The sequence below is a fragment of the Sceloporus occidentalis genome, unplaced genomic scaffold (assembly GCF_023333645.1).
Source record: "Sceloporus occidentalis isolate IW3139 unplaced genomic scaffold, rSceOcc1.0.p SCAF_62, whole genome shotgun sequence".
In the NCBI taxonomy this organism is placed as follows: Eukaryota; Metazoa; Chordata; class Lepidosauria; order Squamata; family Phrynosomatidae; genus Sceloporus; species Sceloporus occidentalis.
Genome location: NW_028317042.1, coordinates 2,980,391 through 3,124,569, shown reverse-complemented (window position 1 = coordinate 3,124,569; position 144,179 = coordinate 2,980,391). Strand labels below are relative to the sequence as shown.

The 144,179-nt window shown below is 41.0% G+C and overlaps 1 protein-coding gene across 1 annotated transcript; it reads left to right on the top strand.

Annotated features, from left to right (window-relative positions):
* Positions 1-53,708: 53,708 nt before the first annotated feature.
* On the top strand, positions 53,709-114,924 carry LOC149287305 (delta-sarcoglycan-like). Its single transcript, XM_089493057.1, has 7 exons — positions 53,709-53,894; positions 90,771-90,872; positions 95,671-95,758; positions 96,989-97,108; positions 107,210-107,282; positions 113,840-113,963; positions 114,751-114,924. The coding sequence occupies exons 1-7, from the start codon at positions 53,709-53,711 to the stop codon at positions 114,922-114,924; spliced, it is 867 nt and encodes a 288-aa protein (XP_089349183.1).
* Positions 114,925-144,179: the final 29,255 nt, after the last annotated feature.

Below are 144,179 nucleotides of genomic sequence, written 5' to 3'. Positions count from 1 at the left end.
TGCTGGAACCAATAACCAAGAACTAAACAATACCGGAGGGATAATGTTAATGGGGGGCACAATAATGCAGGACAGGAAGTTAAGATGGCTGCCTGCATGGTATACATTTAGAATGTGTTTTAAATAGACTTGTGCCTCAGATTCCTCGGATTTCGTTAATTTCTACGAGCCTCCGAAAATGAAGAGGGGCCTCCGACGAAGCAAAGAATTTTATTGGTTCTTTCATTCTCACTATTTTCCGGAAGTTCACCAAAGGTCATGTCTCGATGTCAATTTCTGCCCGAAATGAAGAGGTCAGGAAACTGAATTCATAGGAATATTTTTTTGTTAATTTACACAAGTCTAGTTCGCAATACTTATTTTAATCTTTAAGAACCATTACATAGATTCATTTATTGTATAGAACCCTAAACTGCATTATTTTGGAAAGTGAAAGGTCTTGGTCTTGGACTAGTGAATTTTTGCTGGGATTAACTCCTTGACAATCCAAGCAGTATTCTGATGCATCCATTATGTGACGCTAATTACTGTGTAGCATGTAGTAATTAACTTCACATGTTCTTCACCTCATTTAGATACTTTGTACTCCCAGAATTTAATGATGCTTTCAGTTACATTTAAGTGATTGGAAGTCAATGCTTTGTTAACAATGCGTTGCCATCAAACTAAACTCAGTATAATTAGACGAGTTGAGATAACTTGTTACGTTTATCTATGAAATAAATGGCGGATATGATTTTCTAACGAAAGCACATGCAATGTATTTCCTGGAAGGCATTAATGTAGTTTCTGTAAGAGCCAGATTAAAATTTCAGATGAGGCTCCCCTTATACACTTAATTCACAGAATAAAGGCCACAGTGTTTGCTGTGGTCCAAAGCACTATCCTCTATTCTACCAGAACATTATGACATAAGCTGCCTTATTTAGTATTTAGAACCATAGGCTGTTGCGCCAATAAATCACAAGAGAGTCACGGGCTGTCTCTAGTCAAGAAGAGTAATGACTCCTCTTCTGCTACTTTTGAGAGAAGGTAGGGCCAAGTTGGGGAGGTAGGGAGAGATATGCTCTTGGTTGGGTATAGATCAATCGACAGGATAGAGGGTGGGAAGTCATTGGTGCTGGGAGGGCAATGGGCAGAGCCAAAGGCTGCTCAGTCTCACGGGGTCACAGGCTACCCAAGGTATGGGTGCTCTCATCCACTAACACTCTAAAAATGTCAATGACCTTGGTAGCAGTACCTAGAATGGATAGAAGATGATTGAAAATAGACAATCTTATAGAGAATAACACTTATAGAGCCTGACACTTGTATACGTTCATGGGGTTAGGTGCAGAATTATTTTTTTAATTATTATTATGAATTTTACAAGAAAAAATTATATGAATGGGCTACTTTCCAGATCTAAGTTCTGATGTCCAGTTCTCTTACATGAATGACTATATTCAGCTATATTACCTGCATCAACCTTGAAGTTATTTGATGCATACCACATTACACATGAACTATAAGCACGGCAGAATTGTATATTTTACAGAACACGGCCACAATAGTAAAGGCGACTAAATGAAAGGGATCACAGTCAGGGTCGGACTGGAGGTCACAAGGCAGCCCTGGCACTTTAAGTCCAGCAGCCGCCTGATGATGTAGGTTGCCAGATGGCCAGTCCAGCCTGATCACCATAATAACAAGAAAGCAGTATTATTTTTATGAAAGAGTTTCCCCCAATGTAACGTAAGATCCAGTCTAAAAGGAATGATGTAAGTGCGAATACCTTTAAGTTGATGTAAAATGAACATATGCAAATGAGAACCATTCACATGGATTAAGCGCATGCTTCCTACATCTAAACTCAATACAGAGTTAATGTTCCTCTTGATTCGAAGAGAGTGGGACAAAGTGGACCAGTTTCAGTGCACAACAAGTAAAAAGATATATTGCAGAAAAGGCTACCAAACTTGATATATCTCATTATAAAATCCACGCCAAGTAATGTTTTTCCCCTTATTTCTTTCTGTAGTTCTAATCCCCATGTTGCTATCACAGCAAAATCAACAGTCTTGTCGGAACTGGGTTTAAATCACAACTCAAGACAGATCTCCTAGTATTTTATTAGAATAATGGGAATACACGTATTTATTATATACCTGACAAGTGCCACAGTACTAGTAATTAAAACCTTTGATGATAAATCTAAGCTAGACCTCGTACTAGCCGAGCAAAATCAACAGCAGTCAGTCTTACGAATGGCAGTTTGTTCTCTGTTGGGTGCCAAAAAATATCTAGTTAACGGCAATTTATACGGTGACAACAAGGAAGAAATAAAGATGTCAGTTTATAGTGAAACAAATGCTTAAAAGCAAATGTGTTCCAACTGTATAAGTGTGTTTTTCTTTGAAGAGAGAAAACGTTAGGCCAGTGGGACATACCCAGCAAATGTTCATGAAGGTTGGGGAACGGTATATTTTTGTCCCCTGGGTTATTCTGATTTGAAGGTTTTGGCCCATGAAGTGCACAATGCCAAGGCCACACCTGGTAAAGTCCTCTATTATGAACGTACCCAGAGTTTCCAGCTGAAGCTCTAATTTGGTCTACAGGTCAGTTTCCTCTTTCTCCCAGCAGAAGAGTGATGTGTGGCCATGCTGGCACCTCACCCATATCTTGCCTACCCCTTACCACTTCTTCCTCCTCTCTGCTCAGTTCCATCCCATTAAAGGCTCTCTGGGGCCAGCCCCACCACAACATGAAGGATAGCTCTATGTAGCCTACCTTGGGAAATTCCCAGGTATGTTTATAAAGGGAAAACCTAACGTACCCTATGATATAAATTAAAACATAACCTCTACTGTATATACATTAGAAGCAAATCTTCGATATATTAAACCAAAAAAAAATACAGATGCAGATACGGGACATGTCACCTAGCCTAAATGAATGGAGGGAGAAAATACCTGCGTTGTATAAAACTAACTCATTAGTTAGACGATTCCTGGGTCAGGGCAGCATCAGTCGAGGCAACCAGGAATCTGCTAACTAATGAGTTTGTTTTATATGGTGAGAGTACATGCCTCCATTCATTGATATGTCCCCTGTCTGCATACTATGGAATTTTTTTTATTATTTCTCAGATTTGTTTTTAATGTATATACAATAAATGTTATATTTTTATTTATACCATGGAGTAGGCTTATTCGCTTCTTTAGCTTCCAGATCTTTGTGGGTTTTACACGGATATTTACTAAGGGCTTGGTTCCTTAACGGAGGACCATAGGTGAGTTGAACCTCAACCAGGTAGGACCATAGGTGAGTTGAACCTCAACCACGAATACGCTCAATATGGGTACTTCTCTAGCTCCAAATAACAAAACCTACTGTTTTCCAAAATGTGGCTTTAAAATCCTGCATAGACATGTAAGCGTTTGTGTAACCCCTGCCTCGAAAATGTTGCCCCAACATCCGTTGTAGTGGCGCTCTGATGGGACACACAGACTCAGTAATCTTATACAAGGAATCCCGTATCGCTACGGGGCGGTAAGCTAAGTCCCATCGCCTGGAATTAACGTCCGCTTTTCGGCTGGTGAAATTGAGTCATTATATATCACTTTGCGCAGCACAAATCTTTGCAATTTAGCAGACACTCGAGACAGGGTGTTAAAGCGTTTATATGGTGTGCTGGCGTTCACCAGAGTTCATTTATCACTGTCTGAAAGAAGTGTGTCTATCCCGCGCTCTCTGAGAGGGCTTTATAAAGAACAGAGGGTGCGCACCTTTGAAAGATCAGCGTGCCATTTACAAGTAGCTACTTTATTTGTCTCTTCAGACAATTTATTTCCCACTGTCTGCGTGGTATTTTCTGTATAAATGCAGGAGTTGACAGGGCAGTACCTGTGTATGTGTTTATTATTCCAGGGGCAGGAACAGTCTCGGTAAATCCAATACGTTGAAGGAATCAGCGTTGGAATTGAAATGGATTTTCTTTATGTGCTAATACTTCATTATCGGCGTTGATAGGATTTTATACATTGTGGAATTCTTTTTCTTTATTTTATTTTTGCTTTTTTTTTAAGAAAAATAAATTTCTAAGGTTCACTTGTTTGGTTTAAATCTCCAATTTCATATTTCTAAATAGACCTGAGAAGGTATTATTGTACTACTATATGCAATATATGGACGAGAAATCATTTTAACCCCTTAATGACAAAGCCAGTACATGTATGGACTCAAAATGCATTGTTTTCAATGGGTTTAGGGACCGCCCATCGTCCTTAAGGGGTTAATAGTGAATGAGCTGTGTTGTAAACATACTTGGGAACAACACACTTGTGTCAACCCTGAAATCTGCCCCTTCTGCACTACATGAGAGGAGGGACGGGGGCAAAGCCAGATAAGCAAGGTGTGCATAGGGGTGTGGCTACTGCCTCAATAACCAATGAAAGTATGGGAAGTGGACAGGTAGTAGGTGGAGCCATATAGGTGGAACACAGCGATTAAAGTCCCAGTAATCAACTATGGTACCCAAAGCCTTCTGGAAATTCTGGGGACTTCTAGGCATCACCATGAAGCAGTGAGTAAATTGTGGCTTCCTGGCATTTATTCAGGCCTAGTTATATTAATACCTGCCAACAGTCCTGAAATTTCCGGTCACATTAACACTTTATACAGGCAGCGTTGCGTTTTAACTGTGTATGTCTTAGACTGTGCTCTTATCACATTCAGCTAGTTACAAAATAGAATCTTCATAAAGGGCCATTAAAGGGTTAATATTCCAAGAGTCTCAGGGTCAGCTCATTTAGACAGTTCAGGTATACCTAGGGTGTCTCTCTTTTTGGAAGACAGTCCTCTGGCTAGGTGACCTCCAATTGTTTGTGATGTTGGAAATACACACACAAAACTATTTAGTTCAGATTTAAGAACCCATAAATAACCGCTAACATGTTGTTCTGTGAATTCTGCCAAATGAACTGTTGTCAAACATTTTTATAAAAATTTGCTAAATTACTACTGGAAAATTGCCAGCGCGCTGAAAAGGGCAACCGTGGAATATAAATTACAGACGTAGACACTGATATTATTAAAATAACGAGACAAACAAACATTAAATTGGAGCAATTCCAGGAGAAATTTGAGCTCTATAGTAATTATTCTGTAGACCCGTTTATGTTTTCGTGTGCGACTTGATTCAGAAACAAAGAATTTACTTGTTGTTGGAAAGCAATAGCTTCCACGCATCATGCTAACGTGCATGAATTATTTCACATTCCATAAGAGAACATAAGAGGGACTGAGTGCCAAAAGTACGTAATAATTGTTGGGCCTGTCTATTTTAATTCTGTTACCCTAGAAAAGAAGAAGAGAGATTTCATGGTAAATGGGGAGCTGCAAATAATTTATTATCATTTATTTGTGGGTGATGGGTCCACTTATCAAGCAGCTCACTCATGATGGCAGTCATGAAGTCGCACCCCTGTGTGTCACTTTAGATTCTTTGCAGGAGGAAAAATGGGGAGACTAGATGGACCGAGTGGTTCTTTTCTATAGTAAGTATTTTTGTGACTATTTAGCTTAGACATTCCCTCAATGTAAATGGTGCATCTCCCCATCCCCCCACACTCGTCTTGGTGTCACCCTTGACTCCAACCTCTCATTCACCCCCACATCCAGTCTGTCTCAAAAAAATATGCCTTCTCCATCTTAAAAACATTCCCCAGATTGGTCCCAACAGAAGATGCCACTAAGACTTTTGTTCATGCCCTCATTATCTCTCGTCTTGACTAATATAACCCAGTCTTGCCCCTCTACAATCCACCATGAATGCTGCTGTGAGACTTATCTTCCTTACTCATCGCTTTACTAACACCTCTCCTCGCTGCCAATCACTGGCTGCCTGTGCGCTTCAGGATTAATTTCAAAACCCTTGACTCCTCAAAGCTCCTCATAGCGGTTCCCCAACTTGCATTTCCTAACTCGTCTCTAAATACAAGCCTAACAGGTCTCTCTGCTTATCCGATAATCTCCTTCTATCCTTCCCTCTGATTTCTAGCTTTCATGCACGCTTACAAGACTTTTCAAGGGCTGCCCCCATCCTCTGGAACGCCCTCCTCCGGCCTATCCGTCTTTCCCTTGCTTTTGGTACTTCAAGAAAACCTTCAAGACCCCCTTTTTTAAGGATGCCTTACGTGTTAACTACCTTCCTCCTCTTGCTCACCTTTCTTGGTCCCTCTCCTGCCTTCAGAACAGAACTTATACCAGTGCGTCTGGTCCATTCCATTCCACTTTTACCTCTTGTGTTATAGTTTTAGATGATGACCTTTTGACTAGGAACTGTAGTTTGGGGTAGCCGTATTAGTCCAGAGAAATGCTTTTGACTTGATAAAGGGAGGACTCCCGAAAGCTCGTCTATTATTTTAAATACTGTTAGTCCAATAAAAAAGGTATTACAAGATTCTGCAACATTCTGGTTTTTTGCATTCTTTGACTAGGAACAAATAATTCTGTGCTTGCATCTACAAACTCTAGTTATTTCTTTATAAGAAGCCCGAACCATACAAACAGGTACTTTGGGAGAAAGAAACACTGTTTTCGGGTCTTCAAGGCTTATATCGAGGCATAATTCTACAATGTAGGATTTGTTGTATAAACTGTTTATTTTTGCTGGTCTCTGTTTTGGAATCTCGTATTTTTCCTTGAATCATAGCCCGCTAGATTAAACCCACTGTGAATTTCCACAGGCACAGGAAATCCATGCTTGAGACCCCCAGAGGCGAAGGAATGATTTTGAGAAATATTTTTTTTCTACCAAGTATAATTCTCTAGCCACTGTGTCTATATTTACAGCATATTATTTTTGGGCTACTTAGAGGGGTGGCAATGCCTAGATCCTGTTCAAGGATCCTTGAACAATCTTGTGTTTATAATATCTTGATCTCTTGCCACATTTCATTCTTTTAAAAAGTTATTTAGAAAATTGTCATCAAAACTTTCTTTGTTGAGGGCGTGGCTAGAGGTGGGGAGGGGTGGTACTGGATGGAAGGGGCAGGGCTAGAGCTGGGCTTTAAGTACTCCTTGGACCTTTCAGAAGGTCCATGTAGCACTGGATGAAGAACTAGAAAACCCATCACGCCCTTGGCTTTCAGAGCATCATAGAAGATACATTCTTTCTCATATGGAAAGCCTATGGGTACCTATGTCTTTTTTCAGTAAGAAGAAAAAATATTGGATTTTTAAGTAATTACATTTACTCTGTTACTGATCCCAAATAGCCTCTAATTCCTTTCCAAGATCTAATGAAACACCCTTCTGTGGAAGGAAAGTCTGCCGCTAGAGCAGATCCTGGTAACCTTCTAGTGATGTCATGGAGGACGTTTTGATGCATGGTTGAAAGAAGTACATCAAATTAAATCCACTGCTTTATATTAGAACAGCGCAGACATGCCTTATTCATTAATGCATTATAATGACATGGAGAAGCTGCAGAATATTTTATGCTTAATAAACCAGTGACGGAATTTTAGATTCAGAATTATACCACTGAGTGGTCTCTGTAAGGAGTTGGATGGAAGTGCAGTCTTAACATAATTCAGTATTTCACCCTTTCACAGTCTGAGTCCCGTTAACTATACTACTATTATAAAAAGATTTGTGAGGTAAGAAAAAAATAGTTTGCGGTATATGTATTACATGTTATATAACTTAAAACGATATGAAAAAGAAAACACGAAGAGAGGTGCTTGACGGTATTAGATGTGGGGAAATTAGGAACCCTGTGATGCTACAGAGAATCTCCTCTAAACACCTAAAGTCAATAATGAGAAGGGCCGTCCGTATAATTTTGGTCATAAAGTGAATATGTGGGAAATGTCCAGTATTGACCTTCATCTGTTACCAGAAAACATGCCTTGCTAAATTCCTTGCCTGGCTTACCCCAAGTTCTCTCCTCTTGCTCCTCCGTATGGGATTATTAAGTGGGTTGTTCTAAATGGGTGGGATTAGCAGTCTAAGTAGGTGTGGCTAGATGTCTAAGTGGGTGTGGGCAGTTTACCTGGTAACTTCCTGGGGTAAGGCAACCCGGAGCTCTCCTGCTTCTGGAGGAGTGGCTTCATGAGGAGGCAGGGCTACCGGTACATAAGGGTGGGGTTAGCAAGGGCCTTAAGTAGGTGGGGAGTAGGAAGGACAGTGGGCATGGCCGAATGTTGGCCCAACCACAGAAAGAGGACAGTGACCTGGAGACCCAGAGATGCAGCCCATCACTCAGAGACTCCAGGTGAAACCTGGAGAGTCCCTAGGTATGATGGGCAGTGCATAGCACCTCAAAAAAAGGGTAGAGAATAGACAGGATCTTGTTGGAATTATCAGATTATATGATAATTTAGTTGTCTAACCATTTCTTAAAACAATAAAATATTTATTGCAGAAAATGGATATCCCAACTGAAAGTTTTAACATTTTTGGTACTTTATGTCCAGTGAATCAGTTTTGCTAAGAGTAAAAATTAATGCAACTACAATAAAAATAAAAGTGTTCTTCTTTGAACTTACTACTTTAGTGCCAAGTCCTTAGACAGTAATAGGAAGACCTGAGGTTTTTCATTGACAGTAACTGTGAAAATTTGATGAGAAAGGTTGAAATTGACAGAAACCATTAGGATTTGGAAACTAACACAGAATGATGGAATAGAACATCTTTCTTTGTCTTAAAGATGACCTATCACGTAAAGATTTGCATTCATCTACGGAGATTAAACTGTCTACATGTTTTGGTGCTTTTTTAACAAAAAAAAAATTCAGACATTTTTTTTTTAATTTTCTTTCTTCTCAGCCATCCCTAAAAATAACACAATTAAAATGATACTGGCCAGGCTCACACTGGTCATCTGGTAAACTGGGCAAATGCCCAGTGGGGCACATCATGTAACCTGAAAAAGCCACCACTGACCCATGGGGCATGGTTTTTGTGTAGGGGCAAGGCTAGCCACTGTAATGGGATGGAACTGGTAGGGGAGAAGGGACAAACTTAGTGGGTAGAATGTGGGTAGGGATAGGGCATGGCCTCATCCAAAGTCTCCAGGTAAAAACCCGGAGAGTTCCCACATATGATTATATCCATGCCTGTGATGTCTCAGGGTGACTTTTTGTAATGGTTTTTTAAAGGGCTGTTAGTAGAACCATTTGTTTGCCATCATTAGAGAGTCCATCGATCAACTCATTGTGATGGATCCTAAAAGTGTTCATATTTGAAGACTCCCTGGGTCAGCCCATGTAAAAAGTATAACTGGGTGCCCTGCTTGGAAACTGGTGGTTTTTTTTTTTACATCTTTGTAGAACAGGGATTCCCATGCTATGATCTGTGTTGCAGAAAACATCGTTCATCGTTGTTCATCGTTGGGATTATCAAATGTATTCCATTCTGTAAAGGTTTGCATCTAATAGCGCGTTCCAAATGGAGACCTTTTGTCCTGTACAGACTTTCATTCGCCTAGTTTTTTCTAATACAGCATTTAGTTAAAGGTGCTGTTCCACTTAGACAAACCTTTAATGTACTCTCAAGCCTATTAAGCAAATAAACCTTAGCAGATTCTTTCTTCCCCATCAGAGGAATTTCCTGAGAAACTTGAGTGGTCTTCATTGCCTTCTAAATCTACTTAGTTAGCCCAAAGGTATCAACTTGACGCTACCTGTCTCCTGTGTTTCAATGGCTAACACAGTACCAACTCTCACCTTTAATGAATTCAATGACATTTGGAATTAATTGATCTCTTTCTGTACAAGAACATTGGCCAAGAGTATTAAAATATGCCAATGTGCATTCTTTGGAACCAAAATAATATTACCCAGTGACATTTTAGAAAGCTAGTGTATGAAATGCACAGGAGACAAGGGCCACCAACATGTTTGATGCACACGATGTTGCCCACTTGTCCTCGTTTTAAGGTACACTATATTTCAAATGTAACTTTGTAATGTTCTCTAAACACCATAAAATATGTATCTAAAACTCTGAAAACAGGTATTTAATTCCTACCTGTGCAGGTTGATCGTTTCAACCAATGTTCACATACAAAATGCATGTGAATCCAACTCTTTGCAATTAGGTCCGTTGTGAATTTACGCTAATTATAATCTATACTAATTCATGCTTGACTCTTCTGTTACTTCATTTTACTGAGTATGGTCTTCTCTTTAGAGATCAAAGCTTTCGAGGAGCCATGGAAATTTGAATGGCAGCTCTTATTTTAGGGACCTCCTCCCCATCTAATAATATAGAAGATTTCAAAGACAGGGAAGATCTCCCAAGACAAGCATTCAGCGGTGCCCGTGGGTTCTATCCACTCTTTCTGTGTCCGTAACCCCAGGCAATGAAGGGGTTAGACCTCTTAGTGTTGCTATCTCTTGGATTTTTGCCTCACTGCTTTGATATGCTAATGCAATTATGTTCAACGAGAAAAGCTCTGTCTGTCTCCACCAAGACCTGCTTACATTCCCTCACTTGGCAGTCCCACAGCAATACACTGCATGCTTCTATGTTGCATTGTACGAGGACGGAACATGTTTTATTTATGTGCATTTTTAATGAATGTGCATGAGTTTATTTAATTTGTCATTTCATTATAATTATTTTTTATTTTTATTACACTACTTTTTGCCTTTATGAATCAAGTACTCACAGATTTTGCCACTCTGTAGTTCACGCTTACTTTGCAGATAAGTGTGAATAAACCTCTTTCTCCTAACAGTTGGTCGCTTTCCTCCTGGCTCCATAACTGGTACAAGTAGGCAGTGGGGTAACAGACCAGTGGGGCCCCATGCATATTGCCCTGGGAAGTCCCCTTGCGGAATGAATGAATGAATGAATGAATGAATATATATATATATATGGGCTCTTGTGGCAGTGTTGCCCTAGGACCGCACCTGACATTTATCTGCCCCTGTGTGCTCTGTATATATACTGCTTATTAAAAACTGTAAGCACGGCTACTTACATTTCTTAAGTATATAGGAAAAAGAGACAACAAAACTTTCAAAATCTAAAGTCGAGAACCAACATTAACAGTTTATTTGCAAGCGGAGAATATCGTGCAAGTCCTCGCGGCCACAGAAATAACATTATTTATATCGCTTTCATGGAAATTTGCACAGGCACTGACTTCTTTGTCTCGCACAGTGGGGAATGTTTGAATTTTGAGCAGATTTCTGTGGTTATGTTTGGTCATTTACAATGTAACTACGGCACACGGGGGCGGTGGTAGAACATAGGTTATACCTTCTCAAAACCGCTGCAGCGGATGCTTTGCTTTTTGGGTCACTATAGGATATAATGGAGTTTCCATAGGGTGACGCAGCATTCATTTAATGTGTCAACAATCCTTTGTTCATAGAGGAAGTTCCACCAGAGGTTTAAAATATGTGTTATAGCACATTTTAAAGGGACAGTTTAATGTCACTGACAGCCCCAGCAAAAAAACCCCCCAAAAAATGCATATTAAAAAAACTGAAGCCCTGTTTTCATATTTTCATATTTGACACTTTAAAAAAAAAAAAAGATACACAGTGCATTGCGTTTCCTGGTTGGCAAGAGTTATTCCCTCTCGCACTCAAAGGGTTAACCACCCATCCATAATTAAAACACACCAAAAATTCATGAAAAATCTTTTAAATTGCTTTGCGTGCGTTTTCACTCGGTTTTCTCCTTGTTAATCTCTTTCATACTTGAGGATAATTCAAATTCTATCATGTTGTGTTTCTATCCGCCGCGGAGAGTCACATTATGCAAATTATCGACACGGTGAAATAATATTGCCTTTTGACAGAGGAGTCATGGTGTGTTTACCCTTTATAAAAGGGATATCCTTCTTCCTACCAATGATGATCTCATGAACATGCATTCTAGATTGTTTTTGCTAGTTAGAGAATAAGAAGGATTGGGGACCCACAATTACTCATTCCCATCATAATGTGGGTTCTTCTTTCTTGGGCTTTAAGTGTTTATTTAGCCTCAGCTTCAGAGTCCACCTAATTTGGAGAAACTATTTACACCTCTTGATATATCTGCTAAAATTAATGTTTGTCTGTGGCTTGAGCTGGTCCAATGCACGGCTCCTATCTGCTCATTAACAGTGTTTGGGTCCTAGTCGGATGTGAGGACCCAGTATATCTGAAGAGCATGTTTGGTTTTTCTTGGCCCAATAGACAGCCATTGTTGGCTCATGGCGTCATGGCTGGCTGACTTATTTTTACTTGTAGCGCATGTCATCAGTCTCAAATTCTGTATTGGCTGTATTGTATAGCATTTTTTCCTATAAGATTAGGGATTTGCTAGCGGAGATCCATATTGCCAATTGGCCACGTAATTGGTCAGTGTTAAAAAAAAAAAGATAGGCTGTTAAATTTGGAAAAGGGTTTAAAGAAGACACGCTATAATTGAATCATTGGAGTGGGCTGCAGATCATACCTTTACAAACAGGAAGGTTCAATAATTTTAATGGCTTTACAGCTGAACCGATCACAATAGAAGGAACACTGATTCTGTGAAGAAGTTGGTCCTTGAAACAGGCAACCTTATACCATGCATGGCACAGGCACAGTTTCTAATTGTGGGCCTCAGAGCATATGGTGACACGCATAGACCCATCCACAATATGTAGGAAGCAGTGGTATATGGACAGTAGTGTGGCATTGAGGGACTTTGCTATTACACTGCATGCGTAGTGCTCTATTTGAGGACTGTGAATGCTGGGAATGCCAATAATTAGGAATCCTGCTCAGGGTTAGGAAGCAATATTGCTCATGGTGGACATTTACTGGGGTCTGTGGTGGACAATTTAATGATGTTCTATGGACCTTCACAAACCTTGACATGGGCACTGGTGTCCTTGTACGGACACTTCACCTATCCCCTAGCCATGGAGCAGAGTGAGGCAATTGCTCCAGGCAGCACTTTGCCTATTTTTTTTTTTTAACGGAGGAGAGAGAGGGGCGTTGAGTGGTTTTCGTTTTAGGTACCCGCTCGGCGGCCCTCTCTCTCCTCTGCAAGCCCTCTAGCTCAGTCTCGGTGCCAGCTTGTAATGCTGAGCTCCGGAATATGACATCATTTCCGGCGCTCAGTAGTGAAGCAGCGCGCACCGTGGCAGAACAAGGAGATTCTCACCACAGGGCTGCTGGAAGCTAAGTGAATCCATAGAAGTAGCATTTCACCTGGAGACTCCGGGTCATACCGAGGTATGGGTATATGGGTTAAAAATAATCTAGTAAAGGGATTTCTAGAAAGGTCACAGTATAATTAGACGTAATTTTTAATAATATTTTTCCTTCCAGCAGCTCTATTTCTGTTTTTCACTTCAAAAATGGCTTTTGAGTCTATGAAATACGAATGTATCTGTCTTTGTAAATAGCCCCAGGGAAAGAGAAATGGCTCACTTTCTTAAAGTCCTGTTTCTCAGTCTAGGCGCTCCAGCTTAAATATTCCATCTTAAACACATTTGGATCTTTTCTATTTATACACATAATTTACTGGCCCAAAGAGTATACTGTCAACCTCAAATCACCGCACAAAAATTATATAAAGTAATAAAATATGGAAACAATTTATTGTACAGATTTTGCACATCAGCCATAGGAAAGACCTATTGATTTATTATTTTCTGTTCAAAGGCTTTATCGTAAACTATTTATTATAGACATAACAGCATTATTTATACTAATTCTGCACATAAAAGCCTCACCCCATTACAGAATGCCTGCTAGAGCGGTAGTACTCGAGTGTAAAGCAGAGGTGTCACTTTCCCTGGATCCTGCATATTACAGTCTTATATACCCAGGGATTATGTAGCAGCCTGGCACTTTAAGGCCAGCAGCCGCCTTATGACATGAGTGCACACTATAGCATCCGATCTGCCTGGTGTGCCAACCATTATAACTTCCTGTATAGTTATTCTTAAGTTATCTCTTCTTTGCTAACGATTGTTGATTGTTGTTAATTGGGTCAACCAGCCTTTGTAAGAACGCACCGCCGATATGCTAGTTCTGCCACCTTTTGCTGCACATTTCTGTTTCCCTGAGAAATAATAGTTGTTGGTTGGGTCAACCGGCATTTGGAAGGATGAGGTCGGACAAGAGACGGGCATATAACATCCGAACGGAACGCCGATATGCTAGTTCTGCCACCTTTTGCCACAAATTTCTGTTTCCCTGAGATATAATAGTAGCTTGTTATTAAATCACATGTATACAAAATACACTAATTATACAGTAAATACGATAAGGCAGTTGTAGTAAAGAAATGTAGTTATGCCGACTCTGCATACTGGGAGTTATAGTCAGCAGCAAGACGACTCACAGATCTGTCTTCCCCGCCGGGATGCTTGCTCTACTCTGTTAACAAGGAGGCTTAATTTCTTACCAACAACTTATCAGCATTGTACAGATCTTTTATTATTTTTCATGCTCTGTAAATCAAGCCGCTCTATGCATTTCTAAAAAAAAAACGGTGCTATTGTCATCATTTTGCGAGGCTTTCTTGTGGAGTCAGCAGGTTCCTTATGAGAACTCCTCACCGGAGAGTTCGCTTCTCCCCGGGGTCCACTCCCTGCCTCCCCCCCCCCTTTCTCTGTAATCACCGTTTCACAGGCGTCTTGCACAATAGACGTACATTTATTACGAGCTTCCATTCTACCTGCATCAATTGCATGCTGGAACCGCAGCCGCCCCCCCAACCCGAGATGTATATATACAAGATACACAAATATATAAGAGGGGGTATGAATGAGTCTAGGTGGGGGAGGTGTGGGCAAGTTAGAGCTCATTAAAGAGAAATATTCCCGAGTAATGTTGGAGGACAATGATCAGGGCTCGAAGTGATCATTAATTACCGTATAACAAGCTGCCGCATACGGAAATAATCATTTTTTGCCAAGTTTCCGATTTTTTAAGAGATCTTCGAATCCGCATAATTTAAAAACGGTTTAATTCTTGCATCCCTTCTGGATATCGGAGTGTGAAATCAAACACCAAATAAATTGTGCCAATAAACCCTAATTCTGTAATATTCGTGCACCTAGGGTATTTGACACAACACTTTCTATGAATTATATGTTTTTGGTCGACTCATGAATTTTGTAAAAACTTTAATTGGCTCCCCTGCATTTCTGTATTATTTTGAATAATGTGTTTATTATCATATTGTTATCCCATCGTGCTGGGTGTCTGCTATCTGTTATGTACATCATTGCGGAATAAAAGCACCATCGCCTGTGCTAAGTAGATCTTACTACTTCTGCCACCATGTAATGCTACGAACTTAACAATGTCCCTCGAGCTATCAAATGAAGGTCACCTTCTAAGGGCCGGACTGGGGATGATGAAGCGACCCTTGCACTTCAAGGCCAGCGTCCGCCCAATGGTGGAAGCTCCACCAGCACCTGGATGTGCGCGGCCACACATTACGTTTTTATGCTCACATATCTAGTCGGCGACTAAAGTGTTAGTATGGGGCACTGTTGGCCAGTGTCCCACCGGACTATTTACGTTGCCTTAAAGCTCAAGTACCTGCTGTTTGATGACATTACAGCCTGAACATGTTTTTTGTGGCATTTGGATGGTAGCGTTTGGAGTCACGAGTGGATGCATAAAAAAAAAGATAGGTATCAGAAGTCCTTTTGTAGGATACATGCCCAGCTGGCTTTTGGAATTTGCCTGGCCCTGGTTGCTAATGCGTGTCTGGCCCTTTAAAGAGCCAATTCAGGAGAGCGCTGGAGAGGCAGAACATGAAAGGCTATGAGACCAAATTTTGAACATGGATGTGGTAGAGGAGCCACTAGTGGTTGTAGGCAAACAGCAGCCATCTCCATCCTCAGTGTGCACCACATAGCAGGACAGAATATCAGGCTAGTTGTCAGTAACACCCAATATTAAATATAAAATGGATTAAATGGACTGCCATCGTGTGTATTTTTACCGCATATAACAGCCGAGAGTTCGTCTACATGATTTCAAGGGTGTCTAACCAGACTTCCCAGCGCATGTACAGATAGCACTACCATTGTGTTAGGCATACAAGACTGGAGCAAAAAAAGTTATGGGGAGGGGAGGTGTGCTGCAGCCCTGGAGCTCTAGCTTCTCCTTAACACTGTTGAAGTACAAAGGGAATAAGTTGTTAAAGGGGCCATATTCCAATATGCCTTAGGATCATATAAATTTGGAATTATGGTCCATATTGTGACCTATATTATATGGTGGACTTCCAAACACACCTTCTTATGGCGTGGGACAATAGAAGAACAATGATCATGTCGATCTATTGTACATGTATGACAATATTCTATGTTTGATTGTCTGCTGGGTTGGAAATCGTCTGGCCTCCTCCTTAGATGTATACACAAGATAAACCAATATATAACAGGGGTGGGTAGGAGCTCATTGGTGGCGGCAGCAAGGAAGGTGGCGTGCTTGTTAAAGTGGAACGTTTGCCAGTATTGTAAGAAGAGCTCATTAAAAAGAAATATTTGCTGACCTCGTAGTAGAGGAAACAATGGTCAAGACTCGCTGTGACCATTAATAACTCTGTAACAAGCTGCTTCGGAAAAACAAAATGTCCCATTTATATAAAAAAAAAATCCTGAAACGTCTCCCGGGAGAATGATTCTATCTTTACCCTGCCCTGAAAATTACAGAGTTAAATCAAGCAACCAAATGCTAATTGTGCTAAAGGGCATGTACCCTGCAACCTTTGCTTAATATGCTTTATTCGTCTTTAGAGTAGCTGCAAACATGTTAAAAGAGGACCACCCATTAAATATCTGATTTTTGCTCTATAAATGTATTTTTTCAGTGTATTATTGTTACTTAGTACGACATTCCGGCCATGTACCAGTGGCAATGATATTGTATATTGTCTGATACTGTTCTTGTATGGCACAGTGATGTGATTTGGGCTATGTAATAATCAGACACATCTCATCCATGTCAATAGTGGAAATTACATTTTCCTTAGAGGGTATGTCCCATGACATCACAGTGCAGCACACAACTTCACTTCCAACATACTGTGTGATTTCACAGCTACAGACCAATGGGAACGGGTAATCCTCCTCTGCGTGTTGCATTTGCAATGTTACATGGTGCGTGGTCGGCATACCTGGGAATTCTACAGGTTTGGCCCCAGAGAACTCTAGGAGAAGCACTCCTTCTCCGGTTCTCCTGGTCAACACCTGAATCCACCGGGTTCTGACATGCCGCACTCCCCGGCCATTTCCCCTTTAACACCCATTGACCTCGGCGGGAACGCTCACTGACTGCATTGGGACCACCCACTGACATCAGTGGGAACGCCCCTAATATCAGCGGGACTGCTTACCAGCATCAGTGGGACCGCCTACTGACGTCAGTGTGCAGTCCTGGCCGCGTCCCACAAGGGTAGGCTCTGGGTAGCCCAAGCCCAAAAGTTCCCAGGTTATGGTGGTTGGGCATATCCACTGCAGTGAGTGTGAGTGATTGGCGCTGTTGGGCAGCATTTGCCCAGCGTGCCAGATGGCTAGTCGAAACCTGCTGCTATGGAACACCCTATAGTTTATTTGTGTGGGTCAACCCCCATCCATAAAATAACCACCAAGATTACTTCCAGCTTCAGTACTCGGCTCCTGGCGTAAGTTTTACCGGGTAATCAACAACATTTCCCTACCGGTTATTAGATAATATTAAAATACCTCTAAACTCTTGTAAAGAGGACCAACCCCCTTCTCTTTAACCAAGACAATGAAATTAGGCATCGGGATCTAGATCCGAATCAAGCGGACATAAAAGTTACATTCTAATAACCATTTCCATGCCAGCCTACATATCCTGCTGTTTCCTTGCAAAATACATGGAGGGTCTGGAGGGTCCCTTTAAGAAACGGCATGGCCTAATCAAAGGACCCGCAACCAGAATACATTTTCTCTCCTTTGGAAAGCTGAGCAGTCATCTGTTGATGACAGGTCTGCTTTCAAAATGTTCAATTTGCTTGAAACAAACACTGTGGCCATTACAATATCTAGTCATGCATGCGGCTATTACCAAAGAAGGGGTAAACATGACAGAGCTGATGTCAGTGTCTACATTGGGCTATAAATATTTTTTTCAATGGAAATTGCTTAAAAAACTACTTAAAAAAAATCCAAAATAAAATATAAAAGTTTGGTAACCCCCCCCCCCCACAAAAAATATGTCACATTTTGCAAGGTTTGTTTAGGACTTTTTGCAGAGCACATATACCATTAGCCTGACATTTCGAAGGGCCAAACCCTGCATTAAAAAAAAATAAAAAAATAAAATATATATATAAAATAATATATATATATTATAAAATAATATATATAAATATAATATATTATCATATAATATATATAACATATATTATAATGTCTAAAATAATATTGAGTAGGTAAAAGGTTGAGAAAGCCGCGTGGGTCCTTGATTTTTCAGTGGACAAATTTATAGCGCTCAAAGCTTTTAAGATCTCGTGGATTTCGATCTTGAAGTGCACACTTCAATGAGATTTCAATAGCTCTTCATAAAAGAAACGACAGGTTTCTTTGTAAATGAAATTATGGTGTATGGAGATGTGGAAATCTTTAGTACAAAAACGTCCAGCGGTCCTCCGTATTTCTGTGTCAGGAGCGTTGGCATTATCCCAGACGTTAGAAGACACGTGATTTTATCGGAGATTGCTTCTCCGTCTAGTGCCGTGTAGCTAATAAAGTGGAATGCGTTTCAGCAAATTGTCGTTGCGTGTTTTAGATGGAAAATCTGTAGGTGGACTACAACTCCCATTAGTCCAGTCTGCACCTGGGGTATAAGTATTCTTGTGTGTGAAAAAATGGAAACCTATGAGGTGGTTTTAAAAACTCGGCTGGACCTCTTATTTACATGATGGCAACAGATGCTGGAGAAGCACCACTTCCAGTGGACGGGAGCGTGGTCTTGACAGGCCCTCCCCGCCCATTTCCCCTGTAAATGGGGGTGTTTCTCGTGATGTCAGTAGAACACCTTATGACATCAGTGGAAAGCCCATGGCATCAGCGGGATTTCCCACCGACATCAGCGAGCAGTCCTAGCCACGTCCTGCAGAAGTTCCCAGGTATGTATATAGTACTACCGATCAAAGGTTTGGGGTCACTTGGACATGTTCTTGTTTGGAGGAGGGGAAAGCAAATTTTGTCCATTAAAATAACTTGAAATGGATGGGAAATACGGCGCAGACGTTGTTAATGTTGTAGATGACTATTATAGCTAGAAGCGGCTGATTTTTTATGGAAAGTCATCATAGGTGTACAGAGGCCCTTTATCACTCCCATCATTCCTGTGTTCCACTGGCACGTTGTGTTTGCCTATCCAAGTTTAAGTTTAAAAGGCTAATTGATCCATTGAAAAATTATTTTGCAATTATGTTACAGCTAGAAATGTCGTTGTATTCCCCATAAGGAAAGAAGAATAGACCTCTGAGGTCCCAAAAGTTCTTTTTCTTTTTGGTGGCCCAATAAAAGGTATCAACTTTGACTAAAGGCTCATTTTTGTCTTGGGCTAAAGTCAGGACATTATTTCGGGGCTTGAATAACTCTTCGGAATCACTGGTCCATTGGTAAAAGTATTAGCATGAATGCGATTCCCTCGCCTGTCCCTCCTCTCCATCTTGCAAACTGAGCCAAGCGGGTGTTGATCTTGAGCCTGCGTTGGCTCTTTCAACTTCCACATCTGCAAATCTTGAAGGTCTTTGATACCAATTATCTTTACTTAACGTTCATTGACACATGCATTAAAATAATCACGTCAAAGCTTCATTCCGTGACCTCTTAAAAGATCCCACACTTCTAGGTGAATAGACCCGTTTTTGTTAAAACTCCCAAAATGTTACATTTTGCAAGGTATGTTTAGATAAGGTTTAGCTGTCGTATGGTTTTGTGTTAAAAAAATGCGATCTGGCACACAAAGAGTAGTTTTTTGTAAAGCAGATATGACATTACACTGGAAAGGCGTCTGGAAACAAGAATAACAACATCTTGTGTATCAGCCTTTTTATTAAACTTGCTCCATAATCTGAAAATAATATTGTAAATTCCGGAATATATCTGTTTGTTTAATGCTTTTCCAAAATACATCTGTCATGCGCTTGTGAATTATATGCACATTATAAAATGATTTTAATAAAAACAACATAATAATAAAAGAATTACATATTAATAACCAAATGTATTGCTTTTTGTGAAATCGCTATACTTTCATGGATGTTTTTTAAATGCCTTCATACAGTATACTGAATATAGAATGAACCACAAAATTAAGACAGAATTTATAATGAATGTATCCTGTTGTTTTGCTTCATCCATTTGTGTTAGTGTGTGTGTGTGTGTGTGTGTGTGTGTGTATAATACCTTCCAATAGTCCTGTTTTTCATGGAAGAGTCCCATTTTCCAGACACTGTTTCAGGATCTGCCCCACTGTTGCGCTTTGGTGGGCAGTGGGGCTCATGGACCATCTCAGGAGGTCCTCTGATCTCCGCTGACCAGTCCACCATGCTGTAAAACTAAAGTCTGTGCTGATGGGACTTCTAATATTTGAGTAAATGAAAAAGAGCTGCTTCAAGCTAAATTGACCCAGAATAAAACATGAATGTAATCCTTTGGCCATGTGCTGTATGTTCCAAAGTCTAAAACCTTTATTTCTTGAAACACAAAAAATGGAAAATTATTGAAACAAGAAAATGATATGAACTCTTCTTTTATTAAGCTATAAAGATACATTTGTAGAACCAGTAAAACCAGTAGATTCTTATAAAAAAAAACTACTTAAAAGAAAAGGGGCAGCTGTGATGTAGTATCATAGTACCAGCAACAATAGGGAGTACTCTTTCTTTCTTCTCTCTCTTCACACCTAAATAGGGTAACATGGAATGAGGTTGGTATTACATTCTGCTGATGACTTATTTTTGTTTTTTGTTTGATACACAACCCAAAAAGTTCATTTAGATTTTTTTTTTACTTTGTTCCTTTTCTCAAGGAGTTCTTGCATTGGCTAGTTTGATATAGGCCAGTTTCTTGATGTTCTGTTTGCTACGTATTACCTTCTCCTGAAGGATCGTCGCTGGGTCAGATTCCACTGAGGAGAGGCATTTGGTCACACCCACTATTCTCTTACTCCCCACTAATTCAAGGCATTCTGGGGCTAGCCCCACCCCTATGCGTGGCTAGCCCTGCCCTTTGCACAGCTAGCCACACCTCTCACATACCTAGCCCCACCCCTTACAAAAGAGGAAGCGCTCCGAGTAGCCTACCCTGGGTAGTTCCTAGGTATGCTATTGATGTCCAAAACCTTAATAAAAATAACTTTAAAAAAAAAAAATTATTTAAAATATCCTCAAGAAATAGTAGCGGCCAACAGCAACCTTTTTAGATCCATGGTTCCCATTTTAATTCTTGAGCTGACTGATACATATTAGAACACAGTGACAGCTGAGCAGGGGTCCAGGATAAAACTGAATTTATAAAAACAGCATCGATCAGCTCATAAACATATTTAAGAACGTCAATTAATCTGGTAATATATATATTCAACTTTAATAGGCAAATAAATGTTTTTTGGGGCTTTTGCAATATTTGGCGTTTTAGATATAAATGAATTAATTAAAAGTAATGTTTTAGCCTTCTTTTTTGCCAACAAAATCTAAATCAAGCAATTAAATTGCAGGTCTTCCGCATCAAACGAGACGCTCGCGTAACATGAGGAGATAGGATAATAATTGGTTTTTCCATGGTCAGATTTATTGCAGGAACTAAGAGGCAAATTATTCTACAGAAGACGTCATCAATGAATTTGATCTGATGTCCTGAAATAAACCCGTTTGAGTTAATTTTTTTCAGCTAGTTTTAAGAACATTGATGTAGCGTACATGCTGAGCGTCCTTTATACCCCCGCATTTTTTTAATTTTTACACCAAAAAAAAGGCACCAAGTTCTGAATGTAAAGGAGACATTTAAAGAGAGGATTGACGAGAAAAGTATAATGTTCCACACTGAATTTAGTGCTGGTTTTGCTAATCTAAGATCCCAGTTCATTTATTCTTTGTCTTAAATGGAGCGATTACCAGAAGAACGGTGTATTAGTTACGTGAGCATAAAAATATCAGGTGTGTTGAATTTGAAGTTTGTTGATTTGTCCGCTGTTTTTAAGTCATGTGTAGCTGAAATCAGTGACTTGGTAAAGAGATAAGTGCCAAAAAAACAACTCTAAATATATACCCTCCAGCATCTGCCCATGAAGTCCTTCACATTTTCAACGAATTCTTCTCTGGGTTCAGAATAAAATCGCGGCTGATTGTAGAGAAGGTCCATGAAGGAGAATGTTATTTGTTTCTGCCCACTTGGCACCCTGGCTTTACCCATTCCCACCCCATTTCCTATATTGTAAGGTAGCCCTCTACATGACCACTCAACCCCACCACTTGACATAGGGAGCAGTTGGGCGAGAACTCTAAGGAAGGAATATTGATCTCTGGGGGTTCTTCCATACCAGTCTTGTAAAAACAAAACAAATGGCTGTGTAACAAGGTGCGGGGTGTTGTCGTGGAAGGGGTATACATTCCCCCTCGATTTTGCAGGGTTTTCTACGACATATAGGGCAGGCTGGTGCTCCACCCTGCAGTTTACATGCAACTGGACTGACACGGGTTCCAGGCCGGGAGTTTAAGCTGACTCCCATGCACTGGTCAGCTGCAAGTAATTAGCTGCACTGACTGCAATATACCCTGACCTGTTGGACAGAGGGGAAAAAAGAGAGATTGTTTGGAAGCAGCAGAGCTTGCTATGCACAAAAGAGACCATCAAAGAGGTTGGTGGGATTATGTTTTGTTTTAGTTTAGACCCTTAGTAGTGAGGGAGTTATATGTTAGTAAGCGCTCAGACGAGCTAGGCTTTTGTTTGTAGCAAATTTGTGTTCTATGTAATCCTGTAAATATCTTCATACGTGGACTACAAATAAATCGTGGGTGATTACCTAACTGAGATGTGACGTTAATACCCTAGAGGACCGTGCTGTTTGGTACCCTGTGTGGGTGCAGGATCACAGCTGGAATAAGCTCCAACCGAAATCAATGGGAGCACTTTCTGTGCTTAGGTTGCGTGCCTTGCTAGACCCCAAGGTTCGATCTACCAATTGGTAGGAGATGTGTTTGCCTGGACACATAGTAACATAGTAACATAGTAACATAGTTCATAAGGTTGAAAAAAGACCAAAGTCCATCAAGTTCAACCTATATACATAATGTGTCCCTACTGTGTTGATCCAGAGGAAGGCAAAAAAACCCTTATGAAGCAGATGCCAATTGCCCCATACCAGGGGGAAAATTCCTTCCCGACGCCAAATATGGCAATCAGAATAAATCCCTGGATCAACGTTCTGTCCCTATTAATCTAATATCCATAACTTGTAATATTATTGCTTTCAAGAAACACGTCCAGGCTCCTTTTGAACTCTTTTATTGAGTTTACCATTACCACTTCCTCTGGCAGAGAGTTCCATAATCTCACCGCTCTTACTGTAAAGAACCCCCGTCTGTGCTGGTGTAGAAACCTTCTTTCCTCCAACCGTAGAGGATGTCCCCTTGTTATAGATACAGTCCTGGGTATAAATAGGTCCTGGGAGTGATCTCTGTACTGTCCCCTTATATATTTATACATAGTTATTAAATCCCCCCTAAGCCGTCTTTTTTCCAAACTAAATAACCCTAATTCTGATAATCTTTCTGGGTACTGTAGTCCTCCCATTCCCCTTATTACTCTGGTTGCCCGTCTTTGAACCCTCTCCAGCTCCACTATATCTTTCTTGTACACTGGTGCCCAGTACTGTACACAGTATTCCATGTGTGGTCTGACTAGTGACTTGTACAGTGGTAGAATTATTTCCTTGTCGTGGGCATCTATGCCCCTTTTGATGCACCCCATGATTTTATTTGCCTTAGCAGCAGCTGCCTGACACTGGTCGCTACAGGTAAAATCCTGCGTGGCGAATAGATGGGGGGGACTCGCATGCAAATGTAAAGGGACCCCTCAGCTGTCATGTCCATTAAAGGACGTATGATGGTTTAAGCGACCCTTTAATACATGAGAGAGTTCAAATAACGTTTGGTTAAATGTAACAGTGCCTTTAATTTTTATTATTTTTTTTACTGCTTCACCATTACAAAAGACGACATGCATAAAACATGAAGCTGAACGGACCCACGGTATGTTGTATAAATTATACATGCCTTACAGAGATGGGTGGTATTGTCTTGCCTAGTACTCAAAAGAAATCTTACTAAGTAATGTATTCTATAAACGGGACTTTGCATTAAATGGAAACTATTCATAATATGTATGCCCTAAGCTTAACCACTATCCACTGACATGAAATATGGGGTGTTTTATATAAAACCACCTTTGGAAGAATACATCTGTACAGAAATAATAACCATCTATAACATCCCAAAACCAAACCAAAAGAAGATCACCCAGATGAATCCAGTAGACTATAAATCTCAGTACATTTGGGAGTTAATTATTTTTTTTTATGGTAGTTGCCCTTTAGATCCTATCAATAATATACTCTTAACAAACCTCTACCAACTGGGATTTTGGTAAAACAATAAAGTGCTGCTACCTGTGCCTAATTTTTTTTTACCCTCAAAATATACTCTAAATATTGGCTAATCAGGGAACCCCTGAAACAACTAAGCAGAAGGGGGTCATGACTTCACATGAGGACGTGAAATGGTGGAAGAGGAAGGGTGATATGTGGTGGTGGTGGTGGGCCAGAGTGTTGGAGAGCATTTAAAAGGTCCTGATTGTCAAGTGTCACTCCCTCCTTTATTTTGGCAGCAGGTAAATATCCCTTCCTGATGGTGTAAGAGTCACAGGGGGTGGATTTTATTTGCTGGTGGGGCAGTTGGCCTCTGTCTTGGAAATGTCGGGCTGAGATCAGGTTAGCATGTCTGGGGTAGGGGCACCCTAGATCTGACCTTGATGATATTGGCTGGTAAATACTATGGGGGGCTATCCATAGGGATTGAAAGGTGTTCCCCAACCATTGTGTCTGTGTTTTGGTGCAGCCGGTGGCATTTGGTGGGACTGTGCTAGAATGGTGAAGAGAATGGTCAAAGTCTTACGTCAAAAAGTTGTATGCGGATTGAGAAATTGTTTGAATGGCTATTCATGTGTACAATGTTACAATGTATTGATTTTTTTCATCAACACTAAAGATGTCACAGTGTTTAGGAAAATGTTGCAGCCATAAAAATCCAGTCTGGTGTCGATGTGTTTCTTGTCTTTTATTTGACCAATCTTCAGTCCAGAGGTCAAGTGTTTTGTTACTTGTTACTCAATGAGTTGTATATATAGGATCAAATAGACAGAGACGAGCCAGCCCTGCACTAATAAAAAAGCACTTATTTCTGAAAATTAGAAAAATGACCTTTCTAGTGAAGTATTATTTCTTAACAATTTTTTTTTGTGCTGGCAAAAGAAATATTATTTTCTTCCCGAACTCTACGGTATTTCCCGTATTTCACTGTACCATGCTTTACAGCTACGAACAATCGCCTGCATACACACACACCTACTCTGCTAGACAAAATTCATATGGATGCTCTGAAAAAACAAGTATCACCGACTCCCCATTTGCTTGTGTCCTGCAAGATAGTCTGTGGCATCTTTAAATATAGCTGGACATACCACCTAAGTGTCCCTCTTTAGATGGATCAGTCTCTCTATGGGACCCACAATAGCAGCTATCCATGCAACTTGACCAAACTCTGACCCGTTTCAGCACCAGTATGAAGCTGAAGGAGAGAGCTTCAGGTGAGGTCATCCTAGGACAAGGGTGTGCAACTACATCTCCCATAATGCTCTTTCAGCTAAGGGACTGGCTGAGGAGTATGGGAGATGTAGTCATGCAGCAGCTGGAGGGCCGCTGGTTGGACACCCCTGTCCTAGGAGGTTCCAAAGTATGACCACAACTGCAAGTCACTTAACCCAAAGTAACATTTCGAGAAACGTGTGGCCCCAATGTATAGAGTCGCAGTGTGGCCCCTTTGCCACAATTACAAATACCCACTCCCTGTTGTAGGTCCTAATAGCTCTTTGTATATATTAAGTTGGCTAGAGGAAAAAAAAAACAAAAAAAATAAAATAATTTTTAACCTTATATTAAAAAACCCTGCTTTAGTAAAAAAAAAAAAAAGTATTAAGATTTTGGGAGATTTTTTTAATTGCTTGATATATTTAGGCAAGTTAAGGTGACCTCCAAAAAATAGTATAATGATGTCCTCTCCCTGTCATGTGTCTTAGCAACTTCTACGAGGAACAGTCACGCAAGGATGATTAATCCTGGAGAATACAAAACTACCCTTAGGGCAGACACCTATTTTTACATTCTAAGTATTATCTTTCTCATTCCAATGAATATTCCCTTGATTTGCAGGTAACACTGTTATTGCCCCCATCTGAGACGCAGAAAAATCTTGTGTAGATCCTCTGCCAGCATCCGAGGAACTGACACGACTTGGTGTCTCGATGCTTTGATAACAGACACTGCGACTGATTTGGACTCAAAAAGGTAAAATTTTAAGTGAGAATTTCCATATTATTGTGTGAAAAGGTTTTCTCATTGCATATCTGTTTTGTTATGTCTAGTTATCAGATGTAGAATCTGCTATATTACTCCGTCCATCGTACCGCCATAATCCCGAAATCCACAAACGCCTAATAAACAAATAATAACTTTATAAAATAAGAATTACATGGATAATATGTCTCTACCGGCACACCGAGCTTTGGGCAACCTAAAAACAGAAAATGTGCTGTATGAGTAAGATTCGCTAATAGCCCTGGCTAGGTTGGGAGCACTTAGCATAAGGTCCATTTATTAAACTCATTTTGGAAACATGAGATGCGTTTCGGTAGCTGATCAGAGAGATGAACTAAGAGAACAGAGGGAGAATTCCGTACGGAGCCGAGAGCCGGTAAGTCTAGCTTTACCGATGCTCTTAAATTGGCAAGCAAATCTTAAAATAGCCATGAAAGTAAGGCTTTACACACCAAAAAAAAAAAAACGCTTATTAAATTCTAAATCTGCCCTGGTGGACATGGGAAGGAGGCTCTGCTTGGATACTGCGGAGCGATGGCCGCCTAGAATAGTGTATAACTGAGGTGTTAGCTGTCAATCATCAGATCCTGATATATATACCGTGTCAGCATCTATTTTTGCAACTGCAAAGTAGACATTAAAAAAAACCCAACTATATTTAAGGAAGCTAAATCCAAAAACATATGTTTACACCAAATTCTGTGTAGTTACTTTTGCTCACAACCAGACACACCTGCTGTGGACTATAACTCCCATCATGATCATGGTGCCACTGGGAGTTCTTTTATTTATTTATTTTTTGAATGCCAGATGTTGAATTTCCTAGCCCATAAATTTCCTAGCCTATAAATTTCATAGTTTCTTTATCTTTGTTTATAGAGGATGTTGCCTAGTTCTCCACCAGATTTCCATTTTCTTTATCTTTATCTAAAATCACATCAAGGGAAGGTTTCCGGGTGTTTTTTATATTATTCTGGGCCCTTTTCCCTTGGCTTTAGAATGTACCCAGAGATCTCCCTCTTCTGGAGGAGTGGCTTTGTAAAGGGGCGTGGCCAGCTGTACACAAGAGCAGGGCTGTCCTAGACAGCCTTTAGTGGGAGGGGAGTAGGTGGAAAGTGGGTGGGGAGTGGGCACAGAAACTGACTCGGAGACCCGGGGAAGCAGGGCTTGACACGGAGACTCCGGGTCACACCTGCAGCGTTTCCCAGCTATTTACGAGGTGAGACTTTATATTCTAATGTATATGTGTTGCTTTTAGTGAGGAATTTAACATTAACTTCCAACAGTGTTTTGGAGCTAATATTCAGAAATGTTAATAACTTTACTGAAAACACATATCATTTGATATATCCATTTGTTTCTATGGGTAATATTAATAAATGTGAAACGCTGTCATTCTACTATAGTTGGGCAACACTTTTTTCCCAATTCATAATCATGCCAGATATTTGACACATGGCATGTATGAATATTTTTGGTTTTCTTGGCAAAAAAAAGAAAATATAACCCATTAAAATAATAGATGTACGTTTTCTTATAACTAATATATTGTGTTAATTACGCTTATAAATGTGTAAGCTGCAGTTGAAATTATGATGAAAATCCATTAATTGCAGAAAAGTAATTAGTCTTAAGGATTTCTAAAAGGTACATTGTGGGTCTAAGAAGCAAGTGTGTAATCTTTTCATAATACAATGAAGCAGAAAAGATTAATTACTCTCAAGCACAGCGATAATGTAAAATGTCAAAAAATATCTCACGGTCAGCAAAATACAAAATGATCTGAAAAAATGTAGGATCACCACCCACAAAGGTTATTGGCTACAAGGTGTAGTTTTGTTACCATCTTGTGTGACTCGAGGCTAAAAATGTAATTCTGCCGTAAAAAATTTAATATGGATTTTTTGCCATTTTGCTTGATCCATTTATGAACCGTCAGTGGTTTCAAACAAAAAAAGAAAGCATGCATGTAGTAAAATCATCAATTTTCTGGTGGCCAAATCGGGGCACCTTTATAGGGGGTGTGGCTAGAACTAGGGAGGGGTGTGTCCTTGGTGGGATGTGGCCGGGGCTCCAACCTTCGTGGAACTCCGCTTCAGAACGTTGCGAGGTGGCCACATGAGAGCTTCAAGAGCACAGACCTCCATTGATTTTACAGCCCCCTTGGCCGGGACAGTGGGGCATCTTGGCAGGATAACGTTGCCCAAACATTGGGACTTGAGCGATAACATAAGCGAGTTGGGATGTATGATATAGCATGAAAACTGTTTAATCAATCAGGTTATATCCTCCGTAATCTAACCTTTTACGGGATCTAGAATAATGCCTCTCTCTGTGGGATAGGTGTGTCTTGTTTGGGGTGTGTCTTAATGATAACCCCGCCCTCTTTAGCTTTAGTCCCTGCCCTACAGGATTTAATTTCATTTAGACACTAGTGGCCCTTTTGCCTGTGGATCCTACAATCTAAATCAGGTGTTGTTAGTATTTGAAAATCCTCTTGCCTCTTCCTTTCTTTTTTGGTCTTTGAGGAGAGTAATAGATTTTCTCTCTCTTGTTTCTTTTATTAACTGCAGTTAAGGTGTCAGGAAGGAGAAATGCTATACAATGTTGCAAGGAAGTAATTTGGGGTTTTGTGTATCTGTACTCTGAAAAATACTGCAATCTTCTTCAATTTGTGTCACAGATAATAAGCTTGTTGATCAAACTTCAATTTCTTCGGGATTGATAGCCAAAAACGATTGCGGCACTGGTGGAGTTTTCTGACATGAAGGAAATAAAGGTATTACAATAGATACTCTGTAATTTTAGTGCTATACAATGCACTTTTTTTTGGTGACATTTCTTACACAACCCCCTCAATGCACAAAATAGAAACAGATCTTGAAATAGAAACAGATCTTGAAATAGAAACAGATCTCGGAAAGAACACCTAAATGTATTTTTTTACAGTGGATTATAGTATGATAAAAATATATATTATTAACACATAGGTCATTTACACATAGAGTAAAGATCCACCATGAAGAGACCTCATTTAGGAAGCCACAAGCCTGGGGGCAGCAGGGTATTGGATTAGTAGTTACCTGCATCAGCCTAAATCTTTGATATATACGTGATATATATCTTGGCCCTATATAACAGAACACTTAATCATTTGACAATTACATCTGCTGGGTTCTCCTAGATTGAGATAATCTTGGGCTTTCTCTTTAGCTAAGGCCTAGTAGTTACCTTCTCAAGATCTTGGATTGGCCATCATACTCACTGGTCATATGCCCTATGGGCCGGTGCACCTACCTTTATCGACCAGCCACTGTGGGATTTATTGTGTCAGGCTGGGTTTTAACTTTTTATGTCTGGTATTGCCCAAGATGAGGGTCTTCAACCTATTTTTTATTTTCCAAACAATGGTAGCATTGTTTCAATTGAAGGGTTTTCAGAATCATCAGACTTAAGAGTTGCATAGCACAATATCACATTACAGAATACACCTAATAATAAATATAACTAATCTGTACCAAAATATGGGGTAGGGGTGGCTCCAACATTAATGTTTACACTTTCCTATTCTCCCCTATTGCTCTCTTGTTGCTTTTCTCCTCTTTCACTCATTCCCCCTATGCACACAACACAATCTGGCAACACCTTATCACTGTTTGTGGCTTAATGTGAATCTGACTTCAGCACCTGCACATTCATTTGACCCTACTGACAATTCCCACAATAACGAGCCAGTTACATGTATAGAGATTGAGTGGAAAACTCGGTATTGCACACAGAAGTGCTCTTGAGCATCGTTAGCTCCCTCGTAACTACATGAAACATATATTAATGCTATACACAGACCTCCCACCTTTACACTAGCCTCTGTTGGCAAAAACGGCTTATCAGAGTAACCCTCATCATTATAATGAAACCAAGCTGGCTACTGTGCAAGTTGCCACTGATCTAGTGCTAGCATGAACAAAAGCTTAAATATTGGGCTAATTTTGATGTAGAAGACACAAGGAGACACAAGAATGTTTTATCTCTTCTGTAATATTTTACAAAAAGAGAACAATGCATCTACTAATCTCAAATGACCAGACAATTCTATGCACAAAGATACAAAATACTTTTTATAGCCCTGCGAGCCCAGAAAGTGAAGGGGATGGTTGAGTCCCGAGGTGTAAGTGTCTGGTAATGCATGGTACCGTGTTACATCTGAGATGTGCATATTCTGGAAAAATAACATAAACTTCCACAAGGTGATAGCAATTATGGGATTATACGAAGTTCTGAGATCTCAGCCTGGACGTATATTAAGGCAAATGTTCTGTAACAAGAAATGATGGTGTTTAATGACAGAGGAGGAGCGGTGTGCTCCATGGATTGAGTCGAATCTTTCTAGGGAAGTGTTAGCTGATGAAAGCGCTGTTAAAATTAAAATCATAGGCACCACTGAAGCATCTAAAAAAATAGATAAACTGAAAGCTTGGGTCTTCAAGAAAATATTTCACTGTAGTCGAGGCACAGGCTGATCATCCTCAGGAACTGGTGGTGTAAACTATGGTGTAATTTGTAAATGTTGAGGAACTAAGCTAAATTATTATGGAGAAATTGCCCCTTCAGTCCGCAGATGTTTCAGGTGGTGGTCTTCATGAACGCAACATGGAGATCCAATGAATGTCATGCTGAAAGGACAGCTTGATCAAGAATGATTGTATAGTTTGCTTGCAATGGTTGCCAACCAAGTATCACATGACAACCTGAACTTGTGTGCTGCAAGTAAAAAAAGTGAAAGCAGTAAATTATAAGAAACATTTTCAGGAAAGGCCCCACAGTATGGAAAGGTCCCACAGTATGCTTAAGCTTCCCCATGTAGACCATCAAAATGAACATCAGTGCACATTGACGGCACTCCTTACAAGAGCACAGCTGTATAATAAAAAAGTTGTCTCTGCCTCTAGGATTCTCCCATGAAAGAACAGCATGTCATCTTCTGAGGATGTCCTAAAAACCTTCACGGTGGGGGTTACCTGAAGACCATTAGCGAGAACTCAACGTTGCAACGTTTATAGTACTAATAAGCGAAAGTTTATTTCCTGCACTTCCCTTTAAATATTCCCCAGGGTAAAATAGGGAACAGAGTGTATGGATAAAACCTTGATGTCAGGAAGAGATTTTATAAATTTAGGAAGGTTGTCCTGGTAACGTTCGAAAACTTTGCTTTAAAAGGTATGTATTCAACAAGGTCAGTACATAGCGAGAGAGCTCGGAACATACAGAAAGGGCTTGCATGTGAATATAACTAAATAAAAAAAATATATCTCCTGATTCCTCCCTCAGCTTAAACCCGAGTTTTGTCTAAAGGCTGTCTTGTACAGCGGGCAATTACTTTCAAAGGATCCATGTATAAAGTGGGTATAGAGGCAAAAGGTGATCATTGTTGACCTTATTTGCATGCACCTACCCAGAATCCCTTGTGGTTGTGGCAGCGCCGTGAGATTTCTGAGGAAAAAACAAGCCTTCTAGCTTGTCTGGTGTCTGTAGATGAGTGTTTAATAACAGGGTTTCCATCAACTTTACCCACCGTAACTGAGGTGTTTGGATGTGTGAGAAGTATTGAGAAGTATAGATGACCTGGAAGCATTGATGAATGTAACCCCCTCGATAAACAGTGCTACATCAGGGACTGTGTAAAAGAATCACCACAGCAACCAATAGAATGGCCCAGGTAGGATGGGTACCCAATTGGTTGCTATGGTAATAAGAGCACTTTTAAAATATTGATTCAGAATCTCTTTTTTATGCATAACCCTCCATATGGTATTCTCTGCAACATAGCTCTACTGATATCAAACATCAGGAACTCATTGTAAATAATTAAAATAAGTGAATATAAAAACTAACAGTGCCAATCAGGGCATTCTACATACACCATTGTATTATAGCTATACCTGATTGGCTGGTGATTATTGCACTTTTGAAGTAGATGCCTTAAATTATCTTTTTCTTTTTAATCATTATTTTAATGAGTTTTTCATCAGTCTATTTTACGTGCTCTTTCAGATGGGTGGGGTTTAAAGTAAGAACCAATCAGCGCTCACACACTGCTTGTCCTTTTCTTTCTCAATGTGTCCCATGGTTACAAATGGTTTCTGTAGACCTTCTAAACCGGTAGAATACAGAGACCCTCTAATCCTGCAGAATACAGAACCCTCTAATCCTGCAGAATACAGAGACCCTCTAAACCTGTAGAATACAGAACCCTCTAATCCTGTAGAATACAGAACCCTCTAATCCTGTAGAGAATACAGAGACCCCCTAATCCTGCATAAAACAGAGACCCTCTAATCCTGTAGAATACAGAGACCCCCTAATCCTGCATAAAACAGAGACCCTCTAATCCTGTAGAATACAGAGACCCTCTAATCCTGCAGAGTACAGAACCCTCTAATCCTGTAGAGAATACAGAGACCCCCTGATCCTGCATAAAACAGAGACCCTCTAATCCTGTAGAATACAGAGACCCTCTAATCCTGTAGAAGACAGATCCCCTTTAATCTTGCAGAATATAGAAACCCTCTAATCCTGTAGAATACAGAGACCCTCTAATCCTGCAGAAAATAGGAACCCTAAAATCCTGCAGAATATAGAAACCCTCTAATCATGTAGAATATAGAGACCCTCTAATCCTGCAGAATACAGAGACCCTCTAATCCTACAGAATACGGAGACCATCTAATCCTGTAGCATATAGAGACCCTCTAATCCTGCAGAATAGAGACCCTCTAATTCTGTAGAATACAGAGTCCATCTAATCCTGCAGAATACAGAGACCCTCTAATCCTACATAATACAGAGACCCTCTAATCCTACATAATACAGAGTCCCTCTAATCCTACATAATACAGAGACCCTCAAATCCTGCAGAATATAGAAACCGTCTAATCATGTAGAATATAGAGACCCTCTAATCCTGCAGAATACAGAGACCCTCTAATCCTACAGAATACGGAGACCATCTAATCCTGTAGAATATAGAGACCCTCTAATCCTGCAGACCCTCTAATTCTGTAGAATACAGAGTCCCTCTAATCCTGTAGAATACAGAGTCCCTCTAATCCTGCAGAATACAGAGACCCTCTAATCCTACATAATACAGAGACCCTCTAATCCTGTAGAATACAGAGACCCTCTAATCCTGTAGAATACAGAGACCCTCTAATCCTGCAGAATACAGAGACCCTCTAATATACTGCACAGCAGACATAGACAGGGACAGTCTACAGACCCGACCCCTGGTTTTCCCCACGTGTTTCTCCCCCCTGGTCAGTACATACTGCCACACACACAGAGCCCCAGGAACAATTAGTAGCCAATGGCAGCCTGACGTCATGTGAGAGGAGGTGGGTGGGAGATGGTGACCAGGCAAAAGGAGAGGAGACAAAGAAGGGATCAAGAGAGTCTGAAAAGAGGGGGGGGTGAGGGAGAGGGAGCGAGTGGAAAGAGGGGGGAGAGGGAAAGCAGAGGAGGGAGAAAAAAGAACGGGAGATAGAGATGGAGAGAAAGAAATAGGAGAGAAAGGGGGGAAGGGGAGAAAGAAGAATGAAAGAGAGAAGAGGAAACAGAGAGATGGAGAGAAGAAAGAGAGTGAGTTTAGCAGCAGGGGCTCTCATAACCTTACAATGTTATCTTCCCGATTTAATGTATTGTTTGGTCAGTCTGAAAGTGACAGCCGAGACATGCTCGAGGCAGTGATATGTGTACAGTCATTTTTAGTCATCTTGAGAATTAGAATTTGTGAATAAAATAATTTTAGAATGCCAGGAAGCGTCCTGACTTTGTCCTGTGTCTGTTTTTTTTTTTGAATGATGGTGAAGGTGCCCTGTCTGAAAGGAGAATTGATTCAATTTGCTGGATTGCGTAGAAATAAATTAATTTGACCTACAACTATAAGTTTCATTATATCTAAACACTTTTTTAAGATATCTCTGTATTTTGTTGAATACTGCAAAAATGAAAATACATTCTATATATATATATATATATATACACACCATATTTGTTTGATTATAGGATGACCCTGATTATAAGACGACCTCCCAAAATCTGAATATTAATTTAGGAAAAAAAGAAAAAGCCTGATTATAAGACGACCTATAGGAAAAAAGTTTTACTATTAAATGTTAATTCATGTAAACTATTTTTTTGTTTTTATTTCCTTTTATTTACCAACCTGCCCCCAGTTATGCACGTCTGCCACCAGGCATACCTTATACCCTCCTATATGTCACTCTGCCCCATGTTTGTTCCATTCTGTCTCTCTTAAAAATAAATGTCTCCATACCCTTTGCAATATCTTCTGGCAACAAACTGTCCTTTGAAAAGTATAAAAATAATTGCCAATATCAGTGGTATTTAGAATTATTTTAATGATATATTTTTACATACCTGCCGTGAATGGGGGGGGGGGGGGTTATTTTAGGCGCAACTCATACGCAGAAAACCAGGGCTTTGTAAAGTAATTATAACTTTTGCTTTACAATGGGGATTGTCACTTGACCTTTAACTTTGTCAACAAAGTTCAGTTCACACTAAAAGGGATGATCTAAGAGGAGATATCTAGTATTTTTAGACTTTCATCAAGAAAACTCTAAATTTGGTTTAACATTTAAAGTCTCTCAACTCAAACGTAATCTGCTCTTTAACCCCCATTTGTCCAGACAGATCCGCACATGACCTTTAAGCCATGTCAACTCTTGGCTAAAGGGAAACATGTCAGAGTCACGGCAAGAAGCACACGGGGATTCTGACAGAGAGGAGGAAGGTGATATTTACAGACAACCTGTTCTTGTTAAAGGTCGACAAATTAGATATTGTTGGGATTCTCCTGGGAAGAGAGACCTGAATATATCTGAGTACTTAGATAAACTTGCAGCTGATCTTGTTACAGAGAATGTATAAGCTATATGTACATATGTGATGATGTCGTGGAGCTCCATGCTATATGAGGTACCTGTCAGGATTATTATGGGTTTATTCTTCTATTATTGGAAGTAAAGACTGGTTTCTCCACAGAATTTCATCTGCAATATTAAGTGTTCCCCAAGAAAGTTCTATCATATACCTGGGAGGATGATATAATGTTGTGGATGTTTGTTGGGGTTACCAAGTGACCATTCCTGGGCGGTTGGTGGGAAGAGGAATGTCAATGGCTTGATGGCCAGGAGTGAATCGGCTGACCATAAGGTACAGAGTGCAAAATCCACTGGGGTTTTCACCTGTAGAATCATAATCGTTCAAATATCAATTGTGGTACTTTAAATGCCCAAGCCTGGGAAAGGGAATTAGGACAGGGTACAAGTTAATTATACAGCCCAACAGAGAACAGAGTTCAGTCCATTTTAGGGAAAATCATCTAGGGCTTAGGTATCAGTAGCAGGTCTTGGCGAAGGGGGCACCAATTTTGTTGAAGAACAAAAAAGATCGGAAACCCAATATAAATACATGTTCGAGATTAAGAACCAACGTTTGAGAAAGGCCAAGTCAAACTGCAGCAACAGAGGGGGGTAATTTATGGACACACCTGGGAACTCCATACTTGACCCAGAGTCTCCTGGTGAAGCCCATTGGCCTGCATCTGTGAAGGCACCCACCCAGAAGACGGAGAGATCGGGATACCCAACCATTGGAACTTCCCAGTCATGTACATGAGTTGATGGGATAATGGAGTAGTTGTGCTTTTTACCCAGGGGAATAATAAGAATACTAGCTCTCCAGAGAATCGCCTGCAGGTCCTTTGATGAACTAACCTCTAGATCATGATAAACATCGGATGGCATTGTGTGACCTTTTTCTAAAACAAAAAACCCTTCTCAACCCTAAGGTTTGGTCAGAAGAACCTGTAAATACGCATAGCCAAAGAAAATATACAGAAAGGGGAGAGCACAAAAGCATAAAAGGCATGCACATTCAGATATATTATATATTTTTGTGCCTTGCTCATTAATTGCCAGTTTAATTACTCGTATTGCACTTCCTTAATGCACTAATTATTTCAGTGGCTATAATTAAACCATGCTTTCTGAAAATATTCAAAATGGGAATACCTAATTATGTCCATCCTGGTATTTATCCATCCCCCCCACCTAGAAATCCTTATTTATTGTAGAGCGAGGTGGCAGTGGTCATCTTTATGATTGTAGGGTCAACACATAGAGCTCTGACCCAGTTAGTAACATTTTATATAGGTGATTTCACCAGGGAGTAGTCCATGAAACTATCAAAGATAAAGCGTTTTAAAAGCTTAATTTTTGTACTAGATTGCTTTAACGAGTCTGGCATTTCTTTATTTCCCTTGGCTTTTACGAAAAGCTACACTTAGGCGCTGGGGCAAACGGCACAGAATCTTTTCAAACAGACCCAGCGTGAAAAAGTAACAATAATCAGCCTTGGAGCAAAACTCTCCGTGCATCCATGCCAGGGTCACAAATCTGTTCAGAGGACCGGTAAGCATGGCACATAATCAGACAGCCTGTTGCCGTTTGCGGTTTCCATCGAAGGAACTCTAATCATTAGTATGCTTTCATAACTCCATATGGAGAGCAGTAATCACTATTAGGCTGAATAAACAGAAAGACAGCCTCGGTTGCTAAATGCTCCCTTACAGCAGAGAACTAAGGAAGCCATTAAGCTAGACTGATTATGATTGGTATCATTATGTTATCTTTATATCGCTGGTACAGCCAAGTACAGTAAACTGTATACAAGTATTCTTAATTAGAGCGATATTGCTTGATTCACATTTTGTCACAGATTACAGCGATACAAGATGTTCAGAATCTTCATATTGATTGGACTGGCTGTCTGCTTCTGACAATGTGTTATGAGCATGCTTGGGAACTCTCGTGGTGTGCCCTGGAGTCTCGGGGCGTTTACCCCAGTCTCAGGGTCTCAGAATGAATGGCCACGTTCTCCGGATTACATAGTCTGGAGATGTCTGTCATATCCTTCTCTGGTGTTACAAATGGTAATTCAGACTGGTGTTTTGTCCTACACGGCGGATTGGGAATTTAAAGCAATAAATAATGTATGTGTGGCTATATACTGCATTTCTCAGCCAGCAGCCACATACAGTAGATCCCACTCTACATGGTATTATTGGCATGTGGCCCATGGAACGGCCAGGTAGCTAATCCAGAACTCTTAGTCTATTTTATGGCATTGTGGAGGGCATACCTGGGAATTCTCCGGGCTGCTCCTCTGGTTCTCCGGGTCAAGACCTGAATCCTCCTGGTCTCGGGAGCGGGCTCTTGACACGTCCCGCTCCCCGCCCATTTTTTCATTTAAATGGGGTGTTTCCCACTGCCGTCAGTGGGAATGCCCCCGGCATCAGCGGGAACTCACCCGACGTCAGTGGGAACTGCGCCGATGTCAGCGGGACCGCCCACCAATGTCAGTGGGACCGCCCGCTGACATCAGTGGGCAGTCCTGGCCGCGTCCCGCAAGGGAAGGCGCCGGGTAGCCGAAGCCCAGAAGTTCCCAGGTATGATGGTGGGCCATAGGAAACCTGGTTCTGTTTCCCCAGGGCAACAATTTGACTAATGAATGCCTATGGAGAAAGCATTAAACAAGGACGTATAAGCCATATATATATGCTTACATGCCATAAAGCAAGTTGAACAATGTGGTTTTGAAGAAGGGGGTAACATTTTTATATCATTTGAAAACCTACAATGGGTATCACCAAGTGTGAAGATAACACAAGATGACGAATGAAAATAATTCTATTCTTTACTACACTCCGCTAATTTATACGGCTGCTACAATAAGGAGAAATCATTTTATTCAGTTATAAAACTATTGGAAAATAGCCGCCTTCCTTTTTTTTTTGTGTCGCTAATTCCTAATGAGAAAATGGAAAAAATAGAGAACAAATTTATCCGGCGGAGAAATGAACAGCTGACTGATGTGAAGTACAAATGGCAGAAAATCTTATGACAAAAGAGTGTTTTTGGAACTATTTAGAATGGTCAAAGTCATTTCAGTTTAATTGGTCAGACGTAGGGCGCAACTTCATTTCACGATTAAAAAGACATAATAAATACATTAGCAATTTACAAAAATGTGCCAGTAGGAAGCCTGACATATTAATTATGATATGTAAATTAACGTGCCAAATCGCTATACAATTTTAAATGCCTAACTAGCGTTTTTATAAGTTTAAGTGCCCTTCCTACCATGACTTCTGTTCTTTTCCTTCTTTCTTTTTAAGAAATATTTGTGGAAACGAGATCGTATTAAACATAAAGAGTTCCGGTTAAATGCCTAGAATCTTTTTTCATAGACTATAATTAGGATTTATTGAATGGTTTCCCTCTAGATCTGCCCCATCCACAGCATCAATACAGAAACAGTTTAATGCCCCTGGCAGTCCCTCTATGGAAGAAAACATATTAAGCTACTAAAGTTCCAAAAATGTGTTTGGCCAAACACATCGACTGCATTGCAACTAGCTGGGGGGAAGACAAAGGGGCAAGTACATAAAATCAGACACTCCGAAAATGTAAAGAGGCCACACAGCTATCACAGGCATATAATATATGCTGGAGTGGCCCTTTAAGGGAAGCTATTTTTTTAATTGGAGAGCACCTGTGTCGGAACAGTGTTGGCAAGTAGGCTTACACCTACTGGCTGTCTTTGGATGTTCGGTACCTAAACTGAGTACTGTGCATACATAAATAAAGAAGAAAACTCATGTTGCAGGAAAAGCTTACTGGGGCTGCTCCTTCATAAACATACCTGGAAGAACTCTGGCCCAGAGAACTCTGGGAAGATCGCTCCAGGTTGCAGGAGCAGACTTCTGACACTCCCCTTCTCCACCCATTTCTCCTTAATGTGGGTGTTTCCCGTGATGTCAGAGGGTACGCCCACTGACGCCAGCGGGAAAGTCCACAGACATCAGCGGGAATGTCCCCAATGTCAGTGGGCAGTCCTGGCCACATCCCGCAAGGGTACGCTCCGGGTATCCGGAGTCCCCACGTTCCCAGCTATGTTCATAATGCATAATGAATTCATTAAGAACTAGCCCCTGACTACCAGGACTTTGGCTCCAAGGATTAGATAGAAGAAGACAGGCATATATATATATATATATATATATATATATATTGTGGTAAAGTGTATGGGAGAGTGGTTGATGGGATATATGTCTCACCTGGTTACCTCAGCCAGGCCTGGTAGCAAACCCAGGTGCTCTCAGGTGAGGCTTCCTAAGCTCGTTACTGGGGAGGAGGCCTTAAAAGAAAGGGCTGTTAGGTTTTCAGAGGGAGGGAGACACTGAATGAAGGAGCAGCTACAGCCAGCGCTGCAGCCCACCAGGTATGAAGCTTTACCCCATACAAAACTGGTTACTTTGCTTTGCGTCAGACCTTAGGCTGCTAGAGAGGTATCCTGCTGTTTAGTTAGAGCCGGACAGGCTTATTTTTTGTTTTGTTTACAAGGTGCTCTGTGATTACAACATCTAAATAAACACGCATTTACGTTGGAAACCTGTGTGAAACTGTCATTGCCGTCCCATGCGTGAGCTGTCCCCTACAATATATATAGGTATTTTTCTCATAATGAAGCAGTATGCCCTTTCCTAATAGTCGCTTCTCGTATAGGAGGACTTGGTTTATAAAATATCGTGCTACATTCCAAGAACAACAAATGTATAATGTAACAGAGTAACTCGACGACAAGAATTATTCATTCCTTCTGAGCCTCGTCTTCTATTCTACTCTTGTAATCCCAATTCCCCTCCGCTCCTCCTTATATATATCATATCATATCTCTCGGTGCTCCCTGCGTGACTGTTTAACACTCTCCGCATTCTGCCTTCTATCCGTGGAAATGACTACCCAGCGGAGCCCCGTGACTTTCTCTGCCTTTATGTTCTAACATGCAGTCTTCTGGCACTTCTCCATATGTACAGTTTAATATCTGTCTGCCGCACAACATTAGCCCTGAGTGGGTGAAATATTTACTAGACTCGCATGTCGCCGGCCTGCATTCTTTTGAAACGAAAGTGAAATAATCATATGTTTATGATCAGCGCCGGTTTTAGTATCAGGCGTCCCAGGCAGCTGCCTGGGTGTCTAAATAAAAGGGACGCGAGGCAGGATTGCCACCCTTGGAGAGTCCCGGAATGAAGTGTTATGTCTCCTACACTATGCAGTGTATCCTATATTAATCATTTTAAGAAATATTACAATATTTAATGGATCAAAAGCCAGATGTATGTTACACAAACCCTATGTCTACATTATCCTTCTGCTGCATGCCACGGGACATGCCTTCTTCACGCTAACCCTTTCTATCTGAGACCATAAAGGACATTGTAAGAAAGGAATTCTACAAATGGAAATGCTGACTTGTCATTATTTAAAGATACGCTTAACGGAGTCACCTGCATTCAAGCAGGGAAAACTTGGGAGTCTTTAGATATAATCACAGCTGGGTAGAATAGGAAGGAGTCGGCCCCAGACCGCGACCCTGAGAGTCTGCCCCTTCACCCTGAGATTGGGGCAAAAACCCTGAGCTTCCCCACATGTGTGAATTATACATTTTGCCGTAAACTATTTTATTCTATTAAATACCCCACAAAAAAATTATTTGAAACTAGTTGCCTTTAATAACAGCGGCCGAGTGTGGTGTAGAATCATGAATGCGCGGATCTGTACGCTATCATGACACTCCTGACTTTTCTAATCCAGGAGACTTCATATTAGTCGCAGATTTCCAAACCTTGCTTAACTAGAGATTTACTGTATAATTCCAGAAATTGGATATGTCATACTTTGCGGGCTTCCGGGTAGAGTCCAGATTGACTTTCAGTAATTTAATTATATATATATATAAAAAAAAGCTAACGTTGAATGCTTTTAGTGCATTAAACACAGAGAGCCCTGATGCGGATTCCAAACACCATGTTTTAGGTACATGTTAGGAGCGGCTAGCGCTTATGGGGTAGCTGCAGTTTAGATTCTATAGAATGGGAAATTGTTGAGCAAAATCATTGATTTTTATCAAGGGTCAATGATTTGTGAAATGATCTCCTGGCAAAATGGTAGATACTACCGGATTAGTAAGAAATTGTGTCTGGACCTTTCCTAGTTTAGTTTTAACTTTCCGAAAGTGCTTAATTTGTTCCCTCTGCACTGCTCCACCTGCCAATTCTTCGACAGTCACAGAAGGGGCATTTGCGTAAAGGTTTTCTATCTTAAAGGGCACTGGGGTGGTAGTAGGAGGTCAGACTCCTGGGAGGGCTTTCCAAGAATATCTCAATAAACCTTTTAATACCGTTTTTTAGGTGATACGGGGCATTCAGGAGAAAAATAAGATGACATATAGGTTTCTTTTACTTCTCTTTACATGGTGCAGCACTTATCTGGGGCTATTTTATAAGGCACCCTAGGTGGAACAGCACCTTCTTTTGTTAAACGACCCATAGGTCATACATATTGTCTTCCGGTGTAAATGTTTGCAGATGTTTTAAGAGTTATAGGAAAAATATGAAACCATGCCCCGTTTGTCCCGTTACATTTATTTATATAGAGCCAGCAGATTCCATAGCACAGTATCAGACAATAAAAATATTTAAAAAAGACAATTTGAAATGACAATAACGTTAACACATGTTAAGAAGGAAACAAGAGCTTACAATCTATCCGTCCCCAAATTTTCTCCCTTCTGCTTCCTATTAATAATCATTAAACTAATAACATGGCAGATATAACTTATTGGATAACTTACCTGAGAAGAATGTTTCTGCAGATCCTCAGTACAGAACTGCCTATTGTCTATATTAGCCTGTAAACATTATTTACTAGACTAGATTATTTACACGTTACTGGAATGTAGGACTTGGGAAAAGTGACAAATATCTTCTAAATCACCCCAGGGCCAGCCCGCGCCTGCTATTGGCCTTTTGGGTTAGCATCTTTTCAATAATTATGGAACCACAGGAGGTCAGTTGTCCCTCACAAAGACTACTACAGAAAACCCGAGCTTGTTGATAATCCTCTTGGGTGGGAAAGCTGTCAATCTCTCCTCTCGTTTTTGGGGGTTTCTTTGAAACAGCAGAACATTAACTGACAGAACTGTTACCTACGGGATTATACAACAGTCACGGTGTTGTGGCTTGACACATTTCATACATTTCTGCACACCACGAGCAAGTGGCCTTTTATTATTTTACTCATTATTACTCTGGTTTTTATAAAGCAGCCGCAGTATCGGACACGGACAGAATGTTACATTAAGCCTCTCAAAAAAACAAATGATAATAAAAACTTGGCGACGATTCCAACAAAGGAAAAATGTCTTGGATTTTGAGATACACTCAGAAAAATACCCGTTTGGCTTTTGGAATTGTAAAACGAAAACATGAAAATTGCTACTTAAGGACTACAAAAGAAAATGTGTGTTTTATTGTTCTCATTTTTAAAGTCAACACTGCCTTGAGATGCTGGTTTTATTGTATTTAATAAAATTGCGGCCACAGTCCTTTTTTGGTGGCCTCTGGTGTCTTCACAAAAGTAAACGTACAGCTTATAATAGGATACTCAAGTGTTAGTAGCTCCAGAAAGCCACCGCTCAGGATGGTGGCCATATTGTGGATGCCGTGCAGAAGCTCTGGTCTAGATCCCATGTCCACACAACTCACGTTCCAAAATACCCTACATTTCCCAGACGCATCCACTAATCTTTTAAGTTTTAAGTAAGTTGTTTGGAAATTGGAAGGCATACTTATTGGAACGAATGTTTTTGTACATAGGTAATTTTCTGTACCTCCACTGCATTTTTAAGACAACTCCAAGGGGCTGAGTAAACCTGCAGTCATCTGTAGAATTAAAAATGATGCCAATTTGTATATCTTCAAGATTTTTATCTGTATCCATATCTGGTTCCATATGGACTCCAATACAGTATAGACTTCATCTAGTCTCTCTATTGTCTTCCGAGGACAGCATGTTCAGCGACAAGACAACACAGTTTATCTCTGTGCCCTACGGATCAGATGTCCGCAGCAGCCAAGGGTTTGCTTCTCAGTTTTCCCAGCTGCCTCTTCTAATTATAGCGGGTGAGCCTCTGACACTTACACAACCCGATCTGAACAGCTGGCCCCTAAAGAACAACACGGGGGAAGAGAGTAGACCATAAGCTGACATCATTTTACAGTCACTATGCACAGTACGCTGTTGGAAGACTCGGACATTGCTACCTGCCCGTATATAGGCAACAATAATTATCTTATTCCGTCAAACTTGTCATATGTAAGAGAGTGAATGTTTGCTATTCTTGTCTAAAAACAAGAAAAAAACTTTAAAAAAACTCTATAAACTTTATAGAAAACATGTTCTGGCTTTATGGTGACTTATAGAACTTGCGGAGGATCTGAATTGAGTTGTCGGGGTATACAGTAGAAGGACCCTCTAGTTTTCTTGTAAGAGAGACTATGTTTGAGGTCCTTTAACCTCAATGGAGGCCCAAATTAGCATCTAAATCTCGTAGCACAACTTCTGCCATTCCTTCGCTCAATTTTTCTCATGCGTCACACAGATATTTAATCCTATTTAATGTGGGAAGTTCATCCTGGATACTCTTACCTTACTGTATGTTCTTTGCTTTTTAAATATTTATTGGTGTATTACACTTCTTGCTGTGACGATTGCACCACTTTTAACGTTTTGCCCCAAAATTGCTCGTTATACATAAATCCTGTTGTATTTTCCTTTAAATTTGATTTGTTTTTTTCCCCCTTTTCCTTGACCTTTAATTCTGAAAATATTCCAAGCAAAAATAGAGTAGATAGTTTACTTAGGATTTAGTTCCCTGGCCCAAGAGGATATATTTTTAAGCCTTGTTTGTGCTTTACGAGAAAAGATGGGTTAAGGGGGGTATTGATTGTGTAGGAGTATGAGAATAGTTCTTAGTAGTTTGAAAAACAAGTATCTTTTCTGTGCTGTTTGCCGTACTTCCGTTAGATAAATATATTAGGTGTAAATGTCCTTGTCCTATGTTCTACAGGAATAATGTAAGTTTTTACCTTCACGTTATTGTTTCTTTAACAATAACGTGAAGGTAAAACTTACATTATGGCTTGGTCTTGGTCCTCTGTAAGATAATATCGACATTGGTATTTCTCTGATAAATAGAACCGAGGCTTATTCAGTGTTGAACAATTGCATTCTCTCATCCGGGAAGACTAAGTCTCTTTTATTCCCTGAGCGTGACAAGCCCCTTGCTGATTGTCTAGAACCTCGCCCTAATTGGTTGATAATTCTGGAGATGAACATCAACTCCCCAAGAACTGATTGAAGGATCCGACGATCGTTCATTAATACAACATCGCATGATGTAAGAGAAGGTGGAAATTTTGTTTTTTGGCCTTGTTGATGGTGTTATTATTGTTAAAACGGAGATTGCGAGCCAGGCCTTCTCGCCCAACATCAGTGTCTGACCTCACAAATGCTCTACTGGATGAATGGGCAAAAATCCCCACAGAAACTCCCCAAAATCTTGTGGAAAGTCTTCTCAGAAGAGTGTTAATGTTAATGCTTCATATTAATGAATTTAGAATCCGATGCCATAAAAGTCCCTGTTGGTGTAATGGTCAGGTGTCCTAATACTTTTGTCCATCTAGTGTATCTTCCCCTTCACTCAAGCTGAGCTCCGGTTGTAGGTGAGGTGCAGCATGCTTATGCCCGGCCGCACACGCTACGTGAGCATGTATATTCTGCCGTTGGTCGTACCTACTGTATGTCATCGGACAGCTGCCGATGTGCCAGGGTCAGACTGACGATTACGAGACTTGTATTATACATTCTTAAAGAAGTGGATTTTCCTGGCAGGATCTTATGTTAAAATGTTGCATTTTTATCTCTTTAGGATATAATGCTGTTGTTCTATTATTGTTCTTACTGGATAAAATCAAGTGAATGTAAAAAAACAAACATAGCAGGTTGCTTATCAAAAACCTCTAATGGATGCAGTTGCTCCTTGTTATTCTGCTTCTCCAGCGCCAACCTTTTCTGTCCCGTATTCATGTGGTCTGTTTTAATTAATGTCAGATGAGGGACTCGCATTATAAACCTCGCTTTTCTTCAATCCCTTGCCCCTGTCAGGTTCTGTTTAATCCCTTTCAAAGCAACTGCAAAGTAACAGGTATATAAAAACAAACAAAAAAAAAAAAACCTCAGTGGATGTTTTACATTAATTTCAGAAGAGAGAGCAAATGTATGCGTGTGCTTGTAGAAAAATATTCAGAAATTAGTATATTAGTATTATTTTGTAAGGGACAATGAAAAGATCTGCACTGCATCCGATTCATGAAGCCTAACGTAGACTCTCTTTAACAGACTGTAAATCTCGAGGAACAACACATTTGAGAAACCTTATCCCGTAATCTAGGTCTTTTTTTTATAATATTGCTGAGCGTTGTCCAAGAATTGGTACCATGGGCAGAATACCAACTAAGCATCGACTCTGGATCCTCATCATTTATCAGTATCTAGGATCTTAAATAAGGCATGGTTGTGGTAGGGCGAGTCAGGACTAGAGGAAACCAAAACAAAGCAGGATGTCAGGGTGGGTAACAGACAACATGATGGGAAAATTGAGTGTACTGGAACACTTCTTTCTTTAGGAATCAGAGGGAATTTAGAGGGCTCAAAATCTATTCTTCATTTTTTTCACTGGTAGCTCCAACCACCGTTGCTCATTATTGGCCCATTCCTTGCCCACGTTCCACATATGCCCATCCTACAAAGCCTTTTGCTTTGTTTTTAAGAACATAAGAGGAGATCGAAGATACAATCATTGTCCCCAGAGGTCAACAAGATGTCATTCTGGTCTTTGTCCTACATCTGTGGCTCTGTTCAGTTCTGTTGAGCATTTGGAAAGTCCAGAAGACCCCGAGAAGTGTAAAGTGCTGATATCAATTCTGTTAGACAAAACATAGTTGTGGTTTATATTCAGTTCCAGAATATATTTGGTGATGTTAGGCGATATTCCAATAACAACTATAATTTGTTACAGTCTCTGATTAGGAAATGATGATATCATTCACTTTGACTCCAGGTGTCTATCATTTCCTTAGAGCTTCAACACAAACTTTCCAACCGAGACGCCGCATCAGTTTTCCTCTTAGTGATAGCTGCTGTCTTAACAAAGACATCAAAGATTGCATGTTCACTGTTATGTGGAAAATTATTATAAATTACTTGTGGCAGGAAAGGAAGAGCATTTTGTCAGTTTAATGTCTTTGCTGCCATTTTGTTGATGAGCAGTGAATTGGATAATATAGCGACAAAACCCATTTCTTACGTACATTCTTTAAGGATCTGGTAAATGGGAACTTCTGGTACATTGTTATATACTTGTAAATTCTTGTAGCAATTTCAGTTCCGGAGAAACACTGATTTTCAATCTCATTCCAACTCAAGAGTTGGAATATGAATATTTTATCCTCTGTATAACACGTGTGAATACTTTTTAAAATTAAAGAACGTCTGCAGGTCTTTGTAACAGATTTCGAAGAGCAATTTTGCATCCATTGCTTGGTGCATTTGAACCCCACCTAATCTTGATGGGGTGGGGACATCTACTACAAACGTCTAATGGATATTTTAGTATATATTTTCAGTTATTTGGTTTAAGAGCTTCTGGTGGCCAGTGAGTTCGTGACAAACTGCTTTACTCATATAGAATAGGACTAAGTACAATAGTCCATCCTAGACCTTCAGGTTCAGGTGGGTTATGTCATATCCCAGTGCTCAGGAGATCGATGTGTGGAGGAGTCGGTTAGTGGTTTTGCCCCCAGTTAGACCTAGGGCACGGCTAAAGACGAATACACCGCTGGTAGACTCCAGTTGAAGATCGTGGTACCAGCACCCAGGGAGTGGTGCCGTATAATGTGGGCAAGCGTCTAGCAAGGGTAATATCCAAGGGTACTGAGGTGTTAAAGGTGTTCAACTAGAATAGAATCTTCCAATTCGCTATATCCATGAGTTAAGTATTTTTTCTGAAGCATTCAGACACTTGGGATTCTCAGAGAGCGGCTGACAGGTGTGGAGGTTGTTCCGGAGAGAATCCTCTGTCATTAGCAATATTATTGCGTGAATTTGGTTTCCGTGGGTGAGAGTCTGACAGGAGCAGTTCCTTTCTTGGGAACAGCGTCAGTGTGAATAGGAAGATTATTAAATAGTGTGTATTTCTTTGTGAGAGTTTGACCTCCAGAGGGAGTGTATCACTCGCTGCAGAGAGGGAGATACTCGGTAATTTCCATATTCATGTCTGTAACTTCAATTGTTCATCATTTAAAGAGTGAAATCATTATATAGAGAAATATGTTAGAAAAATATTAATAGATTCCATCTGACAGCAGAGTAAAAATCTTTGTTGAGTATAACTTTGTACCCTTAAAAAAAACAAAAACAAACCAAATAAATGGTAATTATTTTCTTAAAACTAGGAGAACATTATTAATCCAAGAGGCATGTGCGAATGCATTGAGACAAGTCTTGACATAGGTAAAGGCAGCAGATACCTCAGGTCATTGGACACCAGGTGATACTGTATAACACCCATTGCCCAATATGACAAAGCTGCACCACCAGACTTCCACTGGAGTTCCATTTCCCTCTTTGACGCTCTGTTAAAATTATTCTTGTGTGAAATCTGAAACACTGTGTTACCACCATAACTGAGAACGTCCAAGGGTAGGTTACATGAAGTGGCTTCTCAAGGGGACTGGGCTAGCCATGCATTAGGGTTAGCCCTAAGTGGGCGGGGAGTAGGAGGTAAAATGGGCATGGAGTGGGTGTGGTCAAACAGCATTCCTTTGCCCAAAGGAAGAGGGAAATGGAGAACTAGGGAAGCTGTGCTTTATCTGGAGACTCCTGGAGTGCTCTATGGTAATCACCAGAGGATCCAATGGAATTGTCCAATCAAAAGTAACATTCCGGTAGTTGTCATAAAACCATTTTCCAAACCACATTTTACACATAACCCTCAGTGTTTCATTCTTCGTTGGCTACACTTTGCTTGGGTTTAAGAAAACAAAATCACAACTGCGTGCTGTTATAATCTTTTGCGATCGTCAGGCCCAATACAGAAGACAATCCGTGGTGTCTAATAGAAAAAAATGTCAGTGGGGCCTCCCAACGACGTCAGCAGAGCCAGAATGTCCAGCATGCAGCCGATGGCTGGATATGCGTGGCTGCACGCTGTGTTTTTACACTCACACGGCTTGTGGCCAGGTATATGCAGCCAATACCGGCACACTGACGCATCCGACCTGCCACTGGGCATTTGCCCGCTGTGCCAGAATTCATTAATGCTTTTATCTCATACGAGACATTTCAAAATGCAGATAGCTGCTTATTAAAGCAAAATTGTTTTTTTTTTCTGTACGTGTTTTTTTCTATATGTTCTATACGTGTAGGTTTTAGTTTATTTATAAAGTATATTGATACATGTTTTCGCATTCCCCCCAAAAATACAAATGCTTGTTTCTGAAGTCAGCTCGCTGCAGAGGGACCCTCGAGGCACAGAAAAGAAAATCAAGAAAGGTCTCTAACTCACACCATGTGTTCCTTTGTAGAGTTGTAGGAAGCTCTGTGTGCGAGCTCTGGCAGGGTCTGTATCCATGTAATGCAGAGACCGCAAGGCTTCAAATAAAGAAAGACGGAACGCAGTCCAGGAAATTCTTAGGGGTTGGGCAGGGATTTGGCTGCAAGTTGGTTACTGGAAAATGTGAGACGGACAGGCGAATGTGTCTTAGCTGAAGGCCTGCCGGCTGTGCTACCGGTGGATCTCTGCGGCTTTATCTTACTTCGGGCTTTTGTGGGATACTTACCTGTAGCCGTACACTGAAAGGTACGTAACGTGTATACTGCAGGACCGCTTATTCGTTAATATGAGTGGCAGACGGCCTCTGACACTGACTACTGTGGAATGTTGCTTCGTCTGCCAGCCAACAGCGGTAGCCCACGTCATTCCGCTGATACTTTGCAACTGGGGAGAACTCCTACTCCCAAGATGACCAGGCACCTCCTAGGAGATCACAGAAAATATACCGCCAGATGCTTTATTAGTGTCATTGTAACAGTGTATTGTAACACATCATCTGTAAGCTACAACGTATCGCAGTCTGTGGTCTTTAAGGAAGATTTAATGCATGCTGTATGGATACTAACGTATATTTTGTAGGATCACCTGTTGAGCTACCTGCCGGCCAACGGTACTTGTTGGTATAAATCTCCAATCAGGCCTCAGGCGGTGGTCGGAGTGCTGGCGTAACCAATGCTTGACAGATACAATAGACAGTGGACACAGGGCTAACCTCAGCGTACCTCCCAGGCGCCCCTCTTCATACTCCCTCCATAGGGAGATACTCCCTCCATAGGGTCAAAATATCTCAGTCCCTCTTTCCTTCCCTGATGTCCCTCTAAGAGCTCAAAATGTTTGCTGGGTATGACATCATCGCAGCCCATAAAATAAAATCTGTAAATAATATTTTTTCTTCTAATTGACTTGCTTGGTTACTTAATAGCCAAAGGCACATAACCCCCCCTCCCCCTTTGACAATTATAAATGCCTCGGCAGGGTCTGGTTACCAGATGAGAGAAGCACAGCTGTCCAGTTGTTGTTGTTGAACTGGATAAGAATTGCAACCGACACTCGCCAGAGAGAAAAATATTCAATGATTTTATAGCTAAAAACCCTGGAGCCCTAGTCTGCTCATCGGCAACTTGCATTTCAATAACACTTTTCTGTAAAATGTAAAATTATCAAAGAAATTGTTAACATTTTATGTTAAACCGGGGCTTTTAGATGGGTTTTACTTTATTTTACAATTCGGACACAATACTAATGGATTCTACGGCTACTAAATGCAATTGTTTTGCCTGCAGTTTTTATGTTTACTTTTAAATGGGAATAAGGGTTGCATTATCTTTTTTTCAGCGTCCTACATTCTCGGATTAAAACTGTTGGGAAAATGGAAATCTTTCAATTCTAAAATGCCCCCCCCCCAGATGAGTGTGTAGTTAGTACACAACTCCAAGAGACTCCTAAAAGTGGGCCACTGTCACATTTCTTTAATTATTAGCATTAAAATGAATGTTATTTTGTGATTCAAAACAATTTTAAATGTGACATCATATGTGAGTAAGGTGTATGTGTCCTAGCTCCGTTACCTTAGCCCAAGCTAAAACACACCCACTGCTTAGAGTGGCTCAGTCTTGATTACCGATAGACACCTTCTGACTCTATGGAGGAAATTATTTAATTGGATAAGTAAGATGTTATCGGTGTCTACAGTGACATATTCTGGTCTTGGCCAATAGTTCTAGGGGCTGGCAGCCCATCTGCCGCATTAAGATGGAACCAATCCCTTTATTGAGCAATCACTAATGTCACCCCAACCGGCCCATTAATACTATGGAGCTTAGACTTCATGGTTTACTTCCACCGAGCAGCATGTATCTTTAAAAGGCAAAGCACCGGAATATGATGTCATACCAGAAAAGATTAAATATCGTGATGCAAATGGTTTTCAAGATTAGAGAAAGTATGGTCTATTACTCAAGTTACACAATCACAAAATATATTACGTTAGTTTGACGAGATGCCTTTACAGTAAATAAGGGGATCTTGTAAAACTAACGTAGTTTATTTTTGTCACTGTGTAACTCGAGTAATGGACCAGGGAGCGGCACTAGATGTGTCCTAGCTAGATCTCAGTAAGACATTCGACGCTGTCCATCATAGAAGACTCTATAAATAAAACACAGTCTTTGGGTTTGGATGTTAGAATAGTTGAACAGGAGGCAGAAGGAGACAATGCAATAGAAAAATAGATAGATTGCTTCTATCATTCTAAAACGTTCTGGTTTAGAGTAGTTTTGTTATTCTTTGAAAATAGAACAGTAAAAGCTGATCCAGAAATGTTTCTGTAACGTGTTATCCTCAAGATGAATATCAGGGGAGTATAGCAAAAAAATACAGATATCTGCATGCATTATGTAATATATGTGCACATTGTGATGAGCCAATTTCTAGATAATTGGGTCAGTGATAGGCAGTAATTAGTAGTTTTACAGATGTTTGATTGGCTTAGCACAGTGGAAATTATAGTTTCTTATAGAACTACCCAGGTGGCTTTGGGGGCAGGATAGTAATCACCCCTTCCTGGCAGTGACGTATGTTAGCTGGACGCTGTCCTAGTCCTGACCCAGGGCAGCTCCCCAGCTGCCTACCAGTACTATACTTCACAACAGATTCCACCCTATGACATCATATCTCAGCTCAGTGCATTTTTGGGAAGCAATTAGTCATTTCAGTATGGAGCCCATACTGTATATAGGCTGCTTACAAGAGAGATCTCTTCTATTCCAAGCTGGCCCATGGAGTAGTGGTGCTCTGGGGATTCTGATTGGCTAATAGGGCAATCTGCCTCCAGTTATGTGGTAGGGGGGGTTGCCACACATTGCCTTTGTTGCACCATTACTCTCAGGTATCCCCTTTTACATGATAGAACGGCTCTCTATTTTCACACTGTTTAGCAGATATCTATCTGTTTAAACTCTCCCAGATGCTTATATATTTTCTTAAGCTTGAATACTGTTCTGAACATCAGTAATACATTTTAAATTTTAGTGTTCAACATGCAAGAACAGCAGCACCTCGTATTTAAGACTTTTTTAAGTAGCATAATAGTATAATAATAGGATCTTCTGTTTCCAACAGAGGGCTGAGGCCATGTTTCAGATCTTTCCCATTTTAGAACGGAATCCTATTTCTTAGAGAGGGCTATAAAAGGTCATTCTCTGAAGTTACGGTGGAGGTGGGTAATAGGTATATATGGATATATATATATATATATATATATATATATATATATATATATATATATATATATACATGGGAATTTAGAGCCATGTGGCAGTATTTAAGTATTGTCAACTCTGAGTAATTTCCAAATTACGCATATCAAATAAATAAAACATAATCTCCATGGTGTTCTGAGTAGTGGCCGAGTTATTAGATCTGATCATAGCAGACAAGTTGTATGAGTTTGCGTTGAAGTGGAAGAAGGCAGAGTAGGACAGGAATGGACAGTGAGTAAGAGACACTCCTTGCCCCATCTGGAGTTATAAGAACGACTGAAGCGCCAGTTAGCTGGCTGTGTTAGCTGAGGCTTTAGAGCAGATCAGGAGAGGTCCTTTGTAATCTTAAGCCTATCTTGTCCCTGCTTGAATTCCCTCACTGCATTATTCTTTGCCACTACTTCTGGGAGGAAGTTCTGCTTATCTTCCCCCCTCTCTCTGTGAGTAAATACTTTCTTACATCATACTGTATCACATGACTAGTTTTAGGTGGTTACTCACAAAAGTGGGAATTTGCAAGGGGCAGAATTGTTCTCTGAACTTAAAAACTTCTTTGAGCATTAAGAAGGTCCAATTTAAGATTGATGAGTTTGCCTTGTAGTAATGGATGTGACTCAACCTAGGTCCAGCTCATGCTACGCCAAGGTTTTGTGAACCTACTTCTAGCAATAAGGTCTATGTTGGCCCTTCAAGCATTAAAGTGAATATTTTCCAATTGGGCGCATTCCATCTTGGTCTCCTTTGCAAGGTTCCACCAGGAGGTAGCAGACGTTCACTTGGCCCATGAAGGAAATAGTTGAAGACCTCACATTACATGCAGGACAAAGGTGTACCGTTCACAAACCCCATCACCATGCTTCTTCAAGAAAAAAAATAGCAATGTTTAGTTGTCCTCTAACTATGAAAAAACACTAGAAAAGTTAAATTTAATGTATTTTTTTTTTTTTACATATATTGTCACACTACTAGTAGCATATCCCCTCTCCCTCTGAGATGTTTGAATACGATGCTGATTTGGAATGCTGGCTGTAGAGGTTCTAATCTGTATAGTATTTGCAGTGCATTCTGGTCATGACAGAGACACTCGTGCACATAATTTTTTTTTCTTGCAACATTCAGAATGTGTCTCTCTTTGTACTGGTTACAGATGCCTCAGGAACAGTACGCTCACAGGAGCACTCTCTCCAGCAGCGAGGGACCCCATGTGTACAAGGTGGGGATTTACGGCTGGAGGAAGAGATGCCTGTATTTCTTCGTCTTGCTTCTAATGATCCTTATCCTGGTGAACCTCGCCATGACAATCTGGATCCTCAAAGTCATGAACTTTACTATTGTAAGTAACCATGGATACCAGCCACAGAACTAAAACTGGGAGCCAAAATGTTAAATTCATTGTGTTCTGAATACAAAACCAAGAATAGTAACCCACAGTAGCTGGCGGACGATGGGGGCAGTGTGTGCGACACAACAGAAAATGTAGGGAGACATCTCTGAGGAGGATGTCAGAAATCCTTCACCACAATTAGCACTGGTCAGTTAGCAAGTGTTTTGGGGGGGCTTTATGTTGGGAAATTCTATCTGTCGGAAGAGAATGCGAATAGGATACAAATTTACAAAACAAACAAGGTTATGTTATAGCAGATGCAGCGGGGTCTAAGCTCGGAGGACAAGGGACTATGTTACTGTGGGCAGGAGTGAGTATGGTAATAGTTAAATTGAACAGTAAATAAGGCCACATCTGTTTTACAACGGGACCTACATGGTCTTAAGTCTGTGTTATGTTGACTTTACAGGGAGTGTAGTCACCTCACGGCAAGAGATGATGGCTTTTATATATAAAGGTATCACACGCACACAATAAATACAAAGCCTAAAAATGTACCTGCCATGTACATCTATACATACGGATGCAGTACCGCCACCTAACGTGTGGAGGATAATTTAGTATTTTGCATCACATTGTATTGTGTGGTTTTACATCTAGGTGTTATGAGCAGTTCTTCCAAATGAGACAAATATTAGACATGTGCAAATGGACCAAAAACAATTCAGACAATTTTTTGGTTCGTTTTTGGCCCATTCGTTTTCTGTTGCCCAGATTCACTCTCATTCACTCACACTGTAACGCACTCTTTCACACTCTAATTCTCATTCACTCTCTCCCTCTCACACTCTCTAAATGTCTCCCTACCTTCTCTGAGCTTTTTGCTGTGTTTTCATCCTATTCCTGGGGTCTGGCTTTGTTTTCTGTGCTTCGTACTAACCCGCAAATCCACATGTCTAACAAATATGTCACAAAGTGCTTCACGTATCACAAAGTAATAACAACTTTGCTATTAGGACGCCATGATACAAAAGCCCCACAATGTTCAAGGTAACCACAATTAGTAAGTTACTTGCAGTAGAAGCTAAAGTAAATACAGTAAGCTGATTATATACAATACAAGGGGGAGAGAGCAGTTTATATAGAAGCTGCAAAGAGTGCCTTGTTCATGAAATAATCAGGGAGCCCGGTTAGCAGGGTTACTTCTAGTAGAAGGCATTGCAATATTTAATCCACAGTAGCTGCAGGGAACATGTGGTCAATATTTAAACGGGTTATATACAGCAGGAACTGTGGAAGCTCATTGAATGCATTATAAATTGCAAGGGCCAGAGGAGCACAGCGAGCATGTTATATACGCAGCAGAAAATCCACAAATCATGTATGCAAGGAACTTTAGGGAGAGCAGAGAGCAGGAGGTGTGCAGGGTATCGTGTGACTGCTTGGCCACCAGGAGGCGCTCTACAACTGGGCACCAGGAGGCATTCTAACTCCAAGACTTCTCTATCACTTTCCTTGGTGGTCTAGCACAAGAGAAGACACTGAAGTCGCTGCTGCTCCTCTATTGCCTCCTGGCACCTTCTCTCCCTCAGTTATATAATAATAATAATAAATAATATAATAATAATTATAATAACAATGTTTTCTACCATAAAGGATACAGGGAGCAAATTTATTGAGGCTAATGCTAACCGGGTTGCTCATTTAATCATAGAGAGCCGCTCTGATTTTATCAATGTCCCTAGTTAAGGACCACCTGGCTACCCTGCCCTGTGTGAAGTGTCCATGGCATAGCTGGTTATGGTTTCCCCCTGTGATGAGCTGATATACAGCCCAATCTGCAGTTATACGTTTAATCAAAGGCTACAGAATGTAAGGTTTCAGTATCACAGATCAGGAACTGAAGAATGTTGGGAAGCCTATTACCCTTCAGTGACTTCACTAGCCATAGATTATCCCATATGTGGCCCTGCAGGGTTCGTCTTCTGCAGATTATGCCACCTCGGGAGCGTATGGTGAAAAGATTATTATAGTGTAGGTATTTCATAAGCCGCTGCTCATTCTTTATAGCACAGCTGGGTATTCGGTGAACACGGTTAGGGGTTTTATAAATCTCTAGATTCAGGTATAACTGTGCGACAGATTATCATACCAAAGGGCCTGTTCGGAATGACATTGAAATCTCATCAAACCTCTGTTGGTATAATGGGGTCATCACCCCAGCATGTCGGCAGGGGTGCATTATTGCAGAACGGGAATTGGAGAGCAAAAGCAAAGGCATCTCTTTCTGAGTTTTTATGAAACAGATAATGAGTTAAATCGCAGCGCAGAAAAAAAAATGCTGAATAAAATAAAGGGTGATATTTTGACATCTCTCCCCGAGGGACGGAGAAACGTGCACAAGGAATGAGATTCAGGAAGGATTTTGTGCAAATATCATCATTTTCTTAGTAATCCCAGTGTCTCTGCAGGGAGCACGCATTGCTTTGTAATTAAAGGCTCTGTATGTGGATGTATCAGAACAAAGTGGTTTCATTTCACCCGGCGTCCATTCCTGCAGACAGCTAATTCCGTCATGGCTTTTAGTATCACATTCCTGTACATGTTAGACAGTCGTGTGCCTATGTTCTACAACTGCTAAGACACATAGCCTGGACAGGACGAGCCTCCAGAGACCAATAATTACTGATCACAGATTCAAAACTTATGCCTTGGAACTCTGATAACCCATTTCCATTCCTATAATGGTGAAAACCTCTATGTGGGCCATATGACCTTGAATTCCAAAGAGTTGCAGAACTCTTCATCAGTGTTCTAACATAAATGGCTCAATTTTGAGATTTCCTAATCATACTTACTTTGGGGGCGAGTAAGGACACTTTATGCCATGTGACATAAAAGGAGTGCACTGATGAATGGTTGCCGTAAGAACACTTCTCAAAAGCAGTAGCGGAGTAAGTGACGTGGTTTGGTGGGGAGTGGTGGGACACAGAGGGGAGTGAAGGGGCCGTGAGAGAGAGACTGGGACTGTATGATTTTCAACATACAGAACACCTGTCATTGTGGGAACTAAAGCCCTTAGCTGGATAGAGACCAATAAGTTTACTTTAAGCCCCTTGCGGTGTGACCAACAACTACAGCGTTGGCAAGGTGGAGCACCAGAGCTGCAGTGGAATGCCTTCTCTGGGGGGTCTTGTTAGAGCTGGAGATGACTGGTGGGCCGTGTATCACAAGTAGTCAAAGGGCAAGGATTTACAAAGGGGCCCCACAAAAATGTAAAGTGCACGTGATGGCTAGAGGGTTCCTTTAATTACATTCTTCTGCAAAAGTGCCATTCTTTGCCAGCTCTAGCCAGGCCCGGACTGGCCATCTGGCACACCAGGCAAAAGACCGGTGGGCCACTGGCTATCAGTGCCCCATACTCCATGCTCCAGGGGCAGATCCGGTGCCGCAGCATGCATAATATGCGTGACCACACACTACTCATATCCACTCTCAGAATTGTGTAGGAACTCCAGGAACACGTCTGTAACTCATGTCCTAATATCAGCCGCTAACAAAAGTAATATAATACTCTGTATACTTTCCAGTAATTGCTGTTGTGTGGTTGGGAGCCAAGCTTTTAGGTCTAAAGCTGATTTGCTATTAAGGATATATTAAATTATTGAAGAAGTGATAAAATTGGCAGAGAGCTTATTATATGGCTCAGTTCCCTTCGTTTATTTAAATGTCTGCGCTTGGGAAGACAATGTCCTCAATATTTTCTAACTAAATACTCTGTAGGTCTGTTTGGTGAAGGGCAGAGTCAGCCAAGACACATCAATACTCTAAAAATAGACAGGAACTTTTATGGTCCTATTAAAGTACTAAACAGAGTACAATATTCATGTCTAGCTACAAATACATGGGGCAGGCTATCTTTATTCTATCATTATTTGCGAGGACCCATTACTTTTCCAAAAAAACAATATCATTTTGTTTACGGGGTAATTTAATGATTAGATATGTATTAGAAATCCTTTTTCATCTTCTGGCTAGTGAGAGCCGCCATTTTGAATACCTTCACAAAGATATAAACCCTGGCTTATCGTCTTAACCCCTTAATGACAAAGCCTGTACATGTACGGGCTCAAAATGCATTGTTTTCAAAGGGTTTAGCGACCGCCCATTGTGTAAATAATAGACCTATTCTTTTTTCTAAATAACGATGTAAAAGCCACTTAAACATTACATCCCTGGGTCCCAAAACATTATTTCAGTAATAAAGGATACATATATGGTTCCTTTAAATTACCTATCAGCCCATTAAATGTTCACTTTGTTGCTTTTATCGAGGGGGAAAAAAAAGTGTTCTTTTTTATTTCTTTGTGCAAGCCTATAGTAATTTGAGCATTATCTGGTAATTACTGCTCATCCCCATTAATCTCTTTAAACAAATTATACTTCCACTATCTGAACAGTACTTAAAAGGGAAAATGCAGTAAAGAAAGAACACAACCCATCACAAGCAATGTCAAAGAAAGGATTATGGTAATGTTTAGTAAATTCACCGTGTTATTTAGTTACTTTAGAGACAGAGTTAGTAAAACGTGACACCTCCGTCTTCTATCAGCCCCGTTTTTCATACTTTAACCCTATCTGATCGTTTGCACAATCACCAAATCCACAAGCAATGGTTATTAATCTTCCAATGGAACAGGGAGAGATACTCTTGATTTTTCTTTTTTTTTTCTAAATAGTCTTTATTGGATTTTAAGACATTAAAACTACGAACAAACAAAAATAAATAGATACATTTGTACAATCACGCTAAAACTTACAATAAAGACATGAACAAGAGGCATATGATACCATACATTTATACAAGATTCTTCCATAGCTCATAAGTTACTTAGTCAGGAGTTATTTTAAGAAATAATGTCTTAACCCGCAGAATTGTCGAATTCATGTCAATTACCAAGAAAGAAAAAATCACAGACAAATGCCCCATGTTAAACGACCCTGGTGAGACCCTTGAACCGTGAAGATGGCTAGCTTCGGGTATCTGTTGTGGTAGGGTGAAGACTCACTATATGGTCCGCCAGAGCCGGGCAAATGACGTATGTCAGCTGTCGGCTTGATACATGTGGCCACACATAATGTTCTCATACTCATACTCATATGAGATTTAGTGTTACCGTCTGAACGGTTTTTGGGTGTTCCACTTGCAGTTCCACATACAGGAACCTAGTGTACCAGGAGCATAAAGCAGACACTTTGACTTGATCCTCCTTGTGCTTCATTCACGGAATGTTCCTAGACCACCCATGGAAATAGGGGCTTCCAAAACACATCCTATTGTGGATCTGAATACCTTTATCTCTGAATAAGTTCTATTATGGAACTAATACGATCAACATGCCGTTTTTGTTTTTCAAATAAATAAGACATGTTGTGCATTATTTGAGCTCAGAAATGTAATGATGTCATGAGTATGTATGTCACACTTTAGGATCGCTGCTCCTAGTAGTATACATAAGAGGTGGGTTTCTAAAATAATATATATATTGCTTGCGTTAATCTGTAAATACCATTACATGGAAATAGTGTGTAAATTTAACTTAAAAAAAATAATCTTGGGAAAGCAAAGGATCGATTTTTATGCTTAAATATGTTCTGCAAACTACTGTTCTTTCACAGCACAGCCCAAACACCCCGCTCCAAAAAAGCAAAGATCAGTGCGTTTCATCAATGCGTCTGGAGTGCATTTATTTTTCATCACAATAGCTTGGGGGTTTTAGCGCGAAACCTGTGACCCCAGCAACCTGTTTTTTATAAGCTTTTTATAATGGAGGCCTTTGGATACAATCCATTACCCCTATTCCCAGTCCCTACGGGAAGCCGGTTAATAAAGGTGAAAGTGTCAGACATTTTCGTTGAGATTTTCCACCTATAGTCAGTCAGTAATCTGTATTCTGGTCTTAGATCTCTCGGTAACGCTTTGAAAACCTCGTTTTCCTGGGTTTCCTTGCAGATCCCGACTTAAGCTTTATGTAGATTTTTATCTGATACGTTGAAAAGCGAGAGGCAGGCTATACAGACTCTGTCCGACGCAGATCTCAATCTCCTTACTTCCATTTAGATAAAGACAGAATCAGCCAATAATAAGAGGGAAAAAAATAACAGTTTATCACGCGGAATTGCTTTTAGCAAGATCTCGAGTCTTTATGCAGTTAGTCCTAAATTGATGAAATGATACAGATTGATATTGACAAACGCTACATTTCCTGTAAAAAAAAATACTGAGGTCAGGCATTCCACATCTCTGAAAAATATCTGATAAATCTTCTTACTCTATGATTATAATTAGTTTCCACAATCAGCTTTATACATTTTAAACTCCTAGGTCTGGTTTTAATGTGTAAGGTTCTAGGAATAAAGTGTGTCCCCTAGGTTCTATATTCCTTTGTCACAGCTAAGCTTATGCTATCCCGTCTTTTATGTAATGTTGTAACTTTATGATGTCAGCAGCTGTAGAAATATGCTGCCGTCGTGGAATTTTCACCAGTTTTCATGTAAAAAATAGCCAATATGAGAGGATCGGCGACTGTAATGAGTGATGTATCCAGGATGGCAGGTCGAGGGAGGTGGCAGTCCCCCTGCTACAAAACCCAGAGAGCGATCAAGCACCCGATGTCCTGCTGCTTGGATCTCACCAATTGGCCAGCACAGCCTACATGGAATTAGAAGGCATTAAAAGGCAATGCGCACCTTTAAGACACAGCACGCTGAACTATGATGTCATATGCCAGGGGGCCCCTGTCTTAAAGCTGCCCAATGCCTATTAAACCATTCAGAATGCCCATTGCGGAGGGCGGGGGTGGGGGACTGGAGCCATTGCCCTGGGTCGGGCCAATATAAATTCACCATTGACCATAATGCTAAATAATATGAGGTGTAGCAAGAATATTAGAAAATAAAAATCAGGGCAAGTTAATCATTATATTTTTGGTATTTTTTTCCCATCTATACTAGCTGTGGATAATTTATATACCTGTAAAACTGTGAATAAATGTTTTTTTTAAAGAAAAATCCAATTTTGTGTGGGTAAACTAAATGAGAAAGAGGGAAATAAGAGCAAACCATTAGAGGAAATAATTGTAGCAAAAAACACCCAAATTGCTATTGTTCTATAGCATAAAAAGCCCAGTTTCTTAAGGGGTTAAAGTTGTTGATCTGGGGATTAGTGTAATTGCCCTTGGAATCGTGCCCTTCTTTGGAAAGTGGCAGGAGCTTGAAAGGGGATTTGGATCAATGCATTTAGTGATGAAGATAGCTTGAATTTGACAAACTCATTCTACCATCCCAGCTGATGGCTGGCTGAGCATTCTGGGAGTTTACGTCCAGCGCATCTGGAAAGCCAGGGGTCTCCTGTACCCTCTGCTTCTGACGTAACCCCAAGTAACCCAAACTTTTTTTTCTTCTCTGACGCATCAGTGGGAAATGACTGCAACCTGTTAGTACCTGTGAAATTTAAGATTATTTGCATTTAATTAAGATCTGTGCCCTGGGTAAAGGAAAATGGCTCGGATATCAAAGAGAGGCTGCTCTCAGCAGATATCATGTCTAATTGGCCTCTCCACGTTAACTCACCGAATGAGACTTGAATGAGACATTTGGGCTTTTAATGATCACATTCTGCTCAGTAGAAACTTACTGAAGCTTTATGACATCAGACTGCCTTCTGTACCGTTAACATAATTGTTCAATCCTTGCGACGCTTCGAGAGGCATAGGGGTTAATTGCATATTAATGAAAATCCGGAAACCGTACACAGCACTTTATACCCAAATAATTTGTAAATTACTTACACTAAATTAAGGGGATTTCACTAAGCTGCCGGGGTGGTGCTTATTCATTGGGGCAAAGCCAATGAAAATGGCTAAAAAGAACACAGGGGGGGTTATTGATAATGGCACAGTAAGTGCATGATGGGAATAACGCTTATAATCTTTATTGCGGCATAAAATGCTTAACCTAATTATGCCAGGGATGCTAAACAACCACTTTGGAGGTGATGGTTAATTTGTTGGTTTTTTTTTTATACTAGGGTTGTCTTGTTCCGGCAAAGTATGCTTCTATACCTTCTTTTCCAAATCAGCAAGAACATTTCATTAGTTTCCATGGTTTTTGCACCTTATTGCCCCTAATTACTCTTTTTTTAAAATAAATAATTGACTGGAAATAGACATCTGGTTTGGTTCATGGATCATTTAATGGATATTGTGCTCAAGGTCCACCACTATTTACGTTAGATGATGCGTTCCCTTTAAAACAAGGGTCAACGCAAAATCATCAAAATTCACATTATTTCTTGATCTTAGAATTCAGCACCTAGAGTCAACCAGGCAAAATTAATGGTAATGCTTACTATTGACCAATAATACCAAATGAACTGGAAGGTTTATCATGAAAGAAGTGACTTGTCATTTCCAATTTTATTTTCTGGAGGTCACTGAGGACAAAGCAAACCAAAAAAATTGAGCTATAAAGACAAGGTTATTCTTATTAACTAGATAATAGGAATTTAAATTGACAGAGAATGATGACCCATGTGGTAATGACTACAGCATTGAAGTTGACCTGTAACTTATATTGTTATTTCTTTAGACAACAGGGCAGAGATCTGAGTCTGATCACAACAAAAAGCAAATTAAAAGGGAGTTTTATTGTTCCATGCGGCCTTGCCAACAAAGAAGGCATATAAAGTATTTTGAAGCACTTTCTCCACGTGGGTGCAGGGGTCTAATTTGACCCCCTGGACTCCATAGGTGCTGGAACTGGCAGGCAGAGACTATATGGCATGTTCAACAGTAGCAAGCAGGAGATGTGTTCACATCAACTGCAATCCAAGGAACAAAAACCATAATGGGACACTCCAGATCCTGTTCCTATTCCTTTATTTTTGAGCCATATCTCCCACAATGATAAGTCAGTCAAGGACTAGAGGACTCATGGGTTTATGCCTCCCATTCATCATTATTAGCTAATCTTGCCCTGAAGAAGTCTAGCCTGCTAATGTAAAAATGTAGCATGTGGCCATGTCTATCCACCAGTTGGCTGCACTCATGTGGATGACCATCAACGGATCTGTCGCCAAAGACATCTGCAGACTGGTAGCCCTTATAGTTGTTTCTAAAACAGTGTGATCCAGGGTATGGTTTATAAAAGCATTTCAAAGGTCCTTGGTGCCACAGTTGATAGAAGAAAACTATTAGTTTTCCATGGTTTATTGATTTTCCAAATGCGCAGCGGCGCACGTCCATGAATTTTCTTTAACAAAACTAAAATTTTAGATTTTTTTGAAGACTTGGTTAATTAATGGCTGTTTATCATGGGACTGATATCTTTGTCTTGCATTCGTTAGAGAATTAATGTGTTTTACAATAGAATGAAAGATGTGACATTTCCAAGGCAACAAACATAGAATGACTTTCTGTGCAAGAACATTTATTATTCTAGAACACCTGTAGGTTGTAGGTTTAAAGGATTAAAACATGTTAATATGTACCTATGTACAACAAAGAAGTTTACATAAATGAATTCATAATAGAATATGTTGTCCTTTAAAGACACTCCACTAATTGATTCCTGCACCCGTTACAAAACATTTAAGTAATAATTAAAAGTGTACAAAATCAGCAAAGCAAGAAGGAAGCACTAAAATACCTTAAAACTGGGACCTGCTTGTAGTTCTACTTTAGAATCTGGAAAATGTCTGCTGTATAAGGAATTCCGTTCAATTCAAGGAATATTTTTTGAAAACAATTAAGTCATAGAAGGATTTAACTAGCTGGTATTTGTAGGGCTTTGTAAACCCTATGATGTCATGCATCCAGCAGAAAAAAAAGTACTTAGTTACCAAATTGGATACAGAAAGCTTGCAGGTCCAGCTAAAGATTCCCCTCTGTAAGTGTTATTGACACCGTTTATGTCCCGGGATCATCTCTCTATTAAAATGCTTCTATGTGTATCGGGGGGCGATCCCCGAGGGGACCCTCTTTGACCCCCGGAGAAAACATGATGAGAAATCCATTAATGACTGATGACTGCTTGTTCTGCAAATTGATTTCAGATTTTGGCCATCTCGAGAGAAAAAAAAAAAAGAATGCTCTGCCAAAATCAATGTGCTTACAGCATTAAAATAAAGGCAGGGACATGCATCACTTCATTAACTCCAGTTGCGTAGTCTCTACGGCTTTGATATTAAAAGAAAACATTTTCTTTCTACTAAATTTTTTTTTGGCACAATGGTTTTCATCTGTGTTGTCCTGGGTGGGCAACCTAAAGAAACAGGTGATTTCTCACAAGTGTCCGGACGAAACTATTTAAGAAGGGGAGAAATTTGAGCCGGCATACAGGCCTCTACTCTTGACCAGCTGGTCCTAGTGAGGTTCCTCCAACTCTAGTACCAAGAGTCCCACTTGCCCAGTCGCTTGTCCAGTAGAGGTTTGCGCTCTTACTCCATTTTTTATTGTATGTCATTGCTTTGGAGGTTTGGTTTACATGAATGTAGTAGCGTCCAGTTTCGGTACCTCTTTACAAAATAAAACAAGAGACACTTCTTTATTTTACAAGCTTTATTAAATGTCAGATATGGAATTATTTGTCCGCGGTGCGGACTTGAAATAACTTCAGCACCGCGACACTCAACCTTTATTAACATGTTACAAAGTGTCAAATATTATTACCATAACCAATTTGACACAATATATATAAATAACATAACCAATTGTAAACATTTTAATAACCACTTAATAACCAACTTAATAACCAAATAAGTAACCTGCTGGTATGGGCGTGTCCACCTGTATCCCTGCTGAAACTGCCGGCGTCCCCTAGCGCGGCAGTCACATGACCTTACGATTCACAGAGGCGCATGCCCCTGGAGTGTCCTGCACTTACACCTCTGTGCACCATAAGTAACCATACCTAGATGGTTAACTCCTGCACCGTACCAGCTTAAAACCAGAGTACCCGGCCAAGACCGGAGAACGCGACCCCCTTGCGCTTCACCGGCTCCCCAACACAGCCGCGGTTCTCTCCAGGCCGGACCGAAGATCCAGCAGCCAAATGTCCAGACCAATGTCGGACAAATGAACACCGTCGTCACGGAACAACCCCGTAACGTCGCCCTCCAAGTCCCTATGCCTAACTACAACACCCCCCCTAAAAGCCACAAAACGCGAAACTGACCTATTAACCTGCTTGCGCGCCCTCTCGATACCAGCCAATGAGTTGGCACCACGCCAACGCAAACGGCGAACTATCTCTGACCAAACAAACACAGTCTCCGGGTAAGTGGCCCAAAGCTGGAGCAGGCCCGCCTTAATATCGGCTATCAGCACGCGGATAGGGACCGAACATAAATCGTTCCCACCGACATGAAGGAGCAGGATTCGAGGCACCCCATGGATCCGAACGTGGCGAGACACCTCCCGGGACACACGATCCCAACGCATACCTCGGAAACCGAGCCAGCGGACCGTCAATAGCGCGGGATCAAGACCCAGCTGCCTCCCATTCGGCCGCACAGCAGCCCGACGCGCCGCCCAGAAGACATAGGAGTGCCCCAGGATCCAAACTGCTCCTAAAACAACAAAGAAAACAACCGTCAAAAAAAAAAAACCAACCATCACAGCAAATGAGGACGAACATACGACTGAAAACGGCTCGACTCCCACCTACCCAACCGCATAATCACCTCCTGACGCAACCCCCATCGCGCCGCCTCCGTAGCCGCCCCAATCCGGAAGGAATGGGACCCAAACTCACTAACCGACAAACCGAGGCTAACAAGAGCCCGCCGAAACAAGGCAATAAACTGAAACCGAGACAAAGGGGAACCATCCATATGTAACAGCAAAGGCCCCCCAACCCGAGGACGAACCGCAAGATAAGCCTCCAGACAGCCACACGGACAAACCGCAGAGCCGGGAAGAGCCTGCAAAACAATAAAACGCCCCCTGCCCTCCTGATCTGTCTTGGACCTCCGAAGACCCAACCGGACACGAAACAACAAGAACTCCTCCCGCGACACACAAGCACCGTCAAGAAAAGTAACCAAATCCAACAGCAGGGGGAATGAAACCGGCCTCCTAGTATCCCGGCTAACAGCACCCCGCCGGTACCCCCGCAGAGCCTGACGGACCATGAAGTGCTTCGTGAAATCAGGCTCACCCCCAGCCTTAAAATGGAAAGCCAGCGCCGCCATCCGGCGACCCAAACCCGAAACAGATACCCCACTACTAAACCAAAAACCCACCAGCCACAACAGGCCCTCCGCCCTACTGAGACCCTGTTCCAGGCTAGAAGCCTCAGCCCAAAACGCACTCCATTCACCCCAAACCTGATCATAAAAACCACGAGTAGAAGGGACCAGAGAACGTTGCAGAAGGACCTCTACTCCAGCTCGCCCAGACTCCACATCCAAGCCGGAAAAACCGTGCCCACCGTGTCTGCCCCGGGCGCCAAAGCGAAGAATCGGTCCCACTGCAAACGAGAAAGGGAGTCAGCTATACAATTGTCGACACCAGGAACATGAGAAGCCCGGAGGCACATATTAAGCTGAAGACAACGCAACACCAAGCGCCGCAACAAGCGCAACACGGGAACAGAGGAAGAGGTAAGGGTAGAAATTGCCTGAACCACCGCAAGGTTGTCACACCAAAAGCGAACCTGGCGATTAGCGAGCCGACCACCCCAAACCTCCACCGCCACCAAAATGGGAAACAACTCCAGAAAAGTCAAATTCCTAGTTAAACCTGCGCGAGCCCAGCCGGCCGGCCAGCTCCCCACACACCAACTACCCCTAAAATAAGCACCGAACCCCACCGCTCCCGCGGAATCCGTCCACAACTCCAGGTCCACGTTAGTGACCGGCTCCTCCATCCACAACGTCCGACCATTATAGTCCCGCAGAAACAAATCCCACACCTCAAGATCCTCCTTCAGGGAACCCGTAAGCCGCACAAAATGATGCGGGGCCGATACCCCAGCAGTCGCTAATGACAAACGCCTGGAAAAAACCCTGCCCATCGGCATAACCCGCGACGCAAAATTCAACTTTCCCAACAAGGACTGCAACTGCCGCAAAGTGACCTTGTGCAGCCGCCGAAAACTCGCAACCAAAAAACGAAGCTCAACCACTTTCGCCTCAGGGAGCCGATAAGACATGTCCCCCGAATCGATTTCAATACCCAAGAAACACAAGGAACTACACGGCCCCTCAGTTTTGTCAGGAGCCAGCGGGACACCGAAAAGACGCGCCACCTCTTGCATCGTGGCCAACAAAACCGCACGCTGAGAAGAACCCGCCGGACCCACACACAAAAAATCATCCAAATAATGAATAATGGAAGGGAGACCCGCAACTTCCCTAACCACCCACTCCAGGAATGTGCTAAACTTCTCAAAGTACGAGCAAGAAATGGAGCAACCCATAGGAAGACACCTGTCAACAAAAAACCCATCACCCCAAAAACACCCCAACAAATGAAAACTGGCCGGATGCACAGGCAGGAGACGGAAAGCAGCCTCAATATCAACTTTCGCCAACAACGCCCCCCTACCCGACACCCTCACCCAATGCGCCGCCCTGTCAAACGACGCGTAAGAGACCGTACACAGAGCCGGGTCAATCCCATCATTCACCGACTGCCCTTTGGGATATGACAGATGATGGATCAACCGAAACTTGTTCGGCTCCTTCTTGGGCACCAGGCCCAACGGGGACACCCGTAAATCAGGGATAGGAGGGGAAGGAAACGGACCCGCCATCCTACCCAACCGAACCTCCTTTAGCAACTTGTCAGAAACAACAGCCGGGTTGGCCAACGCCGACCTAAGGTTCCGCGACCGAGCAGATAAACCCCCAACCCTAGATGGAATGTGAAAACCGTCCCGAAAACCCTCCTCCAGCAACCGGGCAGCATCCCGATCGGGGTATTTAATCAGCCACGGTAGCATCATCTCCAGCCGCACCGGAGTCACCCCTTTTTCCAGCACCGGCCTTGCCGCCTTTCTGCCGCTTGAGGCACTTAGTAAGCGAGTGTGCGCCACTACAGCCGGAGCATTCGTGCTTAAATCGACACAACGTGCCCCACTTGCACTGACCCTCGTTAAACTTCCAGCAGTACCCCTTCTGTTGCCCAGCCGACACCCCAGATCCGGAAGTGCCGGCTCCCGCCTGAAAAGGCTGAGACCCAGGACGACCCGGCGTCATCACACGCAGCCACAGTGCTATATCTTTATGGTCCCAACGGACCCCAGGACGCACCGCCATGCGCTGACGGAACTGCTCATCATACCGCAGCCACGCCTGCCCACCGTAAACCCGATACGCTTCCCCAATCGAGTCAAGGTAGCAAAACAACCCAGAACAATGCTCAGGCGCCTTCTGACCAATTACACTGGCCAAAATTGCAAAAGCCTGCAGCCAATTAGAAAAGGTGCGAGGAATCAAACGGTATCGCCGCTTCTCCTCATCCTCTTTCTTAGTGGCCTCATTCTTAGACGGCCTATCCAGATTGAACTTCTCCAGAGGAAGGAGCGAAAAAATCTCTACATATTCCCCCTTCCAAATCTTGTCCCTCACTTCTTGCTTTAAATGCGTACCCAAAGGAGCCTCAAAACAAACATACACCTCTCCACGGGCAGCGTCAGCCAGCCGAACAGAATCAATGTCAGCGCGCGAACCCCCAGCGGCCGGGTCGGCAGACACGCTGCTAGCGCCAACAGGCGCAGTAACAGACGCAGCAACAGGCGCAGCAACAGGAACAGACGGCACGCCAGTCACAGCCGGTGCTACACCACCACTCCGCAAAGCACTGAGACCTCCAGCCCCAGGCGCCCCACATGTCCCCCACACCTGCGCCGGCGATGCACCCTGACCCCCCAAACCACATGTCGCAACCAGATCACGAAAAACTGAAAGCAATTGGAGCGCTACCGCCGAGCTATCCCCAGAAACCGCAGGCGAGTTCCCCAGCAACACAGAAGAACTCCCACCACTCCCAGCCAACCCACTAACAGGTGCAGAGTGCAAAGAAATAGGAGAAAACAGTGGAACCAAATGCTCACCCTGAGATGCAGCGCCCCCAGCGGTGGATGTAGAAGGCACAGCCTCCGGAGAATGTGCAGCAGAATCAATGGGCCGGAAAGCAGCAGGAGTGTCCAGCAGCTCATCCACCGCCTCGGTGCGTGGAGCAACCGAGCGACGGCCAGCAGCAGCCGCTCCTGACCCTCCACGGCCACCCAGCACTCCAGGGGTCCCAGCACTGGCCCGCAAACGAGGCCGCGATCCGGCCTGCGTGGAGGTTGAAGCCCTCGGCGGGGAAGCGTCTCCCCGCGAAGATCGCACCCGGGCGCGAGCACCGGGGCGCCGAGAATCGATGCATCGCCGGACCTCGAGGGGACCGCGCTAGCGGCCCCAGCAGCTCCGGACACCCCGGCAACGGATCCCTCAACCGCGCCGCCCAGCTCCTCCCCGGAGCTGGAGGGAGACTGCGGCGGGGATGAACGGTGCGGCTGCACCTCCGGGCGAGGCCTGCCGGCCCTCCTGGATCTCGCCGGGCGGGAACTCCGGCGCTTGGTAGGCCCCGAACGGGCCGAAGGACGGGCCGGAGACGCGGCAGCCACTCTCCGGCCAGACACCTCCGGGCTCAGTCTGACGGGGGGACGGGAGACCCTGGATCGACCGGACCTCGACGAACCAGGAGCAGACGAAGGTCCCGGAGCAGGCGAAGAGGACAGGACCCCGGACAGCCGCTCCCGGAGCCACTCGACATCACCCCCGGCAGCCTCCTGAAGCTCCTGGAGCAGGGAGTCCATACTGGAAGCCATCTGGAACCTGCAAGACAAAAGGTAAAATTTTCTTTAAAATGGTTGCCCCTATAGGCCACGACCCTTCCTTATATACCCCTAAGGGAGGGTAATTACCCCCTCCCTTCTGCCCCTGCACGTGCCACTAACTTAACACTTTCAGTGCCAAAATTTTCCTTAGTCATGCCTTAACCCCTTCAACAGGCCTGACCATGGGTACCTTGTCCGCACTAAATTCATGTGGCCCCTCTGTCCAATTTCTTTCCCTCCGGGGCTGTTCTTTATTATAAAATATTTCCCCCCTTCCTTCTAACATTGAAATGTTTCTGATCATCCAACTAATCTTAATACTAGACAAACATAAGCCGAGTAAACATGACATTTTTAAATGATGATTTCATTTATAGAAGGAAAAAAGCCATCCAACCCAACCTGGCACTATCTGAAAAAGGAATTGCCCCCTTACTTACTAAATCAACTAATTAACCAAATGTAATTGAAAATCGGGTTAAATTTCACTAGACACCCCCAGACATGATTACTGCCAGCCCTGCTGAATCTAAAAATCAATTAAATAGAACGTGTTTTGCAAAGTGAAGTAGTCTTAAAGGTCTCAAAAAGCAGCACATGATGCCGCGATCTGAAGAAACTCAAGAACAGAGAAGAAACAAAGTAATTGACATCTATCAGTCGGGAAATCATCCAAAGCAAATTCTGAGGCTCTGGGACTCCAGCAAAGCACTGTGAGAGCCATTATCTACAAATGGAGAAAACCCGGAACAGCGGTGAACCTTCACAGGAGTGGCCGGCCGACCAAAACGCCTCCAAGAGCGCATCGCCGACTCATACAGGAGGTTACAAAAGGACCCAGACTAACGTGGTGTCTCACTTTTGCCTCTCAGTGTTCACGGTTCCACAACCACATCCGCGGAAGAGCTGCAGGGCAAAAACCACTGCTGACCAAAAAGACCACAAACGCTTGTCTGACATCGGCGCAACCAGTTATTAGGTTTAGGGGGCAATTACTTTTTGAAAGTATTGTAAAGCTGTATTGTCCGTTTTTATTAGATGATCTGAAACATTTAAATGTGACAAATAGGCAAAAATAAATGAAATTGAGAAGGGGCAAAAACTTTTTGACAGCTCTGTGTTTGTGTAATATCGGCACACATATATATATATATATATATATATATATGTAAAAATAAATTCATATTTATAAAAATATCTACACATGTCATTTGGCTGACAAATTTTGTTTGTATACGTATATGTGCTTCTAGAGAACATGGAATTACTGCTTTCCTACCGTCTTCCATATTTGTTTTTACATGTGTTTTCAACTTGCTCACTAAATAATAAATGACAAGTGCTGTTTCATCCGCTCTGCTCAATTTAAACCCAAATGCCTAATTAGAATGTCCAAACCCTTCCGGAAATAATTCCTTAACCATGTAATGTTTTGCTTCATTTATACTTTCTTAGGGAATGCTTAATTGTCATGTGACAGAAAGGCAGGCACTGATAGGTCGTTGCCATAGAAAGAAAAAAGCTACTTAGACTTCCCTTGTTATTTGTATGCGATTAAACATTCATAAGAGAATGAAATTGTATTCTATATCAATATCATTGTATAAATACTGGATTACTGAGGCTCCAACTGTGCGTTCCTTGACAGTTCTTTTTATATATATTAGTCCTGGTGCTATCTATTACCTGAGGGAAATTCTTGAGCTGTGAAATAAAGACAATAAAAAGTTCAGCCAAAAGCAAAGAAACTCATTTGTTCTGTATACTCTTTTTTTATACAGCTAAAGCATTTTCTCGGGGAAAGGGATTCACAGCACAAGAGATAAAAACCATATTGTACTCGTTCCATAAAATGCCGTAGTCATTTTGGCCTCTGCTCAGCGGCATTTCCTTCCCGAACCCTTGCAACGTAAGAAAATGTAATGAGGCACTGAATACTGATTTACCTTTGATTCGTTTCCTACTATCTGAATATGTCATAATTATTTTTAGGTGTAAACATGTGTTTAAGAGGATATTATATGTTTTTGCCTTAGCAAAAGAAAGGTAAATAGGCACTATGGTTACTCCATGCCCCCAACCTAGTAGCTGGCCAGATCGGGACACCTGTGTTACGGAGGGGTGTGACTAGAAGTGGAAAGACGGTTGTAACCAGACCAGGGAGGGGGCATGACCACCTGCCCACCTTGCCCAAAGAACCACATTGTGTCTCTTCAACTTGTGTCACAAGGTGGCCATGAAGGAACTACAGTGGAGGTCTGTGCTGTATCAGAGGTCCCCAACTGGCCCATGATCCCAACTGCCCCAAAAAGTGAGACAGTGATTGAAACTCATAACTGTCCTGCTAAAACTGGGACATACTTATTGGGTTCTGTTTCATGTGTGGTCACCATACCTGGGAACTTTCCGGGTTTGACCCAGAGAACTCCGGGTGAAGCACCACTTCTTCGGTTCTCCGGGTCAACACCCAAATCCTCCGGGTCGCGGGGTTTTGACACACCCTGCTCCCCGCCCATTTCCCATTTAAATGAGGGTGTTTCCCGGAATATCAGCGGGAACGCCCACTAACATCAGTGGGAACGCCCACTGACATCAGCAGGAATGCCCCCAATGCCAGCAGGAATGCCCCTGATGTCAGCTGGAGCTCAGAAGTTCCCAGGTATGGTGGTGACATCAGATGAATTAGAGACAAAGAGACAGACCAAGAGAATAACCAGAATTTACCGTGAAGCCGACTTAGCCTGTGTTCTGCTCGCCTATTGACCTTGTTATAGGCCATTTTTTAATCTCTGACCTAAATCAATAGGGCAGCCTGTAATTGGGGTGAAACAACATAGTGTGTTGTATAAAGGTGTAAGAATTGGAGGGATTATCTGGGATATGACCGTGTCCTGACTATTAAAGGTGCTGTTCCATCTACCAAAATATAGAATTTGAACATCATTCCTAGTATAATTAAATGCACAAACCCTTCCCAAAAATAACTATTTAATCATGTAAATTTTTTGTCTCATTCATATTTTCTTTCCGGGAACAATTAATTCCCATGTGACAAAACGAAAAGCAGGCCTGATTATTTCCATAGAAACAAAAAAAAAGTCTTACAAGTTTTTTTTGTAAAAATTTATATTTTTTATTTCCCCGAGTAAAGAATAAAATGAATAATCTGGTAAAGGTTTCTTTGCTGAGCATTCACAATTATTTTTCTCTCTCTAAGTGGAACAGCACCTTTAACTGTTATACATTTAGATAGATTTGCATGGTGCCTTCCAGTAACTAGAACATATTTTGGATAATAAGTACTAAATTTACCGTATCCGCGGTGTTTGGTGGGTTTGCATCGTAACGTATCGAGGCAAACATTTAAGCCAATAAAATCCACATTAGGGAAAATTAAAAATCTGCCAATTTGTTTGCAAATACACTGATATAATTTGCGTTCTGCAAATCAGTCAACTGGTTTAGAGCCAGCTTGCACATCTCTGCTTTTCATATATATCGCAATTGAAAAACGTGCTTCTTAACATCTTCACAAGACATATTCCGACCCGTCGAAGAGAAGAAAATATGAAAGTATAGCCCGGTACTATATATATTACTTTGCAGGTCGTCCCTGTGACATTTTAAGGTATTAGCCTATTAAATGTTAGTTTGATTAAAGCGACTGGCAATGGGCGAGTTTATTTGATTAAATATACTAGCAGCAGGAAGGTGGTTTTCTCTATTTGCAGGAAGCAAATAAAAACCGAACCGTTCCCGTAACTCCGTAGCTGGCATATGTCTCCGGCAAAAAAATAAATAAATAAATAATAAAATCTTACCATTCAAGCAAAGTCATTTAGGTTATAAATGGGCAAGAATCGTGTGATAAATACGATTTAAACCCTTGAGATAGTCGCGTTCGGCCATTAGTCACTTAGGCTACAATTGCAGGACATCTTGATAAACGGGATAAGACCTATGATTGATCATGTGGCCCCGATCTAACTAAAACGAGATGAGAATCCTGGGGCGTTTTAACCACGTAATTACCGGAGTGTCTACTTGTGCATTTCTGCGCTGAAATGCTAGGCTTTGCGATATCGGATGTATCGTTGACGGCTGATTGATGGTCTAATCTAATCATAAAGTAAGAACGCACAAGATGTGTTTTTTTACTGTTCAAAGCGGTTTTTAAAAGGTATAATGCATCACAAATACTGAAGACCTAGAGGAGGAAATGAAGACGAGATAGAATAATCCAAATACTTTTCTAGATTCTATACGGACAATATATAGTGCCATACACAGCTGTCGCTTATTCTGCCTTGTTGATGGATAAATTAAATGGAATCACAGCTGTTTATCTGACCCCCGGGGCAATTCTTTATACTCTTGGTGAGTGAGCGTTTCTTCTTCCCTCCTTCCTGCGTCGTGCCCTTTCTCTGCCTACTTGATGCCATAGAGCAGGGGTGTCCAACCTGCGGCCCTCCAACTGCTGCAGGACTACATCTCCCATAATGCTCTTTCAGCTAATGGGCAATATGGGAGATGTAGTCCTGCAGCAGCTGGAGGGCCGCAGGTTGGACACCCCTGCCATAGAGGATATGAGCCCCCCCCCCCAGCCATACCATCTCTCAACTCCCATATGAAGCAGGACGGAGAGAGCACCAACAATAAATTACATGTTTTTATCGATTGCTAATTGACTTTGCACATTAATTATGGATACTGTCACTAATAAATCAAGACACCCAACCCAACAAGCAAAATTTTGATGACTGGATGAGTGGTTCAGTTGATGTCCTACCGCTAGCTACATATCAATTAGAATTTAATTTATTATTATTTGGTTTCCATTAACAATTTTCAGCATATATTTATATATGTGGAGCTTGGAGGTTGGATATGCAGAGATATAGTCTATGGCAGTAGTAGCCAACATGAAGCTCTCCTACTCAAGATGCTAGGCTGGCATGAAATCATCAGCTTGATAAAGTACAAAAACAGGTCATTTTTATGGTAGTCGCTTTAGTCATATTTGCATATTACAACATTACTATTATTTCTGTAAAACGAACAATAAAAGGCTGGTGGCGATGATTTAATACACAAGGACAGACTTCTTAAACAATTGCCAGGGGAGCTCTGTTCTAGCACCATGTACAGGATTCCAGCCGCTACTTAATTTGAAACAATTACCTGTACTTTTCACTTCCGCCGAAAAGGTCTGTAATGAGAATGGAAGAAGTCATTGAATATTCAGCTTCTCTAAATAAATTAGCATGTTTCTCAACCCGGAGAATGAACTTTTTAAAAAATGTTTTGACTTGTAGAAGTGACATGCAAAGTCTTAAAAGCTATTTCGTCTTTGTGTAAGGTTTTAAAACTATATCATAAGCTGTAGTTAATCTTTTTTTTAACCCTGTTATAATTAACTGGGGACTTTGTTATTTGTTCAATGGAATGCCTGATTTATAGATATTAATGGACTTTGAGACACCAAAGGGTCTTATCCAGAGATGAGAGGTCCCTAGGTCTCCTCTCAATGGCGACAATTTGCTTATATGAACAATGGAGATAGAGCCTGGGGATGGAGAATCTGATCCCATGTCTTATGACCTCCATGGCCGCTTTCCATTTAGGTAATGGAGTGACTTTGAGAAAGTCAGCATCTTCATACAATAATATGTATATGCTAAATCAACCAGCTATATTAACCCTACCCTCTCTGTTTGCTATCCACTCTGTTTCCTATCCTTGTCTTATTGCATTAGCAATACTCTGACTCATGGGAGCTAGAGCTGTACAGTTTAATTACTATAGTAAAGCAGAAGACGCATTAGAAACTATTGAAATTTTACATTTAAATTAAATGGCTCCCAATGAGGAGACTAAAATGTCATGATGAGGAAATACAGTTTTTTCTGTTGTCTGCAAATATTCACGCCGGTGCAGAAAGAAGGGTTTTCTAATTGTAATCACAATTCTCACTTCTCCTTCATCCTGGAGATCGAATAACTAAGTGTTCAGCCAGTGGCATAACAACCAGGGGTGCAGGGGTCATATAACGTAATGTGACCCAGCCGCGTTCTTGTCTTCCCATGGTCAGTCCAGGCCTTTAAAAATTTTGAACTGGGGAGACAGCAACACAATGGGTCACATTACGTCATGTTATGGTACGTGACCCAGCGGTAGAAAAGAGGCTGCTCGCACAGTGTGGTCTCTGGGGTTGCCTTGGGTCTCCTAGAGAAAAGTGGGCGAGGTAAGGGGGTGTGAGAGGGAGTGAGTATGTATGATTGTATGTGTGTATTTATGTATGTTAGAATGAGACTGTGTATATATAAGCGTGTGAGCATGAATGTGTATGTGTAAGCATGAGTGTGTAAGTTTATGTGAACATTAATGTATATGTGTGAGTGTTTGCATATGGGTGGGTGTTAGCACAGATCTGCATGTCTAAGTGTTTGTGTGTGAGCATGTATGTATAAGTGATGTGAGAGGTAGTGTGAGTGGGATAAGCTGGCCTGTGGCAAAAAAGGCAGAAACAAGCTGTGTGGGGACAAAGACTGGTGGCAAAGATTTCACAGGCAGCCTTTTGTGGGGCAAAGATGGCACAGGCAGGCTGTTTGGTAGAATTGTCAAGCTCCTTGTGGGAAAACATGTCACAAGCAGGCTGTTTGGGGCTGAGATGGCACTGATAAGCTGTTTGGGGGCAGCTGTGACACTCATAACTGTTTGGGGGTTAAGGTGGCACTGTGGGACATGTTGCTTGGTGAAGTTGGGACTCCCGGGCAGTTTTTGTAACAGGGCCTGTGGTTAACTTAAATGTTATGCCTATTTTTCTATGATCTTGTTTGCCCCGACCATGAAGAAAGTAAAAACAAACTTAAAGTATTGTATGATAGACACTTGCTGTGTGTGTACTTTGCTACAGAACTATCCATGCAGGGGCGAGATGACTGTTGGATTCCCATGGCAGTGTTTTTTTAATGAATTATCATTATCATGGCTTCACATCCATTGTACCGGCCCCAGAGCTTTGAGCCCTCTCTGTTTTCCCATATCCTCTTTTGTTCATTAAAGTATTAGCCGGTGAAAAATCACTTTGTTCATATTAACAATGCCTATGGTGCCTGTCTTTTAATTATTTGGGTCTATCCGAATATTAATTTTTAATTACATTCTTTTACAGTATAAAGCTTTTTTTTCCCAGTGAATTAAAGGAGCTCTTTTTATTTCATTTTGATATCCGGTTGGGAATAAGGTAATTTTGAGGATCGGAGAGTTCATATCTCTCTTGGTTTGGAACATGTAATAACTTTGCGCAGTTTCAAAAGTCTGCAATGCTTTATGCCGAAAAATAAATGCCGGCAAAAGTTTAAGAGGAGCTGACAGGTTCCAAGGTTATCATTAATTCTTATAGCTGTATATAGCATATTAATAATAGTTGTTTTTCGCTTAGGTAGTGGTTTAAAAATGACCTTTTTTGTCAGGTTGTAGACGAGAGCAGCTTTGATACCACCACATCATTTGTTTTTAAGTTTGAGTCCCACGTGGTGGCCACGTGGAAGCGGTGATGGTGGCCTCAGCTCCCTAGCCTGGTCAAGGGAAATCCGAGGATCTCTCAAACTAACCATCATCTGAAATCAAAAGCAGGACAGCGGTGAAGCTCGGTGGTGGGGCGACCCACCAAAACGGGAACTGATCCTCAGAAAACGAGATTGTTGGGAAGTGTGAAATTCCTACTTGAGCGGATGGTAGGATATATTCTTCATTTTAGTTTAGGAATTTAGCCAAAGTTCCCTGATATGGTTCTGAAGATGGAATGTTTGCCCAAATCCTATTTCATAAAGCTTTACGGCAACTCTGTGCCAACTCACTTCAAATCCATTCAGCTGCTCAGAAAGAGTATTAACAAAATGTGCCGGGTTTTCCTGAAGCAAACGAGACACACTTCCCATAATGCTTTGGGTATAATGAGATGATATCACTCACACTCCCAGAATCCTATGCTGGGGATGATTCATTTCCCTAGGCAATGTCTATGCCTTATGGTGGCCCTGTTCGTAAGGCGCTCATAGAATCCGAACACTTTATTCTTACCGTAGTCTGCGGTAAAAAAACATTTTTTGGGCAATCGTGGAGAGCCGTCCGCTAGAAACCGGAATAAAAATATGTTGCTGAAGCCTCAAAGGTTCCTAAAATACACTATATAACAAAATGTAGAAAAATGCCTATTTTTTAATGATTACTTATATTATTTGCCTATGATTTAATTCCTTAAACCAGTCTCCAGTTCTAGCATACTTATAATTATGAATTTCCTTTTTAATACGTACCATACCTTACATAATTAGCTGTTTCTGCTCGTTAGATTGCGGGCATTAACCTTGACTTTACTGGTTTCTATGGAAACTCTGAAATGCTATGTATGGCTTCTATTCATCTAAGTTTTGCTCCATTCAAGGTTTTTTTAGTGGTCGGACAAATGTAGAAAAAACAAAAAACCCTTAAACGTAGCTGTATATATTGAATTTATAAGATGTCAAAAACAGAAAGAACATGTACTGCAAAACAGGCTTCTTTTCTCTATAACGGTATCTTGCATCATAAAAATAAATAACTATCTTTAACCCCTTCGTGACAAAGGCTGATTTTACTTTTTGTACCCTTCGTGACAATGGCCGTTTTAACATTTCTGCGCTGCTCTTGTTTAGCTGTAATTTTCTTCTTTCCCGTTTACTGAACCCACACACATTAGATATTGTTTTTTTCAGGACAAGAAGGGCTTTCTTTAGATGACATTGTTTTGATTGTATCATATTATTTACTATTAAAAAAGTATAAAATATGGTGAACAATTTAGAAAAAAATGACTGTTTCTAATTTTAGTTGAAAAATCTTTTACTCATCTATAAAAGGTAATGAAAAACCTACTAAATAGATTCTACTATTTGTCCTGAGTTTAGAAATACCCAATGTTTTTATGTTTTTTTGCTTTTTTCTACACATTATGGGGCAATAAGTACAGGTAGCGTTTTGCTATTTCAAAGCCATTTTTTCCAAATCTGGTAATTCTTCCCCCCATGTGCCATTTCGGGTATCTTTGAAGCCGGCCAATGCAATTTACCCCATCAAGTCATATATTTTTGAAAACTAGACAGCCCAGGGTATTCCAAATGCTAGTATTTTAACCCTTTCCAAGCACTAATTCTACCATCAGCCTTTGTCAAACTTTATGGTAGTAATTTTTTTTGCATTTGTTTTTTCACACGCATTTTACTTTAGGTATGAATAAACAGGTTCTGGTATATGTCACTATCATAAAACACCCCAATATGTGTTTAGCAACATCTCCTGAGTACAGAGATACCTCACATGAATGATTTTGCCTGGCTGTTTGGGGACAAAAGGGCCACATTTGGGGCATGCGCTTTTTCAATGTTGAACTTTGGCATTTGGGGATCCACTGCCCATGCCCTATTTGGTACATCTTTGAGCTGGGCCATTTCAGTGTGCCCAATAAAGCCATATATTTTTGAAAACAAGACACCCCAGGGTATTTCAAATGCTGGTATTTTAACTCTTTGCATGCACACATTTTACCACCAGAATTTTTTCAAAGTTTGCAGTAGTATTCTTTTGTGTGTATTTTTCCCCCCACACACCTATGTTATGTATGAATTTACAGCTCCTGGTATATGCCGCTGACACACGACATCCCAATATGTGTTCATAAACATCTCCTGAGTACAGTGATACCCCACATGCATGGGTTTGTCATTTTTCGGGGGGAACTAAAAGGCCACATTTGGTACGTGTGCATTTTTCTAATTGGAAATTAGATGTGTGGCCATCCTTCCCCCCCGTGTTAATTGGGACGTTGTTGAACCCGGTCAATTCAATTTACCCCATCAAATCATACATTTTTTAAAAGTAGACACCCCATGGGCATTTAATATGCCAGTATTTTAACTCTTTCCATGCGAGAATTGTTTTAAGCTAATGTGCTAATTTTAGGACTTGCTCACAAAAAATATATTTTCTATATAAATATTTTATTTATTTTTTTGCCTTTTTTAAATTTTTTAAAAAAATTTTTTTCAACTTGAAGGTTCCCCTGATAGTGACATCAGAGGGAAATTATTTTTACATTTTACTGTGTTTTTACTATTTTTTTCTAATTATTATTAATTTTATTTTATTTTTTAATTTATTTTTACTAATCACACTGTGATTAGAAAGCTGGGCTCCATTGGCTTGCATGGTTGAATGCAGTACCTGTATTCAACCTGCAAGTGGAGCCAGAGTTCTCTAGAGGGTCTGGAGACCTTCTAGCGAACTTTTGCATCTTTATTGTTTTTTTTCCCGGGCCGCCGCCATCTTGCGGATGGTGAAGACTGCGTGCAGCTGCGGCTGTGACAGCTCTCCGGAGCGGTCACAGTCCATCCTAGGGTAAGTGTTTGGTGTCTCCTGATCGAGGCATTCCAGCGACACCATTTAAGTTTAGGAGGTGATCGTTGATCGTCTCCTAAACGCTTTTAAAACGGCCGCCATACATTGTATGGCGGATGTTGACGCCCCGGGGAGGGGCCAGACATGGCCCCTGGTGCCGATCGTGGTGTTGCTGAATGCCTCGAGGTCGAGGCATTACAACAACGCCGTTTGGGTGAAAAAATCGATCACAGGTCGATTTTTTTTTCACCCATTTTAACAAATGACGGTCCTGGCACGTCATTTGTCGTTAACGACATGTTTTTCCGTGACGTGCCCGGACCGGCAATTGTCATCAAGGGGTTAAAGAGGGACTCCTACCAAACTGAATTTTAGAGTCAAGGAGAAAATCTTTTTTTTCATGGGACATTATCTTTAATTCCAAATATTTTGTCAGACTGTTCGCAGCTGAAAACAATATTCAGGTATATTAGTTTAAAAAGATATATAAATAACTTTTATATAGTGGAGAAGTAGACATTGCGTTTCTGGATTTCAGCAAAGCTTTTGACACTGTCCCAAATAGAAGACTTATAAATAAACCTCAATCTCTGAGTTTAGATCCCAATATTGTTGAATGGATTAGGCCAGGGGTAGGCAATCTTCGGCTCTCCAGATGTTGTGAACTACACATGCTTTGCCAGCAGTATGACTGTAAGAGCATTGTGGGAGATGTAGTCCACAACATCAGGAGAGCCGAAGATTGCCTACCCCTGGATTAGGCAGTGGCTGAGTGACAGACAACAAAGGGTTGTAATCAATGGCGTATATTCTGAGTAAACCAGTGGGGTACCTCAGGGATCTGTACTTGGACCCATTCTCTATAATATTTTTATTAGTGATATTGCAGAAGGTCTTGATGGAAAAGTATGTCTATTTGCTGACGACACAAAGATTTGCAACAGGATTGATGATCTTGGAGGGAGAAACCAAATGGCAAATGATTTATGTAAACTGGAAAAATGGTCCGAGCTGTGGCAACTGGCATTTAATGTGGATAAATGCAAAGTAATGCATCTAGGGCATAAAAACCCAAGGGCAGAGAATATCTGATACTGTCCTAACCTCAACGTGCGAGGAAAGGCATTTAGGGGTGATTATTTCAGAGGATTTAAAGGCCTAGCATGGCAGATCTTGGCGAATGACAGTCCATGGGATGGCAAATAACTAAATCAAAATTAATATGAACCAGCTCAGAAACACACCACGATCCATTGGCAACTTGTCAAGTTAACTGGCAAGACCGTGTTACCTTGTCGAGACAAAGCCAATTGCCACAAGCTGGCTCTGGCAATCAGTGAGCCACTGGAATCCCAGGTTTGGTGATCCTCAACTGTATTTATCTAGAATAAATGCTACTAAATAGAAATATTTTCATGAACACAGTGAACTGTGTAGCAGAAACAAGCAAGAAAGTCTTCTTATAGAACACTGCTGATTTCCTACTTTGTGCTTAGCAATATTAATGAAAATCAGTCAACTGCTGCCACCCTTGATTTCCTCTGTGAAAGCTTGTGCTCGATTGCCTGCTTATTTAGCAAAGTGTAATGCAAACATTGACTTTGTAAACGGATTATTGATTTAGGAGTTTGAAGGAACCTAGTGGCACCAGTATGTAAAAAGGGAATTTAAGGTTCCTCAACCAGGTAGACATAACCCTTTTAATAACTTTTACACTATGTTGTCCATTATTCTTCTACTAAGCTTTTATAACTTTCATATTTGTTTATATTCACATTTCGCAATATGCTATTGTTTAAATCAGTTAGGGGTTGGCTTTTTATTTAAACATTGGAGGGGTAGTAGATTTTTATTTTTATTTTCAAGCTCTAAGCAGTGTCTGTGATGAATCGTAGTTCTGGATTTAATAACCCTTTCTGTCATTTTAATCCCATTGATGCCAGAGGATATGAAGTTCATATCATTAAAGTAATTGGTTGCTAATACTTTGGGTAATTACAGGGTTAAGCATTTCTCGTGGGCTTTGATAACAAGTAATAAAGGACAGGCCATTTTGTTCGTTGATGCCAGAACACCTTCTGAATTATTCAATGGAAAAAGACATTCCAGCATTAAAATAGATTAGATTTTCTCTGAGTTAGTTTGATTAAATTAGCTGATAATTGGGTTTTATTTGTTAAATCATGTGATGGATGAGCTATCAGATTTATACACATATCACCTTTGGATGATGCATTTTAGAGAGCCAGGATATATCGATGACTTTCCATCTGTTTCGCCATAGTTATAGTTCAGTTTCTCTATTCACATTATTATGACACCATATACTTTGTTTGTTTTGGCAACACATGTAATAATGTCAAGACTACCTAATAATAGGTGATTGCCTGTAAGCATGTGTTTGGCATGGTTATGCGGCAGATGTCACAAACTACAACATTGATACTGGAATTCCCATTACCCTGGTTGATCACTTTGTATCTCTTCAAACCTTGTAACCAATGCAAGAAGGCAAATTATCTTGGTGCTTACACGTGTTTATTTAAGCACAAAGGTTCTGCATTCCCATGGTGGTATTTCATCTTGTGTATATATATATATCACACGACCTCTTACTGTACATTGCTGTACTGGTGACTAGAAGAAGAGAGATCTCCATAAGAAATAATGGCCCAGCTCCCTAGACTGTAACTTAGGCGGCCAACATATTAATAAAGAATGTAATTGGCGAGATAGCCCATAACTGTGTCTGATAAGACATCCCAGCATCAGTTATACTACTCTACAGGGCCAACATATTTTCCACCATGGAAGACTGATCCATTGCATAAGTTGATTGAATTTTCTCAGCTACAGAATGTTTCGTTTGAGAAATAGAACTTTAAATTCTCTTCATGCACAAGGCAGGACTTGCAGCCTAATCCCACCAACTCAGTAACTGTAGATGCCCATAATTAACCCAAAGAATTCAAAATGTCATCGATAAAGATGCTATTAAGACATTACGGAAGAAGGCCTTGGCAGCGCTGTTAGGAGGGTTCAACTGTAGAAGAGTGGGACTAATGTTTAGCATGTCTACCCCTCAATCTAACGTACCTTTTGGTAAATTCTATTTAGCTCTGTGTAAAGATACTGCGTCTGTGGACTTTAACATTGATCCATTTACGCTTATGTCTGCTATTATAACAGAGCTTTTACAACACTTTCCGGGCTAGAACAGTCTGGCCAAAAAAGAACATTTCACAGGCAGCTGTTATGATCCTTCACGGCCCATTGAATTTTAAACTATAATCAATGTCGCTGCCTTATAGAGTGTGCAAAAGCCTTGAAGAAACCTTTCTAGCTATAACTTTTTAAGTCAAAATAGATATAACGATATGATCACTTAAAAGGAGGCCCTATTGAATTCAATTAAAGGGACACAAAAGCTCTAAGTAGAGTTTAACTATTCACTGCTACACATGTAATACAAACACTTTCCGTTACACAGGGATATCCCTTAATCCCATCCGGACATAAATTTGCTAGTTTAGTACTGATTCTAAAGAAAAAAATCCTAATTATTATCAGAGCTTTTGAAGTGTTATTTAAACCACAAATCAATGCTCAATTTTAGAGACCAACGCACTAGTAACCAACTCCTCTTAGAATTCTAGTTGAAATTATTATTAAGATTGACTTTTGGAATCAAAGAAATTAGGCGCACTGGGCACCTAGTTTAGGGCTGGTAGTCACATTTGATTTAGACAAACATAATCCTGGGCTTAGTTAATTGAGCTGTCCCTGAGAAAGGCTCATCTGATACATAAGAAAGTCCTTATAATGTCCAAATGACCGCAAGGACAAGGATGGGATGAGTTTGAGTTGACTTGTCTCCATCGCACATTTCTCCACTGTTGATGAGCTTGTTGAATACTAATTCTAGGAAGACATATTGAAATCCCTTAGTCTGCAGACCAGAGTAGCCCTTCTTTGATCTCTCTCCTGAATGTCAATATCTTTCTGGAGATGGGGGTCTCCAGAACTGTTCACAATACTCTTGATGAGATCTGACCAGAAACCGTCTCCTTCTTCCTGCTGCTAATGCAATGAAGAACCTTACATTTTCCCCTTACATTGCCCGTCTTTTTTATTTTCCAACTTTTAGTTTTAGTGCCAGAGGGCGCTTTGTTGAATTTATTTTGATATAAAGTCGGTCCTCTGTATTTGATGTTATGAAGCTGGCTGCTTCATAAGTAGTTTTATTTGTAGCATTTAAGAAGATATGAATGTTAGAAGCTATTTTGCATCAGGTACCAAGAGTAATTGTATCATTCCTGACTGGTGAATTGGGTATTTGGAGGTCACTAATATCTGAAATAACCCAGGAATAGCCCTATAATTAATCTTTTCATTCTTGACTATTTGCATTTAAGTTTTAATCCCTTACTTGGCCCTTCCTTTAGAGAAAATTCACTTCACTTTCTCAGACCCCGGAGAGTCCAATACAATACACTTTAAACATTTCTTTGAGTTCGACTAAAGGCAGCAGCCCAAGCACCCCAAGTTTCCTGCAGCTTCTGCACCTTAGCTTTCTCCTGAGTCAGTGTGGACAGAACTTGCTTGCAGAGGTTTCGGCAGGTGCGATGCTATAGCTGGGTTTTAGTGAATAAACCTCAGAGACTGTTGCCACAGAGAATCCGTTGACACTTATGGCTTCCTTAACCTCTTGGTCTACGAACTTGGTCACTTGGTGGTTTGTTGGTGACCTAAGTTCCGTCCCAATGCGAGAACCAATCAGCTTTTACTGGAACACTAACCTGAAGAAAGGATAACTTCATAGGGATAGCTGTGGCTATAAGATACACAGATCACGGGTTTCTAACATACAAATACTGTATATTACTTAATTTAATCTCTAGATACCCTTACTTAAGCTAACTTGAGCTGATCCGTAAAATACCATTTTTGGAATGGTGACAAATTAGCTTCAGGGTGTTTTATACCCGGGGCTGATGTTAGGAGAGTGAAATGGGGGTATTTTTAAATACATTTCTTTCAATATATTTAAAAAGCTGATCAGTTTAAAAAACAACAACAACATTGACGGAATTGACTTCACTTTAGGACAACGTTCATGTGAATGTGACAGGTCTTTTTTTTTATGACACAATTTATCTTTCTGCTTTAGCGTCTCATTAAAATGGATATCATGCTTTAAACATGGGTATTCGTTAAAAAATATATGCTTTCCCGGGGACAGATTGACCAGTAACCACAATGTATTGATCTACCGTGTCTGAATGTTAAATTGTTCCTTCGCTAACTCAAAGTGTTGCTCCTGAAGGGTAACCACAGACAGAATTAGTTTTGAAGCTTGGTGGTTGGGCTTGTGGGCTGATATCCAGACAAACCGAATGCGAACAGAACAGGATTCTAGGAGAAATAAAACTGCGTCTTGTGTTCTTAGCGCTTGGACATAGCTACAGAAAAGAACTAATTTTGAGACCTCTTTATACACTACGCAAGACGAATTCTCGTATGACATATGAGGGTATTAAGTAGAATCCAAAGGGTACCCTGAGGCCAAGGACATACTTTAGGAGCTACTCATCTTAAAAGCTCACATAAAAAATTACGGTATTATTACAATTATTAAGGAGAATCCCAAAGAGTTAAAAGTTTTAAGTTTCTGCTTAACAATGAATGAACTAAATACGAACTATTTTCATAAAAGATGCCAATTTTCCATTAATATCCCAAAGTATTCTCTCCATTCCTTGGAACGCTCCTGGGTCAATTTCTTGTTTCTTCGGGCAGGGAAATGGAGTTTGGACGTGCCCACTCCCACCCATTACCCTCCCACTCGCTACACACTCAAGGCTGTGTGGGGCTGGTTTGCCCTGTCCCTATGGGCAGCCACCCCCTCAGGAACCCCTCTCCCAGTTGAGGGACAGCTCTAGGTAGCCTGCAATGGGAAATTCCTTGGTCCGATCATCTCCGCATCTCAGCTCTTCGTCGGTATGTCAATATGAAGCCATAAGTATTTCCGGCCAAAGGAGATGTCTTTTGTGTCACACGTCGTCTGGTTAGGATTGGGACAGCTGTCACATTTTGTGTTATTATGGCATTACGTCAAATTTCTTTAGTACAGTCATTTTCTTTAACATCCCACGGCTGCAACACCATTTGATTCATTCTCCACTGCCAGAAGATGGCATAATGACATAAATTAGGTGAATATGATTTTTCTGCAGTGGACCTTAATAATATTTCCTTTGCTTTTATAGTTTGTTTTCGTGAAGTGAGGTTATTTTGTTTTCTCTTATCGATTTTTAATTTTTTTTGGTTTAGCTCTTCTCACCCCCTCCGCGCCCGCTGACAAATGCACACGCACGTATACCTGCACTCTGAAAGCTTTTTAATCCAAATTCCACCACCTTAGGGGCCGCATCCACTCTCCACCTGTCTAGACAGATAAAGCAGAGGTACGGAATCTAATAGGAAGTAATGACAGGTATTTTGTTTGCTATTATGCTCTGTCAGATGTTTCGTAGCCACTGGTGAAAACAGCCGTGTAGTGCCTTATGTGTTAAATGCCAACTGTGCGGGGAGGAAAAACACAAGAATGAAAATGTTTGTTCACGTATGTTTCTATGACATGCAGTTACTTGGAACTAGAACGGCACTCTAGACATCTTGTTGAGTTGACCTGATGTAAACCATTCAACGGGGAAGCAACAAAAATCCACTTAGGTTGATGCTTATGTTTACTGTGGTCCCCGACCTTTACATTCTTGAAAAAAGGCAATATAAAAAAAATGCCATGGAACACAGATGCTTTCCTGTTATTATGTGTTATCTTTTATGGTTCTTTGAAATAAAGCATTTAAAAAGATTGATATCTAAAAAAAAAAAGTTTCATTTTTTTCTCAACGATCTCAGCCTTGCCCTAATGTGACCTTCGTTTTGAGCACCAGTACTCTGCTCCCCTTTCTGTAGCAAAGTTAAATGTTTTATTATAGTGTAAGAAAAAAAGAAAAAAATAAAGTTCCTGTACGCCCAACACAAAAGTGTCCTAACCTGGTGAGGGTAGAAGTCAGATGGTCCATGTCACTGACTACTGTTCAAGATGTAGGTGAACTGTAAAATCTCTACTTCCGGAACAAGTTTTGGGAAGAAGATGGCTAAAACGTCGAACAGCCTTTCAAATTAATTCATACAGTGTGTATTTGCCCCCCTGGGGCAAAAAGTGTCAGTTCTACCCTTTTTGCCGCTTCATTTTTCATGTATTTGGATTTCAAATCTAACTGCTTTATTAACAATGGGTTTTAGGAATTATTCTTTAGATGTTGCCCTATCATTATAATATTTATTTTTTTGTTCATAAAAAATCACATGAGCATATTTGTATTAAAAGTTAGTGGATGTTGGTGCCTTAGTTTAATACTAGAGGAGGGACACCCTCTTTGACCTGGTTAAACCGATTATACATAGATGCTTCTATATATAAAAATAGGGACATAATGAGTGGGAAAAAAGATGACTCACCAATAAATCAAATTATTTGGATAAGATTGTATAGGATAAAATTGTGACTACTGCTCCTTTAAAAATTATGTTCAGCCATTTCTTGGCCAAATGCAAATTTAAATAATTGTATACGCAAAAATCATAAACATCATTTAAATCACTCTCGTTGTTCATTCACCGTGATTGTGGGTGAATGCAGTTCCCTTGTTCTATTATGTCTGTTTTGTAGCAATTGCCTACAAGATACGTTCCAGCGTTCCATGCGCGTGATACACACTCCTTATAAGAACTCGAAGAAGGCAACTGACATGCATCAAAGGACAGCTTGTATAAATACAGTCTTGTGTTGCTGAAGGAATACAAAAGGGCTTTGTCAGGGCCGGCCGAAGACTTAATGCCGCCTGGGGCGAAGTTTAAAACGCCGCCCCCCCCCGCCGACGCCGGAGGGGGGGGGGGCGGCGGCATTTTAAACTTCGCCGACGCCATAATCTACGACCCCCCCCCGGTACTTACCTTTAAACAGTCCTGCGGCGAGTCTCCCTGCTCTGCCACGGTGCCGGCTTGTAATGCTGAGCGCCGGAAATTGACGTCACTTCCGGCGCTCTGCATTACAAGCCGGCACCATGGCAGAGCAGGGAGACTCGCCGCAGAGGAGAGAGAGAGAGGGGCGCCGAGCGGGTAAGCGAAAACCACTCGGTGCCCCTCTCTCTCTCCTCCGCTTCAAAAAAAAAAAAAAGCGCTTGGGGCGGCAAAGTGCCGCCCCTTCTAAAGTGCCGCCTGGGGCAATTGCCCCAGTCTGCCCCATTATAGGGCCGGCCCTGGGCTTTGTTTTTGTACAAATAAATGCCAAGTCTTATGATTGTAAATTCATCTTGTCATGCACATTTACAGAATAATTACTTTTTAGTCTAACAAGGACTGTGTTGCCGGGGCATGAAACGCCCTATGTTTTAGGGTTCCCACCATGATTTTTCCCCCCACATTTTATTCTATCAGTCTTGGTTTACTAAATGAAATCACAGATGGTGGAGTATTCTGGCCTAGGCTGGTGGCAGGTTGGTGGAGTAGCTCTTGCCTTGATTTACCAGGGGCAGATTGCTCTTTTGGGCATCTTGGCTCCCTGGTGGGCACAATGGGCCAGGAAGGGGAGATTGGGAAAAGGCATCATTCTCAGAGATGCCTCCGGTCACACGAGTGATATTCATTTAGCTTCATTGCTCCATTGATGTACAATTCATGAAAGATGGCATGTAATGGTAGGCATGGCTATAAAAACTCCGAACTGCTGCATTTCTACACAATTCTGTAGGCAGACGAGGAGCACTCGGACTAGAAAAAAAAACATTTATGCTGAAAAAGGTCATGGATTTATTTTTTAGACTCTTAAATGTATAATAATGTTTCTGGCTTTACAAATTGCCACTATAGTGGAAAACAAATCCATTCATTGAAAGTCACAGAAATGTGTTTTTACTGTTAAAAAATGTTACCTTTCATCTAGACAGCTGCCAACTACGCTCTTTTATCGCACTCACCCACTCGATCTTCTACCCTGCACTTAGGATGTATTTGTAGCATATATATACTTGCTTAAAAATCAATTTGCAGCTTTTGACCTCTAAAGGATAGCTTTAGATGTATGATATGGTCGCAGGCAAATGCGGCTTGATTAGCAGATTATTTTCAAGTTGAATAATCCTAATGGCTCTAGATTGTCATTTTGAATTACTGTTGGATATGGAATTCGGACACTGCCTAGTATACAAAAATACTGCAAAAACGTACATGCTGCAGGTTTCCAAGAAAGGTATAAAAGTACCTGTATTTGACAGCAGATAAGAACCAGTTGGCCCATCTAGTCTAGCCATGTAAAGACTTAGACCTTAATCAGACCTTGGTCATCTCTTAGGTTCAGGAGCCATATGCATGTTAACATTCCCTCAATGCAGAAGCATGTACAACTGTGCTGGAAAGCTCTTCCACCGCCCTAGACCGAATGGTTCTGTTGTGAAATTCTACGTACATAATATGTTTTACTAAATTTTTATCACTATATTTAGATACCCAGTTTACGTAACGAGTGCTGTATTTCTTCCACGTCCTGGCCATTATCCCTTTAAACCACCCGTCAGCCCGGCACTCTGATCCTCTTTTGTGAAGTTTTCAAAACTGCAGGTCTCGTTCTAAAATAATGGAGATTGATATGATGAGCCGGAAATAATCTAGGTGAATGCCCAGTAATGTGTCAATCCACAACCTCAACAAAAAACGAGATAAAAGCATATTATATAGTTATGGTAGTAATGTCTGTAAGATTCTGTTAGACCTCCATTTATTCGTTAAGGAGGGTGACCACCGTGGACCTATTGTATCTTAAGATACACTGGTGACTTAATTCTATTAGCATTATGGAAAAACAATTTAAAGCTTAGCCTTTCAGTAGAAGCTCCAAAAAGTTGAAGAATGTCAAAAGTAGATGTCCAACAATGAAACAGATTAATGAGTGGGTCAGTTGTGTTTTGGGTTGAAATGGTTGGCTCACCACTCGTATTCCTCATTCCTTCACTGTATAAGATCACCTTCTGTGTTCCCTCAAGTGCAGCATTCATAAAGTGAGTTATATTGTGTGTAGGATAGACCTGGGCAGACCTCCTGTGAATGTAAAGAAGGATACATGTACGAAACACACTATTTCCCTGGCTTTGATGGCTCCATGGGGTCCCAATCTTGCCAGCTTAAGTTGATCCTGTACTTATATATCATCAAATATCAAAAAGCTTTAAGAAGGAGAAAAGCACAGAACAGACCCAATATCTGTAACCTCTGATCGCTTGTCTGTTTAAAAGTAACATTCACAGCTAGAAATATCGCAAGCCCTCCCAAATACTCAGTAGGTACTGAGATTTTATGTTACATGTGTCGTGTACGTTTCATCCCATATTATAGACCTAGAAATAATTCCGCATTTCATGCTAGCGTGACTCCTATCTCAACAAACCTTCTAAATGTAATTGACGCTATGTCTTTGTTTTTGTCTCATTGCAGGATGGAATGGGGAACCTCAGAATCACAGAAAAGGGTTTAAGGCTGGAGGGAGATTCTGAGTTCTTAAAACCTCTGTATGCCAAAGAAATCCGCTCCAGGCCGGTAAGTGTTTTCCGAGAATATCTCAGAATATTGTATCAGGTATCAAGTGTATTTTAAATCACATATAAATACATACACGAGTGAATAACAATGACACCCCACTATAATACAGGTGCCTTGCCCTGTACATACAATAGCTTTACCAGCAATTGAGTGGTAAATACTGTGTTTTTATAAAGGCGCGCGTTCAATTCACCAGTAAGAATAAAAAAAGAAATGTCTCTTGCTGTAGAAAAACACCATCCATTGATACAGTGTTGTCCTCTTGTAAATTATTATACCCTGCTGGTGTTATCAGTAGGGACGCCAGATTTGTCCTTGGGGATTAAAAGTCAATCTTGCTTTTTAGAACAACATTTGAATTTGCAAACTCCGAAGGATTAGTTTTCCCTACTCTGCATGATGATAAGCATTTATTTTTTTTTACGGGGCAATTTCATTGTTCACTCCTTGGTCATATTTAATAAAGATCAAATCCGACAACAGATAACAACTAAAAGAGAAGTAGCCATGCTCACAAAGATCTTAAATGCTAAAGCTCTGCTAAATTTGCTTATTCACCTTGGCCATAATTTACTGAATGCGTATGAAGCCCACATGTAGTGTAGTTAGAATTCACGCGACTCTCCCATTTTATTAGGACCAGCTTTGTCCAATAACATTCTAATCACTAAGGTCTGACTGTGCAATCAAACAAGGAAGTGTGCCGTAACACCTTGGGCATTGCCAGGGTCACCGACATTGACACGCTGAGAATGTTTGAAGACTACCAACTTCAGCTGTAAAGTTGAATCAATGGTAACATTAAAGGAAAAAAAGGAGCAAGCTGCCCAGGTCTGACCTTTGCGTCCCCCTAATGTAGATGGAGTTGAAGTGAGACTATGGGGGGAAAAGGAAGGGATCCTGTGATGTAGGGGTATGTCAGTGATGGACAGGGGAGAACATTCTGAAGGCTGGGAACTCTGCTACCTCAATATCTGAAAGTACATTGTTATTGAAAGGCTTTGACCCTCGAAGACCCATAAGCACCCAGATGGAAATCAGGCTACAACTAAGCTCACATGAAAGACATGTCATACGATATTACATTTTTCTTTCACACTTCTTTAACTTCAGGTTATTGCTACAGAAGTAGGCCCTCAACTTCAAAGGGAAAGATAGAGCTTCTCAACCAATATACCACCCTCATCTACTACACCATACCAAACCTTATTAAAGAATGGATACCTGTAGTGGCCCTTTGTATGTTTGCTGCATCAATGAATGCAATAACTCAATATATGTGAGCAATCTGCTGGTTAACCCTGCGTGTTCCGATGGGTCTGCATCAGCTTGCTGCGGGGTGGCAGTAAGCGTATGCCATGGATCACTCCATGTATGAACAGTTTTTACAGCTTTCTTGCTGGCAGGTTAATGATAAAGATTTACATAGACAGAGTAGGTCACCGGCATCACCATCTGTGGCCGTGCCACCGCATCTCTGACTGATATACACTTCTCGGCTGCACAGACATCTGCTCTCTGCCGGGAGTCAGAGAAACAAAGTGTGTCCTATCTACAGGAAGCCTTGTTTTCAGAGTTCTTGGGAACTTTGGCAAACCATCATGTTCATTTATTTAAATTTTTTTACCATCTCCATACCCGAAGAGTACCTAAAATTGCTATTTTCCAGTGATTCCATATTGCGTCAATATTTTTGAAAGGGGATCATCTTCTTGCTGTACTTGTCAGAGAGCCTGATGCTATATTTTAGTTATAGGTATGTGGATACACCCGTGTTAATTAATAAATGCTCTAAGAAAAATCTGCATACGTGACTCAGAATGGCCATGGGGCAAACCTGGCGGGCTGGTGTCTGATATCACTGCTCACTTATCTTTACTGACACTTGTGCAGTAGATTTGGTCCTTCAGTGTGTGTCTGCCAGCTGGATACACATGGTTGCATGCTGCAAGAGTATGAGAGTGTTGCGTGTGGACACGTGTATCAAGCAGATGGCTGTTATGTCATTTATCGGCCTCTGGCCATAAAGTGCCAAATCCGATTTAAATCCCCGGTCTGGCCCTGCCTTCATCCTTTCAAATATTTCTTCAGAAACTACACCGATCAGCCATAACATTAGAACCACTGACAGGTGAAGTGAATAACACTGATAATCTTATTATCATGGCGTCTGTCAGCGGGTGGGATACATTTGTCCTCAAAGTTGATGTGTTAGAAGGAAGCAAAATGGGCAAGCGTAAGTATCTGAGCTTCTTTGACCAAATTGTCCAAAACTGCAGCTCTTGTGGCGTATTCCTGTCTGCAGTGGTCAGTACCTATCAAAAGTAGAACAAGGAAGGTGACAGGGTCATGGGCGGCCAAGGCTCATTGATGCATATGAAAGGCGAAGGCTGGCCCATTTGGTGAAATTCAACAGACGAGCTACTGGAGCTCAAATTGCTGAAAAAGTTACTGCTGGTTCTGATAGAAAGATGTCAGAACACACAGTGCATCGCAGTTTGCTGCGAATGGGGCTGTGTAGCCGCAGACCAGTCAGGGGGCCCATGCTGATGCCTTTCCACTGCTGAAAACGCCTACAATGGACAGTGAGCATAAGAACTGGACCAAGGAGCAATGGAAGAAGGTGGATGGCAAGGTGCATCGGTTGTGGGGAACACATGGCACCAGGATGCACTATGGGGGGAACTGCTGGGAAACCTTGGGTCCTGCCATTCATCTGGATGTTACTTTGACATGTATCACCTACCTAAGCATTGTTGCAGACCATGTATACCTTTTCATAGACACAGTATTCCCTGATGGCATTGGCCTCTTTCATCAGGATAATGTGCTCTGCCACAAAGCACAAATGGTTCAGGAATGGTTTGAGGAAAACAACGAGTTCTAGGTGTTGACTTGGCCTCCAAATTCCCAGACCTCAAACCAATCGAGCATCTGTGGGATATGCCAGACAAACAAGTCGGATGCATGGAGGCCCCACCTCGGAATTTATAGAACTTAAAGAATCTACTTCTAACGCTTTGGTGCCGGATACCACTGCACACCTTCAGAGGTCTATTGGAGTCCATGTCTTGACGAGTCAGGCTCCGATGAGGGCTCCTGGCGTCCGTTAAAGTGTACTCACTATGCATCTGACTGTACCCCGAAATAAGTCAATCTAAAAGTTTGTGATACCTTTTAGTGCACTAACTTTCATACTACATCGTGTAGAAAAGACTACATTGGTAGAAAGAACTTTAGAATTATGTGAGGTTTACCTTTTCAACCCCGGTCTACTAAATGCTCCAGTAAAAGTATTTTCTCTGCGGCCAGTCATAAAATATCTATCCATTTTCTGTTTTGAACTGCAGAGACATGAAACGTCTTCAGCATATAAGAGGCATACATTTCTGTTCCAGTTTGAACACCATTGATTTCAGTACTCCACCTGAGATTTGCTTGGATCGTACTCAGCCTCTCAACAGCCTATAAAACCATGCAGTCTTACATCTCATCCTTGAAAAAACTCACTCCTACTTCTGACAGCCTCAGATCTCTCGTATAACCCTCTATTTGCAATACAAATGATTGCTTTATTTTCATATGCTGCTTTTTCTATTGGCACACCAAAATACTCGTCCCTCCTGAAAAAGTTATGATCAGCTGAATAAAGTTTAAGATTTTTACTTTGTAAGTCAACAGCCTGCTAATGCCGTAGAGTTATTTTTCTTATCTCTATTTACCTGTAAAATCACATAAAATACCTGGTTATTTTGCAGTGGAGCTAATTATCCCGTGGCAAAAGAAAAAAAAATGCTATTCACCAACAAACTTTGGGATCAATTCACTCAAGGGAGCACTTGGTAGAGAGTAATAGTTTCTACTCCTTGACTTCATTATAGATTATGAGTCCAACCCCCAGTGAACTTCTGCTGCAGGAATAACTCTTCTGGCCCCGTAAAATGTATAGTTAAATCATAGTGGTTTCTCATCTCATCGTGCTGGAGAAACCATCCACTGTTAGTCCTTCATAAATAATACTGAAGTTAGTTGAAACAACAACTTTCCTTTAATCTCTCCACCCAACTCTGCCTTAGTAAATAAACCCCTTTTAGAGACATACTTCCATTCATCGACACGCATACCGGCAAATGAGTGGAATCGTGAATAGTAAATAGCGTGTAAGAGCCACGAAGAGTGTAAACTATGAGTGGCATAAGTCGGAGTGTGAGCTGTTTGTGGATCTTATTTCAGAGTGTGCACTTTGCAGAACGTGAGCCTCCTTGGATTGCTGGATTAATGTCCTAACTTCAGTTTACCTGAGAAGCTAAAGCCAAGAACGTGGTTAAGTTTCCTTATGTATATCTGATTTTCTCAGGGCTTTGGCTTCCGCATTTTATCTGCTCCCTTTGACCCTTTTTTTTTAACAACCCCTCCCCACCATTTTCCTTTCACTGATCCCCTGCTCCTCATAGTACCTGATGTCCAGAGGAACATAACATGCTTTTTGTGGAAATTCCACCTGTTTGTCTAGTATAGAAGACTTACTTATTGTCGTTCTTTCCTGGCCTGACCCAATACTAGGTCCAAAAATATAACCTCCGAATGGTTTCGTAGTATGTTTTGTCATATAAAGGATTCAAAGGCCTTCATGTAAGAGTATTTGTTTTCCTAACTAATGTTAATTTTGGATTATATGAACTGCATAGAATTACCTCAAGGCACTTAAATGATTAAACCGTGAGTCATTTTAAATGTTCCAAAGTAAATCTGCTGGTTCTAACCTGTCCTCCTCCTTTTTTTCTTCTCCATACAGGGAAGTCCGTTATACCTCCAGTCAGATCGAAATGTGACCCTAAACATTCTCAATGGGGACATGAAGGCCGTCACTCAATTAGTGGCAGGTAGGAAGAACTGGTTTCAGACTGTACTTAGGCTCGAGCAACCAACAAAAAGTGTGAGATTTGTCATATGTGAATGAATTAACTATTTTGTAATAGAGTTACATTCCCTCACTCCTGGACCTTCAAGCTTCAGTCCCTCGTTCCCCGGTAATCGATTCAAGCACTTCTATATCAAAGACAGCCTGACAATTTTGAGTTTTGGTATTCCCAACCAATCACTCTGTTTCCAATTCCCTATTCCTTACTTAATTCATGCTGACTTTTCACTATTTGGTTCCCGATTGAAGTTCCCTTTCTAGATCTTTGCCAGCTCATCATTCTTAAATCCTTTGTTAACCAGTGACGACTCATCACAATGGGGCTCTAATTCTCTAATACCTTCTAACTCCATGCTGACTCCAAGCTGACTCTCCATTCTCAAATTATAGTTCTTGTTTCCTTCCTAACTACATACTGGCTCTTCTTACACTCTAACTCCATACTGACTTTTCACTCTTGGCTTCCAATCCCCCGTTCCCTTTTAACCCTATGCCAGCTCACCACTCTTATAACACTCCGTTTCTTTATTTCCTTTTAAATGAATCCTTATTGCTGTTCTCGTGCTTAATAGATATGCAATTACCTGTCATATTTAGAGGAAAATTACTCCACAAGCAAGGATATTACTCCCATACGAATTCAGTCTTAATGTCCTGTTGGGACTCAGTTATTAGAGTTGTCGTACCCACACTCTTTTATGGGTTCATACATTGATTTGTCCGGTTTAATGAAAAGACCCATCATTACGCCCATAGCCCAAAGGGATTAATATCTAGGCTACTGTTTATCAGGAAGTTATCTGATATCTGGAAATTATTACGTGGGTTGCACATTATCTTTATGACAATTATGTATGTGTGTTTATTGAAATAATGCAAATGGACAGCAGGAGTAAACATCACAATATAAGTTGACAGATATATAAACAGATCAACGATTATTAGCAGGCGGTACCATTAGTGCCAACTTCGAACCATGAAGCCTTAGCGGTCCCAGTCTCACAGGGGTCCCTGTAATGCAATATGTATACATATTAACAGTTGATACATGTATATATCCATATAGCATTAGTTATTGTTTTAGTATTGAGTTGGCAGACTAAATCTATTTGACTGTGACACTGAAGCTGACACTCTTTGACGCTACAGAACCCTACATTCTATTGGCTGCTGTTATCTCATTTCCATACAGGATCAGAAGCTATAGAAGCATATGGGAAACGTTTGGAGGTGAAGTCCAATAAAGGAAAGTTGCTGTTTTCTGCAGATGACAACGAGGTAGTCGTTGGAGCAGATAGATTGCGGGTTGTAGGTAAAGTACCCTCACTCCTTTTTTTGTGTGCGCTCATAGAGATAACAAGTAGAAGTGTGAGTTAAAATGATATATCCAATTCTGCGCTGAAAAGTAAACTACTATTTGTGTTTTATTATTACTTCATGTTCCATTAGAAATAGATATATTCCTGTTCACGTTTCTCTACACCAATGGCGTAGACAGGGCATTTTAGGCAAATGTAACCCTTGTAGAATCCTACAATGTAAATTCTGGTGTCCAAACTCCCTTTAAGAGTTGGCTAACCTTTAAAAATCTAGCCCCTGACATTGTATTGTAATCAATAGAAAACATTCCAATATTTCAGAATCTTTTAGATTTCCTTTCTGTATCTTCTATAGTAAAAAAACAAAACTGTATAGAGTGTACCGGTGTAATTGAATCCTTTGAAATGATGTCACTGCTGATAAAATGACAATTTAATAATGAAATTCTTACTTCAATCTTATCAGTCAAAAATACCTGTCTGCTTGAAAAATGATTTCACAAAATAACCAGCTGGCAACACATTAGAGATTTTACAAGCAGGAAAAATCTCATAATGATAAAATACTCGTTGGTTGTTCGTAGAAAGGCTTCCATCACCCTCATTAACTTATAAAACATATTGCAGGAAAAAAGGTCCCTCTAGGTGTCACATACGGATTCCAGACATAAGATACACTAATGCTCAAAATACATTGTATCCCTTACTGATACCGATGGGAATTTGTCATAAAATCTGTTACTGACCCAGTTCATAGTGACATATTTTAGAAAGTTATATCTACCAGGAAGAGCCCCTAAAGAATCCTTCTGTGCCAACCACAGAACCGAAGACACTGTTAACTTGGTAGACAAGTTGAGAATAACGTAGACGATTTCCTAACACACGTTATAGTTGGAAAAGTTTTTCTTAGCTATTACTTCTATTCTCAGACAGGGAAAGCTTTCCGCCGGGCAAAAGCAAAGGTCCTGGGCCAAATAACCCTTAGAAATCCACAGCTTCCCGTAGCCACTGGTTGCAGTGCTCCACAAAATAATGAGCAAAGGTTTGACATTAAGAACACAAGAATGCACCCCATGCGTGCCATAGTCATGTATTCTCTTAGAATTTAGAAGGTCGATAACAGCTGTATCTAGAGAGACGGCCCTCAAGACGTGGGATCTCTGTGGTATGGTGAAAATGTATATGGATTGAGAGAGTGACAAGCATAGGAGGTTCAGATTACAGGAATTTTATGTACAGTAAACACTTGTGGATGTGTGGTCTAGTCTTCTAGAAGAGATAGTAGATGATAACGCAATGTAAACATTCAAGAATAATTAGGGTAGAAAAAATGGATATAGCTGAGAAAATTTAGCATACAAATAAAGAATCCGACGGCAGATAAGATCCATCTAGTCCACCCATTTTTCCTGATGTAGAGCCTTCAATCAGTCCTTGATCTGGTCCTATAGTCAGGGTAGCTTTATGCCTGTCCTGTGCATTGCCTCACTGTATTAGCCTCTACCACTTCTGATGGGAGTACCAGTAAAATAGAACTTCTTTACATTACATCTAAGCCTCTGACCCTCTATCTTTAGATTATGACTTCTTGTTCAAACATTTCTCCTCCTTTCAACTAAGCTTGTATCCTGTGCTTTCTTAATGCCGTTACCTATTTAAATGTTTCTATTGCATCCCCTTTCTCTATCTTCTTTCCTCCAAGCTATACATATTAAGATCTCTTAGTCTTTTCTGATAATCATTATCCTGCAAAGCACTTACCATTTTTGTAGCCCTTTTCTGAACTCTCTCCAACGTGTCAATATCCTTCTGGAAATGGGGTCCTCCTCCTTCTTTATGCTACAATATAACCCAGCACCCTGCTTTCTTTTTGTGACACTTTATTGCATTGCCTGCTTACCTTTAAGTGAGCAGAAATAATTAATCCTAAATCTCTCTCTTCTGTCGTCACTGACAGGACAGCATCCCCAATGCTATATTCTGCCTTGGGATGTCCCAAATGCATTATTTTACATTTATCAACATTAAACTATGGCTGCCACACTCACAACCATTCGTCTAATTTACTTACATAATTTACCATCTGACTTGTTCCACCTGACAAAGTCAAGAACCTTCATGTAGCAAATTTTATATTAAACTAACTTTGAGTTATATATTAAAACAAATTTGTAATTTTACTAAAATGATTTTGAAATATGTTTCTCAGTATGCTTTGCCCAAGTATACATTTTAAACTAAGAAACATAATCTCTGTATTTGTTTATAATTTTTATTATACATTTAATTTATTTATACTTTAATTAAATCCATTTACTTTTGTTGTTGTTGTTGTTGTTTTGTCTTGTTTCGTAACCATCCCTCTAGCCGGTCATCTGTGATAAATTACTTGTATTGAACCCCACCTAATGAAAGGTCTCCTACCGACAGCCTTTAATAAGGGAAGGAGCCCGTCTACGTATTTTCTATTGTGATATTGCTGTACACGGTAGGCCAAAAGTGATTTTCTCTTCGTTAATTAGTCAGAGGTATTTTTCAGATTAATAATAAAATTGCCCTCTAGATACCACCTGATCTTAATTACCGTCATTTGTATCTAATCTGAATTCACCGGCAGTTTTTAATTAAGGCATTAGGTTAGTTTAACTTATTAGGGACTGATTAACTCGTTCTATACAATAACTTCATCCTGTATTTAATATGTGCCATACAGTTCACTTTATGGTTTGTTTTATGGTGGCTACTTTTGGTTTTCTTTTCTTTTGTTGCATCTTTTTGTGATATTTAATAGTTATTATTTTATTTTTTACATTTTGGATATTTGTACTTAATATATCAATGCAGGGCATTTTCATATTCAAAAGTTTGCCAGAAATATGTTCATTATAAAACTTCCATATTTTTTCAAATGATCTATGAAAAATTGTGTCGAGATGAAAGAAGGGTATTCTAGATGACCGTTTTGCTAGAACAGCAACCTTTTCATAGAAGATTACCAAAAGGCATTCTAGATATGTGTTATTGATTTGCATGCTCTTCAGACATTTCCAAGGACCCTGTGTAGTCTACAAACCAAAGGCTGAAAGGAGCACTGACATTCGATTGAAGATCCATATACGTTTTTAGCCTTCATGTATTGTTATCACGCTGGCAGTACTCTGGTCGACTTGAGGAGCTTGTAGAACAATCGTGTCCGCTTATGTGATATTTAGAAACACACACTTTGGTCTCAATGATTTCCTGGGTTGTTTTTTTTTAACATATTTTAAGAGTTTTTTAGGCAATTAAGGTGTTCTGTGAGTCTAAATGAGTTTTAAAGCCCCTGCAGCCTATGTAATCACACAGGACGTTTGACCTCATTGGACAGGGCTGCTGAAAACTGTATGTTGGAATTAAGTCATACCCTCAATGTTCCAGTTGCCCCAAAAGGGACTGGGATGTTAGGGTTGGGTGTAGAGGCGTGACCAGGGGTGTGGATAGAGGCCAAGGCGGGGCAGTCCACCTACCTTACCCGTCCGGGTGCATTGCGATTTGTTATGGGGCCACAATTAACTGTTTAGTTTAGAACAAACGAAATGTAGCCAATGGTATGTTTTATGGCAATAGCAACACTTAAGCATTTAGGGTGACTCCACTATTGTTTCCTTACCTCTGTCCAATGTTGGCACTGGAGGGAAATCCTCCATTTGTATCTCCCACTACTTAAAATGGCCAAAAAAGGACTGTTTTCTTTTAGGGGTGGTTATAAGTGCGGTTGGGGGTCTGGGACGTTGCTATGACTTAGGCGGCCTATTTAAGTAGTAGAGTGAGGGCATTTTGAAGATGAATAGTGTATAATACTAATAATAATACATCAACACCTTTGTGCTGTTTATGTAAACATTCTGTGTTGTTAAGCTACTGGGACGGGAACAGACAAAGTGGCCATGTTAGAAAGCTTCCAGTGTGGGTTTATGGTATGGGATTAGAGTGTATGAGTGGTGGATGTAGGGAAAATGTGTGTGGTTGTTAATATTCAGCAGTGGGCTGAATCCTCAAAGATGGCCCTTGCGCTGTCCCTGCACATTGTTTTGGACTTTTATGGCTGTAGAACACTGTGATACACTCTTACCCAACAAACATTCTGAGCGCCTACACGAAATGGACACCATGGAGAAAAGAGGGACACGGGGATTTAGTTTCCATAACAAGGACCCAAAAAGGAGTCCACGGACCGTTCCAGCGCTGCTTATTTAGGTTTTTATCATCATTGCTCAACCATCTTACTTAACTGGAGAGAGCTATCAACGTATTCTGCACCAAGAACCCCTGAGAACATAGTGAGATCTCACCACTCAGCAATATTCTCACGCGTTTTAGGTAGGAGGCAGAGCAGTGAGTTAGAAGCCTATCTACAAATCCATGCAGCCGACCCCAGTAATTCCATAAAGCGCAGGGTCATTCTTTCAAGGGCTCATTGTACTTTGTCGACATGCTCCTGGTATTTTATATTGTGCGGCATTAGAAGGTATGCATGAGAAATTAGAATTCATCCATGCTGAGGAAGCAAAATGCCTTCTGGATCTTTGTGTTTTTAATGCTGGAGGAATGTGTTCCATTGCAAAATCGCACTAATATTATCGAGCTTGTAGTTAAGACGGAGAGGAGGAGGGAGAAATCACGCTGTATAGCTGATCTCTGTAGGAACCGCTTGCGTTAGAGTCTGGGCAGCTCACGGTAAATCCATAATGTATAGGGCCAGGTCTATGTACAGAATCTCAGAAGCAATGCTAAGGATTAATCCATATGTTGCAGGTGAGCGGTCTGTGGATAAATCCATATTGCCGAGTGGAGGTGGGGTGCATAAGATACACAAACATTGATACAGAAGGATAAAGCTGGCATGTGGTGGCAATGAAAGGCTAAGACTTATACTTAACAAAGGACTACTTCATTTATTACATTCTATATTTACTTACGATGATAGGCTTTCATTGCCGTTACATTATGTAGTATTGCCGTTTGACGTATTTTGTCATTCGGCTTAAAGCCTTTCATTTTCAGAGATTAGCAGAAGTTTATTGTCTAATAAAATAAGGTTTAATTAGCCGGCCCAACGTGACAAGGAATCTGCTGGTCTGTCTATGGTCTACTAAAAATAGCTTGTTTTCACTCCGTCAGCATAAAAAAATACAGAGATTAACCCCTTTGCTGGGATTAATTTGCAGAGAATGTTCAGGGTAATGGAGAATAATTAAAATGTAATTAACCCTTGGAAGGAGGTCGCTAACCCACCGGTAAGGACTGTAATGGGTGTTATTAGCCAGCACCTGTCTCTGGTGGAACAACTGCCTTCTTGTCAAGGGCTAGCACCTCCGCAGCTGGTTCCAGTCCAGTAGCCACCGAAGTACCAAACAGCCATGAATTATTGTGGCATGTTGCCACTCGACTGCAAGGAAGCTCATAACTGTTTATCCGTACCTTGAGAACACCGGCAGAGGGTAAACGGGGACGAAGCTGCTTTACCTAAGAAATAGCTTTTGTTCCAGAAGATGTCTTGAGTTTTTTTATTCTAAACATACCAGTTCAGTCTTAATCACTAGAAGACATTCCATCTTCAGAAGAGACCTCTGAGGCCCCGAAGGTTTATGTAATGTTTTCTGCCTTGGCCTTATAAAAGGTATCCACTTCCGCTATACATTTTACTTGACCACAGAAACAGTCTATACGTTAAAAAATTTTAAAATGCTTTTTTTTCAGAGGGTTTGAAGCATAATATTCCCCGATACGCCACTGATTTCCTTTTTTATGCCGGTCAAGCACTTTGTGCTGTCATCTGCAGGGCCATTTCTTCGAAGAGCTGCCACGTTGCACACAACGGACGGTACTTAAAAATCATTTACCTCTTTCTTTACGTTTAAATGGATTCTTGTCTACATCAGGAAAGGCGAAGGACCCATGAGTAATATTATTTACGCCATTGAAGCGCTCCATCTCAGGTGTCTCGCGTGACTTCCACCGGTCAGGCCGACCCTGCGGATAAGGGGTATAGCAATGCTAACGCATTCTATGTAATGCTGTCCAACTGATTTAACCAAACGTCTGCAGACATGATAAATATACAATATCGAATAACGTAAGCACCGGAAAGCTTGGAAGACATTTTTGTCACAAGTTGATAAATAGACTCACAGGCTCCACATCAGCTGATTGACAGGACAGCCATTGCGGCCGTGGCTCAGCATTCATCTAGCACGGCCCGGGATTTTTGATAACATGATTCCTTATATTGATTTCCCAGTTGTGCCCTTTGACCTAAGTGCCAATTTCTGTGTGATTGCCCTGCCATACCGGCGAATGTTCCTTCATTATTCTCAGTCATGATTCCTTATTATGTTTATATTGAAAAATGTCACCTTCATCCTCCGGACGGATACATTCTCTCTTTTTTTTTTTCCGTCGGATATATTTACAACATATTGATACAAGTACGGTTATCCGAAAAGTTTTCAGGCTTTGACCGTTTCCGAACAGTTAGAGCTATTCTCTGATAGATGATTGGCTGCGGACACGCTGCATTTGAGCCAATCCGCTGAGACCGTATAGGGTCACTCATTCCAATGAGTGACTGTTGGCGACTGGATGACCATCTAAAAACACTGAAAAAGCAGCATGTAATTCCAAAAATACAAGCTGCTTTCTTAAAATGAAGTCAATGGTGACAGGTCCATTCTTAAAAAACACATGTTCACACCCACAGTGTATTGGGGAAAATAGCTATTCACAAACAAAACGGGTAACACGGGATTGGCCTTGTTTTGCTGTTGGGAGGTAGGGAGGGAACAGGGAGGAAAAAAGGGGCAAGAGAGCAAAAAGGATGAAGGCTGGGGGTAGTAGACAGGAATAGGAGAACATAGGGTTTTAGGACAGGCCCGGTAAGAGTAAAGATATAGATGTCTTGTCATTGTAATGTATATTTGGGGGGCATAATTATTTGCGTTACACCGCTGGAATCTACAACCAAAACAAAGAACCCACTTGGATCCTACAGCGTCAAACCGCAATAAAAGAATGGTACCAAGGTCCTAAAAATGGTATTATAAAAATATGTAGCCATATTCATCTAGAAACTAATTTAAGCAATTATGGAGTTTGAGCTGATTTATCGTATATTTTTCTTTGAGCCGGTCTACTGCAAACAACAACCTTAAAGATGGAATTAAAATCTCAAAGGGGAAGTCCCATGGAAAAAAATCTTTGCCATTGTCAGTCATGTGATATTTGGGTGACTTTCCCAGCTCAAACACCACACTGAGCTGATACTTTACGGCAATGCTAATAAAGTCCTTTCCTTAATAGTTTTATTATTCATGTTTTTCCCCCAGAGGCAGTGTGATAAGGAGTCTACGGGTGTGTGTGTGTGTGTATGATATCCGAGCTAGAACAGTACGAACGGCTAATATAAAGCTGCTTGAAAACATTTTATTATGCAAAAACTGGAACTGCTTTAAAAAAGGACACGGCCCAATATTCGTAGAAACGGGGAGAGTTCCCCTTTAAGAAGCGGCCATTAGCGTAAATGTGAGGTTATAATTTGCACTTTGCAAAACGTCATATGCAGATGAAAATGTCCACGTCTCCGTACCGTCTAAAATCAAAAGCCCCCTGTCCGATGAGACTCATGCGTGTCTCTCTTCGTTGCTCACGGCCCTGCCAGAGGGTCTGTCACACGCTTACTGGCTCCCTGACATATCGCTGTGCGGAAGCTTACTGGACGGAGAAGCCGTTAATGGAAACACATTGACGAAATCATTTTTGAGGGGCATTAAATGGAACGTAAAATAAAGCCAGAATAACTGTATGGATTTTTTACTCAAGCTGTTTATGAACATTTATCGTCTCTAAATTACATAGTGTCAGGGCTGGAATCACGCTGACAGTTTAATAGGAGTTTACAGAACATAGAATAAATTAATAAATCACTACTGTATTTATTACCGGAGGGATGTGGCATGCGTGTAAACATACAACGGTAACTTTAGCTTTAAAGTGGCCCTGTCACCTAAAAACAGCTTGGCCAACGGAGCGTAAAACATCTGTCTATATGTTTATATCATTAACGCACCAATTGGCTGTTTTATAGACGTGTAATAAAAGATTTCCATCTAACCATTTATGAAGATTGGAACACCAAGGATATTCTTCGAAACATCCTCCTGTTTCCCCTATATCCCCTACACATATACAGTAGATGTATGTATGTATATGTATGTATTTTCTGAAGTTACAGTTTGCCCCTGTGTACTGGACTATTCTTAATTTGCAGCTTTGGATTCTGCTTCGATGATCTTAATTTTACTATTCACATAGGAGTAACCATATGTATTTCAACATCACGTTGTCTGATCGGAATTCGCCAAGGGAGCGCCAAGAATAGATAGGCTAAAAAGAATAATTTCTTAACAACCTCTACCCTAGTGTAAAAGGACAAGAAAATATCAGGATTGGGTGGCAAGAAGAAGAGAGATAAATGTGTTTAGAGATTGTTAGATGCGTAGTCTTTAGGTTTGATCTTATTAACAGAAAAATGTGTGTCAGGTGTAAGTGAAACTGGGTCAAGTGTCCAGTGTTGTTGGGACTTCCAGTGGATCTCCATATATTCTGCATGGTTGTGAAGATTGATGATGTGAATTCCCTTATTAATTTCATCAATACTAACAGAAGAAGCCCAAAATTATCCACTGAATGACCTTTTGGTGTATCTACTAAAAATTAAGTGGTCAGTCAAGTTAAGGGGATAACACTCGCAAACAACAGACATATTGAATAATATGCATGTTGTTTGCAGGTACATGTAAGTCTCTAGGACTTTAAAGTTTTAGACGAGGGCATGAGAGTTGAATGACCTTACCTGAAACTTGCAAAAGAAAGAAATCCTCTTTCAACTAGTGCATATAAATTACACAGTTTATAAAAACAAATAAAAGATAAATATATAAAAAAAAATTATAATTTGGTCAACTCCCTATAAACCAGCTAAAATGTATGTAAATAGACAATGGGAGGTATAGACCCCAACCACTTCCTTCCGCTCACCCACATCCCATTCCAGATGACCACCCCCTGCCCATAGCTGGGGTTAAACTGTGCACAACCCCCCCCTTTATGGACACACAGATCCCAAAATGAGGCAAGTGTTTTTTAAACTGAACATATTCACTGGTTTGCATGTGTTAAAATTCACCGGACTCCGTGTAAAAGGTTGGGGGTCCATTAATAGGATACTGGGAGTTAGAGTTATTGCGCAGACTGCAGTCCCAGTATGTGATTAACTACTTTCAATGATGTAGTACCATTGCTTTCGCAAAAGAGATGTATTGTGACACTAGGGCACCCAAGTTTCATCTGCTAAAATCTCTTTGAAAAGAAAAATGGCCTTTCTCAACGGCTCTTTGTTATGAATATTCAGTGTTTGTAATCTCGTGCATTAAAAAGAACAGTGCGTGGGTTCTGGATGCTGGCTGGATTCTTGACCTTTGTTTGCAGAGGCAGCGCATTAAGAGAGGCATGGAGGCTAATGGGACTTTTCTTATAAATGGTCCCACTTCAGAGTGCTTCAGGGCACAGGACATGCAATGCCCCCACATCCTTATTTGATCACTCAAGAAGCGAGGAAGCATCTTGGGAGATTCCTTTACTAATTTTAATTAGAAGTCCTAAAGGTGCATTACATTACCAACCCCAAGACCACAACTCCATCATGGGTTCTTCCAGCCCATGCCTCCAGAAACACCTAGAAAATCAGAGCAACGAGCTTTGAGAAAAGGCAGTGGAAGAGGACATATGCACCGGTTGTGGGTCTCCTGCTCTCAGATACCCAACTGTTGTACTAGAGTTCCTCTTGTTAGATATTTAGAGATGTGTCAATGTAGTTTACCTACCTAATGAATGTCCAAGTGTTACTTCTGCATCTAATGACAAACATACTCTTAGCCTTCTAGAATTTTGATTTGGGACAGACAATTCCCTTTGGGCTATCATACGTGTCCAGGAAGATGTCCTCTTAGATGAAATACCTGCCTATGTAATAAACTGTGCTTGTTTTGTTTTAGGTGCAGAAGGCGCCGTGTTCCCCAAATCCCTAGAAACTCCATACGTCAAGGCTGAGCCATTCCACCATCTAAGGTACGTAGAGATTGTTGGATTTAACCCGAGTACCTCCTCTGGCTTTCTCTGATCTCAAGGAAAATGGGCAGATGCTCAGAGTTGCGCATTATGGAGGTGACTTCTTCCGATTCTACTCTGATTCAAAGATATAGGCATCCGGACTGGTGCTTTCCTTACTGGTATATCACATCTGAAACCTCTGCTTGAAAACAGGTGATTTAATTCAGATTACCTTTACTTCCTGACAAGTTATAGTTTTCATGAGGACCATTGCTTTGGTTGCGATCTGTTGTGAGTCACTACTCTAGAGCCTTTGTGACGGGCTGTTGAAAGGTTAATATTTGAAGAGTCTCTGGATCCCGGGGATTATGGTAATGCAATCCAGTTCAAACAGATGCTGCAGACTGGAGCCGTGAGTTATTATCTTGCTTATAAGGAATACGGTACTGTAGATGTAAGTCATATGTACACAATCAGCGCCTCTCCTCTTCACCGGTTTATTTCCCTTTATTAATAGGATTCGGGTAGCTGCAGTCCATTAAATGATGGAAACCCGCGGGGTTACCTACTGCAGGTCCGCAGAAACTCACAAAAATTAAAAGTATGCCAAAAAAATAAATAAAAAGAAAACAAGTTATGAAATAAATGACTAGTCCATTTGTGTTAAAAATGTTTTTTTTTTCTTCTAATATCTTGCTTCATACAAATGGACCTCTAGAGATTCCAAGCGCCATCTTAAAGTAACATGTTCTATAATAGTTTGTTTTGACAGGCCCGCTCGAGAAACGAGAAAGAATGCTGGCACTCAGTGCCTTTGCTAATGCACTTTGTCACATTATTTATATAGCACCAACATATTCCCCAGCGCTGTACAATGGTCACGTACCTGAGGTGCTACCTGCCAGCAGATGCCCGCAACTAAAGGTGTGGTGTTTCACTCATCTGGTCTAGCACCGGTGAAGCACGTTTTCCATTGATTCTTGAAACTTTTCCACGTTATCTAATCATTCTAGTCCCAAGCAATTTACCTAGAAGGAGATTGGCTCGTTGCACCCATGTAATGCGGTAGCTCCTTCTAGTGGCTGATTGGAGTAATTCATCACTGATATTTGTAACAATATATATATATATATATGTATGAATATATTTTGCATATAAATATATATAAAATAACAAAATGTTTCAATGAATATACAATATTATATAGGTTTGTATTCAATCTTTAATAAACACCAAAAAACAATTCCGGCAGTAAGGAGATCTTGAGCTGACGTTCTATTTTGGTGTTTATCATGCTGCATGGGATCTTGAAGCGAGTGCAGAAATGCTCCCAACACACAGAAAGATGTGATACTTTATACTACTTATGAGCTCATTCTGTTTCTGTGTATTTATATTAACCCCTTCTTGATGAGGCTAGTGGTGTTTTTTTATTTAAAGTTGGCAAACATTTGATTATTGATTATTTTTGTTTCCTAGCTATGATCAAATATATCCTTACTGATTAGCATTAATTATATACATATATATATATATATATATATATATATATATATATATATATATATATATATATACTGAATACCACTTTCTTACAGGATAAAGGAGGGGTTCAAGATATTGCTTACATTGACATTGGATGTGATCAGTGCTGTATGATGTCGATGTTTTCAGACATATAACATTGCAGTCGGACATCTCAGTGCCTCTAAATAACAGACTGCATGTTCTCGTAATGGAGCAATGGCTTTTCATGATGACCTCCTTTATGTTGGTGTCATCCCAAACACGGGTATTTAAACACCACCATTTTTCTAAAGCCCCCCCCCCCCCGTTTTATCATCTTGCGTCCCGGCTTGTGATTGATTTATGTTTTCTAATTAAGAGCTGTTACTGTGTAATCGGACGGTGTACACAGGTAGCCTCTGTTTTTTGATGTGCAGATGGGATGTTCCGTTAATTACGTGTCGTAAAGTACAAGAAGATTTATCGTACCGGACTAGAAAGTGGACAAAGCATTGGGATACGTCACAGCCGCTGCTTCATACGTGCTCCTTATTGGGAAGGGCGGCTCATATAATTTGCGTTTACTTTAATACCGTGCGTTATTTATCTCACAATAAAGCCATCTTAGCCCCCTTAAGGACAATGGACGGTCCCTAAACCCACTGAAAACAATGCTCTTTGTCATTAAGGGGTTAAAGCGGACCTGCCACGTGAAAGAAACTTTGCATTCATCACTGCAGCATATAACCCCGTACATATGTTGTATTAACATTATCTTTAAATGGCTCAGCACTCTTCCAGAAAGTCTTCTGATACGTCGGAACCTTCATCGCCTCTTTCATAGAACGCGATTAAACACATTTACTCGGCTTCTCCTCCTTCCGATGTTCCTAACTCATTCTAACTTCTTTTCTAAGACATCCAGAAAGTAGGAGAAGGCTTCTTGTGTCTCGTTCACCTGTAGTCTAATGTGCTGTATGTGTCCCTAAATATTTGAAGTAGCCGAAGAGACACGTCTTTATTGTAGGCGATGTGAATGGAGACGAGACATGAAGAGAAATGCGTTGGCAAGTTCTATAAATGTAGCCAAGATTAAATAATTCAGGACAGGATTGGAGTGATTTACTTGTACAGACTAATTAATGCATATGGTTATGGGAGTTTAGAAACCTTTAACCTTTTGTTGTTAAGAACACATAAAACATAATCTGGGTTTTCTAAGAACGAAGGGTCAGGAGGCTGAGACACACAGAGCAACGTATAGTCTTTGTAACAGTTAAAAAAATCATCACTAATATAAATGCATTGGACACAGGAGATTGCCAAATTCCGTGCATTAGTACAAAATAAGGGTTATTATTATTACTTGTTGTTTTATATAGCGCCATCAGATTCCATAGCGCTGTACAATGGGTAGACAGGACATAACAAGCAGTATACAACATAACAAGATGATAATGGGAAGTGAAACAGTAGGAGAGTAGGAGAAGATGCTTGGGTGGAGATGAGTTGAGTTGTCCGGATGATCTGTTGAGGTTGTTGGTCGTTTAGATGGCTTGATTAGGATGAAGGCTGAGAGTGTTCGGAGGAAAGCTTCTACGCTTCTAGAAAAAGGTGGATTCTTAGAGAGCTTTTGAAAGTTGCGTATGAAGCACAAAGTCTGATGGAACCAGAAGGGAGCAGGAGAACAGATCTGCCCCAATGGACTTGGTGGCATCATCTGTGCCACCATGATTTTGGGGTATATTCACATACATGTAGTCATGGCCAGCTTTTTGAACTGTTCTCATTAGACCCTATTATTTCACCTGCGTGGCACAAACAATATTTTGTACAGTAAGACCCGAATCAACGCCTGTGCGGTAAATTTACAAATATCCCAAAAAGTGATAAATGTATTTTTCGCATTTTTTTTTTTTTTGTGTGTCAGCAGCCTCACTTTAAATGATTTCCGCTATCTTTTTATTCGCTTCACATAAAGGATATTTTTTTTTTACAGATTGTTTTACTTAACCTCAGCATGCGCCACCGTTACAAAACCAGCGCATTGTTCTTCTGTCATAACATGAAATGCATATAAATCACGCATGTAGCTCGTACATATCTTATGACACTTCGAATAATTGCATACACAATCAAGAAATATGTGCCTTCCCTTTTTGCGAGTTATTCGTGCGCGGCTTTAATCATAGTAATTGCATGTGACAATAAGAGAACTTTCAGGGTTTGTTTTTTCTCCTGATTGGATATCAAAATATTAATTGCCTTGGTCAGTATGTCAGATAACGTACATCTCATAAGGGTTGATTTATTCAGAGATTTATTAATTAACTGATATATTAAGTATGTATTTCTTTTCTGCTTCATCAGTCTTGTGAGATTTAATGAAAAAATTCCTTCCCCCAGATATGAACTTGGGCTTTTTCAATGGGCAAATATTAAAAATAAAAGTATAAAATCCAATCAGCCATGTCTACCTTGACATCATTTAAAAAAAAAAAAAATGGATGATATATTATTGGGGTTTATTTATTTTTTAATGTTCAGTGGTTTTTAATTTTTTTTTTTTAAAACATGATCCCCTTACTAGCCATCTGTTTCTTCTTTGGTTCCAATAGAACAGAAAAAATAAATAGATAAAAAAATAAAAAATAATAAAAAAATTTAATAATATATATATATATATATATATATAAAGTCCAAAATTAACAATTGCACTCCAATTACCACTTTTTTCTGCCCGGTGCCAAGTAGCTGCAACAGCAATTCCCGAATACGCATGTGTAGAGCGTCAGCAATACTTCCGGATCTCAGACAAAAATACATATTTCATTATTTTCTACAAAATTTTTTAATCATTATAATTTTGTCTTTATATTTACATTTGCTTATAAATAAATCACAGCTGATCCTGTACACAGGAAGATAGCACTATATACACCAGAATAAAGACACAAATAAGAGGTTTACAGACCGGCATAGGAGACACGTATTATGCAGATTAATGTAAACGTTGCCATGACAACCCGGAACTCAGACCGTGAGTCTGAGATCCGGAAGTATTGCTGACGCTCTACACATGCGTATTCGGGGTCTGAACACCACGAGCACTACAGGTGTGGTAGGTCTTGTTAATGATCCTTTTTTGCTATAAATATGACTCACATTGTTTTTCTGACATGTCCTGATGAAAGTCTAATAAACAGACTGAAACGTTGATTGGAAAACTGGAGTTTCTCGAGTGATTATTTAAAGAAGTCCCTGGAGTGCCGGTAACTATTTTTGGATATTATATATATATATATATAAAATATTATATTTAATACTTTTATATTTTATGTATTTTTTATTTTATTTTTTATTTTTTTTATATTCTATATATTTAATTGTATAAGTAAAAATCTTCTCCTATGACCCTTATTCCAATACTTAATTACAAAGTCACACTTGGTAAACCCCGGCCCCTGACCATATCTTTTGCTGTCATCCTTTGACCATTTAAAATTGAAAAGATGACGCCTGCGGAGCTAATTATGAAAACGCACCAAAAGGCAAACATCTAACTGCCGTCTCGCGAATATAACATTTTAAAATATTTAAAGCATGCAGACTAATAGGCCATTTAATAGGACATTGTGGGGGATAGTACGTTCCAAGCAATTCTTATTAAAATATCTTTAACATTTCCACCAAATATTTGCACTGTGTTCTTTGTACTTATTGTAGCATTCATTAATCATGCCGTTACAAATAGGTGAACTGTCGGTTATAACATTTTCCTCCCCCCTTAATAATTATTCCACTTTTCTCATTTTTTCCTTTTATCCTCTCTTTTTCACCTCTCTCTTCTGTGCTTCCTTACAGGAGTAATATGTGATGTTTTGTATTGCAATGTCATATAATACCTCTTTGTAACTGTGTTATTTCCACGTTTCCTTTAAGGAACATTAAAATAGAAATACCTTGTATGTCAAAACATTTAATATGACATAAAGACCTTTTTTTAACTCGGTTCTCAAAGTCAGAGGGGTTCGTTTACTGGTATTCTAGATTTTGACTATATGGGTGATCGCAATATATGTTGTCAGCAACTGGATTCTCTTACTTGGATCAACAGAAATTTCCAGCCCTTTAATTTCCTATAGTCTAAAAAGAATTTACGTATCATTGTATTAACCCCTTAAGGACAATAGGCGGTCCCTAAACCCATTGAAAACAATGCATTTTGAGCCCATACATGTACGGGCTTTGTCATTAAGGGGTTAAATGGCGTAGAAGTCTTGATCAAGATAAAAGGCCTTTCAAGCCACTCAAAGAGAAACTTTGGGGTAGGAAATATGTGATCTTTTTGTAACTAATGGTGTTAATTAGTCCCCGTGCTTTGTCCGCGTGCGAGAAAGGAGTGCTCAGACGGACCGACTTTGTATAACGAAAGCAAGATAACAAGAAACCTTGAAAGGGAAGGGATCAGAGTGTTGGGGAAGGGAGAAAGCTCATTAATTTGACGAGATGAAGACTCATCAGGATGCCGTGTTTCCTAATAAGAGAAAATAAGAACCCACAACCTCATAAATAAAAGTAACGATTATACTGATTGCATCTGACCTCATACTTTGCAAACTGAGACACAAATCGTCTCGTCCTTGTAGAGCTGAGCACTAAAATGGGCCGTGTGTCGGAATTATGTTTTTTTTGTTTTTTTTTTAGTATTTTGGCAGTTGCCACGGTAATAAGACCCTCCCAGCACTGAATATTATTAAACCATATTACTAAAGGAAAATGATATATTTATATATATATGTCATTACCGGTATTGCCGCAGGTGCCATGCTGAATATTGTTACTTATCATTAGAAACATCATACACATTTCGGGTTAAATAGGAATACCCAGCTCCTGCCCACACATTATTCTTTGATCATGTCCAAGTATGTGATTAATGGGGCAATCTTCAGTACTTTAGAAAGAGAGGATTAGCTAGCCCACCTGCCCGTTATGTTTGATGGAGATATGGGGTTGTCTTCGCTGTCCTGCTTGCCACAATGTGATATGTATATATATTTATTTAGGTTGGAGTCTCCGACTCGCTCCTTGGTGATGGAAGCACCCAAGGGGATTGAAATTAATGCAGAGGCAGGACGTTTGGAAGCATCATGCAGATCGGATTTACGTCTCGAGTCTACAGATGGAGAGGCAAGTGTACCTTACCATTGTTAATCAAACATAATCCATTACCGATATGTATGTAACCATTTTAATAAATACATAGGGGGGTGTCTGATGTGTGATTTGAGTGGACACCTCTGAAGGCAATTTGACGGATACTGTTGACAATACTGTTGACAATGTTTCCTGGATTTACCATTGAGATGATAGATAAAGAGAGGTACGAGACCGGCTCAACCAAGAAAAGACAGTTTCTTAATATCATTCCCATGCAGAAGGGTCCCAAATTTGAGCTCACTTGTTCTATTACAAATGAAAAAATCTCAATTAGGATATCAATCTAATTCGGCCCACAAGGACAGTACAGAACTGAAATTCAAGTGAAACTCTCTCTGCACAATGGAACCACCAATCCCAGATTTATACTTCGGCTTTCGGAGCCTCATCGCTCATTGGTTGATATCCCTCTAGGTGCAAGTGAGGTCCGCAGCTGGACTCTCCATTGTGCTTTGGGGGATACCCACTGGCCATGTGGGCTGAAACGTATATTTGGGATTGCTGGTTCTGTTGTGCAGAGGAACTTTGCCTTGCGTTTCAGTTCTGGTCTTCCGGTGTGGCTGTTAGTTCTAAACAGGAACCCACCATAGGGCAGTCCCATACATCGCTGTATGAGCTTGCCTGGTATAGTGACTATAAATAAAAATTCTACTTTTAAGTGTTTTTCTGCTCAGATTATTTTTTTAGAACCTTGTACCATATGCAATAAACTTGTGTCACATATGAACTATAGATCCTTTTCTCACGCTCTCTCCAGATCCTTCTGCAAGCTGCCACGGTGAAGCTCCCACAGCTGCCGCGAGGGTCCTACTCCTCAACTAGCTCCCGTCAGAAAGTCTACGAGATATGCGTATGTCCCAATGGAAGATTGTTCCTTTCACAAGCGGGCGTTGGATCCACCTGTCAGATAAATACCAGTGTATGTCTGTGATAGACTGACAAAACAGATCACTGGACAAAGAGCAAGACTATAAACAGACACAGGAAGCCTCAGAAAACAAAATACGTGTGTGTGTGAATATATACAAATTTATATATATATATATAGATATAGATATATATACCGTATATATATATCTGTAAATCTATTAATCTCCTGATTAGGAGATGTTTCAGTGCCAGAAGCTCAGGGTGATTGTCATGTGTCTTCCCTAATAAGGTTAATTCTAAATTTATTTTCTCATCAACTAGAATAATAGCTGGGTTCAGCCTGGGTTCAATTACTTGGGAAATTTCTCATCCTTACTGATGGTGCCCAAAGAAATGTATACCTGTGTTCATCCGTCCTACACAAGGGTTTGGTAAGTCTACCACCGAAGCCTTAGCCACAGAACGCTTTTTGTTCAAGAGAAACATACGCAGCCTGATTAAAATATTAGTAATTAATTCCAATATTAGTACTTTCCCTGTCTAAGAACATTGTAAAGGTTGAGATCGAATATCCCAAGGATATGACACGTAGCTAGCTGTGTATTTATGTCCCCCATTTTACAGCAGTGGGGCAACTGCCCCCTAGACACTTCTGCCACCCTGGGCAGAATAAGCAACTGCACATAGCCATAGTCGGACATAGTTACCCTGACTGATGATGGTCAAAAGGTGGGTTCTACAGATAAAAGACAGTGGACCCAGGTCTATTCCAGTCTAAGTTAAATAATAAAAGCGACTTGCGTTAAGTGTGTATAACTTGTTTGAGTCGAGTCGATGCTCACAGTGTCGCAACCCTTTTCAGTTAACCCTTAACGCAGTTAAAGACGTTGACGTTTAGAAGATGGGGCTACCAGAAAGATAAGTGCTTAGAAGTCATTATATTAAAGTCTAATCAGCTATAATATATTATTATTTTAATTTTAAAATATAAATAAATATTCTGATGTTTAAATACTAAATATAAATCTTATCCAGAAGTATAATATCTCTATATTTCTATATTCTAAAACTAGAATTGTTGACCACAATTATCTATTCATCTTTTAATTATTAATTCAATTGGAACAAAGCCTTTATTTAATAATTAGGATATTTAAGTCTATGCTCTGAGTTAAAAGTTACTTATCTCTCTCTTATTTCCATTTTACAGACATAACGTAGTTTGATTGAATATTTAAGCATTATATATTAAAATCAGACCTCTATTTTCTGTTGGAAAATGCCGGTTTTGTGACCAACGCATTTTTCCTTTGGGCAGGATTTTTTTTCTTTAAATTGCTGTTGATATCCTATAGCATAGTTTATTTGAATCTCTTTGTATTCTGCTGAACGCTGTTCTTTTTTTGTTCTTTTTTGGCAACAAAATTTTTTAACCCTTCATCTGTCTGGTGCTTTTGTAGAACACAAATATTAACTTTTTTTGTAGCACATAAACATTGACTTTTTTTTTTGCATATCTGCACCCCATCCCCTTAATTAAACTCTTCTAGGTCACCCAGAGCAATACATGTCTTTCGAAACTGGACTGAAACATCTCTGATCGAATAGGGAGACATGTGCCTATGCCTTAAGACAATGCACTCTGCAAGGAAAAGCACAGCGGGGAAGTATCCCATCTAACTGTTTGCTGTTTATTTTTTGTTGGCTGAAGAAATGAAATGTATGAGGTGTGGGTGTCAGGGTGTGTGAGTGGAAGTAATACAGTTTCTATTTTACAAATTGGAATATTATTTCGTGAGATCGATAGCATTACTGATTATTGGCGTCATATGCTGCTACATGTCACTGCCCTGGTTCCTGTTGTGCTTGGTACGGTATGATCAGGGAAAAAAAACATCCATTGTTTAACGGATTATTTAGAACAGTCTTTTCCCGGCCGTTTACATTGTAGACATCAAAGAAGATGCCAAGGAAATCAATAAGTATCACAGCAGGACTTCCTTTCAGGACAGCCGTACGAGATTTAACTCGTCTATACATTGATTTGGTAGCACCAGGGGTGATCGCAATTAAAAATGAAACTTTAACTAGGGTTAAGCTATGTCAAGTGATGTTCTCAATGAGATAAACATTGGGATACATTACATTAAAATCTATCATTGAAAAAAGCCCAGCACTGTTAGAAGTGAGAGGCGTCACTGTGGCTGTTCAATTATTGAGCGGATGACCCCAAAAAGCCACTGGTGAACAGGTAACCCCAGCCATACATTTTGGGTTGGCCTGTAATTTATCAAGTAAGGATATTATGATGGAAAAGTAGAAGCATGTCTGCTATTCGCATAGTATACATTTTAGGTGTCATTCCTTCTATTACACGTTTGGAATAACATGCTAACACACGCTAACCTTGGTGGCAGCGAGACAGAATAAGAATGAGAAGGAGAATACTTGCAATTTTATGGAACCTAATCCAGGATAACCTGCTGTAAGCAAATAGCTAGCACTTACAATCTCATAAGGCTGGATCATCTGTTTTCATTCTTTCTAAAGCTTTACTTGTTCTTTGTTGAGGACCGAGGAGGAGACATGTTGTGTATTTGCAAACTAGCAATCATATATAGTGCCGTGTTTAACCATGTTCTCGGTTGCGTTATACGGCAATATTTGAAAGAAATTACTATAGGCATGTGTGGGTTCGGCAGTGCAGCACAGCAATTGAAGGACCACACTAGTTTAAGTGAAAGGGCTGTAGTAAATCATGTCCATCAACCACAGCGCAACTGTTTACTGGAGACGGTACTTAGAGAATTTCTAGGAACAGATCTTCTGGTCGGTCCCGCTAAACCACCAGTGGATCTAGCCTACATCAGCCCCAAGATGAGGAGCAGCCAATCGCTCATGCACAGGACATGTGGCTTTTTGGTGCCATCAGTATATATGTCATAGACCTTTGATGGCTCTGAGCTGGGTTCACCAGTCTCTGCATGTCTCATGGAAGCAGGACTTTATGAAGGATTTGTTCTCCATATAGTTAGTACTAGTAAACCTTAAAGGGTCAGGGGGTACTGATAAATACCCCATGTATTTGCAAGAGGGAAACTCATGATGCATATGATGGCAAGAGTGTTCCTTTAATGAAGTCTCAACATGATACAAGAAAAAGCTCTGGAATCTGGATCTTAAATTGCCTGTACTTGTCTGTCTATTGTTTTATATCCATTATTTTACATTATGTGTGGTTAAAAGTCAAACCAAAGATTGTCAAGATAGTAGCTGTCTGGTATGAGGATGTGGTCCCAGTTTGTGATCCTTCAAACCGATATGTCAGTCTATCACGGAGCAAACGAGATGGAAATAAAGCAGACATGGAACGATCCCGAAACCCATGGGAATAATTAAAAGTAAATCTACCTTCAGTATTGAGGTATCACAAGGTTTATGTACAGAACTCTTTACAATGTGGCTGTAAGGCAAGCCTTATACACAAAATGTTAATATCCAGAGCTTATCAAGCTGTTACGATGTACAATTTACCCGGCATTTACATTCAGGGACATAATTACGCTTTAATATTGACATTAATACATTCTGTGCCATATCTGTTGATGTAACATACTTATATATTTCACTGCTTCAGCGTTATCAGCACAAAGTGATGCGGTATGATTCATGCGTGCACTTTACATGGGTTAATGTACCGTCTATTGCCAAATCATTATTATCAATATACACCGTGTCCTATACAAATACCCAGTTCTGAGTGCCGTGACATACATCATTTGAAATGATATCAATGCCCTGGCATGTTTAATTGTGCTTCATACCGTCGTACGGAAATCACATCACAAGAAGTATATTATTTAATGCTTTCATTGTGGCTTAGAGTTTCTTGAACAGTGTTGATATGGCCCCCATTATTAGATTAAAGCCTTCTGAAGACACGTGATGAAATAAGTAGGTTAATCAATTAGTATAAGTCACATGTCGTAGTGGAAGAATTACACCTATCGTGTAAAAAAAAAAGGGGGGACGCTTGTTAGGGAGAAAATGTCATCTTATGTACGAAAAGTCAAAGTAAGCAAAGAGACTTAGTGGTTATCTGTATTCTAAAAGCGCACAGATTCAGACTAAAAGATATGGCCACCAACTTGGACACGAGCAAACCTACAATGTGTCCTGCAAACAACCCATAACTTTGTAACACTCTGCAACACCGTATCATTTTGCATGAGATTTTATTTTTGGTGGCTTCCTGGATGGGTTCCTGATGTCGGCTTTTCATGTTGGAGCAAATGAGCATCATAACCATTCTGAGAGCATTTTAACCCCTCGCATACACAGTGATGTATTCTAGCCAAGGCCTGCTAGTTCTATGGCTGCAGGTCCAGTGGGGCGACAGCCCTTCTGCCATATAACAGAGAGGTTCCCAGCAATGCCCCTACTCAAGGGGCCGCTTAAAACCCCAAATGGCCTATTAGCATTATGGGGGGCTGTGCCCAGTTTCCTTCCGTGCTTCCTTTAAAAGTGGGGTGTTATGATGTCATAAATACGTAAATACATCACTGCACATACTTGTGCTAGGTGTGTATTGAAATACACACCGACCAGCTACAATGGTTCTTATTCACACAAAGTGTGTTCTTTATAAGCATACATCATCATCATATGGCTACTGTTACAATTTATAACTCATGTATGTTACGGATTTAGCAGTTAGGTGCTGTGGGTAATAGAGGTAAACTCGCCATGAGATAGTTGAGATAAGATTGCTGGATGTGGCCTAAAGTTTGGCTGAAAAGGTTCTGTGCTTACCTGGAAGACATATTGGATTATATACATATATGACATATTGTTTCCCCCAGTGAATTTTAACAAAGGAAATTCCAGCTTCTTGTTAATTCTACCCGTCAGGTAGAAAAATATTTCTTGAGGAATAATATTTCCGTAAACCATGAAACTCCAGCATAACGTAAAGTATATAATATGATTATCGGGACATGTATGCATGAGAGTGACATTTTTTTTCGAGCAGATTAATTATTTTATTACTTAGATTTGTATTTTATTGTTGAACTAAGTACACTGACTGTGAGTTTACTTTACCCCAAAACATAAAAAAGAAGGAAAAAATGGTTTATATTAGTTCACAACTGTCAATCGACCCCTCCATATTTGAAAATGGAATTCAAATTTGTCGATACGTCCCACAAGGCTACATGAGCGAGCGTGCGTGCTGGTGAAAATGTGTGCGTGTGTGTGTTTATGGGAAAATATATACAGCTTTTTGGGGTTGTTTTTGTATCGGGGTTATATGTGAGTCCAAACTCACTCTATGCAAAAAATTTTGTAAGCATTTGCAATAATGCTCAGTATAATAAGGAGATCTTTTAACTTTATTACACTTTCTGTACAAGAATTAAAAACAAAAATGTGATTTGTATTTAAATGATTTCAATTGCAATCTTGTAAAATATCTTAATAAAATAATGATTGATATGAATTTGATTGAGCTGTGTTGTTCTGTTCCATTTCCGTTCTAATTCCCTAATGTTACGGAATATTCTTCATATTCCACTGAATTTCGTTTCTTTTACTTAATGTACCATTAAAAACATACACATGATACAGTCACGCCCTGTCTTCTAATTGGTAATCCGGCAAACTCGTTCCTAAATGGACAGGTTGGAATTCCGTACTGGATCTGTCTTTTGGACGGATGTATCTGGATCAACAAAAGGACCACCAAAGTGAAGGCAGAAATTCTGTAACAGCTGCTCCTTGGAGGGTCTCTTGAAGAAAGAAACTGAGAAACACAAGGTTAAATGTGATGATGCTGCTCAAATGAGTTCCACAAATAAACCTTACCATTATTATATAATGCTCCTTCATATGGGAACATCTTGTCCTTAAAATACATTACATTATTCCCTTCACATAGATTAGCCGAAAACACCTGCCAGCTACAATGGAGAAGAGACAAAAGAACATTTAGACACCTGCCAAATATACTTAAAGGAAACAGGAATTGAAACTACAATTATATGGCGACAAGCATTATCCTGGTATAATCATGCAACTGAGCTTCTTAAAAAACACATGACATTGGTATTTATTTTATTGTATTGTGATGGGAAAAAAACATAAAATAATACTAAGAATGTGTGCTTACAGAGAAATGGGTAAAACCTATTAAAAGTTGGATCTAGGTGGGACTGGGATTTGTCACGTTCTGGTAGGTAGATGTTGGTCCTTGCCTAGAATGGGTTGATATGGGTTGGACGCAAAGGGCAAAGCTTAATTATAGGTCTGCCTACTAGTACTTGAAATGCAATTGGTCAAACTTCACCCATATGTATTCACGGTCCTACCAGTTTTCATCCATGATCCATGAAACCCTGACAATGACACGTGGTTGGTCGATAAGAAGAAAAACTTTTTTTTCAAGTGTTCACACCAAAAGTCTTCTATAACCGGATATTATATGCAATTCGCCTAGTTCAGAAATAGTGAAATAGTGGAACCTGGACATGTCTCTCCATGAGCAGAAAAGTTACTAGGGATGACCAAATGTGACAGCCCAGAGTACAGAGGAGAGGTAGAACACACAAGTTCTTGGTTCACCACCATCTAACGTGCCATGTTTTAACATTTCACGATGCAAAAAATCAATGCTGTATCAGTATTGCGAGTCTGTATAAGAAACCAGAGAGGTCAAATGAGGACGCAGGGAAGTTGAACCCCCAGGTATCTAACTTGATTCTTTCAGAATATCTCTCACATTTAAGCTAACATTGGGAATCCTACCTTGAAGGTAGGACGTATCCTTGCAGCCACATTTTCCAGCAAAATCTTGCATTTTCCTCCTCTCCGTTCCCTATGTTTTCATTGCCAGTCTTGATCCCAATTAAAATTTCAGACCTCTGATTTAACCACTACTCTGCCACTAGATCAAGAAGAACTGAGTTTCTGTTGTGATGTTCATAATCCCATCTTTATAAAAATTCTGTGCAGATTTTCTGTGTTATGTGTAATTACCTCCTTTGGGGTACAATATAAACTTGTGCTGTTTTCTACCAGGTGAAGAAATATACCTTGGATTCTGAATTTCTTACCACCCCTCTGGTAACACTATCAGAAGAACATCTTCACCAGCTGTTTGTCGAGTGTTAAATGCTTTATCTGCTGCTACCTCCGCAGGCATCCTCATGCCATGTTTCAAATGAATGAACATATAAAAAAAGTAGATGTTTTTTCCTAGTGGACATCCAAACAATACATGATGAAATGATATATCAACAGCACTTGAGAACATAAATCACTTTAGTTTTAACTGTGTGAAAAGTTTTCAGGTTTTAAAAATGTATCATTTCAGTTGAAAGCAGATATCCCAGGCGGTGGTGTGAGTTCCTCCAGGCAACATCATCTAGCTGTTGATTTGAGACACTGTTCTACCTACTCTGAATTTAATACTTTTCCCAGTGGGAGCAAAATTTCTAGTTTTGTTCAATGCCATTTCCCCAGAAATAATAGTTCTTCTTCGTTAAATATGGTTCAATAAGTGTTCATCTAGCTCTGCTAGTAGTCAGTTAAGTTTAAAGTTAACTGAGCTGAGTAGACTTAACTGAAGGTTCTTACAGTCATATATTAATGCTTGCTAGTTCATGTGAGCGTGTGTGATTTTATATTTTGTTTCAGGCAAGGGCATGCAAGTTGAATGACTACTCACATGCCCTCATCTGTAACCCATAAAATATGCATATGTGAAAAAATCAAATAACCACACATGTGAAAAAAAAAAAAATAACCACACCAGAAATCGGGTCCTGTTAGTCAAGAGACAGCATTTATCTGCTGTCTTTCCCTGGCACATCTTAAATTTACTAATACTCTACATTACTAGAACCACTGCCTGTTGACATGCAATAAGCCAGCCCAGAATATTTCAGAATCTTGTGTCATAAATTCAAGTTACAGATCATTAGACAGAGTCAATTAATTATTGGTTGGCGAACTGGAGGTCACAGGGGGACAGGAAACTTTTGCTGTTTTGGAAACTGATGAAGAATACCTATAAATATTTTATGTTGTTATCATAACGTTCTATACGCACAAAAAAAAGGTTTACAATAAACCGTCACAGTGCACAGGCACATCAATTTTTCATTCTTCTTCCATTCTTCACAACATCTGTTCTTGGAGAAAAATATAGTTTCGGGATACAAAACATGTCATGCTATAATGCTTTAGTTTTACCCTCATGAAACACTAGAATGGTAATTGATGAAGTCAAATCCTATGGTTTTCCTTTTCCCCTAATAGGGGTAACTAGTAACTAAGAACTCATTTGATCTCTTACTTGATTATGATTATTATTGTTATCTTTTATTTATATAGCTAATATTATAAAGCTATATATACTTAAAAAGTTCCTTCAGATAGGTGATTTCAGGTGGCTCTCTACCCTTAATATATTCATGGCCTTGTAAAGTCCTACTATGCCCTCCTAAATTCTGTGGGGGTTAACATAACATCATGGCGTCTTCTGCCCGCAGAATGCCCCACTCAGCCTCTTTGTTGCTGTCCCAGATCTGACAGCAGGGACTGTCACAACTGTTGGTAGGTATGTCTACCTATATGACCTATATGTATAAGGTTTAAAATGTCAGGAGTTGTCTTCTGTTTGTGGTCTAAAAGGGCAACAGTAGGAATCTCAGCCTTCTTCTCAAATGTTTTTATCTTGTGTTCAGAACCCAGTATCCTGGAACCCTAGAGAACACACGTATTGGTGGAAAACACTTGAGGAGCGATTTCTGTCAACATAGTCGTCACTTGAGTGTTAGTAAAAGCAGCTGGGAGCCCTGGCATTTAGGGCGTCTGGTCATCACCATGTACCATGTAAATTGTTACTCCTGGGCTCCAGTAGGACCACTTTAGGACATGATCTCTCATAAAAGTCAGATGTTTCCATGTGAAACAATCTCTGAATTTGTCTCACAATGCGTTGTTGGATACCAAGTATCCTATTGGATATACAGTACATGCGTGTCACAGAACATTTACATTCACATATCACACAGGCAAACAAAATATGTTCCATTAAACATTTTCAGTCTATCTTATGAACCTTGCTGCCATCCTCACTTGCACTTCCATCTAAAAGTGCCCAGAGCAGTGGGCATTTGCCCGGGGCACATAATAGTCTATCTGGGTCTGAAAGCAGTTTAAAATAAGCTTTCTCAATATTATAGATACACAGCTCAGCCTTCGGTGACAGACCATGCATCTTTATAATGAATTTCAACAGCATTTCCAGAAAGTACATAGGCTCTTAAAATGTCTTCTCACTAAAGGCGCCGTGAAATTATTTAACAGGAGAAGAAGAAAAACTGATTTTAATCTTCATTCTTGGAGTAATCAATATTACTCTATTATCAAAGGGGAATTAATGTTTTAAATTACTGATAAGTACTCATTGGTAGCTAACAATGAATAGCTGTTGGACACTGTTACTCTATACCTTAATTTTGGAATTTAAAGCGGAACGCCCACCACTTAATTTTTTTTACTAGTATTATATTAAAAATATGTTCTCTAAAATGTTGCACTGTTTTTATCAGGCAGCTGAGCATTAACCATTTGTAAATATTCTAGCTCTGTTCTATTAGCCCAATCTACTAGACAAATACAGTGAATTCTTACTGCCCTGGGCTACTGGAGGGGCCTGGGGGCCAGTCTCCTCCCGACAGACTATGGGCCCTGGGCTTGGAAGGGGTTCTGTTTTTTGGGAGGTGGGTCCAGGGGTTCTATTGGGACTAGTTCTAAGTTAACCCCTGGTACAGAGTGCCACGGTTCCCCAATTACCAGAGACTCTAAAGACTGCAGGGTTCGGACACAGATTTGGGGCGTCTGCGCTTTGGGAGGGGGTTTTATGTGTGGTTTTACTCTCCATCGGGTCAGGACATACAGGACAGGGACCTGTATGGCCAGTATTTGCACCTGGATCTGATATCCAGCAGTTTTCAGCCAGAAATCAGTGAACCGCCTGTCATTTTTATCTTTCTCTTTTTTTGACATTCTTACTTAAATACCGTATTTGCTTGATTATAAGACAAGGTTTTTTTTAGAGCAAATACTCTGACTATGAGACTAAGATCCAGATCCCCCGCAGCGCTGCTGGGGACCTGGATCCTCCTGTCTGGTAACCCCCCCCCAACTTACCGGTGCTTCTGACTCCCCGGTGTGTTGTCTGGGCAGTGGGTAGACGTCTACGCGATTCGCGTAGGCAACTTCCGCTGCAGATGCTGCATAAGGCATTTCTGTAGGCAGAGTGCTCTATGATATGCCTTTTAACCCCCTTTATGCCACTCTGCATCCAGAAATGCCTTATACCTCCCTATATGCCACTCTGCCCCATAATATGCCTTTAATCCCCTTAAATACCAGAGTGGCATATAGGGTATAAGGCATTTCTGGAGGCAGGGTGGCACATTGGGGGTCAAAAGGCATATCATGGGGCACAGTGGCATATAGAGGGTTAAAAGGCATATCATGGGGCACAGTGGCATTTAGAGGGTTAAAAAGCATATCATGGGGCACAGTGGCATATAGGGGGTATAAGGCATTTCTGGGGAGGAGTGGCAAGCCTGGGGGCAGATGTGCATAACTGGGGGGCAGGTTGGAAAATAAAAGGAAATAAAAACAAAAAATATATTTTTCTCAATCATAGCTTTTATTTTTAAAAAAAATAGGTTTTGTTTACATGAATTAACATTTACTAGTAAAACTTTTTTCCTATAGGGTCGTCTTATATTCAGGCTTTTTCTTTTTTTTTTTCTAAATTAATATTCAGATTTTTGGGGGTCGTCTTATAATCGAGCAAATACGGTAATGTGCACTATTCCTAGTGTTTATACATAAAGCTATTTGCTTTGTTTAAAGTATTTTATTTGCATTTAAGCATGAATAAAAGGAAAACAAAACAATAAATGACAAGACTAAAGTGTTAACAGCATTGCAGAGCAGGAATCAGAAACGCATAAACACTGCACAATTACCATGTTACAAAACCACAGGCAAATGCAGATTAACGCCACTTAGATGCATCAACGGATACAGGTACCGACTCCCAGACCCCGGGGGGTACCGGGTGTAAACAGTGAGCCGACCCATGGTAAGGCAAGGCGAGCAACCTACTGTCAAACACTTCCCATGATAGGGGGAAGGGAAAAAGGGACGGGAAGGACGAAAAGCAAAAGAAGAAAGAGACAAAAGAGACAGAACAGAGAGAGAGAAGAAAGGCAAAACCGGCTAGGACGGGTCACCACCGAAGTATTGCATGGGCCGGGCGAGAGCCCGGAAACGTAGAGAGCCACGGCTGCCAAATAGACTCGAACTTGGACATAGTATCATAGATCTTGGCGGTGATCTTCTCCATACATATGAGATGCCATATATTAGCCTGTATTTCGCCGAAGGTCGGAGGGACGCCCTTCCACCTCCTGGCAATAGCTTGTTTGATCGCAGCGCAGATCCTATGAATAAGCTGCTGGTTTGGTGCGGACAAGGTGCCTCCCGGGACATCCATCAAAAGAAGCGCCACCTCAGGGGTTAAGCGGACATCGGTAGCTAACACTCTCGACAACTGGAGTGAAAAGGAAGACCATATAGATTGGATTACTCCACACGCCCACCACGCATGCAGATAGGTGCCTTGTTCGCCGCAGCCTCTGAAGCAGCCATCGCTGGAACCCCTAACCATACGAGACAGTTGCATGGGAGAAGTGTACCACCTCGCAACGACTTTATAAGCCCTTTCCTTAACCAGCGTGTTGACCGTGAGTTTGTGCAAAGTCGTCGCCGCCGAGTCCCAGACGTCGTCAGGGTAAGTAGTGAGCAGGTCAGCATGCCACTGGGAACGATATAAAGGAGGAGAGGCGGAGGTAACAGAGAGAAAGCTGGAGTAGAGCGCTGAAATCGATCCCTTAAGTCGTTTCCGAGCCAGAAAGCGCCTTTCAAACACTGTGGGAGCGGACATCTCGCCCCTAGTCAGCAGGGAACGAATAAAGTGACGAATTTGTAGATAGCGAAACGTTTCCGCATTAGGGATATTCTTAGAGTCCCGTAGCGCGGCAAAAGAAAGCATCCGACCGCCTCGCACAAGGTCTCCCAGAGTAGATAAGCCCGCTTCCGACCACCAGTGAAACGACAACCGGTGCATTCCCTCCGGGAAGAGGGGGTTGGACAACAGCGGCGTGAGTGGGGACAGAGGCCCCGCAAGGCGGAGACGGAATCTCCAGGTCCGCCAGAGCCGAAGCGCTGTCGACACAACTGCAGATGCGGGAGAGCCGAGTGCCAGCGGGTGATCCTGCCACAATACTTGATCGAGGGGCTGGTGAGGTAAGTACGACCGTTCTATATCTACCCACGGGAGGGTGTTTGCAGGTAATGACCAAGCCTCCAATTGCGACACTCGAGACGCTACATAGTAGAGGAAGAAGTCTGGAACAGCTAGACCCCCTAGGTGTTTAGGTTTGAACATAGTAGACCTGTTGACACGTGCCCTCCTCTCTGCCCAGACAAATTGGAAAACAGCAGACTGAAAGGCCCCAATCTCATCCTTCAGAACTGGAATGGGGAGCGCCCGAAAAAGATATAAAAGTCTGGGTAATAAGTTCATCTTGATAGCGTATATACGCCCTAGCCACGATATGTTGTACCGGGACCACACACGTAACTCCGATCGCAGCGTTCGCAAGAGAGGCGGATAGTTGGCATGATACAATGTGTCAAAATCCTTGGTCAGACGTATGCCCAGGTATGTGATGGAGGACGGCTGCCAGGCAAATTTGAAATTAGCAGCAATGAGCTGTTGAACAGAAGGCTCTAAATTGACATTCAGCGCCTCACATTTAGCGTCATTTATCTTATACCCAGAAATGCGAGAAAAGTCCGTCAGGAGGCGAAAAAGGTTGGGGAGTGAAACCTGGGGATTCGTTAGCGTGAGCAAAATGTCATCGGCAAACAGGCTTAATTTATACTGGACTCCTTGGACCATGATCCCTTGAATATCTGGACTTGCCCTGATAGCCGCCGCGAGGGGTTCCAAGCACAGGGCGAACAGAAGTGGAGACAAGGGGCAACCCTGACGCGTGCCATTTTTGATACTCAGCACTGAAGACTCACAACCCATCAGGGCCACCGTCGCCGTAGGAGAACTATAGAGTGCCCGGACTCCCGCCAGAAAGCTGCCTTGAAAGCCAAATCGATTCATCACCTCCCACATATACGTCCAGTCAATTCTGTCGAAGGCTTTCTCGGCATCCAACGCCAACAGCATCGAGCTTTGAGTGGAGACCTTGGCAGCCCCAAGCAAATCAATTGTGCGCCGAATGTTGTCAGGGGCCTCCCTGCCCGGAATGAAACCGACTTGGTCTGGGTGGATTAGGGAGGAGATAACCGAGCTTAGACGGGACGAAAGTAATTTAGCATAGAGTTTGATGTCCGAATTGATGAGGGAGATGGGGCGATAACTCCCACATGTCGAGGGGTCTTTACCTTCCTTATGTATAACCACAATTTTAGCTCGCAACATTTCAGTGGATGGGGGTTCACCTCTGAGGAAGCGTTGAAAGAGAGCCATCAGACGTGGAGCAAGCAGGGACCGGAACTTTTTATAGTATGAACCTGGGAGCCCATCAGGGGCAGGAGCCTTGGAGGACTTGAGAGTGGCGATCAGTGCCTGGACCTCCCCCTCTGAGATAGGAGCATTAAGTGTCTCAAGTTGAGCGGACGAGAGACGCGGTAGCGCCACCGAGTCCAAAAAGCCACGCAGAGGACGGTGATCCCGGAGATTGTGAGGGGCCTTATTGCCATCATATAAGTCCTGATAAAATGTGGCAAACTGGTCAGCTATGTCTTTCGGGTGCACCCAACACTTCTTATGGGAGTCAATAATCCTGGAAATGTTCTGAAGTTTCCGCTGAGCTCTCAGGCGCCTAGCCAACATGGCGTCAGGTTTATTTGCTTTGTCGAAAAATTTTTGTTTGGTAAGGTTCAGGGAATATAGAACATCTTGGCTCAACAAAAGGTTCAGCTCCCCCCTCACCCGTACTATATCATGCAGTATCGAGCTATCGAGCAGCTGTTTGTGACGGGACTCCAGGGCTTCCAGCTGAGACGTAAGGGCCTCGATCTCAGCTTGTCGCAGTTTCCGGCGCCTTGCCTTAAGTTTGAGGAAGGAGCCTCTGACGTAAGCTTTATGTGTCTGCCAGACCAGAAGAGCATCAACACCCGGGGTCTCATTAAAATTGAAAAACTCCGACAAGTCTTTCGTAATCTCCGAGACTAACGACGGGTCCGTCAGCATAAACTCGTCAAGCCGCCACTGTCTTGCGCCTCCGTGACAATCCGTGAGCTGCAACACACATTCAACCGCTCCATGATCAGACCATATGATAGGATGGATCCGCGCCTCATGAAGGGAACAAGCCATGTGCTGACCAACAAAAATATAATCTATCCTCGAATATGTCCGGTGGGGGTGGGAAAAAAAAGAATAATCAAGGGCTTTAGGATGGAGTAATCGCCAAACGTCAACCAGCGCCACCGTCTTGGCAAAGTCTTTAAGGCGACCAGAGTTTGGCGGAGCATAGGAAAGAGGAGAGTCGCTCTTCCTGTCCAGATAGCCGTCCCAGAGCGTGTTAAAGTCCCCCCCAACAATGAGATTGTGTTTGCGGTATGGCAACAGTAGATCCGTGATGTGCGAATAGAAGTCAGCAGCTGCCGTAGAAGGAGCATAGACATTCAGGATTGCTGTAGGATGATTGTGAAGGAGCCCCAGGATCAGGATGTATCTGCCCCACTTGTCGCTGTGTATAGACTGCAGTTGAAATCCCAGAGAAGAGCGAAAAAACACACTGACTCCATTTTTCTTTTGGCTTGGATGCACGGCGTGGAAGTGGGAACCATAGGACTTATCCCAGTAGGCAGGTAAGTGAGTACTACGCAGGTGAGTTTCCTGAAGGAGCAAGATGTCCCCATGTAGTTTACGGTAATAACGCATCGCAGCTCTACGCTTCTGGGGCGAGTTCAGACCCTTGACGTTGTGAGATATAACCTTAAGGGTACTAGCCATGACAACTGACATCGTGGCACAGCATGAGGAGGCTGCAGAGGAGTGGAGATATCACCGCCAGCCGCGTTCTAGAAAAAAAGAAAAAGAAAAGAGAAAGAGAGAGAGGGCAGAACGAAAAGAGGGTAGGAGGGGGGAGGGAAAAACAAAACAGAGATACAGATACAGTGCATAACCAACAAAACAATAGAACACAGGGACACTGGTCCCCTGAAAAGGTGTCATATGAAGCGCATAGAACCAGTGGAGCGCTGCTCTGACTAAGCCTATGGTGAAGTGTGGAAAGCATAAGTGTATGTCAGGCAGAGCGTGGACCAACTCAGGTCAAGGGGGGTGTAAGGAAAGGAACCTCAAAATGGTACCTCCAGCCCGTCGGGGAGTAGAATCACCTGACATGAGTAAATAGCCAGGGCCCAGATCTATATGGTCCGCAGCCAGAGGGCAACAGGGGAAAGAAGCCAGACGCTCCAAATCTGATGCCCAGTTTAATAGCCACCTAGGCGGTATCATGTGTAAAAACTAAATCAAAAAGCAAAATAACAAAACGTGTGCGATGTTGTACCGATAGAGCGAAAACACAAGATAAACGACGCAGAAAAGAAAAATACGCGATACGGAGCGAGCGAAGAGCCGAAAGTTCCAATGTCGAGACCCACCGAACTCCTGCGGTGGGATCAGCATGGCACACAGTCAAAGCCGGGACCGTCGACCAGTCCACCCGGGTGCTTCAATGCTTGAAAACCTCAACATGGAGGTGCCGCCGCCACGATGAAGTAAGCTCCTTGCTTCCCAGGGCTCCGAGAGTCGCGGAGCACCGCAGAAACAAATGGTGTCCCGGCAAACGCGTTCCAAGCGGCAAAACAAAACAACCGAAGCGCAAAAAATTATAAAAGCAGTAAAAACGAGAAAACCATAGCTAGACGTCCGGTGATCTGTCTATGGGAACGGTGGCTTGGTCGCTCCTCCTCGTTGCCGATGGAACCTCGGACCATTCTCCCGCTGGAAGGGAGCCCGTATCCTGGCGGCTTCTCTTTCGGCTCACAGGTAAGGGCTGTAAATCCAGGTAGTGTAGGAGCTCAGCAGCCTCCGATAGGTCCTTAATCGTGTAGCTTCTGTCCCCTGCCGCCACTTGAAGGGCGAAGGGGAACCGCCAACGGTAAGTGACACTCTGGGCCCGCAGGTGATCCGTGAGGGGTTTGAGGCCCTTACGCCGCATCAATGTCCGCGGAGACAGATCCGCAAAGATGTGAACCTCCAGGTTGTCAAGCGAAAGCTAGGTGCCTCTGGCCGCCCTCATGACCTCTTCCTTGACCGCATAATCCCGGAGCTTCACAATGATATCACGAGGCTTGTCGGAGGGCCTAGGCCTAGGCCTCAAAGCTCTATGGGCCCGATCCACGATGACCTCGTCGGGAGACTTGTTCGGCAGGAGTTGCTGAAGAATAATGCCCAACACCACCTCGGCATCTTGATAGGCTTCAGGAACACCACGGATCCTGAAGTTAGCTCTGCGCGACCTATTCTCCAAGTCCTCATGAGCCTCCTGCAGGTCTTGTACCTCATGGCGCAGCGCGGCTATGTCAGCCTCCATCGCCCTCTCACCACGTTGCATGTCAGACTGGACCCTCTCCAGGTGGTCCGTACGCGTGCCAATATCAGTGATGTCCTTCTTGAGGTCTCGGATCTCGTCTCTGATGTGAGCCATCAGATCCCGTTTAACGGACAGGACGAGGTCTTTAAGCTCATCTATGTCACGCTTCGAGCAGGCCACAGCATCGCCATCCATATCCTGGCTCTGGGACGCCATTGGAGAAAGAGCGGGAGCTTCAAGGTAAGTCGCCTTTTTCTGAAAAATGTCCGGCACAACTTTCTTTTTAGCGGACTTGCGGATACCTCCCGGCATTCCCACACTCGATCCTGCCAGAAAAGCCGGAAAACGTCAGGTGAAACGCTGTTATTAAGTGCTTAAAACCGGGCGGCTTGGAGGAGCAGAATCACTGCACAGCCATCCTGTAGTCCAGCCGACCACGCCCCCCAAAGCTATTTGCTTTGAATATTGTTTCATGGCCCCTCCCACTCCTGCACACAAGAGCTCAGACTCCATCTTAGAGTTGCTTTGCTACAGTTGACTGAGCTTCTAGTAGCTATCCAAAGAATATTCTTTGACCTAACAGGACCACTTCAGGATATCCAGATCTGTTTATTCTTGTGCCTGAAAATAAAGGACTTCATAAAGGATCCATTTCCCCCTGTGTGGTGATTGTTCTGTAAGAAACTACTAAACTGTAAGTTGCTTTCATCTTCCTTCATGCATCAGAGGGCTGCCATCTTGCCACACAGTAGATGAAAACAGAATACCGCCCGCGTTTACCATCCTCCCCGCAGACTACAATAGCGACCCCTTACTGGGCTGAAGCGGGCAAAGTGCAAATACTGAGCCGTGTGCAAAGGAGGACCTGATGGAGAAACTCAGTCCTGTTTTCACCTCAACATTGGATCTGTGTGATGCTTGGGGTGGGCTGCTGTAATAAATTGCTCTGAATACACTAAGCTACAGCTAGCCACAGCAGCAACGCAGCTCCAGTGCAGCGGCGTACCCCATCCTCTCTACAAGGCTGGTTCTGCCTGGCACTGAAGGGGTTAACCGCTGGTGTCCCGGCAGAAGGAAGGGCAGCTTGGTGGGAATACCCAGTCGGGGGACAGGGCTTCCCATCACACTTATCATACTGACTTGTGCGAAACAATAGAATGGCTCAGTCCTAATCCACCAATTGAACGCTCTGACTAATGCAAGTTTTATGGAGGAATGGACTTCATTAGCATTGCCATAAAGCGTCAGCTCAGTGTGGTGATTGAGCAGGGAAAGTCACCCAAAAATTCACACGACTGACAACAATGGCGGCCTCTAGGTCTGCAGAAAAAAAGGAGTTTATTCAAAGGGTATAAAACCAGTTTTTTGTCAATGCCGACCTATATTACCGTGTATAGCGCTGGAGCAAAAATATTATTTTCCATGGGACTTCCCCTGAAATACAGGTTCAAGATGTCCTGTAGCTCTCCCAGACTTTTTCATTCCAGCTACTGGACTTATAGATGATCAATTCAGGTGATTATCACTTCCTCTTGGGTAGAGAAAATCTACCATCAGCCCTATCTACGTTGTCTAGGTGGAAACCTCGTGCCAGCGGAAAAAGTCCCACAATTTGCGTGACTTAACACCTGCCTCTTATTATGCTCATCCATTCACCGGATATTAACAAGCTGTTGTCCACATCAATTGGCGTGACACGGATTGTCTTTGTCGGTTCGCGCTTGAAAAGTTCATTAATTTAGAAATATCGATTGGCTCCTGAGCAATCTTCGTTTAGCAATCCACAGGAAAAAAAACAACCATGGAGTGTCTGCTGGACTAGGTACGTAAATTGAAGGGAGTCGCTTAACTTTAACATGGGGAATTGGTACTTTATACCTTATCCATAATGGCTCTTGACAAATCAGTGGATATTTTGCCATTGAATAGTTCAGCAAAGAACAGTAATGATTTCTGTATAAATTGAGAGTGAACGTTATTAAAAGCAAAACTATCATCTATAGGTGGCCTTACCACTCTAGAGATGCAGTATACAGAGATATTCTGCTCCTCAGTGATAAATGTGGTGGAGTTGCCATAGCAACCAATGGAATGCTTTTACCAGTTCCCACCAGGATAGCTCATTCAATTACAGGGACACATTTGGGGTTTTTTCCCCACTTTTCTCGTTCTGCTAAATATTAAATTGCCTTAAACCTGTCGTTAAGATACTCAGACTTATTTTACTTTTACTCCCAAAGGGAAATTTCATCCAAGTTTTGTGAAGGAACCTTCCTGCAAGCTCTGATGGCTCTTCTGGTTGTAGTCAGATGATCTGCTGCTATAGATACTATATAAAATATTTATCCGCTAAAAAAATAGCAGAATTTGCAGATTTAAAAAAAATTATTAAAAACATACACAATGAAAATGTTACCCTACCCCACTAAAAGGAATCGTTCAATATCATTAGACAGATATATAAATAGTATCTATAAATTATATATCTGTGAACAGGCTTTTTAATTATGCAAATAAATCATTTTCTATAGCATACACCATATATAGACACATATATATATATATATATATATATATATATATATATATATATACCAGAAATTCTGTGTATTCATTTTTTGTGTACTTGGTTGACAATGCAATTAATTTAAATGGTAAAGTAAAAATAAATAGAAAAAAAAAATAAGAGCATTAACGATTTCCTTTGAGTGCTAGATGCTGCCATTCTACACAATCCTTAAAATCTTGAAAAATACAAGACTGCAATAAAGCAGGAAATAATCACTGAGGGAGGCATAAAAACTGTTGTTAAAAGGCTGCATCCATAAAACTAAGTGTCAGGAGCTGCACCTTTAAAGCCCCAGGAGCTGCGTTCTTTGAAGCTGACGCTCCATTCCGCTGCGCTAGCAGGCGAGAGCTCCCCTATCATTACACAGAATCGGATCAGCACCTTAAGTGATAGCCGTGCCGTATAGCGGATTCCCGTGGGTGCTGATCGTAACAGAATTTATTTTAATCCTCCCTGTTTGTATAAAGGGCCAAGATTTAACATCCTAAACAATACCGCACCTTCGGAGGCTTTAAACCTCAATTGGAAGTTTTCCCAAATATATTATGAATTTTCATGTTAAACTGCAATGTCATTTTGAAAATAAGAATGTGCAGCTATTTTAGAAGCACCAGTTAACATCTATTGAGGTCGTAGCCTTTACTTAAACATACCTGCCAAAAAGTCCGCTTTTCCCAGGACAGTCCCAATTTCCGTCACTGTCCCTGGTAGCAGAATCACTATCCTGCTTTTACGGACAGTTTGGAAGATCCTTTGATCTCTCCTGACCAGCCTTAAAGTCAATGGAGGTCTGTGCTGAAGTAAAAGAGGCTTCCGTTGTAGGGACCACTCATGAGCCCCACAAGGTGTTTATGTTGGAAGGCGACGAGGACAACCAATTGGTTCCCTTTGCTACACCCCACATCTGAAATGGTATGGCTAAAAGGGACTGAAGATTTAGTTGCCCCTAAATGTTTAGTATCAATAGCCTGGGTGTACAAGAACATTTAACAGCATAGCCCCCTACAGTGCGATGAAGCCTCCCAAGGCTTCTTGGTACTGAGCTGGGATATGGAACTGTTCCTAATCTCCCGTTAATGGCTTTCTTTTTTTTTTAGTACTAAGCCTTCCTGAGCTGTTTGTTGAAACACCATTGGTGTGCTGCAGTTTCCAAATGAGTAGAAATGTAAAGTAGTTAAACTCATTTGGTTTAAATGAGCTTTAAACTCATTTTGTCCTCTCTCTGGTTCATCTGAGAAGCCATAATGGGGGGCCTTAGATTAGAATCCCAAAACAGAATTTACTGACTGGGCCTGATGATCTCTAGGATGATCCTGAGGAGGCTATAATGTGCCATTAAAATGTTTTATTTTGTTTATGTTGTCCTCCTGAGGTTTAAATATGTTATTGTATATTTACTAAAAGTTTGGAAAATTGGAAAGTTCACCTAGTTTACTAAACAGAGGAAATTAAATTACAGGTTAATGCCAGACTGAGTATCTACGTCAAATGCATTTTGCGGGAATGTGTCCAGTTGGCTGTTATACTGAACTTGGTTGAAAATGCTGTAACGTACTAATTTATTTGACAAAATGCTCTCTCACATAATTAACCCCATTTGCCAAAAATGCTAATAATAAAGCCATTATAAAACAATCATCTTTATGAGTTGCTAACTGCTCAGTCACTGTAGGAGATTGTTAGTATCATGATTTAAAGAAGGCACATGTTGGATAACATTTGATGGTCTACCTGAGCAAATTGTGGGTACCAAGATATCAGTTCAGGTCGACAAAAGGCTCTTTAGATGATACTTGAATTGCAGGGATAACAAAGCTGAACTAACTCAAAGCCACTTGAATGAGTCTACTCATCCATCCACAAAAAAGTTGGAAGTTGTGAGTCATCCGTCAAGTTAATGGTGGTCAAGCCTTTCATGCTAAGATATCAATTGGATGTTGAGATAGACCTTCTAGGTTCCCCCCTTTTGAGGAGTCTAGTTAAAACCCTTTTTAAATCATTTGAGATCTCAAATGCTATCTTGACTTGTTGAATTTTGGAGAATAGGTGACTTGCCATGCTTTTCATAGCCACTCAAGTTGGAAGTCATAAACGTTTTGCCAACTCAGTTGAGTTGGTCTAAGCAATTCAACTCCATCTCAGTGCTGTATTATCCATTATGGACACTAGGCACATACTTAGTGGCCCCACCAAGCTCTGGGGAGCCCCGACGGGCTAATGGACAATGGATAACCTGTCAGCACACCACAACTGGCCACATAACAGTGAATAGACCACAAGAAGTGGAATGGGAACAGGTGGTGAAATCCTACAGCTGAGAAATATTATTGCCGCTGTACATCTGAAAGCAATTCCCCATTTTGTTTACTGCTATATTCTCATCTTGGAATCTTCTACAATTTTTCGACATGTATAACTGATGGAAATGATTTCAAAGAAAGCCTATAATTATGACATTTATCTCTTTGTGATATCCTTTTATCGCCGAGAGTCATCTGAACGGGGCAAACGTGTCACCAGAGGCGGAATGAAATATTCTTTTTTTTGTAAACTCATTTAAAGTTACTTTTTTTTGTGTGATATTGAACCGATTTTGGGGAATTCATCAGTACAAACACATTACCTGAAATAGCCAAGCAACACTAAAACTATTGGTAATTTTAGTTTTATTTTCTTACACTAATATCTCCCTATTCCAAATCAGATCCCACATTGTTTCTTGAAAATTAATTTGTCATTTATTTTATAGCAATTTCAACATAAATACATTTACCAATTAGTGGTACGTTTTCTCTATTGAGTTGGATAAGAAAAAAAATGTCATCTCTTAGGTTGACACCGATATAAATGACATATTCTTTGTGTGAATAATTCAAAGAAAAAAAATCAGCTATTGATGCCTTGTTTCTGTACCGCAAAATGTCAACATTTCCAGGGGTGACAAAAGCTTCAGCAGTGACGGATCTAGACAGAAATAGCTCTTTCCGCCATGTTCTTTAATTTAAAACTGTCTATATGTATCTATTTCACAGGAACCAAATGTTATTTCATAGCAAAATGCCCAAGGTGTTTGGCCAAGGTGTAAATGCCTTCTGCTGCTGGTTTTATCACTAGGATATAGCAGCTAGTTTGGGTATAGATTCCATTAGTGCTATTTGCATGAATAATCAACCATACAGGGTCTTTATGAATAAGGGAAATCCGGGTCAGGAAAAATGTATGTGTGATATATATACAGGGGTCTATCAGCAGAGAGTTGCCCTATTCCGTGGGCAGACTGTCTTCTCCTAGACCCCACTCTATCATATCTCACCATAGATGCGCTTTTGTCAACTTCTCTTTGTATAATGATGTATCCTTTGTTGTAGACCCATTTTCTCTGATCCAAGACCTTTATTTGTGTCTAAAACCTGTTCTTTGTAATAGACCATGGGGCCCCAGACAGCTCTCCCTGACCCAAACCATCTCCTTTATTGTATCGCAATTACTTGCAGATCCCATTTCCCTCTTCAGATGGATCCGTACATATTTAAACAAACATATCATAGAGCAATCATCACAGCGACGTCTGTGAGCAGAATGTCGCATCCAGAAATCATATGATAACCTAGAATGGTCAGTTGCACGTATAATGTATCAAGGCAACATTTGGTCGAAATAAAAGTAGTCACTGACTAATAATTAAATCATCCGAAGCATAATCAAACCATATATACAGCTTCACAATGTGTGTTTCATGAGGAAGTTGTAAAAGTACAGGATCCAGTTCCTCATTCTAGACTTCTTTATCACGTTCTAGTTTTTTTTTTTTTTTTTAATGTTTTAACATATTATTTCAGGTCCCCATTTGTATCTTTTATTTCTGCCTCGTATTCAGTGGATCCTGTAATGCCTTCCCACTCTGCTTTCTTGGATGCTAACGCATTACGGTCATCTTCATCCACCATTATTTTGTTTTCGTCTGTGTTCTCAGCTCCAGCAAAGCTAAATTTCTTCTCGTTGGTCTGGTCTTCACCATGGGCGACCAGCTCTAAACTGGAGAAGAAAAATACAGCATGTTTGAAAAGAAACATCCATGTTAACCATTTTGTTAAATTCATTATCAGTTTATATGGCTGCCAACATTTTGTTTTTGTTTATTAGGTTTGTGGAAGTGATGCTAAAGAGCGAGAAGTATCTGGGTCAAATGAAGCTGAATTGGTTAATATATCATATACATTAACTATGAGGTATATATTGGTGCACCTAGTCCATACCTTGGGACCTTATAGATATGATGGCTCATAGAGCTATCCTCCTTCTCAACTTATGCATTGGAAGGGACTCAAGTCATGCCCAGGAGAGACCTTTGGCTGCATAATTTGGCAGGGAAGGTTGTCTAGTCTTGGTAGTCTAAAGTGGAAAAGGGGGTACGTATTTTATGACACAGGGGACATGCAGTTCTGGACTCGTCTTTTGTCTGAAATGTTCTAAAAAGGTCATTCTGCTTGCTCAGAACGAGATTTAAAAAGCTTGTGCAATACGTCCTAACGCGGTTCACCAACAAGATAAAGCCCCTGTGCTCTTGGTAAATAAGTAATGAAAGCAGAGTAATATTAATGAACATGCAATATTAAGAGGTTGAACTCAACCAAAATTACTCTGTAAGATTATTTTTACCTGGGGTCCATGTGCAAAAGATAGCGTCCTCTCTCTTTCCCTGGTAATTAGATAAAATTGGATAATATTAGTACCTTGAAAAATTGTTCCATTTTACTTAGCATGGCTATAGGGAGTAAAATCTTGCAGCATAACTTTAATGCTCTTACAATAAAATATCCTGTGATATACCAGGAATGTAAATGAAAATAATATCAAGAATACATTCTCAAATAATTCAAAAACTCACGTGAGCGTTCACTCACCTCTCAGTTTCAGCACCAGCAGAGACAGAAGCAATAACACAATTATTGACGCACTGATTATCGTGATCAACACGTACGGTGTGGTTGCAGAACCCTAGAAATTAAAGGGGAGGTATCACAAAGATCTTGTGTGTGTATATATATATATATATATTAACACACACACTACTGTTCAAAAGTTTGGGTTCACTTAGAAATTTCCAAATTCCAGAAATCCAGCACAGATGGCGTTAATGTTGTAAATGACTATTGTAGGTGGCAACGGATGATTTCAAATGGAATATCTTGATAGGCGTAGAAAGGCCCTTTATCACTCCCATCACTCCCGTGTTCCAATGGCACATTGTGCTGGCTTATCCAAGCTTAAGTTTAAAGGTTAGAAAACCCTTTTGCAATTATGTTAAAGCTAGAAATGTTGTGACCCCAAACTTTTGAACTATAGTATATTATCATATATATTAAAACAGTGGTCTTATGGTACTAGAGGCATACACAGGTATGGTTATCCAATAACGCACAAAGCTATTTCACAGACCGAGAAGTCCATTATCACGCCATCTGGAGTACACCCAGTGCTCCTTTCTGAATTATTGTTAAAGACAAATAAGATGACATTGGGTCCTAGGAAAGGTATCAAAGTAGGGCCTCCATGCCTGTACTGTTACAACCAATTCTACAAATTAATAAAAAAAAAAAATTCACAAAACAGGGACTGTAGTCTCTATACCCGACCCTATTCTTCATGTGGTCCCTCCAGTATACATGAACCTTAGGCAGTAGCCTACGCCGCTTCTCGTTAATTCCCTGTATGGCGATTAATCATGCACTGGATTTCTATCTCATTCGTTTTATTGCACGTGGAGATAAATTACATTTTTCATTCATTCCATTTTAATGACTGCCTTTCTAGAGCCGTTACAGCTGAAAATCTAGAGTTCATCAAACATATACTATAATCTGCAAGGCATTTTTTTCATGCGGTTGCAAAATACACGATTAAAGCAACGTGTGAAATTCCCCTTCGGTTTTTTTTTGGTCCTTCAGATAAAGATTTTTCCCTTAAACCGCATTTTAAACGGCTGAAAACTTTGTAAAAATATCGCGTGAAGAGGATTTATAAATCAGACACAGACTCTGGGGAGGTGTAAAACTGAAAATTAAATTGCGGCCCTCCTATCGGTTCGTAATAAATTAGGCACTCAAGCAAAACAAGTTGTTATTTCCAAAAGTCTTAACCGTCTAGAAATCCGGAGCAAAACCATTTTATTCAGTCAGGGCTGCCATTAAAAATAAGATGGTCCTCACTGGCAACTTTAACTATAAAAACCCTGTTTAAAAATGAAAACTGGAACAATCTCCCAAAACAGCCACGTTTGGTGTCAAGGGACACTTTTGATGCCCTGGGGTAAAATATGGGGAGGCTGCACCTCAAAAAAGGTTATTGTTCCAGATCCAACTCTCGATTCTGGTATTAGAATCAGAGATGTATTTACTTTTCGCTGTCCTGGCCAGATCTAGGACAGAACACCCAGATGCCCCCCCCGTACGTTAGAGGCTCGAAACACCTTCTAATACGATGAAGCCGTCACAGCCATCATAGCGTAAATAGACCGATAGGAGATCAAAGGCCCACCTCGTGGCGGGTCACCGAGGGGCCTGATCGGCCTAAATGTGTTTTGCTTTTCCATTGATTGAATGAACTGTGGTACAGAAATCTTACCGTTGCCTTCTGAGCAGTGACGTTTCTTGATGACGGAGCTGGGGAATAAACTAAACAGAAAAGACAAACTTAATTAATCAAACTAGGCTTAATTTATTCCAAATATAAAACTGCTTAACAGTGAGGTATGGTGGGTCCCTAATGGCCAACACCTGTTCGAAACAGTTCACTTCAAAGGCATCAGCAGTTTTCAGATTAATGTGCAAACGTCAACAAGTTTTTGTTGGAGTCTTTAGTGAAAGTTTTATTGGGTCAAGACAGAAAAAGGGAGAGTTACGTAAGTTCAATAAACTTTTCGGGACTTTCTCGAGAAGATGGAATAGTGGGCTGAAGAGCGAGGAGCCTAAGATACACAACGAGAATAGAAAAAGAGGTGCAAGGAATTATTCATAGGCAGACAGGGACATGGGATTAGTGGAGCCAGGAAACAGACAAAGGGTGTGAAGAGTAGGTTTCTGGTGGTCATACTGGTTGTCATCATGTCTCTACAGCTAATGTGAGGCCATTTAGAGCATCAGCCATTGGCAAGACTTCTGGAACCCTGTCTGAGGCACGAATCCTTATTACTTCGGCCTTACAGCTTCTCAGAAAGCTAGGAAATGAGGATGCCATCTCCGAAATAAACCAAAACGTGATGGATATGGTTATCTTCAAAATATCACTGAATAAACACTAAGTTACGCACTTTATTAATATAACATGATATATAATATGACAGAGACAGCTCGTCACAGACTCAGGCAAGAGATCGCATTATAGGTAGAAAAAAGAGAAGGGAGAAATTAATTGATTACAGTGGGGTTCTAGATGCAATGAAGAATGATGAAGGGAGAGGCATTGAGGAAGGAGAGAGTGTATCTAACATAGTTATGGAATAAGATGGGAGTAGGAAGAGTTGCGGTGGAATTAATAGCCATGAAAGATATTAAGATATAATCAATGGAAAACAAGGATAAAAAAGAGTAGATGATTAAAAGAAAAAAGGCAGGAGCAGTTCTAAACAGTGGAACAGTATGATAGCATATTCTGGACTAGGCTCAGTAGACTTAGGGCAACTAGCGCAGAGGAAGGGGCAGCATCTTGGCCACTCTATTAGTGGCAGATTGAACTGTTGGGTGACTGGTTTCCCTCAATGGCTGGTTAGGGAAATTAGAGGCTGCTTATACTGAAAAGGTCTGCGTTGTCTTCTGCAGAATCTTCTCACCATGTCACTGGGATAGTTGTCATAGACTGGCCTTCATAGTCTAAGTCTAGAACGTCAAAGGCTAAGATGTAATGTAAGGAAGATTTACTTTACTGGGAGGGAGTTATATAAAGTGATCAGCCTCCAAGCAGAAGAGGTTAATACAGTGAGGACAACAGACAAAATGTAGAGACTTATTCATAAAAAATTTACTCTTCGCTAATTAAAAGTCTGCAGAACTACCTTTACATGTTATTAATATTTTGGACTGCTGGTAATTTAGTACGGGCTATTTTTATTTTTATTTATGTTTGTAGAAAATATGCTTAGATTGCTGTATTGCTCAAGTTGTCGCACTGTGCAAAATTTCTCGTAAGTGTTACTTTTCTATACTGTAAAACCCTGCCATGACATCACTAATTAAATCATTTGAAGGGCGCACTGACAGCCTCAAGCGGAGAGTTGTACAACTAAAGAACAAGTCTTATTAGCATACCCAAATACTCCAGGTCACACGAGCGGGGTCTTGACATGTCCCTGGCCATTTCCCCTTTAAATGGGGGGTGTTTCCCACAATGTCAGCAGGAATGCCCACTGACATCAGCAGGAACGCCCCTGACGTCAGTGGGCAGTCCCAGCTACGTTGCGCAAGAGTAGGCTCCAGAGATCTTACCGAGTGTGCATAGGTTCAGAAATCTGTAGTGGTTTGTGACAATATATACAGTATGTGTACCCTTGATAAAGACAGGTTTATAATCTACAGTGTACAGCGCTGCAGCATATGAATCAATATAAATAAATAAATAAAAATAAATATTAATGGATTCATATGTACGTAATCAGGGCCGGCCCTATAATGGGGCAGACTGGGGCAATTGCCATCCGATGCGGCTACCGGCGCCAGTTTTAACATAAATTTAAAACCGCCGCCGTTTAATTACTGAAAATCTTGCCTGCGTGCAGCGTGCCGATCGGTTCGGCTCTTCGTTCCACCCCCTTGATGCGCCGTGACGCTCAAGGGGGCGGGCTCATGCAGAGCAGTTGCCCGTCACCGCGTGACAAGGAGAAGATCTCGAGCGAGAAGAGGCTGAAGAGCACGTCGGTGGGAGAAGAAAAAGTAAGTATTTAAAAAAAAATAATAATTGAGGTGATAAGCGGACCGATGGAGTCGCGGACAGACATATTCATGCCCCTAGAGGGTTGCTGTGGAGAGGGGACATTAACAATTGAATATTATTGAAACATATTTGCGGGCCTACAGTGCACCATGTCTGAAATGTGTGCAGGTGATGTTCACTCCCCTTCTGTTCTTCCAAATTGGCGATATTCTATTTAATATGAAGTGGGAACCAAAATGGGTGGACTGGTAGGTGGTACAAAGAAAACAGCAACTGCTCAAAACAGCACAAATGTATGACCTCAATACCTCAGCACATGAGAGGTGAGCTGTCAGCTCAAGTGTTAAGCCTGTTAAAATGGCTGTTTATGGAGGTTATCATGAACCTCTGAAATCACTGTTTTTTCTTCCAAATATGTATAGGATTTTTTGTAATACATATGTAGAACCTTCTTGGCCTTGGAGCAGGTTTAATGTTAACATACACTGGCTGTGCCTTCTGTTTTTGAGGTAACTACAGCTAATAGGGCTTGTGGTTATCTGTCTTATCTGGTTATCTAAAGAAAGGCCTAATTTTAAAGGGTGGGAAGGACATAATTTTAAAGGACATATTCATGCCCCTAGAGGGTGGCTGGGGAGTGAGGACACAACAGGGTGGTTAGGACGATCTATACACAAAGGGGGGGGGGGGGTGATGCACATGGGTATAGGGGGCATTATAATTAACCAGTACAAAAGGGGGGGCATCAAAACACAAGGGGGGCAACAAATAAATCAATGCACAAAGGGGCCTGGCAGGGGGCACAGTCAGATACACACAATAAGCAGCAATGTAGAAAGCATTTTTTATGCTCTTGACAGGTGTCAGTGCCTGTCCTGGTGTGTATTTGGTTATCTGTTTCCTGGCACTTTACTTACTGTAGGGATAAATAGAACTTTGTAATTTTTATTTATCCAGAGACAAAACGCCTTCCTGAATTTCTAGTCACGTCAAAGGACAAAACTCCAGACATCAGTGTGAGGGAAAGTGAAGGTATTGTGTTATTTACTCTATTTCGATCTGAATATTTTATGAAAAAAGAAACTTAAATTGGTTCTTTGG

Coding starts and splice junctions, on each gene's coding strand:
- LOC149287305 (XM_089493057.1), top strand. CDS start 53,709: ATGCCTCAGGAACAGTACGCTCACAGGAGCACTCTCTCCAGCAGCGAG. Junction 95,759..96,988: donor CGTCACTCAATTAGTGGCAG/GTAGGAAGAACT, acceptor ATTTCCATACAG/GATCAGAAGCTATAGAAGCA. Junction 113,964..114,750: donor TCGAGTCTACAGATGGAGAG/GCAAGTGTACCT, acceptor CGCTCTCTCCAG/ATCCTTCTGCAAGCTGCCAC.